This window comes from Zonotrichia leucophrys, chromosome 2, assembly GCF_028769735.1.
Source record: "Zonotrichia leucophrys gambelii isolate GWCS_2022_RI chromosome 2, RI_Zleu_2.0, whole genome shotgun sequence".
In the NCBI taxonomy this organism is placed as follows: Eukaryota; Metazoa; Chordata; class Aves; order Passeriformes; family Passerellidae; genus Zonotrichia; species Zonotrichia leucophrys.
The window spans coordinates 111,554,277-111,698,455 of record NC_088171.1 but is presented as its reverse complement, the minus strand read 5'-3'; the positions used below and the strand labels follow the sequence as shown (position 1 = coordinate 111,698,455).

The following is a 144,179-nucleotide window of genomic DNA, read 5'->3' as shown; positions in this document are numbered from 1 at the left end:
GGGACAGGTTAGTGCTTTACTGCTCTCTGAAATCATCTGTAACATCCTTATGGATTTAAGGGGGTCAGGATTTCACTCACTCTGTTTTTTCCTGACAGAGAAAGCCTTGTGCTTTGCTAAATTAAGTTTCAGTGGGGCTACTTCTTCCTTTTCTGGAATTTGGAGCAGCAGAAGAGCTGGTTCTGCTAAAGCCCTGTGATGTGCCAGCTCTCTCGAGCCTCCATGTCCCCTCGATGTCACACCTGTTGCCAGCCCCATGGCAGAGCAGCACCTCACAGCCCAGCTTCCCTGCTGGTGCAAGCACACAGGCACCTCCAGCCGTGCACCTCGCCTCCTCAGCAGCTCTGGAGGCCTGCGGTGGGTCGGCTCCACTGATCAGCTGGAGATTTTGTTTAGAAGGCTTCTTTATGCTGTTTATGCTGCTGTCAACACCACAAACCTAACACTGCCACCTTGTTGTTTACATAGCTCCACTCCAGGACACCCTCTACTAACACTGCCCAGTGTGTGAGGGTGCAGCTTCTCCTTTTTATTTTTATAAGGTTTGTTAACCACATTGCTATAAGATATTCATTCAGATTTCACCCAAACAGACCTCTTGCTGTCAGCATTTAATTATGCTTGCATTCCTATGTAAATAGAGCGTTAGCCAAAATAGAGCTTTTTATAGAAGATAAGATCAGGCACATCTTTACAAGAAAAGGAAGCTTTGGAAGCTTCTGTACTTCTGACAAGAATAAATTTCTAAATGCAAGAGAAAAATGCATAGAACTGAGCATGTTCTGTTCATGATAAATCACAGTATTGAAAGTAGTACTCTTTATATATCTTTATTTGGAGGCTTAAAAGTACATATTTAATGTGTGTATATAAAATATGTCCTTGTAAGACTACGAAGTCTTTTCAGACTTCCATTGAAAAATACTGTGCACTTAAGATTACTCTTTTTAATGATTCACAGGTCAGAAGAGATTTCAAGCAAGTTTTTCTCCAGAGCTGGATATTAAATTATTTGACAATCTTTTTCTCAGTTTGGCTCATGTATGTAAACATCTGGAGAAACATTATGTTCTAAGCTTAACCACGGATTTTATATCATAAGATAAGCATACATTTTAAATACTAATTTAAAGCTTAAAATACTGAAATCTCATAAATTCAAACAGGTCCCTAGTCTTCCAAGCATAAATGTCCATTACCCTTTCAAATAGTTTTAAAAGAATAACAGAATCCTTCAAAAAATACCAGATCCCACTGTGTTTAGATTGATGGGAACTGCAGCAAGCCTCATACAATTTTTCCTCACCAACATGAGTCTTAACTCAATTGTCAAGTTTGCTGTCACCTTCAATCTAGATTCCTGTGAAAGGTCATGCAGACCTAATGCATTGGCTCAACTTTTATTGTACTGGGACATTGTGGTTAACTTCACATCTCCAGCTAGCATTCTCAGTAACCACACTGAGAGGTAGAACTGAAATCACATTGAACAGAGCTATTTCCATGATAACAGCTTTTGAAGAACTTGTGCGAGTTTCTGGGTGATAAGAAACTGCATCAGCTATTTGGCTCTTGATTTGGTCACATTCGATGCAGCTGAACAGAAATTAAATACCAGTTAACCTGATGCTGCTCCAGAAATCTATACAGAACACAATTTAGCATTCTCAAAATGAGACTTGACAAGCTATTTTCTTGTGGCAAATTTGCCTTGACAATACAATTTCGATTTGCCCAAAGGCTCCTATGTTTCTAGTATCTAGCAGTGTCAGAAGTAAGTACCACAATAATTTGGGGGCTGATAGTTCATGTGGGTAACCCAAGATCTCCTTTCTGAGACACCATTAGGAGATCAGAGCAGAATTTTGTTCACTGTATTTTCACTTGCAAACCTTTAGGTACCCTAAAAATGCTTCATGAGGAAGACAATTAATTAAGCCTTTGCAATTAACTTCTTTTATTGCTGAGTACCGCCCCAGTACTGTGATGTAATTCACCTGTGCTGTTTGACCTAAAGGGGAATTTGGCAGTTGGAGCTGAGATGTTCTCACGGATCTGCCCTATTACCTAACTTTACCTACTGCTTCATTAAAGAAGTGTAAAATGATTTCCATATAAATACAAAATCAATTTTATACAAAGCACTCTGAACAAATGTCTTCCCCTATATGATTAAAAGAAGAAAAAAAGCATTTTATTTGACTGGAAATGCTTTGATAAACAACAGGTCTCATTCGCTACACCATTGAAATGCTCTAATGAATTTTTAATATCTTTAGTTGTTTAACTGGATCTTATTACAAAGAAGCTGAAGACAGGAGCATGATGTTTCCTCCACTGGCACATTTAAGAAATCAGTAGAGGCATGCCAAGAGAATGTTCTGTTTTCAAAACAAGGCTCCAAAACTGAACTCGGGATCAAAAATTAAAAGCATTTTGTCATTGTTTCTAGAATTAAACTACTGCTGCTGATTTGAAATGTATATTACCCTTTCCTCAAACTGACTACTTGGCTCTGTCCTTGACCTCTCTACAGGTATGATATTGCATCTGTGGCTGGCTGACAGGTGGCAGAAACTGATCACATTTGAAAACAAATTAAAGGTGAGAAATCTCTTGCTATAGACAATAGGAGGGAAATTCTGCTATTATAATCTATGTGCCATTAACCCATGAAGTTAAAAACTTGATTTCCAAGATGCTGACATGCTTCACTTGTAGCTACTATTGCACAGGCCTGCCAGCTGCAGAGATCTTCCCTGTTTGCTCAGTAACCCCGTACTGATTAATAAGATTGAACTGAGAAAGTTCACCTTACACCATTTTGTCAGGACCTTCATTTACTACCAATGTCCCCACATCTGCTGCAGGTTTTAAATCTTGTATGCAGTCCTGAGCCATAGGAACTCAAGCACATTGAGATGATAAATCATTACAGACTCCTCTAGCGTTCTGCTGGTTTTCTGGTGACCGACCTGCTGTGCCTTGAGAAGCCCCCCAGCTTGCATGGAGGCTTTCTTAGCTGTAAAAGCCCCTGTGTTATCATCACCAACAGAACAATGGAGTTGGCTGCACATGCAGTGGGAGCCCAGAGCTCCACTGGACAGAAGAGCCTCTTGCAGAGCTTGCAGAGCAGGGATCGTGAGGAGAGTAACACAATGAGGCCCACAGAGCACTAATGCACGGAGGGGTGGCTGTGCCAGGGCTCCACTCAGCAGGCTGCTGGCAAAGTGACAGGGGAGGATTAGTGCTGATCAGAAAGACAAGCTACTTGCTCAGTTTCCTCATGTAAGAAGGAGAGGAGTAATACAGCAGGGGTAGGAAGAGCTTCAAAACCTGCAAGGACATGAGAACTGCTTCCACACCAAAAAAAAAAAAAAAAAAAAAAAAAAAAAAAAAAAAAAAGAGATGCATCTTCCAGCAATTTTTCTGAGCACAGTGAAGAAGGTACCAAAGTTCACTCACCCCATAGATTACCCTGAATGAGAAAAAACACGTAGAAAGTGGGTGTCTTCTTCCCAGAACACACTCCAGAGTGTTTGAGAATGTACCTCATCCTCCCCCACATTTGTTTGTTTTATCCATCTGCTATTGCCCCATATTTGATTATGAATTGAAAGCATTCTCCTGGAGCTGCACTCTGAGCTTTTCAAACTGAAGTGTTTGAATAAGGCTTGTCACTACAGGAAGGATACAGAGGGCATCACGTTCCCCAGCTGCCTCCCATCACCCTTTCCCCCTCCCTGCACCTCGGGGCCAGCAAGCAGCTTGGATGCAAAAGGGGAGAGCTCTAAGCAGCTGCTACCTCTTCCCTGTTTCTCCTGCTGGGCAGCTTCCATGCAGGAAAGTGGCTCTGTTGCTTGATTTCAGGTTGGAGGAGCCTGAGGGCAAGCAGAATGGTTCATTGGGCTGTCTAAGCCTGCAGTGGCACATTAGTAGAGGATGGATTCCCCCCAGTCCTACACAGCCACAAAGGACAGGCATATGAGAGAGAGGTCATGTGGCTCCCCGATTCTCCCTGCCCCAGCCACAATGCCTGATTAAAGAAATTATCCTAATTTTTCCCAGATGAGTGTCCCAAGGAAATGCACAGTCTAACAAAGCATTTATTCTGGAAGAGTCTGCTGAAATAGGATGTTCTGGCAGTATTCTAAAGTTGGGAAGTTCCCTGTCTTCCAGAGGACTTTCCAAAAAGGGGCATTTGAGGGTGATTTTCACTTCCTCTGCACTAGCTGCACTGACACATGAAATAACCTGTTTAAGTCTTGGGCTATGGAGGAGCTTCTTTGCTCCAGCCAAGTGTCCTGCAGAGCAAGTTAAAACTCTTCAGCTCAGCCTATCACACTGCCAGAGTGTGATAAAAACCATGGGAGCCAGCAGAGCTGGGAGTATCCATATTGTTTGCACACTGTTCCTAAGTGAGAAGAATATAAATCTTTTAAATGTATAGCCTGTTTCTTAAGTAGTAGTTTTGGGTTTTTTTCCTGAATTACTCCAATAAGCCGTTTGCATTTGATAATTTAACTGATATGGGGGCTGTTTCAGGTAGCAAATTTGCTGCTTTGTTCTTCACAGCATGAGGAAATTTATTTTAAAAACAAGTTCTCAACTTCAAAGCTTTGTAAGCTGACACAAAACACAGCACACACACCACCCATGCTTCACATTTGAGCCATTTGCAGAGCCCAGAGCAGTGTGGAGACAACTGACAGTAAAGGGATTGAAAGAGCTTTTCTGTGTGGGCTCCTGCTGCAGCCAGATTGGATGAGGGAATTAGAGACAGGGTGTGGTTCCCACCTCGAATGCCTCTCCTGCAGTTCACAGACCTTCACACTGCCGCCTTAGCACGCACTTCCCTCTCTCCTTCCAAACATGCAAACTGCGCCCTCTCCCAGGTCCCTCCTTAGCTTAAGGGTGCTGGCATGTTCTCCACTGACTTTCTGTAACCCAGGGATTTCCAATTATTTCCACATCCTCCTCCTGTTTCTCTTCTGGCTGTGGTGCCTTTGGGCTGCCTGCTTGACTTCCCACTCCACAGGTCTGCAAGGCAAGGGCAGAAACCCCAAAATTAAGAGAGCAGAGTAATATTTGCACAAGGCAGAAGAGGAACAAATATAAATTGCCTGGGGCCAAATTTGCTTATTCTCTCTATCTTGCTCCTTTTTGAAAAGGCAGCCTTTGTGTCTCCTTAGGTTCTTGTTAAGCTTCCCAGAGCATCCAGCCTTGTCTCTCTCAGTTGTTAGGAAGCAATGAGGAGTGTCTTCTTTCCTTTTGGGGACAAAAGGCTGCATCAGCAAGGTGAGGTACAGGCTCACTGTTTTATTCAAGTATGTGGCACCACACTGCAGCAGATCTGAGAATCCTTGAACATACTACTGCAACGTTTTAAATTCTTGCATTAGAAGACATCTTCCCAGAGCAAAAATTGCCCCCAGTCTGATAAGCAGTTGATATCCCAAACAAGAAGGGTGGGGGAAACGTAGAGAAAAGCTGACCTGAGATGCAAGACTGTTAGTTTCCTCCTTCTCCTGTAAGGACGATTTCTGCTGTTCCCATTCTTCCCCACTCTAATCCAGCCCCTACCCCTAAAGGGAGGGGAAGGACTGTGCCTGTCTTTTGCAGAAGTCCTGGCTTGATGCTTTTCTCTAGGAAATCAGTCAATCAAAGCAGCTCTGCACGCTGGCAGAGCTGGGCACATGGTGAAGGCCGAGGGCCAAGTTATCAACAGCACTGCAGCTCTTCTGTAGGATGGCCAAAGTGAGACAGACACCAAGCATTTATCTGGTTAATTACTTCATTTTCTGCATTATTCCTATTTCAAAATCTGGATGCATATACTTGCAGCCCCTAACAATAGCATGTTTGTGTGATTCCAGCTGACAAAACAGCAGAAGTTATTTATAACTACAGATGACCGGACTCTGCTGTATTTTCATTTATGTATTTTTCCTTAGATCATCCATTGGAAAGGGGTCATACTTTCATGTTTCTCACACACAGAGGCCCTGTAGATTAGCACACAGGAGATGAACCTTGGCAGCCTGCACTGCTGGACTGCCTGAAGAAGAATTCTCCCTGCAGCTGCCTGAACCAGGAACACACAGGGGCTGAGGGGGAGGTAATTGTTCTCAGTGCCACACCAGGCAGCAGGTGGCTGAAATGGCAGGACCAGTGATTCTCAGATATAAAGCTTTTTAAAATGACTGCTCATTTGTGGGTTTTTCTTTTGTCAAGGCTCACTGGCATTTCAGAGGAACAGTCAGTGCCTGAGGAATTCCAAAATAAGTGAGTGGAATATTGAGAAGTGGCATTTAGTAAACAGGATAAGCGACCATAAGGTGAAGCCTCTTATTCTTAGATGGGAAACAGCCACAGCATGCCCATCCATGCTAACAGAGCATAATTTCCCATCCACATCAATGCACTGAATTAAAAAACACTTTTAATATATTTAGATGCTTCTCTCAGTACAAGCTTAAATGGGGACAGGCTTAAATTTACTTTGGTAGTTAGGACATCAAAGGTTACCTCTTTGAGGCCCTTCTACCTACAATTTTTTCACATTATATGGAAGGCTTACAGTAGGTAAAGCACTTTCTGTAGTCCCATCACCATGCAACAATGCTATCCAAGACAAATTATTCAAACAGACATACTACAACAAAAAAAACCCACAAGCTGCAAAATCCCTTGTTTCTATGTAGTAAATAGGGCAGTTCTCCACAAGGCTTCTAGAAGAAGCAAGAGACACAAAGGGAGCTGCTATGTCCAAGGTCTCCTTTTAGGGTTGCACACCAAGATTCAGAGCAGCCAGATGGAGACAGCAGCATATTTTACAGTATACTGATGTATGGTCTCACAAGTAATCCTAGCAGATACATACCCAGCCAGAGCATATCTATAAAATAAAGCTACAATATCTTTTTCTTAAAAGAGAGAGTATTAAGGAACTTGGTGATTAGAAATACACAATAAAACTCACAGATCACAGTAAATGGGACAGAAATTAGTCATCAAGGTTTCATTCCTTTATGTTAAAGCACCATGTGTTTAATTGGTCCAGCCCAAATAACAGAGAAAAATGTACCCAAAGAAAAAGCAGGGGTCTTCTTTGGAGTCCTTAAAAATATTAAACTGCCCTGAGGAGGCTGTGTCCATGCAACTGAATAGTGGTGCTGTTCTCTAGTACAAAAACTTTTCCTACTTACAGAGGGTTATCTTTCCCATTTGGTTTTCTTCTTTATCTGTGGGAAATTTAGGCATTTACTAAAGATTTCAGAAAAGGGAAGTCGCCTGGTATTGGGAATTCTGATATCACAGCCATGGAATGCCACATACTTACTAGCCAAGTGTTTCCATCCCTCTGTATACATGACTCCTTCCTCAAGCCAATAATTTTCATAACCTTTTGCCCTTTCCATGGCATCATAGCTATTTAGTAATATTTACTTTTTTCCCATCTTGTAAAATATATGACGGTGTTGCCTTGCTGGTTCGTGACTGATCCCTGCATAGATCAACTCAAACTCAAGGAGTAGTTCACAGAGTTTGTGTTCCCAAGTATGTTAGTCAATAACCCCTAATTTATCTAAGGAAAAAGACATCCAAATGATTAAGGGGGAGGTACCACAGCTTTTTTAAGCTTCTATCTGGTGCCATTAGTCTCAGGCACCAGTCTCACAACAGAATTTACTGGAAGAGCTTTTATCTTTTGGAAACCAGTGCCTTCTGGGCTAATACTGAGAATATGTACTTGGCAATATATCCAGCATAGGCCTGTAATTAGCAGCCAGTGTAGCACTTCTGTTCAGCAAATGACCAGTTTATTACTAAGGACCTATTTGTATTATCACTATCTACTAAAACTAGACATTATTGTAACTGCTATGTGGTCTAGGCCAGATAAAGTTCCATTGTCATCTTTATGTCCCCTTGCAAGAATCATGAACACTAGCTAAAGTGCCAATTTGTCACCAAGTTACAGACTTTCTTTAGAGAAGTGAAGGAAAGATCCAGTTACTGTACTTACATCAGAAAGAAGACTTAAGTTGCCTTTAGCCTAATTCCCAATATAAAATGGATTGTGAATAATTTTTCTCAACATATGCATTAAAATGGATGAGTTTCCTGAAGGACATTCAATTAATCAACTTAGGGGGCTACACCTTCAGTAAGAGAATACTCTGCTGCCTACTGACCATTGAGGAATCATCTTGTAGAGAATAGTGAAAATTTAAGAATATACTTACATGTCTTCTCATCCTGGAAAGTCTGCACTGAAAGAAAAACTGATTTGAAATATGCACACCTAATTTTTACTGAGTCCAGAACATGTCTGCATTAATGTGTTCTTTAAAATATTTATTTTGCCAGGAAACTCCAGGAATTCAGACCTTCTATACTGCAAATCAAAACAGAAGTGTCACAAACCTGCCAAGTTCCTTGTGGTGCCCTGTGGGTACCCCAGATGTTGTGTGCATTGCATCCTGTCTCTTCAGCATGAGGTCATCTGCAATCTCTGACTCTGAGAAAGGTCCTTTCCTCTTACTGCCTCTAGCAGACCCATATAAGATTCTGAAATACAAAAGCACAGTGTGTGAATAGAGTAAACCAGAGTAGAACTATTATATCTCTAGTGTATTGGATTTTCAAAAGTGAGAAAACTTTCTTAGAAATCTTGCAGACTAAAAAAATTTATAGAATGAAGTGTAATACTGACCCTCAGTCCTTCTTTTACCCTTGAGCAGAAAAAGTAAAGAAACAGTCATCCATGGGGAGGAAGTTGAACAGATCAGGACCTGCGTTTTCCTCCAGGATGCTCACACTGGATGACACACTGCCTATGGTATTGCTGCTAGAGACATTCCTGAGAAGCCTGAAAGAACACAGCAAGTGTCTGGTAAAATATGCAGGGATCTCTGCAAGATTCAGGCCAAGCACTGAACATTTTCTTCCTGCAACATTGCTGCCCTTTTTTTTCAGTATGATTGATAAAACCGTAGTCATTCTTCTCTGTATGGTCAAGGAATAGAATCATAAAATCATAGAACCATTTAGATTTGAAATGACCTTTAAGATCATTGAGTCCAGCCATTTACCCAGCACTGCCAAGTTCACCAATAAACCAACGGTGACTATTTAGGCTGCCCATCACATATGGGAAGCCTTGGGTAGGAAATCTGTCATACAGGTTTGTGTAGCACCTCTCCCCAGCTCCAGATGTCGGAGGGGAAGCCATACAAGACACAGTTACAAACCTCAGAAGTATGCTTGGTCTTGTCTATCCCTCATCCGCCACCAGCACTAACACTGCAGATCTGTCCAGTGTGGAAATGAGAGTTCAAAAGCCTTTCCACTCTCTCTGCTGACTTCAATACAGCTGCTAAGCTTATGCATGATATGTTTATGTTAAGGGTTTGGTGTAAACGGGGCTTGTTTTGCATAGCTGTCTGAAAATGTCCCATCCCCTCCTTTTCAAAAATGGGCAAAAGACCAAATATTTCTGAAAAGCTTTTAAAATCCTATAGTCTACAGAAGACATTAAGTCCTCTGAAGCAAAATTGAAAATTTGCAGAGAGAGCAGGCATTTTTTTCTGTGAGAATGTTACATTGTTTAAAATGCTGAGTTTAAAAACTTTCAGATAATCCTAATCACCAAACTACACTAAAAAGTAGAAAGGATAATTCTGCATGAATTCTTCACCTTCCAAATGGTTCCTTTTTAAGATTCCTTTAAAGATTTGTCTTTAACACAGGCAGCATAATAAAAATTCTTTGTAAAAATGAGGATTAGTAACAGCATTTCACATAGTGAAAACTTTGAAATGCACCTCTTATTTATTTTGGTCTCAGACTCATTAGGAAAAGAGAAAGCGCTTGCAATTTCTTGATGAAGTAATTTAGTGAATGGGGGTTAAAGAAAGTAATTTAATTACTGGCTTAGATAATTTATGTGACAGCCATGCAATTCTTTTATCTTCTGTTAGGCAATGTGTTCATTTTTTTATGTCTAAAGCTTTAACACAGTGTGTCACAGTGCTAAACTCAGAATGTGTGGAAAGCCCAGGGTCTCTATGACAGAGAATCAGACTGCAAATTAATTAATTCCTCTTTGCTGCTTGGAATGGGGACTATTAGGCACAGCTTCTTCCAAGTTGTTCCACCCTGAACTACATAGATATACTTAAGACATTTTCCAGTGGACAATGCAGTATCACAGCAACCTTGCACTGAACAGTACTGAGGAACTCCAGAGACAAGGTGGGGAATGGTGTGAGCTGGGCTCAGCACAATGCTCACATGCCTTTCTCTGGGCCAGGGAAAAGTCTGGTGAAGAGGGCCACATGCACAGCTCCATGAGACCTCATAAAAAGAAGCTGGATCACCATAAGAAAATACCACAGGCTAATCCAAGGCCACAGGTGGGTGAAATCTCAGTTGGAATATCCCCCTTAATGTCGTTAGGAATATTCAGTGCCAGTGAATCTGGCTCTCTTTAGCTCCAAAACTTGAAGATCCCTCTGCAGAAACAATTCATACCCAACTTAGGTAATTCTGGCCCATTGTTACTCTTACTCTGAAGTACAGATTACATTCAAGAGATGGTGTTGAAAAATCAAGGACAAGAAGCAATCCAGTTATTACCTCTATATTTATCTTCTAGGAGGGAAAAAGTGAAGCATGAGACATCAGTGAACCAAGCCCCTTTACCTCTCAGAAAAGATTATATGGGAATTCAAATGTCCTGGTATAATTCACAGACTCCTGAGTTCACATGAACAGCAGCAAAAGAAGAAAATTGCTCCATATCCTGTAGAGAGGAAATGAAAGGTATCTGGAAGAGAAGAATGTGCTGTGTGGTGCGAAAATGCTGTTTTGATTCCTGATGCTAAACATCTGCCATATTTTTGTGTGGAATCACTTGACTTAGTGAGAGAATAGCATCTTCAGGATTGTGAAAAGTCCATTCCAGACTCGAACTGTCTGAATTGGCAGCTGTGAGAACACCCACAGGAAGCATGGGACCCTGGAAGAAAAAGTGTAGGAGTACATCCTGTGGGGATAGATAAAAGTCAGAGCTGGGCTATGGGAACCTCTTCAGAACAAACATGCAAATACAGTTTCGCAAGTCAAAGCCCCAACTGTTTGTTTAGGGATTTTTCGGTTATTTGTTGCTTTTATTTGGCTTTCACAGAACAGAAACAGAGAAAGGATCTCAGGAAAAAAAAAAAAAAAAGATGAATGAAAGCAAACCTTAGATGTTTTCTTTATTGTTTGGTGTGGGTTCATGTGCTTCATGTGCAGTGCCACAGCTTGCTCGATTTGCCTTGTGATAGGAGATTGCCATAATATACCTATTTCTGGTCCACTGAGTTTGATAGTTTGCACACAGCCAATAAGAGCAATGCTAGGGAAGAGCTGCCTGCAATTCCTCACTGTTGCCCTTTCATGGACAAATTCCTCCTCTCACCCATGTGAAATCTTACAGTTCATGAGGAAGTGCAACAACTGGAAAGAAGTTAATCAATTTCTTAATTATTAAGTGCTCCCGGTCACCGAATTCAAATAGCAATTGGTGCCATGGATAAAGACAGCTTCCCATGAATACTGACAGGTGACTGAGAGACCCTCTGCCATAAGAACACTCATTCCCTTGTGCTCCTGTCATTGTGGTAATATGCTCATCTGTCTTCTATCTTTATGTGCCCTCCTGAATAAAGCTAGATGGATTTGGTTTTATCTTGCCTAGATGACATTTTCATTTAATATTTGTACAATATTTTTCTCAGCCTTTCAGGCAACTTTCTGCTGTTTGCACAAATGATACCCTGCAAAATCGATGCCCAGAGATTGATTGCACATTGTGTCGATTAATATTTCCTTTTCTTTCTGAACATTCCTAATTCCTATATCACTGAGAAGGTTGAAAGGGAGGTTTAAATTGGCTTTTTGCATACTACCTATTATTCCTTGTGTGACACATGCTGTATACACTCTTGTTCTATTTACTTTCCTGCATAAATAATCTTAATATTTTCAATTTCTTCCTACAAGAAATATGTTCTATGTAGTTCTCTGCTATTTTCGCTACCTGCCTGGAGTTGGTTTCTACTTCTGCATCTGCCTTTTTTTTTTTTTTTTTTTTTTTGCATGGGGTTAATAATGAAAATGAGGACATGGCATATTAGATGCAACATGTAATACTCTCAGTTTGAGTGTCTACTTACTTCTAATAAGCAGCTGAACAAGTTCTTTATTCTGTCACACACCCAGAAGAGACATTGACTGCATTGTTCATGATAACTCCTTAAGCGTTCTTGTTTCCCAGGAAGTTACTACTACATTCAGAACCCATTCGTATGAAAAAAATAATTTAAAGTGTATTTTCATCTCCTTCTGTTGTTAGTTTCCTTAAAAAAAAAAAAAAGAAAAAAAAAAAGGAAACAACCACCAGCTCAGTACAAGTTTAAAGAAGTAAACATTTTACAAGTTATCATGCAGTGTAGAGAATTGGTGACCATCTCTCAAAGTGCCTTTTGATTCCCCAAATGCTGATGGGAAATATTCTGGAGGCACAAATAGACTGCAGATGTTGGAGAATACATCTTAGAATTCTGCTGAACATATTACCCTACTGGGAGGCTGTTTTGAGTCTCCAGGGACATTCCTCTGAGAGCCCAGCTGATTGTCTCATATTGAAAAAACATGTCCAAGATACATTCCAAGTAAAAGAAAATAGAACAGGGGTACTCTGACCAAATATAAATCATGGGGCTAAAGGGCAGTTTATCTTCCATCCTTCTTCCATTTCTTTTCTCCCCCAATGAATATTCCCCCCAGGGAAACAGACCACTGGGTAAAGGACTGCCAAACATGATGACTCAGACATTAGGCACTGTCCCCAAGTGCTTCACAGATGGTGTCTGGATGGGAAACCCAGATCTTTCAGCACCATGAGCCTTGCTACTTTTTTTTTTTTTTGCTTTTTTTTTTTTTTTTTTAATTCACTGTAGTATTACTTCTGATCTCATGTCAAGCCCTTATAGCACTCTTGCCCCCTACAACGAATCCTGATTCTGACCTTGTAACAAGCAATGTCATTGGCACATAAAAAAGATAGGAGAGAAATCCTAGCAGACCTTGGGGAGTGGGAAAAACAAAGCTAAAATAAACACATTACTTAAAAGATTATCCTGTGTCCAATTGAAAAAAAAATTAGGAAAGAGTCTGCTGCAAAATACAGGCACATTTGAAGTACAGTGCATTAGCACAATTGCATAATTGTAGGTACTATGAAAGAAAATGTTCTCTGCACAGATTTTATTGGTCTGCTTCTTTTTGTAGAATCCTGTTTGTTTCAGTAAAATCCTGTTCCTTTCAGTTTGCTTTATGTTTCCCCAAAGCTAGCACATCTTGGGATGCACATCTGGACCTGGCCAAGCCTGAAAGCCATGGCATATTTCTGTGCTTCTCCAGTACTGTATGCGCACACTAGACACTGGAAAAGTCCTCTGTAGAAAAAAAAAACAAAAAAAAACCCAAAAAACAGAGCATTTTTTCCTTCCAAGAAGACAAGCTGAAGAAAAGCTCTGTAAAGCCTTATAGATTATGCACAATGAATGCAGCTATCACAATCCCAAACAAAACATACCATGGGAAATGTGAAATACCCCTTCCTCTCTGTCTCCCCGTCTCACACACACGCACGCACAAACCCAGTTGCAAAGGATAAAGGAATGGCACGATGAGAAGAACCAGGTCCAGCAAGTTTTTTGGTTTTTTTTCTTCCTCTTCTTTCTCTCTTTTTGTTTTTAAGGTTTACCATCACTATCGTCATAAGAAGCAAAGGAAGAATTTTTCGCTCCAACTGGAAAGGATAAATATCTAGGTGTTTTTGTAGGCTTCATTCTGTTCCCAAGGTTATGTAGCAATTCATTGAAGTTCTCCAATTTACACAAATTCAGCTGAGCAGTAATTCTGTTTAAATCAATAGAGTTATTTTAGCATGTGTAAAAAAGAAATCGATCACAGACATTTTATTTCAGTATTCTAATTAAAAGGTCCCAGACTTGAAAGCAGCAACTCTTATGTCAGTTGATTTCTCTGTTTTATAGAAAGAAGTGTCTGATTAAAGTTGATAGCACTCTGCAGAGCCAATGTCCCTGAGCCAGGGGTTTTACAAGCAGCAGGAACAGGGTCACAGACACTGACCACCACAGGGTTCCTTGCTTGGAGACAGTCACTTCAGAGTTACACCTGGAAAGATACACTTCTTAACAACCAGTTGTTGAACTGCTAAGGAACCGACAGCATAAATCAGCATAAAACTAGCCAGGTTTCCAAAATGTGCCTAGCAGGCAGTTTTCAAGCCCTGCCTGGTTTTGGAAGCAACTTTGTCAAAATTGGACCCTCTCCACAAAGTGCTTTGATGTTGATGAATCGGTAAATTCCAACGAAAACTTGTTTAGTCAGAATTTTTCTGACCAGCCCTACTTCCTCCTTCTGCCAAGCCTATTTACTCATTCTCAAACTTTCTGTGTGGCTTCAGGCAAAGGTTTTCTGCCAGCTGCAGAGTTCAGGCACAGCTCAGCACAAGCTCTTGCCCACCAGGATCCTCCCCTTCCATGTCCCTATGGGAGAGAAGCTCCGTGCAGGAGCACAGCTCCCAGCCTCCCTCAGCATCCATAGCACAGCTCCAGCCAGACCCACGTTGCTCAGGAGGCTTTGTTGTGGGAACTAAAGCACCATCACCCAATTTTACTCTATTATCACCCCAGGGAAAGGGAAGCACAGAGAAATAACCAGTGTCACAGCAGCATTAAAAGTATTGCCTGGTCAACATGGTGCCTGGCTTCATACTGAGCCCAGTGGTCCATAACCTCTATTGGCATGCTTTGAGTCACACAGAGACTACTGAGAACTAGAGTCCACCATGGATGTGGATGAACCTGTGCATAAAATGGGTAGGGAGGCTGGGAGACAATAGGCTAAGATTATATTAAAGCATTTCTATCCTGGGCTTGCAAAAACAATGCACTGCATTCAGACGAGGTGTTATTGTCTGCTTTTAAGTGTACCCTCCCTTTCAAGTTAAAAAAACTTTCTTAATAAAGTATCTGAGGTCATGCTATTGTCATGAGAGCTTGGCGAGTGCTCAGCAGCTGTCACCGTGGCAGCAGGAGTGTGCCTGGTGCCAGTCCCCTTTGTCACGACAGCCACAGCAATGTAAGGAGAAGGGCCTTGCAGGATGCAGGACAATACTGGGAAGGAAAAGGAGGGAATCCTCGACCTTGGGCCAGGGCCTGGTGGCAGACTATTGAACCCCACACATCTCAGCAAAGCACAAGGAGTAAAAATTCTTGGAAGCTGCAAAGGTTGCAAGTGAAAACAAAAGATTCTATCATGTAGGAAATAGAACAAAACACAGAGAAATTTGTTTTGTTTTCAGAGATAAAATAAGCAAACAGCACTCTGCAAGGGTCAGGAGCGCTGCACCCTGCATGCAGCACTCACGGAAGGGAGGAGAACAGAAAAGCTGGAGGAAATATGGAAGCAGGTGGGCAAGTGCTCTCTGGAACTTTCCAAATCTTTGCTGCGAGGAAGGAGACTCCCTCATGAGAAAAAGGGTCATGATGCTGTCCACTAGAATCTAGAACATAAAATTGTCTATGCAAACAAAACCCTGATTATGTAATACAATCAAATAATTGTCTTTTGAGCCCATAGCCGAAGCAAGTGATAGAAGTGAATAAATCACTGCTACTGAGTTTTGCCAGTTGGGTGCTTGGAAAAGACCAGAGCAGGATAACTAGCACCAACTTCCTCATGCTTCTGTTAAAGCAAGACTAAAGCCTGTGCCCATAAGTGGCTGCAGGAACAGACAGTGAGGATGGTGTTATTGGTCCTTGTAGGCTTGTTAACTTAATAAATGTTTCACAACTGACATGTTGGAGTATTTTGTCCCCCTTTTTATTTGTATATCAGCGACACCCTTGACTAGGAGCTGCTTAGCTATTTCTTTCCTGCTCACTTCTGTTCTGAAGAGCCACTCCAGAAATGCCAGCTATTACGAAGCTAACCCTCACCTAGCAATCAGGGCAGCCTCCTTTGCACTCTGTGTACTCTGTGCACAACTTTCACAACTTTGTGGGTGTTCCTTTAGGACAGGAAGTGAAGAAATAAATCCTATCCCAGTGGAATCAGTGGTGTAGCTCTGAACTGGCAGGATGCTACCCAAGCTGCAGTTTGGCTGGGATGCCTAGGACAGCACCCCTGTATTTTGAAAAATACCTTGGCATTTTGAAAGACCACAAGCGGTCAGAACCTCAGCTTTATTCCTCATCCAAAAGAAAAATACCTCTTGCAGCAGAAAAGCCCCACAGTGGGTGAGCAGGACTCACAGTGCCACCTGCTGAAGCACCCAGGCTGCTCAGAGCCACAGCCAATGTCCTTCCAAGAGGTCAAGCAAGGAAGGCCCAGCTGCACAGCCACTGCAGTCAGCCTGATTGCAGCACCAGCTCATCCTGACCAATTTCCTACATGTAAAAATCTCCTCTTGCAAACAAAAAAAATGCACCCCAGTGATGAAGGGGACAGGGGGGGTGGCACACACCCGGTGCTGTGGCACTGTGGGAAGGCAGCAAAGGTTTGGGTTTTGTGACATGAGAAGGATGATCGCCTTTGGGTCACAGCAGTGTCTGTGCCAGCAGCCAGGCTGGTTATTACCCTGAGACAATACAAGTTGTTCTTTTCCTTTCTCAGTAATTTCACAGCTTCCAGTCCCTGCTGGAGTCCTTTGCTCACATGTTCCCTGCACTCTGGTTTGTGGATCCACCCAAAAGATGGCAAAGCTCCCTCACACTTGAAAAGGGGTGGTTAATTTAAACAGACTAAGGACATATCTTTTAACCAGCTCCTTTTGTGGTTTTCCCAACCTCTCTCTTGTCAGTATGGGACTGCAAGAAGCCAAGACCTGAAAAAGAAAGGGCACCTGACAGAGTGCTCTCCCTCTCCTAGCAGTGTTGTATATTCAATCACCAGCTCCCAGGAGCTCACATCCAGCAGCAGCAGCACCAACCCATACATCCCCCAACAGCAGGTGCATTATTCCCCTGAGCTATTTACTCATAAGAGCCCTCATGTAGACTGTCCCTCTCTAGTGCAATACCACTATCTGAAATGATACAAAACATCTGAAGAAGGGGAGAATGTCCTTGGTGCAGTCAGAAACAGACAGGAATGGACAACAGGACATGAATAAACAGGGCTGGTTTTGTCTAGACTCAGGTACTGTCAGCCTCTCAAGACAGCATGATAAAACCTCAAAAATGAAGCAGAAAGGTAAACATGCAGTGTCTTTCCTTTGAGGGTAAGCGAATTGCACGGACAATCTACTGAATGAAATGGTGCAGGGAAAGGGGGCTCCAGTTGGTGGGTGACAGAGACAATTTGTTGTCTGAAATGACTTGGGAAACATGAGTGTGGCATGTATTTTTCCAGGCATGCTTACAGCAAAGAACTTCACATGATACTCACAAATCAGCCACCCTTCCCCTTGCACCCTGCTGAACTTTGTTTATGCTTACCATCTTTCCCACTTTTTAATAACCACAAAAAGAAAAAAAAAAGATCAGTTTCTTGGCTTCACATAAACTGTTCTACAACCTTTTTGTAGAAGAAGAAACAGAAGGGGGAAGGGACGAGCAAATGTGGCATGGTCTCTGTGACTGTGGTTTTTGTTTCCATAAACCTTAGAGCACAAGAATCCATGAGATATTTACACAAATCTTTCCACAATTCCTGTGGCCTTTGGTAGCATTGCATTTGCATGACTTCACCACTGTGGCTGGTTTGTGCTTTCTCAGCAGCCTTGCCTACAACAGGGAGAAATCCTGGCTATTCCCAGTAGTTCTCTGTCTCCCACCCTCAGAAACAGACACACCAGTGCATGTTAAATACAAGCTGTGTTAATGCAGGAGTTCCTGTCCTGCTTGTTGTCCAGTTTCCCAGGGATAGTACAGGAAGTTTCCCAATTCATCTCATAAATGCAAAAAGAGAAAAATGTTATACTTTAAGACAATATTGGTCATTTAGATCTTGAGGGAATATCAAGGGATATGAAAAGGAGGAGGATGCTTCTGAAAGGTTACTGAAGTTGGGCCAACACATAAGGAAAAGTGCAAAACAAAGATTTTGCATCAAGAACTCACCCTATACTTGCCTGCCCTTCTGCCATCACAGGATGGTGGGAAGCTGAGTGAATGGAGAGAGTGTCTCCAAGTGAATAGGCTACTCAATAAGAGCTTGGCTACTGAATAAGAGCTTGGCTACTGGGGCTCCGTCCTCTGCTGCCCTCATTGGGGACTTCCAGCAATCACTCTGGTCTGTTTCAATTTCTCAATCTAATAAAGGGATGTTGCTCAACCTTTGCAAAATGCTTTGAGTCAGTGGACAAAAAGTGTTGTGCTAGGACCAAGGAATTTTTTCACTGAATGGGAGTGTCAGGTCACTGAACAGACAGGCTGCCAGTTGAGGAAACAAAGCCACAATGTCTTACAGGGCAAGGTGGTCTTGTCCCTTACTATTAAACCAATGGCAGCCCTGGCTTTTCCAGTGTTAGGGAGATGTCTTTAAAAGCAAGGTTGCACCCTGGATGCTTGTTGTGTATGATTTGAGGAGGGAGACTAGTGAAGGAGAAGGCGCTCACCACAATGCGTAAGTCTCAGCTGTGTTGCTGTGGTCTGTGCAGGCAGGTAGAAATTGCTTAAAATTGCTTTCAAGGCTGTGCCACACCTCTCTTCCCCACTCTGGCTGAGCCTGAGGGAGATACGGCCCAGAGGCAGAAGTAATTTGCAGGAGTTTAACACTCGATATCAGAACCAGTGTTCAATGACATAAGGCAGAAGCATAACCACAGGCAGCTTGTAAAAATTCAGCTCTGTCCCTCACAAGTGAATCCATAATTAAAACTGCAACCCTAGTCCCCTGTATTTATCCAGCAGAAGGACTCACACCTGCTACCACTTGAGTCAGCAAGTTTCTCTACTTGCAGTAATCCTTTACTCTGACTTTCCTTCATTATTAATTGAACAATTTTAAACTCTTTAATGTCAGCCAAATGATGTTTCAAATTATATTTTCCAGGGGAAAAAAAAAAGGATAGTTGAGTGTTCAGGGGAGAAAATTTAGTTATGTTATAGTTCAGGCTGGGAGACTCTGGTGACTCTTAGAAAGTGTTGAAATTACAGGTTCATGACGTGCACAGTGTTGAAACACCATGTTTCTGCAACACTTGGTCCAACACAAACTTGCAATTTCAACACTTCCTAGGTCTTTTGTAAAACCTTATAACTGACCAGAACAAATGTAAATTCCCAAAATCTAAAGCAATGTGCTGCACAACAGGCAGACTGGAAAACCCATTTAATTTCCAGTACTCCTACCCTTACACAGGATAATCATTCCCAAACTATGTTTAATTTGTAAAAAACCTGTCATCCAGGATTAGCTACTCTCACAGCAACATAGTGGTCTCAAGGCACAGCTGGTCTGATCTGAAATGGTAATATCTGTATTCCTCAAATGTGTTAACTTTTCCCTTGGTGTCACCAAAAAAAAAATCCATCAGGAAAGTACCTGCCTCAGCTTAAGCAAAGGATATTCACCAGCAACCTCCAAAATGTGCTGTCCTAGAGCTTAGCAGAGAGCATAATAACAAAATATTAAATACAGGGACAAAACCTTCTTGACCAAATGGAATCTGCAATTTCAAAACACAGCAAAATTTGATATTTAAAAATACACTATGGCATTGTTTCAAAATACCATTTGTTAAACAAGCAGGAGGCAAGAGAGCAGGCAGAATCAGGGCTCACACAGTGCTTGTCTGGAAAATGAGAAGAGTACAGGATTTGTCCTCAACAGGTTACACTTAGCTCATTCAATTTCATTAAAAAAGGAAAATAATTGTCACTCAGGGAGGACACTGAGAAACAGCTTTATGCCCCAGCTCCTGTAAGCAGCTTGGATCAGGAGGCTCCTGCACCTGAAGCCATTGGAGATGCAGCCACCTGAAGCACTTGGCAGGATGGGGATGCCCCAGATTCTGCTTCTGTGAGCAGACAGGGGACCATCCATGTGTGTCCCCACTCAGGCATGGGAAAGAGGGCAAGTGAAGTAAACCCTCAGGCTGAAAGACCACAAAAAAGCCAGGTCCTGTGTGGAGGCTAGATGGGACTGGATGTGATATGTGCCTGCTGGAGGAGTGCAGGAGGAGTCCCAGTACCAGCACATACCCTTCTGAGCACTTACACAAAGCACACTCCAATAATAAGAGGAAATGGGAGTTTAACAGTACATTTCTTTTTTCTTACCTAGCTGTGTTTTGAATATTTAATGCTAATTTTAGTACTTGGGCACTTGAAAAACAGAATAAATATGTTGCATGTATTGGGTAAATATAGAGTCCCTTACATACCAGTCTGGGTCACTCTGCATCAATCAAACCTGGAATGACAACAGAAACAGCAGTTTTCATGTTATATACAACTAAAGTTCTCATTTATTTTTAGAGAACATAATTTCTTAAGATAGCAGGGAGTTTATTTGGAAAATCATGATAAATTATTACAAAGGACTCACTTCTCTGCAACTTCTTACAGAAGCTGCTTTTTTTTTTCTTTACCATTGCAGTGTGCTGCATACTAGGAAGAAGGTACTTATGACAGGATTTATTTGTAGCAGTGAGCCAAAATACATATTGCCTTAGACAAGAGTCAGTATTATCACAAAGAACCATGCTGGCTGGGGTTTAATGAAATTGGACCTGGGTGTCAGATTTTAGCTGGGTAAAGTCAGCAGCTGGGATGAATTGGACCAGAAATGTGCTGCGTAACAGGATTTCGCTGGAATTCTTGTAAAAAAAAAAAAAAGAAAAAAAAAAAAGTATGTGGAATATGTCATGCAAACAGTTGACACTGGAGCTGCAACACCAAACATTAAATAAATAAATTCCATACATAACACAGGCACCGAAAAACTTTTCAGGAAAGTGCCACAGAGCTGCATGGGCTCGCGCCTATAAATCTCCATTAAATCAGTTTGAGTGGGGCGAGTGTTTGAGACAGAGCTGCCAGAAATAGCTCTTTTCCTGCAAGATGTAGAAAAGATTACAGCTGAGATTGAGACGGTGGGGTGGGGAGGGAAGGCAGGGGAGGGGTGGGGGAGAAAAGAGGCAAATGAGTTGAGCTGGAGGAGGCGGGGGAGCTGTGAAAGGCATCTCATAAAAGTCCCATTTGTTGGAAGGCTGCAGGAAGTGGAGGCAGCTTTGGCACACGTGTCCATGGTGCTAAATTAACTGTTAACACAAATAATCAAAGTGCAAGGCCCATCAAGCCGCTGGCGCCAGCGAAATGAGGGAGCGGCCAGGTCAGCGCTGCCTCTGGAGTGAGCCGGCTAGCAGGTGGAGACCAACCGGGGACCCGACAGGATGGAAGTGCTTACAGAACACACTGACCCACTGGCAGAGGGAAACGGGGCCGCACTCCTGCTTTCCAGCTATTGTGTGCACAGCGCCTTCTGAGTGTATTTTTGTTTTGTATCTATTTATTATATTTTATGTAATTTTTTCCCTTTTTTATTTATTCCTTTAAAAGAAAAAAATAACCACAAAAAACACCTCTTCTTTCACAGCACTGGAGTGCTTGGACACCCCAGGCTGAGCTGTGTTCAGCCTTTATTTGGCAGCACTGATGGAGGAACAGCTGAACAGGACAAAGGAATAGTTCAGGCACTGATTGCCCTCCAGCCCTACCCTTTGGAAGGAAAAAGTGCTCTTTAGAAAGAGATCTGAAAAACAACGTGAGCAACGTTTCTACCTGGTTTGTTCTCCCACTGTCAGAGTCCAGAGCCCTACTCTGTGCTGTAAGCATGATGCAGATACTTCAGGAGGTGCCATGGCATCGCAGCCACCCCAGCAGTGAAGCACACAAACCCACCACAGCTCATGCTGCTCTGTGCAGAGCAGTCAGACAATGTGGTGGGTTTTGCTCCCTCTGAGTAGGATTAGACCTGTAAACAAGCAGGATTCTCCAACAATCAGTTTGAACACACTGAGGTTCACTGAAGGTCTCAAAGGATCTCACTGTTTTGTGCTGTGAAAACACAAATCGTTCCAACTATTGCCCAGCTCCAATCTCACGGAGACGCTCACTGGCAAGGGTGTCTGGGGAGCAGCTTCCCCCACACTGCAACAGCAGGAATTCTGTGCTGAATTCACTGGCTGCTTCGTTCAGCTCCCTGACACAAGACAGCTGTAAAGCCACTTTAACTGCCCAGTAAAGCCAGGTTTGCAATTACTTTGCACGACCAAAGCAAGCACAGTGCAATGGTGAATCAAACCCTGGAATTACTGGCATCTTTGCCTCCTTGCCCAGGTAATACACAGAGCTACACACTATGATGAATCACACATATATCATATACATGTGCTTGTACATACATATTTACATCACACACTTTGGTCTGTTGTGGCTTTTGTTGGCTGTCCATGCGTTCTCTGCAGATACAGTTGTGGGCACTTATATTTTACCAAAAAAAAAAAAACCAAAAAACTTGCAGTTATAAGGTGTTACAATAGAAAATGTGGATCATTCCTTAGCATAAAATTTGCTGCAGAAAACAAAACCCAGAAATGAACACTCATGCTGAATCAAATTATTTTTATTTATAACTACTTATGATATATAATGAATAATCTGGTGCAGAAGGGTATCATTTCATGGAATCACAGAATGGTTTAGGTTGACAGGGACCTTAAAAATAATTTCGTTCAAATCCCCCTGCCACAGGCAGGGACACCTTCCACTAGACCAGGTTGCTCAAAGCCTCATCCAACCTGAGCTTGAACACTCCCAGGGATGAAGCATCCACAGCTTCTCTGGGCAACATGTTCCAGAGTAGGAACTTCACCCTCACAGTGAAGAAGAATTTAAGAATTAAGAATTTTTTCTTAATATCCAATCTAAACTGATCCTCTTTCAGTTTCAAGCCATTCTCCCTTGTATTACTTCTAAAAAGTCACTGTCCAGCTCCCTTGCAAGGCTCCTTTAGGTACTGAAAGGCCACAATAAAGTCTCCCAGGAACCTTCTCTTCTTCAGGCTGATCAACCTCAATTCCTTCAGGCTTTCCTCATAGGAAAGGTGCTCCAGCCCTCTGGTCATCTTCATGGCCCTCCTCTGGACTCACACCAACAGATCCATGTTATTTCAGTGAGGATACACATCTTCTGAGCATCTAAATCTTAATATGTCTTTAATTCATACCTGTAAGTATAAAATAACTACATATCTTTAAAAAAATCTCATTAATTTTTTCTCAGCCAACTGAGAGCAAAATGCCCAAGAAAAATGTGAGAAGGTGGCTGTATAATAATCTTATCATAGGGCATAGTCATTGCTTTTACTGTAGAATTTGCTAGTAACTAAAATGAAAAACAAAAATCATCATTAAGTATGGCAGAAATATTCACACATGACATAGAAACAATGTTTTAATGAGGTTTAAATCTAAAGAAATCAATTGTAATCTTGCCTGTATTCCATAGGGTCACTTTGACATTTATCAGATATGTACTCTGGTAAATCCAAAGATGTATCACAGTACTAACAGTAATTTAGAGCAGCACCTTTAATATTAGAGATCATCCTTAGTTAATGTAAACTTTAACTGATCCATGGCCAGCTGCATGATCTGTATGAAGAACATTCGGGAACATTAGCAGCAGATGTTTGATGTGATCCAAGGAGCAGGTATAAAGATAATTTTCTCATAAGTCAGATTTGTGTAGACTTTTACAGGGCAGAAAATGCAAGATCTCTCAGGAAAAGAATTTGTTAGAGACATAGCGACAGAAAAATAGAGAAGGAAACAAAGCAAGAGGAAATAATACTGTCATGGGCAAAAATTACTTATTATTACCCTCTGCCCCCTTCTTGATAAGGCTTAAACCTTAAAACTTCAGGGAAACCTTCCATGTGTAAAAGTCAGCTTGACACAGACAGAAGTTTTCTATACGGGGAATGGAATAAGTTACAAAAAGACTGAGAGCTGTGATGTACACCAGAGGTTGGATGGCCTCTGTTGTAAAAGTTTATCAGATTTACCTCTATGGACACACTATAGACCCCTTTAAAGATTCCATTGTATGTGACTGGTTGATGGGTGGGTGAGTGCATGCTTGTGTCATGGCAGAGTGCTATCACAACCATCAAATTAATGGAAAAGTTACAATTGCTCTGAAAAATTGAGGCCAAGCACTTCCTGAGTAGGCAGGAAAAGGGTAATTGAAAATCTTAAAGACTAGAGAATCTCTGTTAATTGAATAAGAAATTAAAAGAAAAATCCAATAAACAAAATGTGTATATTTTAAGAGCCTCTTTTCTGACCCTAAGCCAAATTAAAGGAAGAATGTCATTGTTAACAGTCTGATAAAAACTGTTGGAGATACGAAGAAACCAAGTCAGGAAAACAAAGTTCCAGACATATAAAGATGAGATTGCTCCAAACACATCAAGATTGAGTAAGAACTAACTTGGCTCCTGTCCTACAACTCATAAATCCAGACAAAATTTGATTTTGGAGTTTTCAGGGTATACCATAGTGCATAATGTTAGGCATTGCTGCGTGAATGGTTATCCCTTTTCCAGTACACCCTTTTGTGAAGACACCCCAGCCTTGTTCCCTGTGGTCAAACCTTGGGGCAGGGCTCTCCACATCATTTGTCTCTCTTCTATGTCTTCTGTTGCTTATGCCATCTGCTGAAGCATGACACTGCTTAGCTTTGGTCTGGGTTTTCTTCCAGTGAATACTCTGGCATGAGCAGACCAGTCCAACAAGAATTTGGGACATAACTGGGCCAAAATCCTGTGAGAAAAGATGGGCATGGAGGCAGCAAGATTTCCCGATAAGCGATGCGATGTACATTCCTTTGACCCTGCTGCTGATTTACACCAGTGTGGTATAAGAATGACACTCCCTGCCTCCTTTAATGTTTATATTTCTAAATTGTTTGTCCTTTCAACTGTCAGGAAGGAATTCTTCCTCCCCACTGCTCAAAGCAAAGACAACAAGAACTCACTTCTGTATGAGAGAAGGGGAACAAAAATTCCTGCTTTTCTTTACAAGGACCTTAGAAAAAATAACTCAGGAGATTGCTGTAGATCCAGGCTGGGAAGAAAACAAATGACTCCTTAACAAATAGGAAAGAATTTCTTCTCGTCTGAAAGAATAAAGGTTCGATAAAAGGGTAGCCTGGGCCCAATTGAAAACCTTAGCCTGGGATTCAGAGGGTTTCTTAACAATTATTATCTAAATATCAAGAAACCTCCACCAACATCTATACAGGAAAATAATAGAAATTATCATTTGAACATTTTTTCTGTTCTTAACAAGACTCAAAATAACCAGAATAGGAAATATCAATGGAGCAAGACATCCAAACTATAACAAACAAGGAAGAAAGAAGCAGTAAGAAGAAACAAAGAAGACACAAAGAAGTAGGTGGGAAGGCACAAAGTATTGTGTGCAGAAATACATTCTTTCCACTCTTCATTGTTGATTGAAATAATTTCTATGTACCTTTTACAAAATCAGTTCTAAATTCTCAAGAATGCAGAGCTGTAACTGGAGAGCACACAGTGTAATTCAGCCAGTTCATTTGGGAACAATCTGATTTGGCCCTTATCTTCTATACCAGCAATGAATACCTAATCTGTGCAAGAAGAGTCTCAAGTTCCATATGACACCAGCATTGTGTAATGTCCATCCCCAGTGAAAGCTCTTAGGTCATGGCAATCAATCTCCTGAAGCATAGGGCTGCATGGACTGCAGAATTAGCATAATTTGGGATGAAGGCCATTCACCAACACGCTTGCCAAAGAGCAAACAAAAAGTAGTAGCTTTCTGCTGATCATTTCTGTGTTTCATTTCCTTTAGTCATTCTCCAGACAGTATCACTGAAGCTTCTTCCTCTACGGGGTTCTACAAGACCAGTGGCCTCCTGTTATGAATGAGTGGATGGATGCACCACCACACCCTCCAAAATTCATGTATGTTGAAATTGGAAGTTCTCACACTTACATTAAATCCTTTCACTCAGCTCCTCCAAACAAATGTCAGTTCATACAACAGACCATCCAAGGCAAGGAGATTTCCAGATCTAGTTCCAAGGAAATTTTTGCCAGTACACCTCTACCATTCCAGAACAGGAGAAGCAGAGCAGTCAGAACCTGTAGCTGATACAGAGAGGAGGAAAAGCCAAAGGGAGATGGCTGCTCAAAAGGCAGCTTCTGTCCCAGCACAGAGAGAGATAGGTACAGCCCATGGTACACTCACTGAAGTTCTTATTTTCCCAGGTCCTGCCAGACTGTGAACTGCATTTCCCAGTAAAGGCTTGAAAACTGTTTGCATTTGACTCTCAGGAAAACACAGCAGAATGAATTTGATGAAGAAAGCTTTCCCCTTGTTCTGAAATGGGTTGACAAGAACAGGCTACAACTTTCAAAACATTACCATTTCCAGCTCAGCCCCATATCAGTACACACATGAATAGTGAACTTGATTTAACTTTGACTTCTTGTATCTTCAGCAGAAGTCCAAATAAAAAATGATCACTGAGAATGGTCACTAAGACTGTTTTCTAGAGTTGAGTAACATGGCTATTCTTCTGGGAATTTCAGAAAGGCTGACTGCAAACCACCATTTTTTAATTTCTTTCTTCAAAACTGGCAATTCTTTAACTACTGACAAGCAAATCCAAGAACTGCCTGTTTCATAACCTAGGTGTCCACCTACACTAACCTAATGTGGTTTGCTGTCTTTGGTTTCCAGGCTACATGTGATCCTAGACTAACACAATAGACAGTACTTAATATTGCCCAAGTGGCCTTAAATAATCCTTTCATTTTCAGTTGCCATTAATCCATGAAAGAAAAGAAGAGGCTGCCTGAACTAGCACTTTCTCAGTTTGTTCTATCATGAACTGGTTTTTCTCAATGGAATTGTACACAAGCAGTAAAGACAAGTATGCCAGGAGATGAGGAGGGGAAAAGAAACAGGCTTTTTCCTCCTGAGGGGTTTTTCTCTTTCCTCATCATTTTCTGCATGATATAGCTCCTCTTTTCATTGCTCAGCAGGGAATCCCAGAGGCCAGAGGCAAATTTTCCCTTTAGTCTTGGAGCATTCATGATGGATTCTTGTTTTAAGAAGCGGTTATTAGTTGTTTGCTCTTGAGTATTATATCATCACCATTACAGCAAAGCTGGTCTCATTCTAAATTTCGTTTATTCTTTGGCACTCACAAGATATCTTGGGTTACACAGCTAACATCCCTTTATGTGCCAAAGTCAATGAAACCCTTTCCATTGGCTCCAATGGTGGCAGATGAAAAGTTGCAAAGGTGCTGAAAAAATGATCTCTTTAGGGTTTAATTCTGTTTCCATTGGTAAAATTCCCTCTGACTTTGACAAGAGTTACTTCAAGTCCACTGACTTAAATAGCTTTTTAGAAATCATGGAACTATTCAGCTATCATGTAAACTTCTGCTTGATAAGGAATGCTCACATACCTTGAGGTCTGTTTATACTGTACCTTGTTAATAGAAGATATCACTTAAAAATGTCTTGGCTACTGTTTACATTTTCACTACTTATACCATAGTTCATATAAGTTCCTGCAGAAATAGCAAAAGAGGCAATATTTAGAAGAGATCTCCAGTTAGGAACAATATGTAGTTCAATTTTTAAAATACCATTATGTTTCCATGTTCCTAATAAATAATTGAACATTGTTAATCCTGATTAGAAAATTAACCAGTGAGGGCTTGTAGCTATATATCATCTTCTACAGCCATTTTTAGCCCCATTTTTATCTGCTTCACAGTTTGGGAAAATATAACCTAGTCTCCTCTCAGCACTTAACTTCTCAAGGCTCATACAGCAAGCAGAATATTCCTTTGATGCTTCTCCAGCTTTGTAATAACATTGATGTGCAGGAAAAGATCCATAATTCAAAAAGACACTGTAGTAGCCGTATGCATGGATTAAACATCATTTTCCTCTTTTCAATGTCTTTGCTTAATAAATTAAGACATTTAATTACACACACAGAAAATCAATCTTCCATATACTTAAGGTCTGGATAGAAGGAGCTTTCCTCCTTGTTTTCTTTTTTGTTGTTGCTGTTGTGCCTAAAGGATTGTTCTCCCCATCCCAAAATAGTTTGTGTTATCTTGTATTAACTTCAGCAAGTTCAAGAAACTATAACCAGAAAACTCTCCATGTTCAAAGAAGAAAAAAGGCACCTTTTATCTTATCTATTCCACACATACTTTTAATTCTGAGTCTGACATCATTGCTGGCTAAACCTTCATAGCTGCCAGAGCACTAGCAAGTTCACTATGGTAATGAGCTTCAAAAAGTAAGTTACCAAATCTCTGCTTACAGATGTCAGTATCAAAGAGTGTGAAACATCAGGCTGTTACCTGATATTTTTCAGAATACCAGTTTTAACATTTCCACTCTCCATTGCTTTGTCATCTCTATTAGCTCTTGAAACAAAGTGTAAGGATTCCAACTCAAATCACCAGGTTTAATTTGTGAAGAGTTTCAGATCCAAACACAATTAAAACCAACCTATCTGATTTCAAATTGTTTCAAAATTGCTCTGATAAAATTAGAGCTCTGATAAAATTAACCCTCCCTTCAGTTCTGGTCCCACCACCACCCTCTGGGACTGGAGATTCTCACATTCCAATATTTTAAGTCATAGTTCTCTTCAAAAGAAGAGAAATGGAAAATATAACTTTACGCAAATATTTCAACAGCTATTTTAAGGTGTTCTACACATCTCTAGGCTGGCAACTTGCAACATGGATGATCTTGCTATGCCAGTTTCTTAGATAGATTGTTGAAATTTATTAACCACCTAATTTTTGCAGGGAATGTCAAGTATTGATGCCTGATACTCGGGAATAAGCGTTTCCACAGAGAAAGGGTTTGCAGTACCTTCGAATTTTCTCTCCAAGGTTAGCAAGAGGAGGTCATTAAGGGAAATCACTCCCCTCTGCTTTCTCTGATTTTGCACAGTATTCCTGTTCTTACACAGGTAATGCATACTGCAGGAGCCAGCAGCCAAATACGCCTTGTGTGTTTACATACCAGAGGATGTTTGGACAAAATTTTAAAATGTGAGCACCTGCCACTACATACAATTTAAAAAAAAGTAATCAGCTTTTAAACACCTACTGAAGTGTTGGGATCATCAGAGGTGCCAGCAAGCAATCACAAGGTTACTTACATCTTACACTCCTCCTTGGGCTGTGAGACAATCCCATGCTCTTGTGCTGTCTTCTACAAGTGCTAAGGCAAAGCAGAAACACTGGCACAAAGGCCTGCAAAGGCAGAACTAACAGCAGCCTCCAGGGCAATTCGGATGGCACCACAGCAGAACAGCAGGTGTTCAGTTTTATTTCTCCCACCCCACCACAAAAGCTCAATTTCTGCCTTTATTAATTTTTATTTTTTCTGAGTTAGTCATGCTTCGTCTTGACTTTGTGTTTGTTTGTTTTGAGGAAGAACAAGGCACCAGCCTAGTCAGGGCTTCAAATGCTGCTGTTATATGCCACAAGTGGGAAGGATCTGGTTAGCCTGTTGGAGAGGGAGCTGCCTGGGGAGGGGAGGCAAGAGGGAATGCAGACAGGAGAGAGAAGCAGGATGGTTGCCTCTGGGTCCCTCGAGGCTATTACACAAGCTCTTGTCTCTCTAAGCACCATGACCTTCTCTGGGTATTAAAGAGGGTTGTTTTGTTTTCTTCGAGCTAGGACGATTCCTGCCACGTATTTGATATTAGAATTTCTCTCTAGTGGTTTGCAAGTATTTGATCCCCTAGGGCTTGTGATGCTGGATCCACTAATGATTCACACAATGGCATTAATGTCATTCATGGATGAAACCACATTTCCTTACCCTACAGGGTGAGAGCAAGATGGGAAGACTGTGGCTAGCATTAGGAAGGCACTGGGTGGGAAAGAAAAATTGAAGTATTCAGGTCAAAAGACAGTGGGTGGCTAAGTAAAAATCCATGATTTCTGATCATTCTGGAGGTGGGGTGAACAATAGAGATTTCACCCTCGAACGCCTGAGGACCCAGCACTAAAAAAGAAAAAAATAGACAATAAATGACCCCCCAAGTGAGCAATTTAAAACCATTCCCTTTGAAAACAGTTCTTGAAAACAAGTTGGCAGAACAGTTAGATCTCCCCACAGCAATGCATCATGAGATCACGTACAAGGAAACAGCAGAAGTATCAAAGCATGCTTTACTCAAGCATGCCCTTAGTTGCTCTGCTCTCTTAAGCTGGGCAGCCCAGACTAGTGCCTAACAGCAGAGGCTGCATGAGGGGCTGGGTAAACACTGCCAGTTAAATGGTGGCCAAATCCTTCTTGCCTTTGATTGGGAAATGGGGCTCTTAATTTTTAATTATTTTAAATAATCACAGCAGACTGAAAGTAGGAACTTACATTTAGTTGCTAATGTGCATGCATAATTTGGAAGGAACATTTCACACACTCCTTTCCAGCAGAACTTCCACCAATAAATGGTATGAGGAAGGTGAGAAATAACACAGGAATGTAGGAAACAGCTTCCAGGAGGACAGAGGGACTGAGCCAGCCAATTGACACTAGCATGCCAAATCACCTTTACCCAAAACACAAGAAAGTTTAAGCAAAAGTAGAAGGCAAAAAAATAAAAAATAAAAAGGGGTCCCTGAGTAAGAAGTACATCAGAATTATGTGCCTATGGAGTGATGCTGAGAGTGCCAGCAAAATCAGCTCAGAAAAACATGGCAGAGAAATTTCCAGCAGAAAGGCCATTCCAAGGCTGGGACATAACTAGGTGACTCAGAAAGCCTTCCCAGCTCCAGGGTGGAAGAAAGAGGAAAGATTTCCAGTTCCTCACAGAAGGAGAAACATTGGATCAGATACCAGCCGAATAACCAAGGTGCACTTTTCATAATCTCAAAATGTCCAGACTAAGAAAATATACATTGTTCACTGGTTAACAAAACACAATAACTGTCAGAAAAGGGGTTTGCATCTTGATTTGTGGATATAATTTATACACAGGAGAGTCTCAGCTCTAACTTCAGTTTTGTTGGTGCCAATCCTACCATTTAAGGATTTGATCTCGGAGACAGCTACTCCTCCAAGCCACGCCACTGACGTCATTTCCCAGTGAAGTCCCCTTACACCCACAAATCAGGTGCTGAAATCCCTTTGTGGGATAGTAAAAATGCTGGCACAACTAGCTGCCAATGTAAAATTATTTCTGAAAACGAGAGGGACAGGTCAAAGCCCCTTTAAAAAAAAACAAGTCTTGGTGGCTATGCAGAAAAGGATTATATTATGCTTAGCTAGTGCGTGGGTGTGGAGAACAAGGGACAGAGACAGTGTTCCTCAGCACGCCCTCCCCGCAGCCCCTTGCAAGGCAAAATATATAGGCAACATTTCAACCTCAAATCCACAAACAGATCAGGATACACTGGAGGAGAGAGAGACAGATTCCTTGTTTTTAATAAAAGGTAGGATTAGGAAAAGACGTAGGTGGGGAAGGTGTAAAACAAGCAGGCAGGCGGTCCTTACTCAGCTTCCTTCTTACATTCATTGCTCTGAAAAGTGGACAAGCTTTAGGAAGAAATAAGACACATGGCTGTGGGTAAAGGGGGGGAGGAATTAGAAACTGTAATTCAATCTAATATTTGAGGCTTGGCAAATGCACCTATGGGATTTCATGAAAACCCCCGAATCTTTTTCATTTCGGAGCAATTAACCAGATCCCAGCATCGCTGGCTCCAGTGAGCCGCTTAGCTCTCTGTTTTATTACCCATTTCCTTTCCCCCTCGCCAGCACTAGCTCCCATCCTCGCACTTGGGAAAAAAAAAAGGGGGGGGAGGTAAAAACCCCACACACTGTTACAATGCCACAAAGGGGCCACCACAAACAAGTGCCAGCCAGTGCATTTCAGAGCAAACACAGAACACACATAAATGAGGCTCACATTTGGATTAAAACGCTGTTGTGTTCAGGCATTTATGTGTGGCATAATTAAAAACATCCAGCTGTAATTTAATAGTTCCCACCAAGCACAGACATAAAGTCTAGCAATTTTTTCCCTCTGCATATTTAACCCTTAGAGACAGAAGGAAGAGGAGGCAGGGGGCAGGGGGAGGGAGCAGGAAGCTGGGGAGAGACAGAGGTCTTTTGAACACTTTTTTTTCCCCTTCCTTTGTGTTATTGTAGTTTGCTTTTTACCTCCTCTGATCTTTTGCTTCTACAAAGAGAAAGCAACTGTCTTCTGGATGTCGTAGAAACAGGAATCACATTCTGAGAGCATTTCTGTAGTTCAACGACAGTACGGCTGGGTACAGGATCCTCAGTTTCCAGAGGATAACATCTGTAGCTGGATGCACTGATTCACGGTTTGTGAATATGCCAGATTTTTCAGGCTTAAAAATCAACTACTAAAAAGACGAATTTCGCCACCATTACTCACCCTGAGTACAGTCTTTCTATTCAGAGCGGGCCTTCTAAATCAAAGGCAGCAGTGACAGGACTAAGTACAGTGTTAGGACAGGAAGGGAAAGCCAGCATTTGCAGCACTAGCTAAGCATCTGGGACTCCAGGACGGGTTCAGTCCCTGCTCTGCCACGTCGCTCATTTTCAGAGAGATATCTCTAGGGGCATTTTTTAAAAATGTTCAGCTACCTGAGTCAGGGCCCACCTGTACCACTGGAAACCTGAATGTTCTGAAGTTTTCACTTCTCCCCATGTCAATTCCCTGTAGGCAGACTTGGGAAGATAATATTTTCTTCCATCCAAAAGTATGTTGCAAAGAGAAATGTATTCAAGATTGGGATGTGCTGAAATCCCACAGCAAGGAAGAAAGCTAATAAAGAGGAGATAATCTTCTTGGCCCTCTATTTCTAAATGGATTCAGGCAACTGTCCATTACACTGACTCAGCTGAACAGCAGGACTTTACTACAGCAAGCAACACAGAATTCCACCCTTATTCTGGAAGAATGAAAATTTATTTAAATGCTCTGCATAAGTTCATAGTCATGGCCAACCGTGTCCCAATTTTCCAACAGTGTGTATAACAATTGGCCTAGGACCTTAAATCTATCAGTCTCCAGAGACAGAAGGCTACCTTTGCACATAAAAACCTATTGCAAAGGTAGGCTCACAGGATGAGGATTTCTATTGCTATCTGTTCAGCTCTGCCCTTTAAACACGTACCTGCCCTACAGAAGACACGTGCAAAAATAGAGAGAGGAAACGGAAAGAACTTCCAGAGAAGTGCTGTAAAGTAGAGAAAACTGGGAAAGAAGCCTCTTCTGTCCATATTATTTTGAATTTTAAGTTCATTCATGCCTCTCTTCAGCTTTTTTCTGTCACATCCAGGTCAGTATCTACTGTCATGAAAACCTGCAAGAAAACATATGTCATTCTTGCCATCCTGAGGAATAAGAGAAAGCATCCAGCATATCCACACAGGATTATGGAAGCCAGCCATGCTGTGAACTTGTCCCAGCTCAATCAGAAACATAACTTCGACAGGCCTCATACGTAGCTGCAAATAAGTAATCAGGAAGCCTGGTGATGCTTACAGAATGGTTCCTAATCAACATCCAGAGAAAAGATCTGTGAAAAGCACCTTTTTAAAATACGTAAAGTAATGAATGTGAAAAAAATATGATCAGCTCATGTCTCATTTGTATTATATGCCTGTCAGTAAAAGATACTGCATCAGCTTTGCTCTTGAACTCTTTGCTCACATGTACGAGCAGGTGAGCAGCACTACTGTCAGTATCAGCACTGTCCTATGTGGGTGCAGCTGTGGGGTGAAGGAAGGGAATACCTAGGGCTGCAGCAACAGCTCTGCAGCTGGGAAATGTAGGATCCCAGGATCACAGAGTAATTAAGGCTGGAAGGGGCCCCAGAAGGTACACTCTGCTGCTGTGAGGTAAGTCACTTGGGCACCCCTGCTTTTTACATCAGAGCATCCAAAACACTCACAGTTCTGACCACCCTGGATACCACTTGGCTGTAGTTCAGCACGGTGTGATGCCAAGGCAAGAAAAATTCTCACTCAAATCTGGTAGCCAGAAATCCTCCAGTCCCAGCACATTCCTGAGAAATCCAGGATTCTTCTTAGGAAGATCAGTTAATCTGGTTCACTGTGGCAGTGATGGAAATGCATTGCTCCTGAATACTGAGTCATTATTGCTGTCTCTGTACCTGCAGTGCCCATATACCCTTACCTCTGAGCACTTCCCCTTCCCAACAATAAAGTATTCCAGACTGCTCTGAGAACTAAATTTAACCTTTTGACAGCGTCAAGCCCTCCAAAGAGACGACTCCTGTAGGTGCCTAAGATAGATAGATGTGTGGGAGTGGGTTAGGTAAATAAGTTCCAAATGAAATCCCACAAACTGTGGCTCAGGACTACTGAAGCATTGTTTTTGATTGCCACTTTATTACCTCCTTTATTGCCTCTCAAATAGATTGCAGAGAGCATGGCATGCCAAGAGAGAAGAATGAGCCTCCCTGTCCCAGTAAAATCGTGGGTTTCTTCCAAATAGAAATCCTAACCCAGATCTCTTTTTACATAAATAAAAGTCAGAGCAGGTCTTGCACTGTAGCAATTTCTTACAATGTCATTTTAAAAGTGCTCTGCTGCAAACTTCCCTGCAAATGAAAACAATCCGTCTTCCCAAGGCATCCTGCAGAGTGTGTGATTTTCAGGCAAGGTGGGAGTGGGTGATGTTGAAATGAAGACGGAACAGGGTGACACAGTACACCAGGACTTCATGAGATCTGTTTTCTGCATACTGACCTTACTAATGAGAAAAAAGCTCCGCTGTGTCTTAAACATCATGAAATCACAGACAAAAACAACTAGCTGGTGATGTCTGCCAACAGCACTTCTGTTCTGTCTCTGTACCTCCACACTCAGCAGTGAGTGCTGGGCTTCAGTAACACTTGTAACAGGGACAAACGACGTGGAGCACCCAGGCAGCTCAGCAGCCAATGTGCCAACCTGCTGCTTTTGGTGTTCTGCTGTAAAGGTAAGTCCCAAGCACACAATGTAGGACAATAATGTTTTATGTTGCAAGATATTGCTGTCATAAAGTTTCCCAGGTAAAAAGTACTTGAAGGGCACTAAAAGTGGGGAGAGTCACAGGATGAACAGTTTTCATTCTTGTCTGAGTCAGAGCTGATACCAAGGTTCTAGTAAGTCCTAGTAAATAGAAAAAATAAGATTTGTCCTGGTTTTAATAATACAGACAAGCTGGAAAGGTGCTACTTTTGCACCATAGCTATTCTGCTTTACCCTTCACCCACCCTCCACCATGATTTTAATGCAATATATTGAATCTATATATAGTACTATAAAGGTGCTACGAATGTTACAAATAAAATAAAATAAAATTTAAAAAAAAAACACCAAACCCAACAATTGTATCTGTTCTATACATCTTATGTCACCTCCACATCACTATGATGAGAAGCATTTCTATCATACAAGCTGAACCAGTGAGTCCTAATGACATCGCTGTCAGGTTTCACCATGTAACTCAGCCAGTGCCCCAGAAATCTCCATCACCACCAAAACACAACCGCTGGAAGTCAACAACTGATTCAAATCTTGCTAGACCATGGTTACTGTGGGACTTAATTATAGCCAAGGACTCTGCAGCTACTCCTAGGAAAGAGCATAGTGGTGTCTTTAATGTCAGCACAGAGCAGATGGGGACAAGGTGTTGGGCCCTGCAAGGCTGACTGAGCGCATGGGTAAGGCTGTGAGCCACGACATGAAGCTTCCTGGCACAGTGGGGGCAGAAAGGATGACAGGGAGTTGTGAGGACGTGAATTCAGAGTATGGCCCTCTGGCACTGTGAGCCTGTAGGTACAACCACAACTCACAGTCCTCTGAAGGCCCTTTCCCTTTGCCAAACTGGTAACAGTGTAAGTAGGACTCAGGATACAGGGCTTCAAAGAATGAACCATTGTTTTTCTTTTTGGCCATGTTAAAAAAAAAAATATAACAATCCCTCTAAGTTTTCTTCTACACTTTGCATGCTAGTCAAAATGCACTTTCCTGGGAAATGCATTATAATAACAGGCAATGTTTAGCATCACATTTGAAGTGAGCACATCCCAGTGATTAAAATCCAGGCAACGGAAATAAACACATCAGCAGGACATGGTGCACAGTACTGAATTGGGACTTCTTTGTTTTATGATTTTCTTGAGCGTTAAATACTGTGTGAGAAAAACATTGTTCAAACTTAACCATCTGTATTTCGTTTCTTTTGAGTGCATTACAATCATCAGTAAACATTTTAAGCCTAAAATCAGAAAACCTGCCTGTACTTGTGGGAGAATAATTGTGACAGTAAAAGGTGTCTTTGTAGCAATAAAATTGTTTTATTTCTTTTTAAAGTGAATTTATTAGAAATTTGTTGTTTTAAAATGGGGCTAGTTCATGTTAAAGTGACACAGTCCATTATGTTAAGCTGAGAGAGAAACAATTTCCCTGTAAACAGTTTTCTGCATATCAATATCCCACTTCAAAGTGGGAGGAAAGTTTTAAATTATTGCAATTTTCAAAGCTAAAGAGCTGGAGTGAAGGAAAAAACCCTGGAGTTCAAGGTCAGCATTTTGCTTTGACAATTTCAAAATATATCTATTAATGCAACTTCTTAAATATGTTATTAGGTTTAATTTTCAAAGCAAAAAGTATTTTTAAATGAGAAAGCCATTCAGTTAGAAACTACCAAAACATTCTGATGGTTCCAAACGTTTATTTCCACAAGAGTTTTCAAGTTAAGATATTTGTGAAAGCCAACTCTTTCCCACAAACAGTCTCAGTTTCTGTGAATCAGCATGTTCTGTCTCTGAAGACTTTATTACCAGCATGACACAAAGGCTCCCACCTCACAAGACCTCTTCTCCAAGAGCCTGTTACTCCCCACCCTCCTGGGAGCTGCCACTGCAGCAAGAGCGCTGGGTTTGGCTTCTGCCCCTCGCTGAGAGACAACATCCTGCGCCAGCTGTGGTTCTCATGTCTCTGCTGAAGTCTGCTCTCCCTCCAGCCAAATGCCAGAAGAACAGGAAGAGCACAGGGGAAGAGAAACACTGCACCTGCAAGCATCTCCTCATACCTACCTCTTGGGTAAAGCTTCAGGTCCTTGGAAGGTCACTTGGAAAAGATGAGCATGAAGAGGAAGAAGTTGGCCACCTCACCCACAGCTCCTTGAATTCTCACAGCCCCCTGCACAGAAGTACAACACGAGCCATCAGGACACAGAGTGCTATCAGATTCATATTTTAATCATCCATGTTGAAAAGCACTGAAATGGTCTCACTCATTAATTGTTCTCACTGGAAAATACAGCTCTGGCTTCCAACTCATCCTCTGGGCTGCTCTGGCCAAGCCCACAGTCATAAAATGTCTGTCACCCCAGACACATCACCTCAAGGCTCCCCAGCCTCAGCCTCAGCATTGACCCCCTCAGCAGTCCAGCTTACAGCACCCCAGGGATCCTCTCCTTCTCCCAGTTCCCCATTCTCCATACCAAAGTTAGCAGCTGCTGTCACTGCTGTTGAGCTCTACTCATGGAAATCCTGGCCCAGGCACGGGGGCTGGATAAAACTGCCTTGATGCAGTGTTAGACTTTCTGCTCCACTCATTAGAGGTACTCAGGTGCTGAACTAGCTGGTTGCATGTGCCAGCATCATTCTGCAGTCTTAGCAGGTTAACCAGCTGAGGCCAGAAGAGGCATGCAGGAGATACAGGCAGTTACATACCCCCTAAACAGCATAAAATCAAAGCTTGGTTTCTAAACTGTATGCAGGAAGACTGCCCACACCATCCCACTCTTCCTTTCTCTAGTACTGTCAGCATCAGGGGCTTTCTGTGCCTCTTGGATGATTAAAGCCATGCAACCTTTGGCCTCATGCCTTATAACTCCACCCAAGGCATGCTGTAATTCCCTAGAAATGCACTGTTTGTCATGTTTTATTATTTAATTACACTCTGGCTTTATTTGATTTGAGACATGTCTGTTTCTTCAATAGCTGTTTGAATTTTAAGCCCTTGAAGGCAAGACTGCAAGCACAGATGCAAACTTTGCTGATACCAGAACTGCTGTGCTCAGCACCTGTCCTCTTCCATTTGCCTTGCTCATGCTCCCACTAGGAGAAGCACAGCCCTCCCAGCTAGCACAGTGCCAGCAGCAAAATTGTTTACATACATACATTGCTTGCATCTCAGAGTGGACAAGGTCCTCATGTCACATCGTACAGCCCCAGACTCCCAGTTATGAGTTAACCTTTACAACACCTTGGTAATTCCTTAAATAAACACAAATTAACAAAGACAGAAAGAGAGAACTTACTGGAAAAATTATTAAGTAGGGAGGTATTTTTCTTCATAGATTTTCATCCCAAGAAGTGACAAAAGCAGATGCCAAGAATTAATGAACAACACGCCTAGGATGTTAATCAGAAAAAGAAGAGGGAAAAAAAAGAAGGTGAGTGATTTGGTCATTCTCAGGTCTAGGCATGAATTTTGTGCTTTCTAGAAGTATACAGTACTTAGGATGAAGGAAAAGCAAAGCACCTTGATGTAGCTTCATTTCTCAAGGTTTGGCCTAGCTTAGCACATGCAAAAATCTGTGGTAGTACTAGACAGGCTGACAAGGTATCCAGTACAACAATAATTAATTCCATATCATATCAGTTAAGGTCATTATTCACATGAATTCCCATGGAAGTTAGCTGAGCAAAAGTTTGGAGAATTCCCCCCAGTATCTGAAAATACCATAATGGTATTTACAGTAAATTACAAAATATAATTAAAGTTGGCTGGTATGCCTCTAGAATCCCTCTAATTCTCACTAACCTCACTGATCTTATTTCTCTCTTTTTTTCATCTATTTTAAACACTTGCTAGAAATATAAGTCCTACCTAGCTAAGAAATCCTTCCAAATAGGAAACTGCATATTTAGAAATGCGTAAGGAAGAAGGAATAACAAGCATTCTCTGTAAATATCCCTTACTTCCTTCCATTTTGCCCTCTCAGAGAAAGGGAATTTGCCATTTGGAGCCAGTGAAGTCTTTTTGTTGCCTGTTTCTGGGTCCCAGTTGTTCAGTATTTCCCAAAATACAGCACTGCTGTTTGAGAGTTGCATGTTAGGCATCTAGAGTTCAACAATAACAGAATTCTTTTTGTTTTGGCAGAGCTTGCCTCAGTTTGGAAACTTTCTGCCTGAGTTTGATGTCAGTCAAACTGAGCAGTCAATATGGCCATCCAAAAAAGTAATGCTAAGTAAACAGAGTTACTGGAACTTCTGCTAAGGCAACAAACATCATAATGTGTTCCCAAATTTTTTGTAGTCCAGGGTTAACAAACAAGGGATACAGATCTCATTATTTCTATATGCATATAGTTAGTTAGTTAGTTGGTTAGTTAGTTAGTTAGTTAAACTGATGGATACTCCTAAAGTTGTGTAACAGTCAGATCTGAAGCATAGGGAAGGACAACTGTCCTCACCATTTCTGCCAGAGCCGACAGAATCTATGCTGACATTAAGGAATTGGTTATAATAATCTAATCCTTCTGGCTAACTCAAATCCTTCAAATCTGAAACCACCAAATATTGTCCAGGATACATTTGTGAATGTAGAAGAAGATGCTGAAACAATAATTGACACAATGTCTCTCCTATTTTAACTCAAAGGACTGCCCCAGGACAGGAAAATATTCATGTTCTTCATTATTTATTGCACAGGAAGGAGAGGGAGACATGGACCTTCTTCAAATCCCCAAAAGCATGGGAATGAGAAAAGAAAGCTAAGGTAACTATTGATAAAATTCTGGGTAATATGCATGACATTTGCATGACTATATGTCTCTGTTCCCTCACAAGAAAACCTTACTGACATTTTTCACCTTGCATCTTTCATTATCTTTCATCTGTAACAAAAATTAACATTAAACTAATGATTTGCACATCAAGTGTCATTTGCCACAAATCAATTTTTAGAGTTAGCTTGTAACCTGTAATATAGATAATTTTTAAACATCACTCCATACCATTACGTGTCAAAAATACAGGGATGTTTGCCTGTTTGGTGGATCACTGACAATTTTAGGTGCTGAGAGATACTGAAATGGTTCTGTAAGGATTATGGGCTGCTCACTAGACTATTTTCCCAAAAGCTTGATGTTTCTTGGTAGTTATGGTATGACACATCAATAACAATTCTTTTAAGTAGGAGGCTGTGAATCCCACAGCTGCAGGGGTTGGAGAAGCAACTTGCAATGTGACCTCAAAAAACTTCATTTTTGAGGGGGGAAAAGTTTCATTTAGACATTTTGACACTTGTGTCATTCTGTGGGTCTGCTGTTTTTAAATTGTATTGGCTTACTGTGAAAACACTCAGTACATAACTGTAAAGTAACCCTTAGTACACATCTATTTACTTGCCTTGTTACAAAGAACAAGAAATCTACCCTTCATTTAAGCAAAGTCAGGGATGTTTTCTGTTTACTTGTCTGTCCCCTTTCTATACATGCCTAAAATTTACTTAGTTTTATGACTGGCTATGAGCTAAGGTTTGCATAGACTTGGCTGCAACTATTTCAAGGTGACTTCCCTGAACAGCAGCAGCTCATGTGGAGTCGAGCACTGCATAACGTACCGTCACAGCTGGCTTTCCACCGAGTGGATTATTTTGCATTTATTAACATAGAATTTCATCTACCACTTTATAGCTCAGTCTTTAAGTGTTATGAGCTTTTTTCTGCTGACCTGTAAAGGACCTTCTTCTTGAACAAGCCTACCTTGTCCTTCATCCTCTCATAAATACAGCAATAGGCCCATGTATGCAGACTAAACTAGAAAGACTTTAGCAGAAAAACCCTTTACTCTGCAAAGTTACATTTTTACTTCTCACATCATTCCAAGAAGGGAACTTTCCCACTTACTGAACAACATCATAATTTTATAAGAGGAATGGTGATGACTTTGGATCATGTTTCTTGGAGCAGCTCACAGCATCCAACCAGTCTACGTTAACTCCTTCCAAAAAAATGGTAGAACAGCGAGGCAGTGCTACAAAACCACAATGTAAATTTTTCATAATGCATGTGCCTGTGCCTTCTCACCTAATCTTTATTACTTAGCTTCTAAAAGTCTGCCTACCACAAAGCCAAAGACTCTAGACTGGCAGCACAACAGCCACTTTCCACCCTCAAACAGCTAGAATGCATAGTCCAGTTAAAAATCTGGCAATTTCATATTTGTGTCATTTAAGCTTCTCTATAAGCAGTGCTTTTCTTTAGAATAATATTAAAATTATGCTATACTTAGCCTAAAACTATTTTGACTCAATTTTATTATATTTTCTTTCCTCCCCTCCTGAAAAATGGTACAATAGCTGTAAGCTCCTCCACAGAGAATATCGGTAACTGCTATCACACTGTTTTCATATTCTATAGATTTAGAAGTAGACTTTAAACTTCTAATGTGTTTGAGATAGAGAAGTGAATTTATTTCTTTTTCTATCTTTCATAATTATCTTAAAAATCTTTTTGGTATACCTTGCTATGTTTTGGCATGTATCTTGTGAAAGTTAATTCTCCTTTGTATGTTCCTTATTCATAATGACTTCCACATATTCAATTATGTCTTTTTGTTTCTTTTATTCTTTTTATATCTGTTTAAAAGCTATTTTTTCTAGGGAAAAAAAGCACATTACCTCTCAAAAACACCCTAGGATGACGCTTTGTCTTTCCCAGCTGAAAGGGAAGCAAAATCCCATATTATCATTGGCATAATCTGGAAGGGACCTTATTCCTGCTTCCTGAACTGACAGCAGGAGCAAAGAAAGGGTGAACTCTTCAGTTTCTTAACAATAAGGCCTGAGGTCAGGACGTGGACAACTTAAAAAAAAGAGAGGGAAGGAGCTCTCCTCTCCTACACTACAATCTAAGCAAAGTCCTTCAACAGTGCTAACTAGCACATTTTAACAATTAGACATCATTATCATTTTTTTCCTGAAGAGACCCTACTCTTTAGTTAAGAATTAAATATGCCAAAAAAAACATAAAGTTTAAGCGTTTATTATTCTTGTCAAGTTGCAACCCATATTTGGCCTATTTGACAGAAAAGTCAGAAGGTATTAGTCCCTTAAAAAGAAAAAACTTCCCTTTTTCCTTACTGCTTTCATGTGGTACAACCTAGAAATTCGACAGAAATACCCATCTCCATTTGGACCAGCCTCCTGATCACACAGACTGTAAATTCTGGTTGAATTACAGCTCATATCTTTTAGATATCTTGTTTTAAAGGCATCCTTATACACAGTCTATACACCTTAGCAATTCTCCACTAACTGCTTACCCTTGCATAACTTATTTTTCAGTTTATTCCCAGGTTAAACCTGATTAGCTTTAAATGTCCAGTACTTGGATTTTGTAAAACCACTTTATTGAAGTGCCCTAAAGTATCACCTATTTTTCCTCAGATACATACTTTAAAAATGGAGATCAAGTAATTTTTAGTATTTCATTTTTTCCTGCACAGACTGAATTATAACGGTCTCCTGTTGCTGCATTGAGAAGCTAAAAGAAACCAGAACAGAATCGAAGTGGGAGTGAAGATGAACACTGAAGATTCCAGTGTTGATTTTCTCTTGCTTCCCTGAAGCAACTACTGTCCTAGTGTCCCACAACACTGTGATATGTGGAACACAACCAAACCCTCCAGCTGCTTCACTAAGTCCTTTAGGTATCAAAGCCAAAAACAACATCATGGGTGTGTCAACATCATTAGCAATGATTAGAACAATCACACAATTGAAGCATTTTGTATGGCTCAGCAAAGGACTCTTCAATGACTTAAATCCAAATCAAAAACATCTTGTTTTACTGTTAACTGTTTGGCTATTATTAATTGCTTATGTGATTACACCAGTGAATGTAGGATTTAAAAAATACAAACAGGGTAAGACCTGTTCTTTACAATGAAACATAATTTTAGCAAAGCACCGGCAAAAAAGAAATGCTTCTGCATTCAAGGAAACTAGTAATGAACCTGACAACTTAACAGAGCAGATTCTGGAAATAAAAGCAAACAGAGGATCTCATTTCCCCCAGCCCTACAGCGCATGCATTACGGGTACGTGTGCAAAGGACATCTCCACATTATATCATTTGAATAAAGAAGGCACCTTTCACCTGCTGATGCAACAAAAAAGAAAAAAAAATGAATAGTGGACTTGTTACTCTGTCCCAAATTACCTTGCTGTGCCTCCTTCTTTGGTCTCTCAAAGGAGGGCATGGACTTTGCAGTCTCCCTTTACTGCTCTTCTCATCATGCACGTAGTTCAATGAGACTTCAGTAACAGAGCAAACTCAAAGAGTGGTTATGGACTTCCTGATTGGTGATAAAGATTTTGATGTACAATTTTCACATTGTACCTGGACAAACAAGCAAGTGTTTTCAGCTTCAGTTCTGTAAAAGACATCATACTCAGTATGGCAAAACCCAAGAGGTGGTTCCAGGAGACCACCTGTTGAAATTATGAAAGCTTTTTTCCAAAGTAAGGACTGAATAGGAACTGCAAGATTGACCCAAAGGGGGCGGAGGGGGAGGGAACTAAGAAGAACTGATGACTATAAAATCTGCAGATTTGGGAGGAAAAAAGTAACATAAGGTGGGAGAAAGTGTTGAGTATATAAGCAAAATGACAGAAATGTACCACAGTAAACAAAATAATGTTACACATGTTCTCAGTAGCAAGTGTGTCTCTTTCTCCATCAGTCATGCTACAGCAACCAACAAAACAAAGCAGATAAAATGTCCAATAAGATCTACACTGATTTATGTCTTTGATTTGTTGTTTTTTATAAAATAGGCATCCACAAATAAACCCAAATCAAGTCTGTTATTGCTCTTCTGCAGCAGGAGGGCAGACTGTAGGATTGGGAATTTTCAGATGTTATTTCCCTGCAACGCCGGTGGTCTTAGGTTCCTGGCCTTTTTAAACTCTTTGTGCAAGCCAGACCAGCAAAACAGAGACTGGGAAGAATTAACACCATTACAATAGTAAGAGTCCAGAGCATTATTAGCTACACTTCAAGAAATGGATCATATTTCCAAGCTACATTGACATATAAGAACATTTCAAGGCAATGTGTAGAACCAGTTTAAATAAAAATCACCAGTCACCATAAAGCATACTGATGTTTTCAAAAACGATAAACTCAGCTAAAAAAGAAAAACACATAAGAACATGAAATTTTGCTGAAAAGAAAAAAAGGAAACATAACCAGGGCTTCTGAAACCACTCTTTAAGAACAACATCTAATTTACAAAACAGAGAGATAATACATTCATCTGTTAATTATCTGCTCATGAAAGCTTAATTCTGCTTGACTTCTGCATATACAGCTCCCAACAACAACAGTGGAGAGATGTGACGATATATGGAGAGCACATTAGTGTAAATAAAATCTTGATACAAATGTTTGTTTTTCTAATAATTTCTGCTGTCAAGATACCAAGTTTTACAAAATTCTTTAATTGACTATACTCCTTCTTGGATATATGGCAGATTTTAACAAGTGCAAAAATATAAAACTAAGGAAATTAAATTCTTGAACGTAAACCATGTGTGCCAAGGTTGTAAGAATGATATAAAAGATAACCAGTGTACACCAATGCTTTACAATTACACCATAACTTCAGGGCTGTCATTTACTTTCTAAGTACATACCTCTTTCTAACAATTCATGCAAGTTGTGCTGAAGCAGCACTGCTTATCTTGTTACGTGCACTCTGTAACTCTAAAACTGTCATTTTATCCTGATTAAAATGCAACATAAGAAAAACTTATTTTCACACTCTGCACTCCTAGACCTAAAATGATGTGCACTAAAACAAGGACATGCCTTATTACTTCTACATGCATAGATGTCTTTGAGAAAAGATGAACAAATACTGAAATTGCATCGCAAATACCTGGAATCCTAAACTGTAGTTTTGTTCTCTGCATTGAACAGGTTTATGTTTTAGGCAGATGGTATTCTGGCCTTTCTATTTCACTTCATGAAAACTGCATATTCCACCAGATCTTCAGGTCTTAGGCAAAGATTTGATAAAATGTCAATGATTTTATTTTTTTAAATTATTCAAGTATTTTAATGAAATTCCATACAGATGACTACTGTTAGAAAATAATCATCTGACATTCCTCTCATTTAAGATGTAGTTCAAAATTAAAACACCAGTTCACTAACAATAACCATAATCTACCTCATGTTTATATTTTCAAAGGCTATTTAGAGCTTGTGGCCCAAACAGATTTGATTTGGCTTTCCCACCTTGTTCAGAGAGTATCAGTAACTGATTCACTTTTGGGGTTAGTTCACTCAGAAATGTAAGGCTCAGCAAGCCACCTCAGAGTTTTTCTGCTATCCTTATCCTACATAAACATCTTAATCATGATATATTACTACTAAAAGCTAGACAATACTGAATTATTTTCTGCCCAACATGCAAAAAATAGATGATAGACTAACAGTTAAGGCACTCTAAAGTCCTCTCTAAATCAATGCCTGTTTTAAACACAGATTTCCACAGTCAAACTGGGGATCATTTTTTATGTCTGTGGAAAGCTTCTGTCTGTCCACTGCAGGAAGAGTCCAGACAAGTGAGATAAAATCAAAAATAGTGAACTCCCCTGTGGAAGCTGGAAGAATAAAAACTGTGTTTTGCCACATCAGCCAGAAAACATTGCTGAATCTGGATCTGTGTATGCTTCTTTCTCCAAATAAGGTAGTTTCCTCAAAAGGGAGGTTAAGCAGCAAATGCAGAAAGCTGATACAGGAATCAGAATCCTGTGGTCTTCTCTTACATCATCAGTCCCAGAAAAAGGGCTTCACAACTGTCCTGTCAGGAATATGAATGAACTGTATCTGTACAGTCACTAGAGGTGAGACTAGCCACAAAAGTGTCAGCATAGTAAGACAGATTCAGTGGAAAGCTTTATTTCCATCATTTTCCCCAAAACATTTGTGCTTTTTGGAAGTTTCTTGGGTTTTGCGTCTTTTAAACACAAAGAGAAATGTGCATCTCTTAGAACTGCCTATTTCTGTGATAATTAGAAACCACTGAATTCAGACAACTTCTAACATGCAATTTTAGTGACCACCTGCATCTAAGCAGATGTTATCATAGAATCATAGAATATCCTGAGTCAGAAGAGAAGCACAAGGATCACGGAAGTCCAACTCCTGCCCTTGAACAGGATAAGCCCAAGAATCAGATCATGTGCCTGACAGCATTGTCCAAACACTTTTTGAACTCTGTCAGGCTTGGTGCTGAGACCACTTCCCCTGGGGAAGTTGCCTAAATACCCTCTGGGTGAAGAACCTTTTCCTGATACTCAACCTACCTGCCCCTGAAGTCACCTCAGCTGCTCTTGTACGGCTTCCCCTCCAGACCCTTCACTATCTTCACAGACTCCTTTTGATGTCTCCAATAGCTTTAAATCTTTTTTAACATTGTGACATCTAAAACTACTCCCAGAACTCAAGGTGAGGCCGCCCCAGGGCAGATCAGAGCAGGACAATCCCCTCCCTTGCCTGGCTATGATGCTGTGCCTGATGCCTGCAGGACAGGGTTGGCCCTCCTGGCTGCCAGGGCACTGCTGGCTCATGTTCAACTTTCCACCAACCAGGACCCCCAGGTCCCTCTCTGCAGCACTGCTCTCCAGCATCTCATTCTCCATCCAGGGTTGCCTTCTCCCAGGTGCACAATCTGTCACTTGTCTTTGTTAAACTTCATACAGTTGCTGATAATCTACTAATTTAGATACATATAAATGTTACTCTTGTCTTGTTCTCATTTCTTGGTCAGATGACTAACAACAGACTTCAGTCCCACAGGGGATGGGACTGCCTTTGAGTTTTTCCTTCAGTGTTTATAGCACAGAAGATTCACTAGAAATGTCAATAAAAATTTCATTTAAATCACCTTCCATACTTCTGAGACACCTCAACAGGGAGAATAATAAAAATATGGAAATTCAGCATCAGACAAATGACATGTTTTCTTGCTCACATGGAAAGGTTCACTAGTTCTCAAAAAAAAAGTGCATCTGTCATAGGTCCTAAGCAGCAGCAGAACCACCACAAAACACACCAAAGTCCTGCCAAAGTCCTTGAAGAAGACATGAAAGCAAGAATCTCCCTGTTCTGCCTTTCACAGTCAAACCTTCTCCTCCTTGCTCTTCTGGACACCCAGAATTGTTCTTTTCTGCACAGCAGCTGGTGAGACAGAGCAGATCCCCCTGAGCTGCCCTGCTCGCTGCAGCTGGGGAGCAGCCCTGTCTCTGCTGTGGGCTGGTGCAGGGCTCACCCAGGCACCGAGGTCTCCCGGGCTGCTGGCCCCTGCCAGTTCAGACGGGCTGCTCGGGCCAGCAGGGCAGACCACACAGGCTGCTGCAAGCACTGCCACAGAAAGCGTCGCCACTCTTGCAACACACAAGATTCCCATGCCTGGGGAGTTGCTGGTGTAAATAGGGAGTTGCTTTTCATCCCTGGTCCCTACCTCAGCACAACATTTATTATACATAAAGATATGCACACTTAAATACACTGCTATGCTGCAAAGCAACATATTAAAGATTTGCTCAATCAAAGTAAAAGTAGTTAAAGTTTCAAGTTGTTTGATTTTTTTTTTTTTTCTGGGAAGATTAAAACTCAGCTAACAGTGAAAACATCACAGGGAGAAAAAAAAATCCATAAAACTACAACCAGAATCTTGCAGTAATTATTTCAATACTGATCAAAATACTTCACTGGATACTGGGAAATGGGGTGAATATGCAGTTGTATGCAGCTGGTTCCATAAGCTTGTCCATCTAAATCAAGCTTTAATTTGTGAAAAATTTGGACTTTAGGATGAATATCCTAAAAAGATCTGGGTATTTTGCAGTCTCGGAATTAATTACCTCTTCATCTGCCCCAAGTACTCCTTGAACAGCTTGGGTGAGCTGAAGGCATGCCTCTTATTTGTTTTTTATTCTGAGCAATTATAAAAGGAGACAAAAATCAAAGTACTGATGTTACTTAGCACTTTATCATTTTAGTTATCAGAGACTTGAAAGTACCTTATATTTGCTATGTGAACTCTTTCATTCTTATATATTTGTCTTATCATACACCACACATCATTTCATGCCTACAACTGTGCATGGAATCCACAAATATCATAAACCATCGCTCTTTGTCTGCAAACTGCTGTGTGCCAACTACAGTGTATAAGATAATGAAACACTTCACATATTATTGGCAAAGTATATGAGCTGTTAAATATGGGACCTCACAGTCTTACAGCCAAACACCTGGCAAAGCTGAAATGAATTCCATGGGTTTGGTAAAAGCTTGGGGTTTTTGTCACTTATTCTGTGTCTACTCACAGGAATTTTGGTTGTATAAAAGTCAAATATTTATGGTTCAGTGCCTGGGGAGGAGCATCATTCCCATCAGCCTCCCCAAATAAAAAGTAGTCCAAAAAGCATCGCTTAACATTCTGCCAAAATAAGCCTTCCTTGGAGGCTGAAAAGGTTTGGCAAGAATGGCATCCCACAACCAGCATTTTCTCTCCTGTTTTTGCCCAGTCACTGAACTCAACTTGGATCAGCAGAATATTAAAAAAGTCTTTCTAAACTCCTTCTGTTCAAGGCAAGACAGGTAGCTCTGCCATATTTTGACCTGCTCATTGCTTCCTTTTTTCTATTGAAAAGTTCAGACAGCCTGGATGAGTCACAGAAGTTAACAACGAATTCTGGGGTATTCAGCCAAATAAATCCCAAATTTCGTGTCCTGAAGCCTAACCACCTGTATGACGATCTCTTCAACTAGGGCTGTTCCTCTAACTTCAGCATGAACATTCCTAGGCTCCTTCATATACATGGATAATTTGCAGGATCAAGTGTTTTGAAATTCTCATTTAACTTCAGAAGGCCTGGTGAGTGCTAAATGCATACTAACATTTGCAAAAAGCACTCTTTTTCCAAACCAAACACTTCCAAGTCTACAGCACATTTCATTGCACAGGTATCCTCAGTCACACCCTACTGTCACCTTGAAAGCAATACTCACATCCATGATGATAGAATAAAATTCTCAGAGACCTAAGCTCATTTGCCACAACAGCTGCTTGTATTGCCATCTTGAAAATCCTCTTTTCATAGTTTTATGGCTTTCAGACAAAATCTTGAACAGCATAATGCATCCTATCATAACTAGTATCACAAAGTCTCTAAAAGAAGGGACTGTACCGGTTAGGAGAACTGAGTGGATCCACAGTGACCCAATGAACTCAATGCTCCTGTCTAATCTACTTGATCTCTGTAGGAGAATGACATCCAGCACATTTTTGGGGATTATTTAGAGGATTCTTGGGGATTCTTCTTAAGGAACTGAAAACATATAGCTCAGAAGGATCTAGTCAAAAACCAGGTAAGTCAGTCAAGGATAAAGGCATTCAGAACCTCTTGAATCTAGAACATTGGTTAAGACATGGGATAACCCAAGTCATTCCCATCCGACAGCTGTTCAGTAGCCCACACAAAATGAACACAGTGGCTTCAGTCAGTTGGCAGACAGATGTTTACAGTGTAGCTGGAAATACGTGGCAAGCTCAGCAGAGTAGCCAAGCAGTTTTGCAGGGTTTAACACACCAGCAATAACGGAAGAAAGCATCCAAGCCCAACACTGCTCACCCTGACTTGCTGTTCATGGGGTCAGTCCAGGTCGCAGTCAAGAAGCCGTGCAGGAAGTGCTTGTGCTTCTGCTATCTGCTCTGATTGCAAATACAGCAGTCCAGACAATGCGGCATTCCACGCAGATGCTAAATTAGCAATTGTAAGCAATTTTTAAGAAATACAAACCTCTCTCATAAAAAATCCCCAACAACTACATGTGACAATTGTTTACATTCCTTCAGCCTCAAAACAATTTTGTATTTCAAACTGGCTTTGAAATATGAATAATCCCAAAGTCTCAATGGCCTTGGCCTCCTTGAGTCCCAGTCTGGAAGTGTGGTCTAACTGCTCTCAACTTTTTCCCCAATGAATGCACAGAGTAAGTGGCTGTTAAAGCACAGGGCTGTGTTCTTCAGATAGTTTTGCTCCCAAAAAACATGCAGTCAATGTACTAGTTCTTTTAAAGAGAATGCTCAAATGAGAGAAAACCGAAACACACAAGGTTCAAAAGGGCAACACAGTCAACTGCTACTGAAATTCAACATCCAAGTTACTTGCTGTTTGAAAAAAAAAATCATTTGAGATCATCACCTTTAATGAACAGAGCACTTGGGTTTCAGTTACAGGCACCTATCCCTCTGTCACCATAAAAGAGCCCCAGTGCCAGTGGCCCTGCTCTCTCTGAAGAAGCCTGCTGAATCCTGGCCAGTGCCAGGGTCCTGAGTGCTTAAATTTAGTGGCCTCACCCAGCCTCACTAGCAGCCACCCCCAACCTGCCTGCAGCCCAGTAGAACCATTTCACCAAGATAATGAGGGGTCTGGTGCATCTATCTTATGAGGAGAGCTGTGGGAGCTAGTCCATTCAGTCCAGAGAAGACTGACAGGGAATCTCATTAATACATATAAATATCTCAAAGGCAGATGCAAAGAGGATGGTGCCAGACTCTTTTTGGTGGTATGCAGTGACAGGATGAGGGACAATGGCCATAAACTGCAGCAGAGGATTTGGGCATTGGAATAGCCTCCTTGGGGAAGTGGTCACAGTACCAGCCAGATGGAGTTAAAGAAGCTATTGGACAACCCTTTTAGGCACATGGTGTAACTCCTGGGGACGGTGCTGTGCAGGGACAGGGATTGGACTCGATGGTCCTTGTGGGCCCCTTCCAACTCAGCATATTCTGTGAACTTCTTTACATTTAGGGCAGCAGAGCACTGGAACAGGCTGCCCAGGGAGGTCATGGAGCCTGCCTCTCTGGACTCATCCAAAACCCACCTGGACGCCTTCCTGTGTCACCTGCTCTAGGGGACGCTGCCTTGGCAGGGGGGTTTCGCCTGGATGCTCTCCAGAGGCCCCTTCCAACCCTAACAATTCCCAGGTTCTGTGAGTGGAGCTGGGCACACGCGGAACACGGCGGGGGCAGCGCGGCGCGGTGCACTGCGCCCTAGGAAGGCAGCACGGCGGCGGCCGGGCCCGGCTCCGGCGGCGGGGAGGCCGCTCCACGGGCGGCCGCGCAGGGCCCGGGGCGGCAGCCGGGGCTGCCAAGGCGTTGGGCAGGGCGGCATCTTGCGGCCGCTGCCGGCGCTGCCGCTGCCGCCTCCGCCGGAGGGGCCCGCCCGGCGCCGCCGCGGGCGGCCGGCGGCAGCTCTGGGCCCGGCGGGGGCCGCGGCCGAGGCGCCGGGAGGCGGCGGGCGGGCGTCTGCCGGGAGCGGGGGGCGGGAGCAGGTGGCGCCTTTCCGCCCCGTCGGCGCGCTTCGCTCGGGGGTCTCCCGCCAGCCCCGGCTGCCATCGGGCTCCTCTGGGCCGTAATTCGGTACAAAGCGTAGCCCTGTGGTGTCAATTAACAGCAGCGAGCTGAGAGGTGCGAGCGCGGCGCGCGTTCCAGCTGAGGTGCCTGTTCCCAGCTGCAGTGCGACCGGCGGCCTCAGCCTGGCTGCTGCCTGCCCGGCCAGGCACAGAATCACACAGTCACCGAATGGATCAACTTGGAAGGGACCAGATCTGGTCCAAACTCCCTGCTCATGCAGGGTCTTCCTAGAACACACGGCACAGAATTACATCCAGATGGTTCTGGAATATATCCAGTGAGGCAGACTCCACAGCCTCTCTGAGAAATCTGTTCCAGTGCTCGGTCACTGCACAGTAAAGAAGTTCTTCCTCACATTCAGCTGGAACTTCCTGTGCCTCAATTTCTGCCCATTGCCTCTTGTCCTGTTGCCTGGCACCGCCAAGAAGAGCGTGGCTCCATCTGCTTGGCCTCCCTCTTTAGATACTTAAAGATAATGACAAAGGAATTGCCCCCACATACCCTTCTAGTGAGCACCCCTGCAAGCACCAAATACTGCCATTGGCCTCCTAACAGATTGTCCTTCTGCTTCTAGTGAGCCGATCAAGTCTTACAGAGTAATGTGTATTTAGCAGGAAAATACAACTATTTAGCAGCTGTGCAAGACACCTCTGGGTCACCAGCCATGCAGTGACTTTGACAAGAAGCAAGGTGGGTGCATAAGAGGCCTTGCAGCGCCAGGCAGGAGGCGTGGGATATCTGCCACTGCAGAGAGGGACAGCTACAGAACCCATGCTAAGGATCAGAGCAGATGGGGGAGCTGAAATCCATGCTCTTAAGGAGAAACTGCACGTAACACTTGACAACACAAAATGGTCATGACCCAAGTTTGAAATCTCTTCTGAAGGAACAGCATCTCTACTAATCCAGTTCCCACTCTGAGCACACTAGGGCAGTGGTTCAAGGATGACTCGGAGGGAAGGCTGCCATTTCCTGACTCACCATCCCCATTTCCTGTAGCCTGGCCTTTCAAGTCCCCATCCCGTTACCAGCTCCTGAAGTGAACCCTCTTATCGTGTGAAGTGCGATGAAGTCACATCCCCCCCCAGACTGTGTCTATACATACTCTCCCTCCTCCATGTTTTTGTCTGGAAATTTGTTGCTCATACTGTTAATAAGAACATTTTTCTCACTAAGATCCAAGTAAAATTATTCATAAAATGAATCAGATTTGCCAGTAACTGCATGGACTATGAGACTTGATTAAAATATTTTGTACTTACTGATGCTGTAAAAAGCCTACTGGGCTTTATTCATAAAAAGTTGAAAAGTCACCTGTTAGGGCTCCTCCTGTCAAAAACAGAAGTAAAATGAAGACAGGTGTAAGTCACCTGATAGTGCTCCTCCTGTCAAAAAGAGAAGTAAAATGAACACAGGTACTCAGTAAAGAAACCTCCCATTAACAGCAGCGCATTTGAGACAGGGATAATACTCCCCAAAGGATTCCTCACTATCTCAGTGATACGGTGCAGTTTTATCTGCCTCCTCCAAAAAAACTACAGAAGAACAGACCTAAACAAGAACATACATTGAGAGATTTCACTGTGAGAGGTCAAAATCTTATAGCCATTATCTCAACCAATTAGTTGTGTCTGTTTTGGTCTGTTCAGGCAAACCTAATTAAAAACTTCAAACAGCATTTTGTAAAATGCCAGGCCTAATCTTAGAATATATAAATCACGTGGGAAAACTGCACTTAGCCCCTGATCTGCTCTGTTTATTTCTGTGAAGACCTTTTATGCAGCTCTACTCAGCTTAATTCGCCTACAAAACTCTAATAAAAAAGGTGAGACATTCACTGGGGTACATCTCACCCCCAGCAAACTGTGAGCTTGCCTTGAGTAGCGTTAACAAGATGTATTCTGAGCCCAGTGAATGAGCAAGAAATGCAACTCCTCTGACCATGCCTGCAGTGCCAGGCAGTGGCAATTCAGAGCCCTCTGTTTTGAATAGAAGAACAGGAGCACTCAAAGCTTTGCACTAGTCTGGAAAAATTACCTTGGAACAAGGGAAAACAAGGGGAGATAAAAAGTGACTCGTTTTCAAATAGCTTGGCTGTGAAGTAAAGCAAGAAAAAATTCCAGAATTTCTGTAAATAAATGTATTTTTATGTAAAGCAGTCAGTAGCAAAAGTGAAGAAATAATGTCCAACAGGAAACAAAAGGGGAAGGGGAAGTAGAAGAGGGAAGGGAGCAGAAATATGGAGAGAAAATAACTTGGAAAAATGCTGTTAATACAAATTGCATTGCAATTAATACACAACTATTAGGAAATAAGAAGGTGCTGTATGAGAGAGAAAGAGCAAATGCTCAGAATACTGAAGAGAGAGCCACAAATGAACCATGAACCGATGGGACATCAAAGGCATCTGGCCTGCAGTACGCAAAAATAGTTTTAGCAGCCTGGTCCATGCACCTATCTCAGCAATATCCTAAATCCATGGCATAGGAAACTTTAGTGACCACCAATCCTACACAATAATTTGCACTCATAGGAAGGAAATGCAGACATAGGGGCCAAAAGGGCACTGCAGATTGCCTTGATCTGGCCTCCCCCTATGCCAGTAGCTTGCTTTTCAGAGAGAGAGCCTTACCAAATGCAGATGGAGCCATAGATCTGCTTCCTCTTGAGGTGCTCTGTAAACTCTTCTGACTTGAAATGCTGCGGTCACCCAACTGGAGATCTCCCTAGTGGTGCTTGCAGCCTTATTTTCCATGCCACACACTGGATGGATCCCATTTTCAACATTTACTGTGGATCTTTTCTTTATTTTCTTTGGTCTTCCATCTCTGTTGCCACCAACATGCAAACAATTTAAGAAGAATTCTTTCTGGCTGAGGGAAGCAACATAAAAAGCAGGGAATAATAGATACAAAATGAGCTTCTGTGCTGAGAAGGGTTCCATGTTGGGCAGACATAATAAAAGCAGCAAGCAAATGCAAAATCAATTAACCCATGCCAAAAAAATTACCAGGAACTACATGGGAAACAAGTTGCAGAGGTACAAAGCTCAGTCTGTCCTAAGAAAGCCAGAAAGGCTGTTGACAAGTTAGTTTATCATTCTGTGCCCTGCCAACCTCCTATTACAGCATCCAGCAGCCATCTGCCCACCCAAGTCCTACTGTCAAAAGAGCTGTATGTTCTTGCTGACAAATGTAAAGAGTCGTGGAAAAATATGTCCAAATCCCAAAGCCTCACACACAGCACCTTACGGGTTTTAACTGTTATAAAACCACCCTGAGTAATTTCCAAAATCGCAGCCAGACCCTAATGAATAACTTTTCATAACAATGTTGTGGATGTTTCTGTTAACATGTTGAGTGTATAATTCTTAATTTCTTCATTTGAAGCTACTCTGTGCTAATAGACATTATGTTCCTTTCAGGAGACAGCAGACAACAATGTGGCTGTACTCAGGGGGCATCTTTGGGAAGGAGGAGGAAATTGTGCTTTTCCAAGAGCAGTTGAGCAACTTCTTGGGGAAAAAAATTTCTGGAGTGAAGAACAAATCTTAAATGAGTTGTGAAACACACAAGGAGTAGGAGCCTTCAGCAGAAACAGAAAGGAGAGCTCTGGGAAACAGAGAAGACATCACAACCAAGGGCCCAAGTTGCTGTAAATTTCTCTCAGGATGCTGAGAGGGTATTGTGAAGACTTCCTGTCAGTGCAAGAATCCACTGAAAACTGTGAGAAAAAGACCAGAACATAAGAACACTTTGCTTACTAGAGGGGATGGTAGCAATTGGTTAAAAACCTTACATTTCCACTGTCCCCATGTTTCTTCCTTTAAAAATAATCAATGTTCTGGCTTATCTTCTAATGAAATCATGCTTTTGTTGGCAGAATATATGCTAAAACTTGAAGGATTAGCATGATGCCTGCACAAGTCAGTTTGTGGATGAAGAGAAGTCTCCAGTACAGCAAAAACATTGACATACTGGAGGAAATCCAGCAGCAGGCCACCAGACTGGTCAGGGAGCTGGAGCACAGGCATGAGGAGATGCTTAGAGAGATGATTCAACTCAGCTTGGACCAGAGGAGACTCAGAGAAGACTTGATTGCAGAAACTGCGTGTCCTTAGGCCACAGATCAGACAGAGTCAGATTCTCCTGCATGTGTCCAATGATAGGCAATGGACTTGAGATGTAGCATGAGAAATTCCAATTAAGTATAAAAAAAATTTTTACCATGCAGATGGTCAAATACTGGAATAGGGGATGTGGGTTTTCTGTCTTTGAGGATGTAAAGGGCTTGAACAGCCTGAGTTATCTGATCTAGCTGGACCTCTTTGGAGCCAGGGGATGGAGTAGATGACCCCCAGAGGACCCTTCTAATGTAAATTCTTCTGTGATTTTGTGAAACTCAGCTTTCTAGGTTCAAAGAGCTTATGTTTTCGGATATGCATCACCTTAAAGACAAGATGCAAGAAAGATCCTTGACAGAGACACAACCTGCCCAGGCTGAGTAAAAAATATTATGCCATTTTTGTGAACAATGTTAATATTCTATGCTGTGGTTGTCATATGAGAAAAGTAATACTTTTTATTTGTATATCCTGCAAAACACTTCTCTCTTGGGCCCTTGATTCTGTGTGTTATACCTCTGTGCTATGCTCTCAGCCCTTTACTTGCACCAACACTAATTTCTATCCTACTGCTTATCTTTGAAGGATTAAAAAGGTTTCTGTAGGTAGTAGCCTGTATAATTGTAGGATAATCAAGCTCCAGATACACATCATTTGTTTGCTCCTCTTTTTTTTTTCTTCAAAGGAAATGTGTATCCTCATCCTTTGAGACAGTGCTTTGCCTGTCTCCTAAATTACGAATGATAGTTTAAAAAGGGTTGAGGTTTTTACCTGTATATATGCACATGTTTACATTTATGCATACACACACATGCCAGAGCTATCAACTCTTGTTTATTTATTTTTTACATCTCATGCTTTCACAGAATTCCATCCTTTGCTGTGTTGGACAAGTGTGTCTTAGGGAGACTTCCAGGATGCATTCTCAATGAGAGAGAGAGAACTTAGACAGGACTGCAGTGCCTGCTCTGCAGGGGCAATCCTTACAGTCCTCCCTGCTGCATGGGTGGCTTTGCTCTGTATGCCAGGGACTGCCCTATCCCACTAGAAACTCTTCTGTGTGGCAAAACTGCCAAAATGTGAGAGGACATGGGAGTTGCACAACTTGCCATGCCTTCTATTGGTGCTAGCTCACTTTGCAAGAAAGAGACTAATACTGAGAAGAAAAGAAGTCAGGAGTCTGAAGTTCTTTTAGCTCTGCCACAGACTCACTTTCCAGTCTTCAGTAGGCTGCTTCATATCCCACATCTCAGCTACAGCATAGACAAGAGGGGCAATTATAGCAACATCACAGCAGAAGCTGTGGTACTACACATCTACAGGAGTCTTTGCAAATATAAACTGCACAAAAATATAAATTCTTTCTTAAACCCTTCAAAATAAAATATGGAGAAGCTGGTAATTCTTCCCCGTTTCTCTGCTGTCAGAGAGTAAGGAGTAGCCTCAGTGGCAGAATGTTGAGTCTATGATCTATCATCTCAGCTGAGCAAAATTCACCAGTTTAATGAGATACTGCAAGTTACTGAACCATTTCATTGCTTTGGCTCCTCAGAAGTGTCTAGGCATTGATTACAATCACGTAGCGTAAATAATTCTGGTTTGTAACTCCTCATGTGTTTGAACTCTGTTGCTGGCATTCCCATACCATACCGTGTTAGACATTCAGACAACTGTGCTGATCACATATTTCCTCTTGCTTTAATAGGCCTTTCAGGAATGAACAAGCATTCCCTTGTATACTGCTATGGTTCCCATCACTTGATGGTCACACTTAATTAAGCACTATTTTAGTAGAGAGCTGGTTACACTTCATTCCATGAAGTGATTTCATGATCACCAGTGGTACACTGAGAGCTCTGTTAGCTGAAGCTGTGTGAAAAGGGGCAGCAGAGACAACAGTAACATTTTACAGCACTTCCTCATCAGTGATTTTGCAGGCTCTACCCTTGCAGAGTGCAGCTACATTTCCATTAGCATTTAGATTTTTGGCTCAAGGCTATCTGAGCCTTGAGGTATGATAGACCATATCATATTACCAGTACCTTTAGCAATGCTAGTCCCTGAATCCTTTAAGTCATCATTTTATATAAAGTAGATACAAAGAATTTCTTCATCTGTTTTCCCTCCCTTAGGTTTTTCTGTTCATAGTCAGCAAATAAATGTGATTAAAGGACAAAATCCCATTTAAAAAATGTGAGAAGGAATCAGTTGTGAAACAATGTCAAAGAGTTCTCCAGTGTGATAAACCAGGCTGTTTAAAAACACTCAGCAATTAACTCTAAATTATGTAAGCATCACATGACAGGAAAAACACAGTGTTACAAATGGACATTGCAGGATACCTGTAAAGCCATACATTAAAGCTGCATGCTAGAAAAAGCTTCTCACAACAGTTTATGTTCACTCCTAGGGATATGTAATGCATAGATAATGTATGTGCAGGCAATGTTCCTAATTGAATTGGGAATTTTGCACAACTGTACTTCAATCCTAGATCTAAAGTTCAGTCTGCCTGTGCTTTAAGATACATTTCAGTTTAAGAGGGAAAAAATTGTTAGGAAAACATCATCGACAGTGAGATGAAACTTATAGATATGTAGTAAAAGCCAAAAATAATGCCAAATACTTGAATTTTGTTGTGAAGCCCTTTTTCGCTGAAGTTTGGGTTAAGAAATTGTGAAAATTTATAAACTGTATCTTATATAAAATAGCATCTTTGCTGTATCTAGCTTTTAGTTCAAAATGTATGAAGAAATAGCAGAAATTTACGATATACTAAAGCAGGCAAAAAGAAAAAAGTATCTTGTTCCCAAGAGTCAAATGATATGACTACGTTACTGTGATTCCTCAAATACCTGTTCTGTAGAAAGATCATGAGAATGACATATTAATGAAAAAAACCCTATTTTCATCTGTTTTCACTTTCCTGTATGTATTTCACTTTCCTATATGTAATATTATGTGATGAGTTTGTCACTGGAGTCCAGAATATAAAGGAGTGACTTCTTTCAGTCCTGGGAGGAATTCTCTTTTGTGTATCTTCACAGACACATATACATTACATAAAAACAAAACTAAACCCAAAACAAACCAACCAATCAAAGAAACCCTCATCTAGCAATGAAACTAGATAGATAATGTATGGAAAAATGCAGCATGCCATGCCCCACCCAACGGAGTTATGAGAAGTTATGTAAATTGTGTGAACTTTTGCTTAGAAATTACACTTGTACTAAAAGGGGGGGGAAGGCAACCCTGCTATGATTTTTACAACTGGTCAACCCAAAATATTCTTATAAGTAGTGTATATTCCTGTAGCATCTTTTGCACATATACTCTTCACAGTACCTGTGGTGGATTCACATCACCGTTCCAAATTTAAAGGCAGAGTAAATGATATGCCAGGCATTTAAGTTCAAATGTTGTGTAACAAGTTACTGTTATCCTGGCTATCTCAAGCTCTCATACTCTGCAAATTACACCCCAACTACAATTTGTACTGAGTCATTTAGCCACAGACATGGTAAGCAAAAAAAATTACATTACTCAGGTCTTAGAAAGGTGATACTCTGTGTACTCAATAAATCAAGGAAAAGGAAATCAGCAATAGGCTTTGAACCAAAAATGCAAATTCATGGTAAGGTTACTCAGATTTCAGAATCCCAGAGTCACACAGAATAGCTTCAGTTGGAAGGTAGCCACAAGGTTCATTGAGTCCAACTCCCAGCCCTGCACAGGTCACACCATGTTCCCAAGAGTAGATCTGGTTATCAAGAGAAGAGATTCTCACTGCCTTAAGAGGAAATCACCAGGGCTTTCTAGATAATTCTGCTATCACACAAACCCTAATTCCTTCAGGAAGAATTTGGCATTTTCCAGGCAGGTGAGGCATGGCTCAGTAGTGACAATGACCCTGCTAGTGTACTAATGAGCAAAAGATTATGAACTATAACAGGATCTAAACAAACATCCATGTCCATATCTCTTAGATGGATGATTTGCAGAGCATTTCTTTTCCTGCTTATGACATATTTTAAATGACAATTTAAAGAGCCTGTCTCTTGTGACTTAAAGCATTTCTGGGCTGCCACTATTATGCATTGACTAGACTCTTCAGTTTAAAAGTGCTGTGCTTTCTCCATGGTGCTAGAAACATCATTTTTAGTATTAAAGACAAATTCCTAAAGGGAAAACTAGAGAACATCCAACAAACTTGACTTATAGGAATGTCAGAGCTGCATGATTCAAATACCAGAAATTCCCTTTCAGGAATTTTGGCAAGTTTTTATAACCAATAAATTATTACTAGTTTTCCTTGGTATTCATTATAACATTAATAGTGGTGGATTCCTTCATACATGTTTCGTTTTAGTGTCCAAAAATGTGGGAATCCCTCTGGTATTTAAAAGAACAAAGATAAACATCAAAATCATTGGAGGAAATCTAAAACATTTTCATTTTTAATAGGCAAATACTCAGAGACTGAAGATTTAGTCTTCACTGAAAGGCTTTGCCAGCATAGCTGCTGCTGATAGTTATGATATTTTCCAAGACATAGACACAGCATGACAAAAGCATTCTTGACATCTGTCTTTCACATCTTATTTTACATGTCTTCCACAAACATGTTAATTCTCATGTTGTCTCCCAAGCATTTAAATTAGTGAATTCTGCAGCTGACGAGACACAGCTCTGGGGCTACAATCTCTCATGTCAAGATACTGCACCTTTTAAGCATGTCTTCTCTGGAAGGAATCAAGTGGAAAAGCTGTGATTATGTTTTCCTGAAGAAGAATATGGGCTTCAAAACAAGTGACAAAGCCTAGGAAGGCATGCGTGGCCTTGAATCCAGAGGCTGCTCACTGGCGTCAGGGCTCTGTGGTGCCAGCCTGAGCTTCTCCTCCAGCAGGAAAGGCATCAAGTCCTTCCTGCTGATCACTCCAAACACTTGGTTCCGCAGGTTCTACAGGATTCAATAAGAACATGTATTCAATAAGAACATGTATTCCCTGCTCCACATCCTCAATTATATCTAAAACATCAGGAAATACCATAGTAAAAGAATCACTTTATTTTTTGGTAAACCATAAAGTTCAGTCTAAATAAATTATTATGACTGGAATGCACTCAAATTTCACAGACTGGAAAAGCAAAGTTGAGGTCCACTTTCTAAGTCTAAGGCTTTTCTGGTCTAAGATTTGCTTGAAATTAGTCAGTGATCCCAATTTTTATTAAGTTTTAAATTTTTTTATTGCTGCTATCTCATTACACACCCATTTATGACATTGTATAATATTTTGTAGTACATGCTTATAAAAATCAATTCACGTAGAAACATAGGCTGCAAGGAAGAGAAACAATCCCATGGGTGTGAGAAGTGGGCCTACCAGTACTAAACTCTGGTGACTGAAAACTTTCAGGGCCTTAATGGTTTCTTGATAGGAACAGAGCTAAAGATCATTTTATTGTCAGCCAAGCTGGTCTATATAGAGTATGTAGTTGTTCACTAAGACTTTATTTTCCCCATAGTTCTACAGTATTATTCCAGCTGTGACTTGGTCAGTTCTGTCAAAGAAGATGTGTTGTGCTTATCAATGCTATGCCGCAGACAGAGGAAGTTGGGAACAAAGACATGATAAAACAACATAAATAAATGCACAGCATAGAAGGGCACATCTCCCTCTCTCATTTACAGAACAGACCAGGCATTCAAAGACTTAAGGAAGAAAATAAATTAAGAGTAAAGAAGTTTCCTCTTTCTATACCACTTGTAATTTTGCTGTGGAAATCACCACTGCGGGAAATCATTGCACCCAGGAAATTCACAATGGATATTTATGTGGATATCAGAAAAAGAGCTTTCATGAGTGATAATAACAAGTTGTTGAAAGGGATACTAAACTTTGTTGCTTCAGGGATCACATCAGTATGAAAAGTAATTGAGTTCTATGGCTTTGCCGTAATAAAGAAGTTGTGTGGCCCAAAGGCACGAGCACTGGACTGGGCCTCAGTTTGAGCTGGCTTCTACTTCCATGTAAGACCTCCTCTTGAACTTCGGGAAACCATGTGTCCTCCCTCCACCTCAGTTTTCCCATCTATTAAACAAAAACTCTCAAACTAAACTAGATAATGCGTATTAGGAGCATTGCGGGTTTTGTAAATTTTCTATCCTTCTAGCTATTCTCAAAGCAAGGGATTTAGACCAGATGGAACTCAAATGAAGTCTCATCATCTTTACAGATGAATTAACAGGAGCAGATTTTATATCTTTTTAAAGAAAACCCAACCGAATTAGGCCTCTGACCTGGATTTTTTAGTGTCGCCCATCTCCGTTTCAATGACTGGAAATTCACTGAGGCAGAAACTGCATTTATTTTGTTTATAATATATTTATTTTAGGCCCTACTCTGTATACCAGACTTATTATTGCTTTTGGACCCTGTATTTTAGTACAGTATTTAGGAAATAAATGTGGCGATGTCATACCAGGGATTAAAAAAAAAAGGAAAGGGAAAAGAAATATAGTTTTATTTATAAGTTGATGTATAGGCACTGTACTGTAATGGAGTTTAAATCTCAAAAGCGTTGCTTTATATTTGCTTTATAGAACTATAAGAGCCAAATAATGACATTTAAATGATCTATTCCATTAACATTGTATCATTTTGTCAATCTGGAATGTATTTTAATCAAAAGCCCCCTTGAAATGGTCTCCTTTGTTGTATTTTCTTTTTGGCTCATTTTATCAACATCTGTTATGTTTATACAATATGAATTAAAACTTCGGAATGCTGTTTGTACTCAGCTACTTTTGTTGAGAATGTAACGTCCCAGGATTGGCAGTGTTTATGTAAATCAGTGCGGCTGACACAGCCATCATAAACAAATGAGAAAATATAACAAACATATTGTTCATGGAGGAAATGTTTGTTTTTAGAGTTGGCTTCAGTCTTACCAGATTGATGAAGAGTTGCTGATACCAGGGATCTGTAGCGTAGCGATTCAGCAGCATGGTTGGGCGCGACAGACTGGGCAGCTTCTCCGCTGTTATCTGGAAAAGGCAAGAATGCATTTCTCTTTCCTTCTGTGCAGCACATTAGAGGTTCAAAAGACTCCCAGTTTCACTTCTAACAAAAAGACTTCTAGCAGAGCTACACCAGCAGAACTTGTCCAAACTTTATAAATTCTTTTGCCAGTAAGACTTAAATTAGCAATTGAAATTAGAGCACTCTTGGGTTACAAATTTTTGTTTTCCTTTACTGTAACTGTATCTCTATTAAGACAATGTCAATTGTATTGGCTTAGGAGTGAGGTTTTTCATGCCGTTAAAATTCACACACTAAGTGGTAATTACATGATAGCATAGTGCAGAAATATGCAGCAAAACTAGTATCAGCCTTCAGCTGAGCTTCAGCCATTTTCCATAAGAATATCTATTTGAGTACTGGCACCTCATCATACATAACTGCCCTGATCCTTCTTAACATTGTTTTGCCAGCCACATTCCCATGTGCAGACCAAGTTTCAGTAACGCATGATGACTTCCCAGTTGGGCCTGTATAAATTCCTTAAATTACATTACTAGCCTTGCCTTAGAAACTCACAATTTTTTTCCACTAGGCTTAACATTTGCTATTCCTAAAAAAACCTTTGGTCATCTGTCGAGGGAAAGAATGCTACATGCTTTTCAAGTTTAAAAGTTTTTATAAACACTCATCATTCAGAGAGGTGCTATCCCATAGTGAATTAAATATTATAACAATTCTGCTATCCATAGGGAAGTTGAGAAAGAGAAGAGTGAAATGGCCTATCTGAGCAAAGAAATTCTTTACCAGCAGTCTTGCACTACTTCCAGACTCTGAGTGGCATTATAGTTTATGAGATATGTACTGTAAGTTCTCTGATCATCCTTAAATTTAAGTTGAACCTGATCACTTCTTTATGTCAGCCACATATGTTACATAATCTCTTCATTCATGGAGCACTCATCCTAAATCACCCACATATGCTTATTAAACAAGGAAAGAACTGAAAGAAGAGAGGTTACCTTCTCATAGGAGAGCAGATGAGATGGGGAGAAAGATTCACCATTTGTCTCCAGATGTGCTTTTTCTCCAGCAGTGTGCCTTAACCAGAAGTTAGAGCAGATGACTATATTCATTGTAACGAGCAAATTTTAGCAGCAAGTACACAATGTTTTAGCATTAGAGATATGATGACGTCACAAGTCCTGTGTGTAGGTTTGGATTCTTGATATAAGAAGGACATCAAACTATTAGAGTGGGTTCAAGGGAGGGCAACCAGTTTGGTAAAAGGCCTCAAGGACAAGATGTAAGGCAGTGGCTAAAGCTGCTTCTTTTGTTCTTGGAGAAAAGAAGGCAAAGGGATGGGCCCATTGTAGTCTACGACTTCCCCAAGGACAGCAGCAGAGTGGGAGGTGCTGATCTGCTCTCTGGTGACCAGCAGTAAGACACAAGGAAATGGAATTAAGCTGCATCAGGAGCGTTACTTATGGGTCCTTTCCAACTTGAGATATTCTCTGATTCTAAAGTATTAGTGGGCTGACCACACATTTGGCTTTCCTAAACATCCATTAGTAATAGCAGCATCACACAGATTTAGGTTTGTCATACTAAAAGACATCACCTATCCTACATGTTCTTCTTGACCTCTCCTTGACCTTGTCCTTGGCAGGACCAGCTCATGAACTGTGTAGTTTGCACCCAACAAGACAATACCTGTAATAAACAAATACAATTATCTAGATGCAAGTAGGTAGACTGTTATTGCTTCCCTCATCCTTCTTAAGTAACAGCTACATTAAAACAAGGTCTGCCAAAATATTATGTCCTATTTTAAATGATCAGTGAAACCTTCACTCACAGTACTGCACTCTAGAGTTCATCAAGACATCTAATATTATTGCTGGCTTAGTAATGTTAAAATTGATATTTTTATAAATTAATTTATAATTTCAGGCCTTTCTTCAGAGTTCTACCTTTCTGCATTACACAGATAAGGCCTTGACAAGCAAGATACATAAAATTGTTATTTCTATCTTAGTATTTGTGTGCTACACTCACACACACACATACACACACACACATTCCATTCATACTATCCACTTCTCAACTTTTAACTTACATTTTGATAACAGATACCTTGGGGACTACCACAGATCTTTTTGATTTGTAGCATACTTAACATCCTGCTAGTCTTATTTTGTGATTACAGCTAGGAGCTAGGAGTTAATACAGTAGTACAAAGTTGTGCAACATACTTCTAAATTATGTGCTTGATGAACTCAGAGGAGAGCAGACACCTAATCTTCATTAGGGCATCAGAAAAAATATAAACCACATACCACGTGCCTTTTATGATTGGAACACCAAGTATAAGCTGGGAATTTTTTTAACTGAGTATTTCTGTGTCTAAAAATACTGTTTTATTCAAACCAAAACATGTTATAGGGATTTACTAGTTTTAACATAAATGTCTCCTAGGGAAGATTAGTCTGCTTCAAGGTGTTATTAGGGCTCCACAGCAGAGGGCTTACACTGAGGTCTTTAGCCATTTTAATGATTCCATGATTCTATGATTCTAAGATAACATCCCTTCCTGATCCAAAAGATCCTAGGAACTGGGTATGGAAGAGCTAGGTTCAAGTCCTTTATTATGAAATGCCATTTAAAGGAAGATATTCTATGAGATATCTCTGCATTTAGATATGCAGATATCTCTGCATATCTACCTCTGCATTTTTGTACAGATCTGGAACACACATTTGAAGAAAACTATCACTTCTATGCAAGTTAACATTGGAGAGAAGAACAATTGACCTTTTCTCCTGAAATGATCAGTTGTTTCACCATGTAATCTTGAAATTTTTCCATTTTTTTCAATGTCTTTGGTCTGTCACCTAAGGTTCTCAAAGGGATTTTTATGAATAAGTTTGCCTGTGTGAGTATAACTTGTGGAAGAACATTCGTTCTGAAGGAAATTAGTGGCACAGCCACAGGCACAGCACTACTAGGAATCTATCACCTGCTCCCACCTTTAAAGCACATCCCATTCACAGGATGAAAGAATTGGGTCTTCTTCGGAACTATTGAAAATTTTATTTGTCTCAATTTAAGATCTGATTGGCTTTGGTTTTAATAAAATGTCTTTCAGATTACTAAAATAATCTGCAGCAGAGCTAATGGCTGAGCAAACACTTTGCCCTGGGCTCCCATCTCCCCTCTTGGCAAAATCACTGATCTTCCCTGAGTCTCCTACCACATGCATGCCATCATATGGACATGTAGCATAGACAATTAATGGACTTGGTTTTGAGGACAGCAATGAGAACACACTAATAAGGCATGCTACAACAGGCAGGACCTCTTCCACTCAGACTTTGCTCCTCATTTGGAGGAGGAAATGGAGAAAAACAAAATTCACTGCAGCAGAGAGTATGGAGAAGAAACGAATCCAGTCATTCCCTATGAATTACCTTTTGTGCATTACACACTTTGTTCTGCAAGACTCTCTAAAGGTTCACATTCTACAGTCTTTCACAAAAAAGGTCTGTAATCATTCTAAGAGACATAAATACAGAGATGTAAATTGTGCTCCGAGGTCATCATGCACAGCTCCAAGAAGTCTACTTTAAGAAAGATCACTGGGCCAGGAATACTCCCAAGACTTTAATCCTAACATATATAGACAGCAAGTGTGAAAGTTATGATCCACCCTGATCCTCAGCCAGACTCTTTTGCTCAGGTCCAAAACACTGTTCAGGTCTGTAGTCCAGACTGCACCATCTTCCACTTGAACATGATGCTGGAATTAAGGAAACAGCAACATTCACCATGAGCTGAAAGAGCAGAAACATTTGTTCATCACCAGTGGTTTGTTGGCTGGTTTTGGCAGCTTGCAATTTGCTCAGCACCGCTCTTAACTAAACCCAGCAGGGAGTCACTTAACAAAACTTAGAAAAGTGTGAGAGAAATTTGGATAGTCAAGAAAAAAGCACACACAAACACAATGAAGGAAATCGTTGGAACATTTCTGATAAGAATCCAAGCCTATTAAAAACTGCCATGTTATGGAGAAAAATGAGCATACATTATTTCACTTGGACTTCCAGAAGTCAGGCTTCAGAGGTATAACAACATCATTCTTTGATGTTACATACAACATCCTTCCTATCACATCATCAAGCTTTAGAAAGCAGACCAAACATGTTTCTTGCACTATTTTGTGAGGTTTAACAGGAAGTGCTAAGATTCAGACTTGGACTCTGCAGTTGTTCCTATACTCTTTATTTATTTAAGAAGGAAGAAAACTCTTAAGGAGGGAATCTCATTTCAAAGATACCCTGGCAAGGCATTGCAGTAGTTTCATGTGCTCTATCTGTTATAAAGCATGTATCATGAAGATACACCTAATTAAGATAACACATTATTATTCCAATATCCACATGTCAGTTTTGGCATGGAAGTCAGGAATGAAAAGTATCTGACAGCTGATTGTGTCACTCTTCTTGTCAAGATGGCCAATTATCTGAGGAAACTACAAATTCTGAATATTGGGTGAGTGACATAAAAGCAACTACAGCTCCTAAGTAGCTGCAAATGAACAGAAGGAACATTAAAAGGTGATGCAACTGGCAAAAGCATTTAGGGCAGGACTCTCCTAAACAAAACGGATAAAAAAGCTACAAAAGGGACAAGGGGAGGAGGGAGAATTAAAGAACATGAAGCATCATTTTTTCATTTACTTTAGAAAGCTTTAGGCTTGTTTCTCCTGCCTTAGTCCTCCAAAAGTACCTGGCTTTTTTTGGATGTTTTATAGCTGATTTTATCTGTTGTTTTGGCCAATATTCAATGCAATCATTTGCTTGACTTGAAATAGTGTTGTACTTTTTTAAATTTGTAAAAAAGAGTATTCTGCATATGGTGAGCTGGACAGTAGATAAGGACTAGGTCATCACATATCAGGAACTGTTTTAAATCAACCAAGTCTTCATCTTACACAATAAAATCTCAGGGTTACAGGGTTGTTTCAGGTTAGGAAGACTTAATCATTACTGTTTACTTAATATTTCGTTCTTCAAATGAAGAGGGAGCATTGCATGAATTTTTGACTTCTTACCTAAAAGATGATAAAAAGGTTACTATCAAGTACTAGGCTGAGGTTTTCCAGAGAAAAGATCAAATTCTGTCTATGTTACAGCTTTTCAAAGGATACTGAGCAAATATTTAATCTCTGTACCTCAGTTTTCAAATCTTTCAATACAGAGATTTCATCTACGTCAGGGCTATGTTTTGAAGTTAATACTCATTACTGAAGTTGCCACTTGTCAGGTTTTATAGGCAGCATCATCAGGGTGAATGAGCAGACAGCAAGTTCACAGCCTCAACATGAAAATGTGAAGGCAGCTGTTAATAAATTGTAAATGCAAACTTTCTTTTTCAGACATGCAGAAAGGCTAGATTTTAGAAACGTATGAAGACTTAAAATCAGATTTGTATTCCCCTACAAGCTGGCTTGCTGCTAGGCAGACTTTGAATTTCAGAGGAGCCTACCACACATTTAAATGGCAGGACAAGCATGTGATCAGTCTTTCCATTCACACACCAGTTTTCCCCATGCCTATATTTGATTTCGACATTTAACAACCCTCTGCACTTGCCTAAAAGCCACCCACATGCTGCAGTGTGGCTGCATACGTTTTTAATTTGGCTTTTTGGGTTAGCACACAGCCTCTGCAACACTCCAGTTTTCCCTGCAAAGGGCTCCATCACAAAGCCCTACAGCACCTGCACAATTATTTGTAAGGCCAAGCAGGCCTACTTATTTTAAAAGTATCATATAATGTTGTTCTTTGGAAGAAATTTTTCGCACTTTGGATATGAAATAAAACCACTGCCACAGACTCTATAAACCTTCCTCCATCTGTGTTATTCATGAGCTACAGTGCCCCAGAACCCTGACAATGCATGGGAGGATTGTAACGTCCAGGGCTTTTGTTGAGAGTACTGAATTCCATTTATTTAAATAGGCAAGATTACTGTATGGTGTATCATTGAAATTAACTAGAGCAGCTCTTCAAAAGCAGGAGGCTGGACAGTAAAAACAATCAATGTGCTGACAGACTCTACTCTCTAACATGAAAACCAAGTAATCACACAGGCACTTTGGTATTGCCGTCAGATATTGCTGTCAGCTCCCTAGCCTGAACACCTAAAAATAGTTTTCAAGTCCTTAATGTGCTTCCCCTCCCCTTTTTTCTTCTTTGCTGCCTGAGTTCAGATGAAGCCTTCTAACCACTGCCAAGGGTATTTCTAGCTTTGATCAAACCTGGTAGAATCACTGTTGCCCAGACCATACAGCAAAGGCACAGTGAAAAGGAAGGGGGGAGGTTGACCATGATTCTCTGGTAAGAAACAAAACCTCATTTTTATCTCCATTTATTGCATGAACTTAGCAGACTTCTGCGTTTGATTGAGTAACTTTGCATTCTTGGGTTCTAAACTTAGCAATCTCTCCACAACTGTGCCAGAGGGAAAAGGGTCTCCAATGATCTTTCAAACCCATATCAGTTATTTTGAAAGTGCCAGCAGCAAGGCTGTCACAATATTAAGGTAGATATCTAGCTCAGTAGTTAATTTATGAATTAAATGTTTCAAGTCTCCATTCATCTTTAACTTTCTCTAAGCTGTTGCTCTGCATCACTACTGGAGGCAAGTACCTCTTCTCTTGCTAACGAAAATAAAAGTATTACCTTATTAAAACAGTGTGTGAGGACTCTCTGAACCATGTGCATGCACAAGCCTTGAGAGCAGTGTTTCATTAGTCCCAGCTGGGAGTGCAGATTAAAGAAAAATGCCAGAAACCATACCTAGAGTCTGACATATCTATGAAATGTTGCAACGCCTGATATGTTCTGTGGGAAAGGAGATCTATATGCTATACTCAGTTTCACTGAAGTGCTTGGCAGAAAGCATTCCTGACTCACAACAGTGTCTGTTCACTGGACTGGCCAGAGGGGAGTCATACCTAATAAACTGCCATAAAATACACATGCACACACCAGTTTGGATCATTGATTTCACTGCTAAAGGATGTTACTGTGTATTACAGCTTTAAGTTTTCAACTTTGTCATATTTTCTAAACTCTGATCTCTTCAATTTACTTTCAGTTATGTGACATTCCCCTTTAGCAGAGCGAAAGCATGCATTAGCTAAACAATGTGGTTTGGATTTAGCGTTCCCATGCATCATTGTGAAAATGTTTGTCTCAGCAATAGTGTCATTATTGTTACTGGGAACAGCTGCTCTACAATGTCTTCTGACTGAGGAGAGCAGAGTATCTCCCTTCCCATAACCACCTCACAAGCAGGGAATCTAAAGCAGGACCATTGAGTAGAAGTAGTTCACGAGCACACACTGCTCTGTACCTGGCTTCCTCCTACCACAAAAGAAGCAGAAAGTACAGGAGCACAGCAAAGAACAGCAGCAAAATAAATATTGCCAATATTTAGAAATATAAATAAATATAGAAATGAAGTTTGGCTCCCTCCTCTGGCAGTTCTTCTGGATCTGGACTGGGGATTAACCTGAGTGAGGGAGAAATCCTCCTCACTCAGGTGCAGCTTTCTGGCAGCTCAGCTCCATTAGACATGGCATCCTTTGAGCGAGAACTGGAGCAGGGAGTTTGCTGCTGATCAAGCGGATGTTTAATATCTCCCTTGAGTTTCTGAAGTGGAAAGATGTAGCTTTCAGCATTCTTGCCAGCACTCCCAGCCCCACTGAAGTCAGTTTCCACATCCAGATCTACAAGAGTGCTGGAGTCCCGCTGGGTTTGCTGGGAGCATCCCAGCGGCAATGTGGTGCTCTGCAGGCCTGTGCAGCTCGGCTCAGGCCAGCTGGACATTTTTAGGGAAAGCTTACAAAACATATTTGTGTGATTACACAGAGCAGCAGGCTTTAACTCACCTTTCAGAACAAGACCTTCAGAGGTAATTAAGTTTTATTTTCAGATGGATCAAGTCTGGTTTCCAGGGTATTAAAACTTTTGAAATGTCTTTGGATGGGAAGCCATGTTTTCAGTCAGTAAATGTTTCTGCAAGTCCAGCCTCTGGTAACATTTTAGCTACATGAAGACCACAGCTTTTGGATGTATTTTATCTTTTGAAAGGATCTTAGATGCCCAGCTTTGTCCTGAAAATTTAGTACTGTAAACACTTCTTTTGTATGAAACAAACTTCGGTAAGGTAATCACATAGTCAATACACTCTTGTGTAGCATATCCATAACATACAATCATAAAACCATAGAATGGTTTGGATTGTAAGGGATCTTAGAGGTAACCTAGTTCCACCCCTGCATAGGGATGGACATCTCCCATAGACCAAGGTGGTCAAAGACCCATCCAGCCTGACCTTAAATTCTTCCAGGGGTGGGGCATCCAACTGTGATAAAACAGTTTGAACAAGCGTGGTAAAGTACAAGCATTTTTGACAACTTAATCTTCTATATTTCATTTAAATTTCTTTTTGGGTTCAAAGTACCTATTTCAATCAACCACAAATGCTGAATTTCCAGTAAACTTGATGGGTGAGAAGAGATGGGGTTTCCTAGAGGAAAAAATACACACAAAAATGCAGACACAATGCCAAAAAATGTCACATCCCCCTACAGAAGTAGCATAAAACCAAGTTTTACCCACTTCTGCTTAGACAGTTATATTCTGTACAGTCTGCTTACCATCAGAGATATCGTGGTTTCTGCATAATTACTTTATCCCAGTCAAATTAAATCAAGCAAAAAAAAATTTTTCCTTCATCTAAAAGATAGACAAACAGAATGCAGAGTAATGGCTAACAGCTGTGTAGGTAAGAATACAGAGGCAAGCACAGGGAATCCAGCCCTCAGCCTGACAGGAGGAGAGGTACGTATGGTACAGATCTGAGAGCCTCAGGCGTGAACAGAATGGCTTATTTGTTATGGTAAAATTCCCAAACAGGCTACTCAGTGGTATTTGTCAACCTCGTATTTTCTCCAGGAAAATTGTCTCGCAGCTGTGTTCAAGGCAGAAATTAAGATTGCTGGGCAGCATTCCAGCCCTTACTCTCTTCACCATTTTTCCTCAAAGGACACAGAGGGGACAGCTCCTGGTCTAACAAGACTCCAGCATGCACCTGCTTTACTTCAACGGACACCAGGAGGATTTAACCACAGTACGGAAAAGCTGCTCCCTAATTTTCCTTGGCAAAAGTGAAGACACAGACAAAAAAGGCCACCAACATCAGAACAGTCCCTGGGAGGAACATGGTATTCATCAGTCAAAAATACACAGGAAACCTGCATAAAACAAGGAATAAACAGCATCCCAGGAAGAAAGCACCTAGGTAGAGAGCACATTGTCATCTATTACTCATGCCTGTAGAGGGAAGCAATCAGAGGATGCAAAGCACGGCAGCAAAGGTGTTGCTGCTGACCATGGAGTATCATCACCCTACAGGTTATATCCCAGACATGTTCACAGACAGGGAAAAGAAATTCATTACCTACAGCTTTTCTCCTCAAATCCTGCATGTCTTCTGGTTTTACAGTGCTTTACATTATGAAGTAACCTCTGGCAAAGAAGATGGAGCAGCAAAACACAAGTGATGATATGTCTAATCTCTTCATCATGTCAAAGAACCACTTCATTGCCCCACAATGGCCCTGCACCAGTACATTGTAACATATGTGGAAATTAAAAAATAGCTCTTTTTTCAGATTTGGTCTCACAGAAATTAGGCAGAAGCATAACTCTATCTTTTCCCACTGGAGCAGGATCTGGAGCCACAATCTAGAGCAGCCAAGACAAAAGAGAGCCAAGGGACCTCCCAACAACTCCTCAATATGCATTTACAGCCTCATGCTGTTTCTCTGGCAGAAACAGCCTGGGAAGGAAGGCAGTGGTCCTATCCTCAGGTCACTCTGAAGAATGAATTCCACCTAGCCAGGAGGGCATGTCATTGAGGGCATGACATTTATAGCTCTCAGCAGACTCAGGGCTAACACATTCATAAACAGCTCAGCTCAGCTGCAGTCACTGGGGGGCAACAGGGGAGGCATTTCAGCTGCAGTGAGAAAGAATAGCCTGTTTTGTTCTGATGTGCAAGTATCATCACTACTGTGGGAGAAATGAAGGGGGCCAGCCAGTTCCTCAATCCTCTGCGCTGCACACAATAAATCGATCAACCATCAATGCATCAAGTTCACCACCAAGTTCTGTGCATGCCTGGGAAACCCTTGCAGGGTTCAGTTTGAAGAAGATGTAGCCACAAGTTCCTCAGACTGAACTCTGCAAGGGTTTCCCAGGCATGCACAGAGCTCTTACCGTGGCAAAGTGTCAAATGTATTACTCTAAGGAGATCTTTGTTTTGGAAACTTGCTTCTCAGCTACAGCTTGCTTCCTCTTTAACAATTTTAAGGCCAAGAAGTTTTCTTTAGTAGTTGCTTTTGTTTTTATTTTCCACTGCTTGCTCAGCTGGGGAAGATAACAGTTTCAGATTTAGGTCACCCATGGAAAAACGTGTTTGGTGATCTCATGTTGATCCCCAGTGGGTAACCATCCAGATCACAAAGAATAGGAGAAAAATCTAGCCCAGCTAGGCAGATATGGAGGATCTGGGGGAGAGGGGAAGGCACATGTTTTTCTTGAAGAAAATTGGAATATCTACATGTTTGCTACAGGCCAACACTAAGGTGCATTTGTATGCAAATTCCAGCCAACATTGCTTGGCCACCATCCTTGCTTTTGTAGGAACTGGCATTGACCTTTTTTCTTCAAAGGGTCAGAATCATTCATATGTGTTATGAAACATAACAACACTTCATCCCTATACAGCAACTCTCATTGCTACAGTTTCCAAGTGTGGCCAGGTACTGAATAACTTTTACGTTTGGACCACATTTACAGTGTTTTGTCCATGCTTATTTAATGAGAAAAAAATGGTACAAAAGCATATAAATGAGAAACATTATTAAAAAATTATGAGCTGCCACTGCCTTGATGCAAGCTTGGCAGATTGTTTGTTTCTTTCCCTTCATTAGCTTGTTACTCCATTCTTTTTAACGTAATAACAACATTTTTGTCCCAGAGAGGAAAAAACCCAACAACCATATTTGAGAATCAATAATTACATCCAAGGCAACTCTCAACAAAAACATCATGGCAATTATTTTTTACATCTTCCCCAAACCACTTTTTTAAGATATGTCAGGCAAGTCACACATCCTCCACTTTAACATAATTGATGTACAGGATGGGTAAATAACTTATCACTTTTCTTCTGTGGTCACATCTGGTCCATATGGGATGTCCTTGGGTCCCATGGGGTAAGAGGTTGAACAGCACCCTTCTCCTTTAAGGAGTTCACAGCATTTGTCATCTTGGTCTTGAGTGCTACGTGCTGTAAGAGCTGTAATTTTATGAGTAAGATGGAAAACCTAAACCCTAACTGCTTCTGGTCATGAACACACAAATTCCATGACACATCACATTACTGGAGATTTGTTTAAGAGGATGTCTGCAGAACATTCCTTTCCCAGTGTTGGTGAGAACAGCAGAACAGCAAAGTCACCTGTGGTCTCTGCTGGGAACAAGGCATTCAGAATTCATCATGAAAGTCCTCGAGGCACTGGGCAAACACTGGGGCAAGAAGGGGTGTTGTCACAGCACCCCAGAATACAATTCTTGCTCCCAAACAACCTCTCTGTATGTGTTTCCCTGGAGTGAGGTACCAACTAGCCAAAAAAGCTGTTTGATTCTTATTTGTCAACCATTTTTAATATTATCTTGGTTTTATTCAAAACAGTCTAACAGCAGTTCATTTATGCTGAAAGTGACAGGGAAACAAACTTCTTCCTTTATCCCTTTGAAAAAGTTCCAACAGAATGTATCAGCAAAGAGCTCTGAGGACAGAAAACCACAAGCCCACCAGAATTTTCAGGGAGCATCAGTTTTTCTCTACAGGCACCTCTCTTTGGAGTGTCCTAGTATCAGCCTTCCTTTACACCTTTTTGCTTCCTGCTACACCAATTTGCTCTGCATTATAAAGCACAACAGTATTTACATGAACTCTGCATATGCCTCAGCAGCCTGGGCCTGTAAAATGAATTTTGAAGGAACTTCAGCTGTAGCTGTTGCTAGTGTGCTTTCTAGTTTTATTGCTGTGAACAGCTGAGAATTAAAAAGCACACTAGTTTATGTTCTATAATATCTTCAGACTGGTACACACGTCAGACTACCACTCAGAAATTTAGATTTTGGGGCCTTAGCACATGTTGTATTAATTATGTTTATGATAATATCACTGTGAGAAAGCAAGCATATGTATCATACACAAGTATACAATGCTGCACTTATTGATGACATTACTCCTCCAGGCCACTGAAACTCAAAGAATTCCCAGTGTACAATTCTCATTGCAAGAAGATATTTGTCTTCCTAAAAGGAAGACAAACTGTTTCACTTGTCACTGAAGCAAGTTCAAAATTTTTATTAAGTATTCACTCAGCTGCTGGTAGTTCATCCTTGAAAATTTGCTATAAAGTCCTAATTAAATCTCCACCAACAATGCACAGATAGTTTTTTCCAGAATCCACGTTGACAGAAAAAAATACTTTTATCCTTGTTTGCTCACAGGTAGCTCCAAGTGCCATGCATTTAAGGAGATAAAACCAAAGTGGATAAAAAAGGAACTCTGTACAAGAAAAGATATAGAATACTACAGCCATTCAGGACAAAAGAAACCATAAAAATTATGAAAACTTATAATATTACAAAACAAAACTGGCTATCTGTTTTTATTACATGTGTCCAGTTTTATTGGTGTTGGAAACAGAATTCATAGGGCTTTGCTGTGTGAACTCCAATGCAGTAGGAGGAGCATATGCATCTTCTCCTTTTCTCTAGGATACTCAAAGTGGAAATTATGTCACTGCCTCTCCCACTCATGACCCACCACTCAAAGGACAGTCTTAATATCCCTTCCTAAGAGGATGAATTCACTCTTGCTATCATATGAAATACAGTACCACAAATACTTCATTTATCAGGAGATTTTATATGCCTTTTGAGAGTGCCCCATATGGCAAGGATTCCTTTAGTCTGATTCTTGTTTACCCTAGCATGTTACTTCCAGTGACTTTGTTGCTTATCTTGTCTGTAATATGATTTATGTTAGCTCATTTCCTGTAAAAGCATACACTAATAAAATGAAAAAAAAAATGTGAAGAAAGAGCGGGCCAGCTTTGAATTGGCATGGGAAATGTCATGAGTAACTGGATTCAAATCCTTTTAAATTACTGTTTCAGTGAACCTTTAAGGCTCCAAAGGGCATTTTTGCCTTTTTGTGCTGTTCCCATAAGATCATTTCATTGTTGCTCTTTCCATAAATTCCTGATGCAATAGATGACCTTGAGCTAGAAAGGACCTGGGTCCTTTCTTTAAAGAACACCTGCTTTTCATGCTAAAGAAGTAAGAACGAGTTTCATATACATCCCAAATAACCTTCACAAACAGATGCTTAAATTAAAAAAAATCATCTGATAAGCAGCCAGAAACATCGCATGACATCAATTTGATACCATTTTTACCTTTAATAGTTCCCTGGAACACCTCTGCACGTTCTGGCTTGGGCCTCCAACCTCTGGGAATCAGCCATGGCTTGTATTTGCAAGGAGCCAAGCCAAGGAGGCAATGTTTTCCTTCAGGTGGGGGGCTCTGACGCCAGGCTCCATGACGTCCCTGGCAGAGAACAGCTCCAGGTTCAACCTGAAAGACACAAAGCAGACAGCCAAAGGATTACTTAGTAAACAGGAAATGGCATGCTGCACCACGTTAGCGTTTGACGAGTTTATAATGTGTTAGTAAATTACTTCAAGATGGAAATCAATCTGCTTTATTTGCAAATGTACAAAAAAAATGTAATTACCCAATAAAAGTGCTTATCAAGCATTGCCTTGCTTTGTGTGAGATACGTGATAAACTCTACCATGTGCATGACTTGGTCATCCTAGGCAGGATGTTGTAAGACCCACTTATCAATTTGCATGACTTTTCATGGTAAAAAAAGATTTTTAATCTGAGCTGAAATCCTCTGGAATTCTGGATGATATCAAATAGATTAAAGTTAAGCGCTTTGGAGAAATTCATGCTTATGCTTATCATTGCAATACGGTTGGTTTTTTGCAGCAGTAGCAGGAGCTAGAAAAAGTGCCCTTTCAAAGATAGTTCACAAATCATGTAAAGACATCATGTACAGACTCTTCCAGTATTTTCTAATAATTTTCAGGTTCTAGGCAAAGTTTCAGGAAATACGAACATACAAAATTGAAAAACATGTGTACCCCCTATTTCTGACAGTTGGGTGAAAATAAAGATACTTTCTGCAAAATTTAAGAGTCATTTCTATGGAATTATAGTAGGCCAGAATCTTAAAAGTGAAATCAAGTAACTGCTCTAGTTATAAGCTTGTTTCATCATTTCTATTTTCAAAAAAAATACCATTAATTATTCTGACTATCATCTGGACGCACCATAAGCCAGAACCTCCTGGTCAGAAACAGGCTGACACAAACCACAGACAGAGACAACTGGAGCATACATTTGCCCACATCCTGTTTTACCATGGTACCTTTCATCCCTGTGGTAAAAGTAACTCTTTCCATATGCTATTAATTATTGTCCTCCCTCCTGACAGACACGAGGCTGATTTTCAAGCCAGTTATTCTGATGGTTTGTTATATGACCACCTGTCTAAGAGTAAATGAGCTGAGAAGACAATGCACTTCATACGTGGCACCTACAAAGCTGAGGTAAGTTTCTTCTTCTAAACTGGGATGGATTTAAATGAATCCCCCAAAAATAGTCCTATAGTCTTATGTGCATCAAAACACGTCATACCCATCCCCAGTTATATGAAACAGACTGCAGGCAATATAAATTTGGAACATCATCTTATTATAGAGCCACATTTCAAGGGACCAAGAACAAAATTTATGGAAAAAATGAACCTCTTTGAACTGCATTTTGTTTCTGAGTTAAAATGAGAAGCAATTTACCTTGTAAATCAAAGTGACTGGGTGGAGAATAAACAAAATTTTTAAATCCTCAAGAGATGTGGTTTTTCATTCTTAACCGCATTGAGTTCTACCAATTAATGAAGTACAAGTGGTGAAACTCAAAGGGAACCATAGATGCTCACAAGCTGCTGTCAGAATTGTGCCACTATGGCTGCTTGTTGTGTAAATCACTCCACCAAAGGAATTTCATTGTTCCTAAATGAGTAGATTCCTGCTCATCCTTCACCTCTTTTCCATTTCCATAGGCCAGATAAAAATCTATATTTGCCTGCTTTTAAGCTTTGTCTAGGAATGTGATAGACCTAGCACAGTGAACACAATGTGAAAACATGATTAATGATAATAGCTACTTCCTGAATCATGTGAACTATGTACAAACCCTAAATGGTTTTTTAAATAAGAGCAGTGTGAATACTGTTTCATTCCAGCAATTTCTAGAGTGTATTTCTTAGCAGAAATAAGAGTGTAGATTTTCAGTCTTCTCAACTTCACAATTTTTCTCTGTTGCACGGAAAGCAAATATTCCACGTTATTGTAGAAACCTATGAAATATCCTTCTGTTTTGTCAAATCAACCACTTCTAAAAATGTGAGGGATATCTCATTATATGCTTCTGTGATCTTGGTTTTGTCTGGTATTATGAAGTGTGTGTATTGCCTACATCCACCATACCCCTTGCATTATCATCAGTGAGCTTTTGCAGAGGTAAGAGCACACAAAGGACTGTGCTGATTCACTACTCATCATCAGTGACTTTTCTTTCAGGAAGTCTTCTGTCTGTCAGTGTAAGGAATAACTTTGCTTTGAGGATGTAGGAAACAAGCAGGCAAAAGAGTTGTTTTATGAAAGACTGTTACAAGGTCAAGGCATCTTCTAAAAGAATTGGCTAAAGAAAGCCTTTACCAATATACTGCTTCTCAGGTAAGCACCAAGCCAAACTGTAGTGGCACTTTTAGGATCATAAGAATCAGGGATTGTTCAAGTCAGAAGGGATCTCAGCAGTTCTCTGGACCAGCCTCCTGCTGAAGGTGGGCTCCACCATGAGCTCAAACAATGTGCATTTCTCCTGTCAGGTCTTAAGGACTTCTAAAGCATGAAGCCTGTGCAACCACCTCGAGCAGCCTGTGCCACTGCCCCACTGTCCTATTGGTGGGAAGGTATTTCCTCATATCCAGTATGAACATCTCTTTTCAACTTGTGCCATTTTTCCTTGTCCAACATGCCCTGTTGTGGAGACCATGGCTCCACGTTCCCAATGGTAGGCCATAACTATGGGTGTGAGGAGGGGACACACTGTTAGGGGCCTCCAACTCCATAACTATGGGTGTGAGGAGGAGGAGGGCACACACTGTTAGGGTCCTCCAACCCCATAACTATGGGTGTGAGGAGGAGGAGGGCACACACTGTCAGGGGCCTCCGAAGCCACTTCGTATCCAGGATGAACAGGCCCCAGTTGTGCAGCCTCACAGCATGAGCAGTCCAGCCCTGGCCATTCCAGTTTCTCAGCATCTGCCGTTCTGTTGAAAGCACACTCCACTGTCTCCTCCAAGTCATTTATGGAACTGTTAAACATTTCTAGTGATCGACCCTGCAGTACTCCCCTTGTTAGGCCTCCAGGCAGTGCATGTCCCACTAATCAGCACCCTCTAAGGCAAACCACCCCACCAGATATTTTACCATCTGGCTGTTCAGCCTCTAGACTGAAGACATTGGATACAAGAATGTGGTACAAAACAGTGTCAGAAACTTTGTTAACCTTCACAACCACAAGCTGGCCCAAAAGCCTCCCAAATGACACTTTGCTCAGCTGGTGAGTGCCACTGCTGCTGCATGCTTGTGTTGATGCAACAAAGGCCTTGGTTTTGAAATGCAGTTTCAAGCAAGGACATTTCATTTACCATGCTGGAAATGCCTTTTTATGGAATAATGCAGGGTACATACATTTGGATTTTATCAAGTAGGCCTGTCTTACTTTAATAAATTTACCTCAAAGAGAGACACAGAGCTGTAGCCTCACTACAAAAATAGATCGAGTGTAAATTTTTCTTTTATAGGACATGTGAGAACATTTTCTCCCAAAACATAACTCACTATACTAGCATAATGTGTTAAAGTACTAAGGCTATTTCACCAAAGTTATGATATCCAAGTTTCAGGTTGCTTTCAAGACCACATCCATGGGACTGGATATAACATGGAATGAAGACAATCTGCCTTATGATGTAACTGAAAAAGTCATTTGGTAAGAAGCCAGTATTCCTGAATGGCAAACTGTCTTGAAATGATTCTTGAAAATGTAGTTCAGACCCTGTTGCTGTTAAATCCAATGGAAGTTTTCCCACTAAAATAAATTGTTAAGGATCTAACCATAACAGATCTAATCATAACACAGAGGTTTCCTTAGACAACCTGCAGTACAAGGGAGCTTTTCTTCAAATAGATTTATTCCATATTTTATGTAAGTTTCAGATTATTAAAAGGATTTAAAGGTGGGTGGGAGAGAAGCATAATCCTAATTCAAACACATGACAGGGATTAAGGTGCATGAGAACACAGGCAACACTGCTTGCTTGGATTTATTCACAGACTTTCCTTCATCTGTTTTAGGCTGATTCTCCCCTTTTTTTCTTTCTGCACTGAGAATGTTTACCCATTGACTCACCACAGGCCATCCTGCTCAGGACAGCTCTAGGTTTTATTTGGGCTTCTTGTAAACCACTGTTTTACTGCCCTGACTGACCACTGCATCTTGTATAAATAGTTCTCAGGAGAATGTTTTGGGGGTTGCTTAATACTTGTGGTGGTTTTTTGTCTGAGTATGGTTAGAAGTTTGAGCAATTAAGAGGACAGGCTCATTAGCTAAGGGGAACTTCTCAGGTTGGACGATGTTAAAATTACTTACCTGTGTTATGAACATAGACAAGTACTATTCTGTTCTAGTCTGCACTATTCATGCATTTTCTGAGATTAGAAAGTTCTTTTTTTTTAATACATTTCATTTTGCTGGAAAAACAGAATATTCATTCTAATATTGAACAAGCCACACTGCTATGATGACCTGTAGCTGCTACTACATTATAAATACAGTTTATTTATTTATATTAGCTTACTATCTATCACCTTTAAAGTTACCCCATTATGAACAAACTTACAACATCACAGGAAATTGCTTACATTTAAATACAAATTCTTTTTTTCCTTGCCTTAAAAGTCATAAAAAAGATTTCTACATACTTGTCACAGGCACACCAATTTTCTTTTCAACAAGACATTTAGTGAAAACAAACTATGAAAAAGCTTATCCAAAAATTACATGCCAATATGGATCTCACTATGTAACAGAATAGTACATATGTAGTGCAAAGATGTTAATCATGTGCAGATGACTAAATTCAGTAGTTTTTCAACTAAGGTGTGTGAAAAATAAAGGGTTTTTTAGCATGTGCATAGAATACCATTGAGATCAATAAAGGGAAACAGAAAAGCCTATAAAACCTCCTTACACTGGAAAAGAACACCACTTTAATTATTTAAAATTGATGTGCTCGACTCAGTGTTAGCCCATGAAATAGACACATTTAAGCTGATTTAAAGTTAAATTAAACCTATAAAATCTCAGCGTGCTTTGATGTAAGTGCATGCATGCTATGATGTGCTTTTGTTTAATTAGCTCTATTGAAAATCACTCTTCAGTGGAACTTTGCACGGCAGACCAGGCCTACAACTCCTTTCTGTCTCTAGTTTAGTTGAGTATTAAACTAAGTGAGAAATCCTTATGGTAGTTCAGGAGACAGAAGTTTTTCAGGGTTCAGACTCCCTTCAGAATATCTACAAATATTTACACTGACTGTAAGACAACAAGCTTCCCAGCATCCCCTGATCCTGGCTCCCTCAATATCCTTAAATAAGGGGACAGTTAGCTATTCAGTCTAAAGGCCTTTTGGTAGAACAGCACTTACTGTGAAATGTGTTGTTTGGGTTAGCTGAATGTCTCCCTGTCACTTATTTCCCAGAGAGGATTTAAGAGTTATATGTGTTTAACTACTGTACACTAAAGAAAAATGGATTTCCACAAGGTCTCATAATCTGCTGGTAAATTGTCTCTCTCTAATGCTTGAAAAATTGCATAACAAAAAAGAAACAAAGGTCAGAGACTAAGAAGTCTCTGTGTTTTGGAAAAAAGATGGATTGGGACAAGGAGGATGAGATGTGGGAAAGATTGGGAAAATGTTGAGTGTTTGGAGATTTTCTTCCAAGAGTTTGCTTTTCTACTTCTTTACCTTTTTTTCCTTCATTCTTATGAAGTTTTTCCCAGCAGCACCATCAATATAAAATACTGCTAAGTGAGAAGAACAGCAGCTCCTACCCGCTTTGTAGATGCAGTTGTTTATGCAAGGGCATTTAGCTACAAATAAATGAATTAAGATGTGCATGTGACCTTGGGAAAAACAGGTAAAGGATCATGGAAGTGGATCCACATGCTTGAACTATCAAAACAGCAACTTAACCACTACAGCCTCAATTCCCCACCTGCAAAGCCATAGGTGAAATATAAAAGTCATAGTTCTTGACTAAGTTTTCACCCTACGTGTCCAAAAACAAATTACAAATTGTAATTAGCAGCCTTCATTAACCATGTCAGTATTTAGGGGAGTACAGGCATCTAAATATTCAGAGCTATTGACAGTGCCTGCTCACTGCTTCCACCCAAACCTGAATGCATCTAAACTCAGTTGGTGTTTCTGTCCAGAACTGGGCATTTCTCCATGTGATTAGTACCAGGTGTGGAAATGTCTCATTTCCAACAAGCAGCTGTCTGGCACACATCTGGTCTCACCAGCTCTGCAGGTCCAACAGAAGGTGCTGCACCATGGCCACTGAAGAGCAGCATCTAGCAGACATGGCCTGTAAAAGCCCACTTTTGGTAGAAACATCAGAGAATCCAAAATGGGTTCTCACCTCAGCTGTGGGGATTGATTATGAGCCCTCACCTGGGATCTCCAAGACACAGGGGATGAAGCAGCACCCAGGTTCTTGGGGGCCAGGAGCAAACACCCTCCTGCCAAGGCTGCTCAGCTGAATGGTCAGGAGACAAGGAGCCCTGCAAGTAAAGCAGAGCCATGTTCTCAAGAGAGAACATCTATGAATATGTGTAAATGTCCACAGACAGAAGGGTCCAGTGTCAGATTAGCTATCTCGATATCCAATGGGCTAACCCTAATCATTGCTGATTATTACTTTATTAAAAATGGCAATGATTCAGCTATCTTTGTATTTTCCAAGTTATTATCTAAGCCTCTACTAATCTTTTCCAAAAACAAAAGGGTTAAGCTTGTGTTAAATCCATCTGCCCTGGCATTATAACCAATGAGAGGCAATGAAAGTAATTTCTCAAAAAGACACCAGTACAAGCTATCTAAATTCAAAGAAATATTTCAAACAAACTTCCATTGGAATGGAGAAGAGAGAAGTGAGAGAAGCAAGTAAATTGGGCACTGAAATAAATGCCTTGTGAATTTGCTTATAACCAAACAAACAGGGAAATGCATCTTCTCTGGATGAAGCATTGCAGAGCAATTTCCAAGGGAAATTCACAAAGTACTAAGCTGGCTTTTGCAGTTTGAATGCAAAGACATGATGAGTTTCTTGAAAACGTATGCCAGAAAACCTAATCCAAACTGGAAAGAAGAGAGGAAATCTCCTATGAGACAGTTTTATAAAAGCTTCATTCAGGGCCTCCACCCTCATGTACTGCACCAGCCACCTTAGTTTTTCCACTCCCCTTGGTCCAAGAAAGCACCGACTAGTATATTAAAGTTCTGGCTTTAAAATGTTTGGGAATGGACAGTGACAGCTGTATCTGTTTTAATAATCACAGGCACAGATTATGAGGTGATGTTCTAGTCAGAATGGGTACTGAGATTTAGGTCTAATGGATCACAAAACAAGTAAACAAAAGTAACGCAGATGGAAAAAAATACAACAAATATTTCAAATTTCTCAATCCCTCCAAAAATCAGACACTTTGTAGTGGAAAAGTGTAGTCAGGTTATTAAAACACAACATTAGTTACCTAGAGATACAGATTACACACTGTTCCCAGTCCAGTAAATATAGGGTTTTGACATTTTTAACCAGAATTTCAAGCAAAAGCACTTCTCCTTCCAGCTGTACAATCAACTTCCATGGGAAAGGCATTTAACTCCTCCAACTTCAGCATTCCCTTTTCTAAAAAATCTATATCTCTCTTATAGCTCTTTCACATTAGGAACCATAAATATCTTTTCATAAAAACACTTTGAGCTACAAATCTCTACAAACTTTCATCATTTTAAAAAAATTCCTTTAACTAATCCCCCCGCTTTTTACATACCATTCACATGCAGCACGTTTTTACCTCAGTTATGACTTACAGCAAGTAAGTCATTCCACTACAAGTAATTCTCCACTACAAGTGCAGAATGTGTTAAAAATAGTGCCCTGGATGCTGGCATTACTTTCTGCTCTTCCGGGAAATAAGTGGCTGTCTCTGCACCCGGCAGTTTATTTATAGTGAAATGTGGTCGATATATGGGATTCTGGGAACAGAATTTCCCACATCCCAGAATTCCTACAATTCTGGGAACGAAATTTCTGGAAAGAGAAAGCAAATCTGTGTATGATTTGCTTTCTCTTTCTCCTTCCTTGTTTCTCCCCAGCACCAAGATTCAGCTTCCTGAGGCTTTTTCTGTCTAACATGGCTTTTGTGTCCCATTCACCTACTGTCAAAACTCCATGTATTGAAATGGCAGCAGCTAATAAAACTATGTTCATCTCTCCATGGCTTTTCATAAAACTACTCCATTCTATGTCTTTTTATTTTTGCCTTACTTCTGCTGTCACTCTGTATACGCTCAGTGTACTCACAATTGTGTGAGATAGCATTTACCACCTTCAAAAAATTGATATTTCTAAAACGGGTATGTCATTTCCCAAACATGCTGAAATTCATTGAAGTATTTTGTGCCATCTGTTTCTTCTTTTTTAATAAGTAATTCTTTTCATCATGGCAACCATTATGACAACTCACCCATATTTATGAGGACGTAGCAACACTCACAGGAACAGAAAAAGTGACATATGAACACCAAAGATACTCTGTTTCAGCTTAAGGTGAGCTTGGAAGGAGTCCCTGGTGCCGGAATGAAGATGATATCCTTACATGCAATTCAGGAACGCTGCTGAGGTGTAACTATTACGTCAATGGATGTCTGTATTCCCACATCCAGCAAAGACCCCCAGGGGATTCCAGCCTGCCTCGAGTCAGACCCACCATTTCTTGAAGGAGTTCAAAGGGTTGTTCAATGACATCTTCATGAGATCAGCCGCACAGCTGGCTTTCTGGCGAGGCTGGCTGCCTTTAAGTGGAAACTGTCAGTATCTGCCAAATGGTGGCCAGACACCAGAACAGACTTTCCAATTAGTGGAATACCCCATTTGATGGTTGGATGTGATTTTCCTCTGAGTGTGTGTGTATGTGCATGCTCCACCTGCGTGCTACCACATCTGAAGGCTGAGGTGATGCCCTTGCAGGGAGCCTGTTGTCCCAGGTGAGCCAACAGGGAGTCAGGCTGTCTTCTCCTCCCTGGGCCAGCAGAAGCCGTTTCAGATTTCCCACAGCTGAAAATCACTGTGTGCAGGTTTTACGTAAGGGCCTGCTGGAGCCGGAGCGGCTCCCTTGCTGCCCACCAGTGAGCTGTGAAACACAGGTTATTAGTTCCAGATGCTGCTTCAGCGCCTTTCCTTCTGCAGAAAGTGTGCAAAAGTCACTTCTTTTGGTTTCTCAGGACTCCCCAGAAATAGAAAACACCACCAAAAGTCACTGTGGATTTGTTATCCCTCTCTCAACATCAGGCAGAAAGACTTGTCTGTGAGCCAAAAGGGATCTGTGTTACACTCACTATGGACCTTACAGCCGATTCACAATGGACCTCACAGCAAGAGCCAGAGCCTCATATTAAGTACCAATCCATTGTCACTGCTTGTCTAATACATACAGCAGGTGTGCCAGCTCCATGACAGTCCCATTCACACTCTAACAGGAGCCTTGTTTTGGACTGAAAAGAGAAGCGCCTTGTGACAGAAACCAGAGGAACACTCAGCTGCTGCAAAATTCCCTACACTTGATCTATGTCTTCATGCCTCCAAACTTTCACCCTGAGGTTTTAAAGAACTGCCTCAAACCTTTCAAACTCCTTATAGGTTTGTTTCTCTCAAGAATCTCTCTACAGAAAAGTCATTTTTCTTATCACTTCTTAATTATAATAGAGGCAAATACTGTATATGCATCTTTTTGCCAATTTATGGTACAACATTCTCTTGTAAATTCAAACCTTTTCTTCTCACTACACTGCGATCATACTCAGTACATAACTTTAGTAAAACTCACCATTTACATTCTCCATATTTGGGGGTAAAAAGGAATCCAGCTTTAATTGTTCATGAGAAAAAATGGGCCAATAGAGAAGCTGAGCCTGCAGTTTTCAGACGTATCAGAAAAATATAACTTCTTAAAGCCTGAAAACATTCCAGTGTTAAAACATTTTGGGCTCATGGAAAGGTAATTGTGAAAATATACAGGCCCTGTGTAAACATTAAAGTATTTACGAGGTCCTTCAAGGATTTCAATCCGACGGATTGTTGGCTCGTCTTCACTATCCCTGAATTCGTAACTTCTATTGTATATCCTTGGTTATGAGCACTGCAGTAACTACCAGTGCACTTCCAAGGCCAGTAGGTCAGCACTGTGCTCAAACTCAGCCTCCAGCCCTTCCAATCAAATCCCTCCAGCCCTTCCAATTCCTGACTTCAGCCAGCTCCACACTTGCTCCTCACCCACAGCTCTGTAGAAGTCTGCAGCTCCAAACCTGGAGCACAGTGCCAGCACTCATCCTGGACATTTTAGGAAAGGGAATGGCTAAGACTGGGAAAGGTTTACTTTAGATTAGAGGAAGAGTTATATCTGTTGGTATTTACTCTAGCATGGGAAAGGCAATTTGTTTCATTTGTTCAGAGTCTGCTCTAAAAATAAACAGTAATGCAACTGGAATCTTGGGCTTCTTTTTATGGTTTCACCAATCTAAATAGATAAAATAAATTTGATTCATGTACTACCTTTAGGTAGTAGCTTCATTAAATAGTCAAAATTAGGTCAAGTGAAAAATCATCTAGAGTTCACAAGAAATCTTGCCTTTACATAAGGCCAATTTCTTAAACAAAAGAATTTTGTTCAAGAAATTGACAATACTTGGCAAAGACAAGGGACACTGAAAGCCACATGAGACATGGAGGCATTGTTTTTCCCTCTGTAACTGAGAATTTTGAAAAATTAATTGGTTTGGCCAAAGCAACGTGAGAAAACGGGGCAGGCCTGAAAACAGAACTCCCTCCATATAGCCTTCCTCTCCCTGTCTCCTTTGAATATTCACATAATATGATTGAACTGTTTGCAGGTGTCTTTTTTTCCTAATGGATTTGGACACTGAAATGACTTCATGAAAAATTTGAAGTTTGGTGTGAAATTTAACAGTAGAAAACAGTGTCTCTGTTCTCTGAGGATTAAAGCTGAAAAGGCCCATTAGTTCATCTTTGTAGCTCATTCGGTGTCACTAAATTTTGGGGTTTTTTCCAAACTTCTTATAAAGAGAGAAAATCCTGAAAACTACAGAGCTAAGTAGCCTTGTTTACCACCACCTGTCAGAAAAGCATGCCTCCATAACATAAATATTTGGGTTAATATACACCAGTAACTCTGCCCAGTGGGAAGTTTGTCTTCCATTCATGTTCATATTAACCTTCCTCACACAGACTCATGTGCATCAACTCCTCACTTTGTTTTGTTGCTTTTAGGAGCAGTTCTGGGTAACCTGGTGTCTTGGTTTGGAAAGACAGGTGTCTGCTAAGGAAGGCAAGAGCCTCTCCTGAAATGGAAACATGCAAGCCTCCTCCCTCCGAATTGTTATAAATTTGAAATTAAGGGGGGCTCTCAGGCAAAAATACGTAAGCAGGAATAACAGTTCTTTATTAGGGAAGAAAATAAAAAGATAAAATAAACAATGCAGTACACTAAAACAACACTGACAGAGTCAGAACACAACCTGACACCCTGTTGGTCAGGGTGTTGGTAGCAGTCCAATTGGAATTGTGGCTGCAGTCCTCTTGGAGTGTCAGGTGGAGCAGGGATCCTGTAGAAACGTGTAGTCTTCCTCTGAAGATCCAGTGGAAGAGGCAGCTGTTCCTCTAGGAAATCCAGTGGAGAAGCTGCGCTGGTGTTCCAGAACCTCAAGATTATATCCGGGTAGGAATGCTTGGCCCCTCCCTCTGGGTGGAGCCTCTCACAATGGGATGTTCTAGTTCTGATCAGTCATGCAGTGACGTTCAGTAGCCTGTTATCAGCAGATGTCTCCCCGGAGGGAGGCATGATTGTGGAAGAGATAAGGAAAGCTGCCCACTTAACAGAAGACAACTGCCATACAGATGGCAAATAGAATACAATTTTCTTGGCAATCCAGGACACCTGAAAAGCTGGTGTACAGCAAAGCCAGCTGGCATCAGCCCCTGGCCAGGTTAAGAGGATCATGAGGGGAGACACGTTGGACTGTCCCACAGAGAGCTGCTGTAGGTACAGGAGGGAGCAGTGGATCCTTTCACCCATCCCATGTGGGCACCACCAACTGCACTGCACTGAAACCAAGGCAAGGCTGTGCTGCTGCTCTGCCATGCACATGAAGCAGCACCTGGTTCTGCCATAGTATTTTTTGTCAGGGGTTCAATTCCACTGTTTATGGCTCATACAGCTGCTTTTTGGGTCATGGGATCACACCAAACTCAAAACCCAGCACAGGAGAATGGGCAAAAAAAAAAGGAATAAAAATGGTTCTTTGCCATGTTTTCTTAAACCTGACCTTAAAGCCCAAACATAATTTTAACAAATCTCACCCACATCTCAACACATTCTCTCCATCTTTTCTGTGGTAGCCAGGATTTTCCCAAGACAAAGCATGGCCTTGTTACAACAGCTCCCTTTTTCCTTTGTGCAGCAGAAGAGGATCCAGCTTCCCACACAAACACTCTAGAAAAGATGGGCTGGATGCCCTCTGATGAGAAAACTTTGCCAAGTCCACCACCTAATGATGTCTGTCAGTAAGAAAGCCCTAAGCAGTCATAAAACACACATCTTCTCAGAGAGGCAAGACAGGATGCACCACATGTTGCTCCATGTTGGCAAGCTGTCTTTGAGTGAATACTTATGTCAGCAGGATGAGAAAGGAATCTTTTCGTGTAGTAGTTGCTAGTGCAGGCCCAAACCAAAAGCACCCTCCCAAAAGTCTGGTGATTTTCAAAATCTAGGGTATCGTCTAAAAAAAAAAAAATCACTAATTATCCAAATTTTATTACAGGCCAAACCAAGACCTTGGATCCCAAATAACCCTCAGACTTGGGTTGGCTCAAATTCTGGATCCAATGTCTGCAGTGTGGGCTAAGGCAAAACCAGAAAAGAGAAAGAAAAAAAATCAGCCTTGCTCCATGGATCTTTAATATAGGGCCACCTCTGATACACTTTAGAAAAATATAATGAGACCACTATAATATATATTCCAGCCAAAATTCTTGGCTCCCAAAACCAGCTTTATATGGTATGCAATACAGAAACACCCAGGAGACACTATAAGAACTTTGACAAGGCTAATATTAAGCTAGAACAAAACAGAACTACTGGCACCAACTCCACTCAGCTCTTAAGTAAACTTGTCCCATTAAAAAGTAGCCTCTAAGATATTTTCTCTCTGAAGTGTATAGTAGCTTATAAAAAGCAGGAAGGGTTGCCAAGTCATAGATGTGTTCAAGTACTCCTTACCCTCATTAAGGAACATTCCCTGGCAGCCAGCAGCTTTGAGTGCTCCAGTGAACCAGATTTTATAAGGGGGGGTGTTTACAGTGGTGTGCAATGTAGCTGGAAATCATAGTGCACTGTAGCAGCCCTGCACTAGATACAGCTGTGTTTGGAGCCTTATCACCCAGAGCACAGAATAAAACAGGCAGGGTGATCAATGAGGTTCCAAAAATATAATGAGTGTTATGAAAACAAATCTTAAGCTTCCCTGCTCCATAGGAAGCAGAGCATCCAGAGATGACAGTGACTAAATACAAATTAGGCAGTGACATACCACTGAAGATCCAGGTCTCACTTCCACCAATTTTGTACAAAATAGTATTTACAGAGATGTCTTCACAGTGTAGATAATGGAGCTTCTCAATGTACCCATTGACTTCTGCAGCAGTTAGGAGTCACATTCCTTTGTGGAGCTGGACCTTAGTGCTGCCCCCCACCTTGCTGATCTGAGGGCTGTTTTTGCTTTCCCATTCAGTGTGTAACATATTTTCTGCCTAGGGATTTCATCCAGACCTGTAAGAGGAATCAACAAGATCATCAAACACAGAAGGTCTCATCATCCTTAGCACCAATGAAGAACTAAGAGAAGAACCACACTTTGGCAGTACCAGTGCTGAGTACCTAAAGTCACTTGTTCTTTTGAGTCTGTCCCTTTTCCTCTCTGCTACCAACCAGGTGCTGTTTACCAAAGGTTTTTCAGTTTCCATTGAAGAAGGATGCAAATTTATGTGGCATTTAAGCAAGCTGCTAGTTATCTGGATCTTTCACTCTGCATGCACAAATATAATTTATCACCTGTTTATAAATACATGCTAGCTACCAGTTCCTACATAGCTGACCCCTGTCCCTGTTTTGATTTGGGGAATCCAGCAATGCACATTTTATACATCTTGTGCTCTATCAGAATAATACTGAACAAAGATGCACAAATGTAACCGTGTCACCCACGCTTTTCCAGAGCAGCAACCTTCAACCAAGCCGACACAACCAGAGGAAGAGGACAGTCTGTGCAAAATTACATCTGGGTGGAGGCATTTGAAGATTAAAATACTACTTAAAATGCTACTAAAGTGTAGCAAATAAGTGGAACTTAAAAACAGCAGAGCCTTACATAATGTGGTCATGGAGGAAAAAAAAGACTAAAGAAGCAAATAGGCAGGCTCCCACAGCATCTTGTTAGCTGCAGGATCAGTCAGAGAGAAAAAAGAAAGAGAAGCTTTGATCCACGGGGAAAGCACATGGAAAGAAAATATCATTGTCAGACACCTTTCTGTGGAATTTCTGCTCCAGAACTTCTGCTAAAGTTTCAAGGATGCTCAGAAGCAATGAGCAAAGAGAGATAAGGTAACATGTAAAGAGACTCATTTTTTTTTACTGTCTTATCCTTATATGTGGATTCCCTATGCTAGGTGAAATAATAAGATCTAAGGCTTGGAATTGTTACAAAGACTTAATGGTAGACCTCATAATTTGTTATATTTTTTACTTTAAGAGGCAGACTAGAAATCCCTTAAATCACTATTCAGGGGTTTGGGATGCCCAAGCTACAAGAGAGTTGGAGATCAGACCAAATCCCACAGGTCTGAGGTGGCTGAATGGTGAAGCATCATTTGTTTGAGAAGATAACAAGGTAACAGAGCATCCAAGTATGCTGGGGAGACCAGGGACATGAATGATATAGAATGGGTTGGGCTAGAAGAGCCCTTAAAGATCATCTAGTTCCAACCCCATGGCGTGGGCAGGGACACCTTCCACTAGACCAGGCTGCTCCATCTAACCTGGGCTTGGACACTGCCAGGGATGAGGCATTCTCATCATAACAAATATCTTCCTTATGTCCAATCTAAACCTATTCTCTTTTAGTTTAAAACTGTTGACCCTTCTCATATCACTACAGGCCCTGATAAAAAGTCTTTCTCCATTTTTCCTATAAGACCCCTTTAAGCATTAAAAAGCTGCAACAAGGTGTCCCCAGAGCTTTTTTTTTCCAGGCTGAACAACCACAACTCTTTCAGCCTTTCTTCACAGGAGATGTGTACCAGCCATCTGATCATTTTTGTGGACCTTCTCTGGACCGGCTCCAAGAGATCCATGTCCAGAGGGTTCCAGAGCTGGATGCAATGTGCCAGGTGGGGTCTCACAAGGGCAGAGTAAACCTGCTGGTCACATTCCTTTTTACACAGTCCAGATTACAGTTGGCTTTCTGGGCAGCAATCACACATTGCCATCTCATATCTGATATTTTGTCAACCAGTATCCTCAAGTCTGCAGGGCTGCTCTCAGTCCATTCATTCCCTTGTCTGTACTGTTTCCAAAGATTGCCCCAGCACAGGTGCAGGACGTGATGAGCTCCACAGTGGCCCACTCCTCAGGCCTGCCAAGACCCCTGTGGATGACATCTTTTCCCTCAAGGAGATGAACAGCATTACTCACCCTTTCATCATCCACAAACTTGCTGAGGTTACAGTCCCACTGTCTATGGCAGTTCCTGGGGTCTGCCTTTTTATCCTTCTTAAAAACGGGTATGAAGTTTCCCTTTTTCTAGTCACTGAAGACTTCACCTGGCTGTCATGACTTTTTGAATATGATGGAGAGCAGCTTAGCAACTACATCTGCTATTTAAGATATATATCAGCCTACTCAGACTATGTCTAAGAAGATTTAGGCTAAAACTTGGCAGTCTATAAAGTGTCTAGCTATAAAATCTTTACCAAGTTGTGATGCTATGTATTTTGCTTTAGAGTATTGGTATAGTCTGTGATCAGGTTGTCCAGAAACCTTCTTTAATGTGCTTGGAGAGGAAAAAAAAAGAAGGAGTGGGAGTAAAATGAAATTTTATATATATATAAATGTATATATATATGTCCTTCAAGTGAATAGGACCTCGTTCTGAACCAGGAAAGCAGTTATAATTCTTTCCATGGGCTTGTCATCTAATTGGAATACCATGGGAAACTTTATGGCTTCTTCCCCTCTGTTTTATCTGCCGTACATATAGAAGTCATCCATAATGTCACAGATTGTTTTTATTTCCTCCTACTGCATTGCTGGCAATTTTTCCTCTCATGATAAACACAGTTAGATTATACCCAGCATTCAATGTGCTTGTTAAAACCTTTCAGACATGGCTACATTTGGAAGAAAAAGTTAACAGAGTGAGTTGCAGACATTTTATTTTTCTAGAGGGTCATTTGAAGCTAAAAGATTGCCCAGTGGACCTCAGTACTGGGAGAAAAGTGAAGTGTCCTGCAAATAGCTTTGGCTGTGGATATATACCTAATTAATTCCTAGAGAACCTCTCAAAGAATCAGTATTTCTGCTAATTATTTTATAGAAGAGAGTAGTACAGAGTTGTCACTAGCTAGGATAAATACAGACCCAGCACCTACACTTAGGAGAGGAAACAGTACTTATTACCTGGCATCAATGCCATGAAAAAATGAAGATTTGGATACTGGTTCATACACTGAAAGATACACAGGACTTAATGGATTTATGTAGATTAAAAAAAATATAGGATGCAATCTTTTTTCCAAGCTATTAATTTAGTCTTTAGTTAATGTAAGCACTTCCAAAAAGCAATTCTTCTTACCTCCCTTTAATTGCTGTCCTTGGATGGCAGGAATCACCACCTGAAGGTGTACATTTTATGGTACCGAACATACAAGAAGCCCAGACCAGTTATCCAGAAGTCAAACCACACTCCACCATACTCTGCCGTTGTTCCTCTGGTCTACAGCTTTTGCTCACAAGAAACTGTGACAATGGTCTGTGAAAACCTTCTCTGGATTCTCAGTTGGACCCTTAATAAACAGCATCCAGCTGGGCACTATGGAGCACTTACTGCTCTCAGGACTCCAGGGGCTGTGGTAATTCAAAACCTACCACAAGCCTGAGGAGAAAAGGAGACTTTCATTTCTTTGTACAGCACATCACACCAAGGGGGCCTTGTTCAGGACCAGGGTCTCCATTTTCCCCTTTTTCTCTCTAAGTTCCAGGTCTCAGAGAAGCCACACAGCCTCTGTGTAAAACATGACACAGAAAAATTGCAGATCAGCAACATGAGAGACCTCACCATTTTCTCCTGTCGTGAACAAAAGGTTCCACATCCAAGTAGGGAATGCATTTCAGCTTCCTGAGGGAACCTACAGGGACATGTTGAACACCAACCATCTTGGCCAGCATGACAGCCAGCACCACCAGTGGGGAGGACCAGATCATTTGTGAGCTCTACCTAAGGAAAAAAATGGAACAAAGGACTTTGCAATTTTTTCATATACCTGGAGATGAAGGCAATGGTTACCTATTTCTTTCACAAGGGAATGGAAAGCAACTCAGTCCACTGAAAGGGGAAGGCTGCTCCCCTCCTTTCCCAGGTACAGGTTATCAATCAACACTTCCACCAGAGAATCTTGGCTGATGCAGTGACAGCTCCACCTCCCACCCCGTCAGCTTGAAGCATGACTCTTACATTAAAATTCACATCTGATTCCCATATTTCAGGTGGCTTATGATAATTCAGATGTAGAAGAGTAAGTAGAGATGAAGTAGCCAGATTGCTCAAAATAGCTTGGCATTGTGACAAATATTTTAAAAAGCAAACAAATTCAAATATTTTTTCTTTCTTGCTGAGCTCAGGAGATATAAACTTGTTTTCCCTTACTCCTGCTTCCTGACAGAACAAGCTCCTTGTACAAACATTGTCTTGAAGGATGCCAGGAAAGGGATGGAGCAGCTTCCAACAGAAGTCCAGCTCAGGAGATCAAGCAGCAGGAGCATCAGTTACCACACAGAGCAATGTTGGGCAGTGCAAGGCATGGTGCAGGCATCCCTGTCCCACAATCACAAATCTGTGAGTTGGCATGAAGTTCTGCTTGTAGAAAACCATGTGCACAAATTATGGTATCTCACCCCAAACACCTCTTCTAAGTGTACTTGTCCTTTTTCCCTGTGTAGTGACTGTATGTTCAGAAGAGTGGTGAGGTATGAAATATATTTTTATACTTTATTTCCCTCAAGCTGCTTTGCCTCCATGGTTGCATACAACCACTATAACCAAGCACAAAGGTAGACCAGGTTCACCTGACCTGCTACTGCAAATGTCCAACAGCTGTGGGGGTACAGTACAACTGTACAACACCAGTACAACTGCCTTTGAATAAAAGATTCAGAGTGAATCCTCCTACACAAAACAGAGAGTAATGTGACTGTAATTAATGTTGTTTAGACCCACAATGAAGTGGGTCTCACACTCAAAATTAAGTAAAATATTTTTCCTGGTGAAAATCACTGCACAGAAATATTGTCCTTATGATACCTTACTAAGGCTTTTTACTAACAATTGCCATCTCCTTTCACATCCCACTATTTCCCCTATCATTTCATCCTGTTAAACAGGTATATTCATTCGCAATTACCCTGGGAGTAAATATGCAACCTTTCCCCATAAGACTAAGGCTTTTGCCCAGGAACTTTTCTCCAATTCAGACAAAGTGAATTGCAGCACATGGCCATTTAATAGACCTCATCAGTCAGAGATTGTTAAGCACTTCAAATATCTACATTCAAAGAATGCCAATAAACACATTTCTGCATGATAAGCTGTAGGAAATTTATCCAGACTTAAATTTTCACCCTCCTTCTGTCTCTGTTCTGTGTTTGAAAAGATAACATTCAGGATGATATCCCAACAAAGGACTCCTATAGCATGGTCAGCCATGTACAACAGAGTGATGCAACTGTTCTTTCTGCTTGGACATAGCCAGAGATTTCCAATAACACCACAGCATTCTTTGAATTTCTCTTTAAACCCAGCATTGAACTGTTTTATTTAAAAACAGGAACATGTCAGTTGAAAGGAAAACAGCAACTGTGGAATTTTAAGAATTGCTTCATCATATCTGCTGCAACTCATTCACACAAATGGGGTATCCTTATTGTGGATTCCTTTCAAGGTTTTTTTTAAGTATCATGCTACAGGAAACTCTTCTGGAATAAAACCAACAGTAAAAATTACTATAAAAAGCTATAAACTCTGAAACTCTAAATATAAAAATTCTTGAAACTTAAACTCTGAAAAATACTTTCAAGTGATTGTTTTAACCTATACAGAATATCTTCAGAACATCAAGAACCAGAGCCTGGCTCATCAGCCACCGCTTCTTGTTTTTCTTCCCACTTTGTGCCTTCCTCCTACCCTTCTATCCTCTAGCAGGAACAGTCAAGCTGACCTGGCCCAGACCTCCTCCTTTACTGTCAGAAACATTCAGCAGCATTTTCCATCTGCGATTGAGAAACCCTGAGGCTTGTGCTGATTTTCCCCAGCCCTGCAGCCTTCCTGAGTGCTGGGATCTGGCGGGAGGATGGCTCCTCTCTGCAACAGCACCCTGAGTGCTCAGAGCAAGTGCCTCTGCATTCAGCGTTGGACTTCACTTCCTCCAAGGGTTAACGCCTGTCGAGCAGAAGTGCTGTTTATCTTTGGCAAGCTAGGATGGCTGAGGTCATTTCTGAAAAGACATGTTAAAAGCATTTTGAGCAATATCTTTTGTAAGTAACTAAATTTAAACTTTGGCCACAACAGTGCTGGTGGAGTTGTTCAGAACTCTCACTATGGATGGAAGTTGGAGGAGCAATTTCTGTGATGCAAAATTTTCTTGGATATAGGCAATACTGGAGCAAAAACATAAAGAAAACCTGCAGATGACTTAGAAATCAATTATATACTTGAAGCATAAGCATAAAAAGCAGATAAAACAATTTATAAAATTTCAAGAAAACTTTGCATGAAAATTTAACCCATTATGTGATCTTAAGATAAAGTGAAGTTGCACAGTAATTATAGATCAACTTATTTATGAACCCCAGACTAAAGCAAAGTCTTATCTAAAAATTGACTTGATTTTATATCCAAGTACTTAGAGACCTAGAGAAAGCCATTAATTGGAGTTCAGATAAATTCTGGGAAAAGGAATTGCCACAAAGACAGATTCACACACAAAAGATGCAGTCATTCATACAACAAAAAGTATGGTGTCTTGGTGCTGATGAAGGAGGAAGAAATCAAAACCTGCAGCTAAAAGTGTCTACTAATGACAAGGATGATGGCAATTCAGCCCCAAAGTTCTCCTTAGAATATCTTAAAAATCACAGGCACAGAAGTTAACCCAAGAACTGTGATAAATTCATCTCATATAAGCACATGGACAGGCATGAATCTTCATGCACACAATATCTGTGCTCTCCATAAGGCTTTATTGGTATTCCCTGTTTAGAGAAGGGCCATCTGCTCCCTGCTGAGAGAGACAAAGTGCAGAGCCTCGGGATTCGGCTGCATGAGGAAGTTCATGCTCAGTGAGCATGGGTGTGAATTTACTGCGTATTAGCTACTCGGCACTGACTGCCCATTTTGGTACCCTTGGTGCTTGGGAAGTGAAAAACAGCATATTTCACCTTCAAAAAGGAGCCTGCCTAGCTCACACAAAAGCACTTTTGAAGCTAACCTGCACAAAAGCACTCCTAGTAGGTACTAGAATCATCCACCCAAGGGAATTAGTGCCAAGTAACTAGCAGGCTGTAAATCCACTCTGGAGCTCCCTGCATGCTAATTCTCCCAGCAGACAGACCCTTGTGAGCCCAGAGCAGCAGCCAAGCAAGCCCAGCCCCGGCCCAGCACCATCAGGAGCCCATGAGGTCCAGGGCTGGAAGCTTATACACACCCTGTCCTTTAAAAATACCTATGTGTACAAACCAGCTCCTAAAGATCCTTTGAAAGGAACAAGTTATACAGATTATTACAGAGGGAGAGAGAAAATGTAGGTGACAAAAGCAGACAAAGGAGGGAGGGGAGTTTGGGGCAGTCACAAAACGCTACACCTACAACTCTTCAGCCATAGAGCGGAATGTTTCATTTATCAATATTCATTCCAAGACTGCATTCTAGGGGCTGCTCTTTAGGATGCAATTTACTCTCTGTGCATATTGCCAGATTTTTTTTTTTTTTTTTTTGTTCCTTTTGATCCTACGGGTGAGACAGGCTGTGCCAAAAATGTCTTTGCCTAGGGCACCCGTCTGTGCAGAGCCAGCAGCTCTAATAGGCACTGGAAGCACTCGGCGCTGACACTTCATACATCAGCAGCCTAGTAAATTGTACTTTTTTTTTTTTTCAATAATCTCTCTACATACAAAATCCTGAAAAATGTCATTTACACACAAAGAGACCACAATTAATTTATCAGCACAGTTATTCAAACCTCTTTAGACATCATCTTTGTCACCAGAGGAACTTTTCAACAAACCCCAATGGTCTTTAGTTTCTCAGGCCTCCACATCATTACAATCTATTAGGCACCTTCATGTTAGCTCTGTTTTATTATGTAACACATAATTATGCATTTCATTAACAGCATCACCAGGCACAGTACATCAAAGAGAGAAAAGCAGCTGCCCAGGAAATTCAAAAAGATGCAGTTTACTTAAAGCTCACTGTTAAAAACCTCCCCCAGTTTCAGTTAAATCGTGACTAACATGTTTCAAAGATTTTACTCTGGCTCAGAGAGCAGAGTCCAAACATCCTCATTAGACGCAAGGCTGCTGACACAGTGAATATTCCCTGAACCCTTGATATTTCCAATAATATAAAAGGAAAAAATCACCAGCAAGCTACATAGTGCAAATCAATTTTCTTCTACTGAAAACCACTTAGCCAGATATCTCTCTTGATACTTGCAGCTTACAAGGACAAATGCAGAATTGACAGCCCATCAAAAAGAGAAAAAAATATATATTTCTTTTGTATTTTAATTAATTTTTTAATATTTGTTCAAATAGAAGAGCTATCTGGCCAACTGAACCACGAAAAGGCAAAATCTTCTTCCTTCAGATAATATAAAAATCATCATCCTTGGAAGAAGCAAACAACCCAGAAGAAATCATTTTGTCATTTTTCACAAGGTTACACTAAACCAAAAGGCTTGGAATTAAGAAAACATTTAGGGAAAAAACCCAAGCAGCTGCAGGACAAAGGTACAAGACTACATATGGGAGCAAGTTTCAAAAGGGGGTGGATGGGAGGGGACTTGAAGTCTCGGTACTACCAGCCAAACCAAATAGTTTTGGAATTGATGCTGCAGCTGGCACAATACACTACCTCTGGGCACGGTTTCCCAGTCTTCTCCCAGATTTTGTGGAAGAGTACACACTCCCCCTGGAAAGCACCTTTCAGTTCTCACGTGTACAACCAGAACTTCCCTCCTTGGAAATTTTTGCTCCTGTTTTTAAAAGACACCAAGAAAAATTGTTCACGGTCAAGAGAACATTTCCAGAGGGTGGAGGGCTTGTAGCCAGTAGAAAACTTTTGATCATTCTTCTCTTGGAGCAAATACAAGCAAGGCTGCAAGCTAATAATTTGATGTAAAGAATGGAAGGAGACTGCAATTCCCTAGTCACAGAAGTAAAAGAGTTGCTCATGAAGCTTTCTTGAGAATAGGAGTTTATGGAAGTAACATTAAACAGGACTAAGTTACTTGTATTTTCCCAACCATTTCATAGACAATGTAGATCTGCATTTCCATTTCTTTTATCTTGGTCTTATCATCTGCTGGCCCTCAGCAACCTGTGTGTTGGAACACTTGAGTCACTTTAATTGCCACTTAATAATGTCCTGACAAACCATGAATTAAAATGCTGTTATCATGATCCACTATTTCCATCTGGGATTATGCCAAAAGAGGCACCTTCTTCATATATCGATACAACTGAATACTCCCTTCCTGAACTTGAATTAATCTCTCTCTTTAAAACAAAGTGAAAAATATTCCTTTCCTGTGCACTTCACCTTTAAAGAAATCCTTTATAGTCTTAGGACTACATTCATTAACTCAATTTGCTTTACTGTCTCCTTATCACTCACCACCATCACCGCTAAAAATTTTTGGAAAAGTGGGATGCTGCATTACAGTAAACATAAATCTCCTGAAAAGTCACAATTGTCATGCTAGCCCTGAAAAGTTATGCACTAAAGTTCCCTCACCCTGTTGAAAATGATTATTTCTTGCAGCCTGAGGCACACCAAGCTGTGCATCACACTCTACAAAGGGCGGCACACCCAGCGTAGGTTCACTGCGAGGACGTCCTGCCAAACCCCAGTGCCAGGAGGATTGCACAATTAGTGGGATTCTTCCTCTTCCAGAACTCAACACCATTAACTATTCCAAGCCATTACAAGGAGTAGGCAGCCTCTCGTACCCTAGAGCTTAACTGCTGCCAAGACAGAGCACGAAAAAATATCTCAGTGCAAGGCACATCCTTCTTAAGTAAAGTAGTTCTAATTAATCACACTGGCGCACTACTTCTTAATTTAACTTAATTTGTAGTGTTAAGTAAGGTCTCATGCCAGTTTTCTCTGATGTGAATTTAAATATTTTTGTGAGTTTTTCTGAAGCCAACCAGCCTTTTGTTGATGATTTCGTTGGTAGAAGAGAGATTTTTTTTTTCTAAGACCTAGAAGCAGGACATTGCAAAAGAGAACATAGAAATAGTCAGTGCAGCTAAGTAATCCCTGGAAACATATCAAAATCCTTTGAGTCTCAGTCCTTGGGAACTTGATGGAAAATGCTATGCAAATGTTTGATTTCTTGTTTCAGTCCCTCAAGGCCTATAAATACACCTGTTTTGACAGGTTGCAGCAATGGATGCAAGTGATACCAGAAACAGTATTGGTGATAGCAGTGACTTGCCAAGATCCCCTGGAAAGACATCTATCAGTGCTTTTTTCTGTAAGCTGGCTCTTCACCCTATGTACACAGCAGACAAGAAATCCAGAAAGGAGGTTTCAAAGCAGTCTAAATCTGTGTCAGAAAGGTAACACTGGTGTGTGTTGTGTCAAGTGAACTTTCATTAATAAAAAGAGCAGTATTGTGTATGTGTGTTGCTGAATATGCCCAAACATTCAGCAGGCTCACATATTAAATCATTTCAATAAACAGCCTCTGTACTGTATAATAGCTAAGCAACCTGGTACTTTTTTAACTCACAGTATTGCAGAATGCTTTTAATTATGATTCATGAGCATTTTTTAAAATAAAGTAGACAACTGCAGTGAATCTCTGTCGAATTTAAGTGAAAGCTAAAACCAACATCTTCAGAATGCCAGAATTCTGAATATTCCCAGCTCCTGAGGTGTAGAAAAGGCTGGAGAAGAAAGACACACTTGACTACAGACAACTGCAGACTACACAAGGTTTTTACCAAGGCTTTTTTGATAAACTCTGTACACCCCAGGCTGAGAAACTCTTTTCAACTTTAACTTCAGTGGGAGATTAGACCTTAAATAACAGAAAACTTACAAAATCCTTCTGTTGTCTAAAATGAGCCTAGATATTCATTCACTGCCAGTTTCTTAAAGAACTGCATTACAAAATCTGAGGTCCTGAAACCATTCCCCATCCCCTTCTCTGTGAGAATAGTTTCACTTATTTCATTTTCCAGAGAAGCTGCTGCCAAAAAACACACAGTGCTCTTCCCCTAGTTGGAGTAAATTCAACAGAAAATAGCAGGACCTAGTGTATTGAACACTAGGTGTTTGCTGATTACACCTGGTTACTCCAATTATTTTGGGATTATTTAGGCTAAAGGCTAAAGTCTGTACCACACTATTCTGCATCTCTTCTTCTTTGTAAAAAGGTTGCAATCTGAAAAAGTGTAAAACATACCATTTGAACACACTGGGCTCCTCACAACAGGCAGTGGAAGGAGAGCAAATACTTACCCTGTTAGGAATATCTGCAGGCTTGAAGATTTTGAAAAATTGTTTTACTAGGGTTTAATCTCTTCATTAGAAAAACTATCAGGCAGCTCAGTAACAGAAAGCTAGGCCCTGTCAAAACAACTTCTGTGAACCATCTCAGGTGTAATCAAAAAATGGTAAGTGATCCCTAAACTGTTTAAGTGTGACGAGCTGATGCATTAAACAGCCTAGCGCTGGGAAGAACCTGCCAAATTATTTTCCAAATAATTATGCACTTCCTCTGCCTTCTTTAAGGAAACACGATGTGAAAAATCTTGAATACTACTCATTTGTCCCAGCTTCTGCAAAAGATTTTCCTTTCCCCACCAAAATCAGATGGAAAAGCAGCCTTGTGGCATTCTTTCCTGAGGAGTTAAAATGAAGACTGTGGCCATGGAGAGAATCCAAAGCTAAATTCACTATTGAGTAATCCTGCTGGAGTAACAGCATTTAAGGCATCTATTTTTGAACTATTTTTAAGCAACTAAGGAGGAGACAGTTTGATCTTGCCTGTGGGGTGGGCACATATGCCTTCCTGCCCCTTCGGTGAGGACTCTGTAGCACATGCCCTGTTAGCCAGCACTGCAAAAAACGCTCCCTGATCCAGAGCATGCACATGTGTGCTCATTCTAAAACAAGGGTCAAAATCTTCTCTCATCTGCCCCTATGTAGCACAACATGACCTGTCATGAGCCTCTACTGCATTCTCACACAGCAATGCCTCCCCTGACAGAGAATGTGCTCCCTATCATTTTCTCTCCATGTCTGCTCCAGGAACACAATGTCCCTTTCACGCCCTTCCATCTTGAGCAAGTCACAGGAAGGCACAATCAGAAATCTCCCAAGGTCTGTGCTGCCAAAGTGTGCTGTGAGGATGCAGTCGTTTGTTACAGCCAGTTCTCCCTTGTCTTCATCTCTTGCCTCCTGAGTATTGCATACACTCTGCTAAACAAGTGGGAGAAAGGGAAAAATATGACTCAAGCCTTCCAAATAAATTATCTTTTCTTTAAACAAGGGTCAGACTGAGGGACAGAGTGAAATGGGAGCAGTATAACTAGAGTGACCTGATGTCAACCATTTGCTACATGATTTGAAGCACCAGACAACACAACCCAAATTATCTCCACAGTCTGTGCAACATTTTCCTTTCTGAAATCAGGCACTGCTGTGCACATGTTGAACCAGGGAGTGCAGATACCACCTGCTGCTGCACAACTCACCAATGGACAACAACCTGGTTGGCCACTGCACTGCACTGTGTGTTAGTGGGGTTTTGTTTTGGAGATATAAGAAAAGACCTCAGGTTTGGCTCTGCAAGCTCTGCTCTGCCACATCCATCAGGCACTCAAGAGTTTTTCCACCATTACTCTTTGGTATTTCACAATGAGAGAAGAGCTGTCATCAGGACAGGTCCCACTGGATATACCATTTATGCTCATCTTTTCCTCAATGCTCCTACTTTTCCATGTGCCTTCACAGCTTCCCCTCGATGCCCATCTCCATTCACTCTTGTTCCTGACAGCAGTGCACCTTTCCCCCACGTTCACTGCCACCACCATGTGTGTCCTGAACCCAGCCTTATTCCTCTTCCAAAAACACAGAGGACAGGTGGAAACAAAACAGGTTGCTGTGTCCAAGTGAGGACCGGGGTTCTTCCTTAGGGATTTGCCTCTCTCAGGACCTACAGCAGGAGCCTCCATCCCACCGACACACCGTGTCCAGCCCAGCAGCTGCTCTGTTCCGTAACCACCTGCTCCTGTTTCAGCAGGGCCCAATAATCAAATGGGGATCTCTGGCCCCAAGCCCCCATTCATCAGAGCACCCACTTACATGGGGAGTTTCATTCAAAATTATTATGAACCCCTCAGGCCAGGAGAAAAAAAAAAAGTTTATTATGGTAGCTTTTATCCCAGAGAAAAAGAATTTTCTCAAAATTTTTTAAAAAAACTCTCTTGGCAGCATTATGAAGGTTTAAAAGTTAAAAATATAGCAAAATTTAATGGTTTCAGATGCTTTTCATGTCAGTGTAACTGGGAAATACCTTTAATATGGAAACAAATTAAATTTGGCAAAGAATTAGCACATAAGACATCCCAATTGCATTTGCAATTCAAAAGAACTGAAAACAGATAAGATACTGTGAATTAAAAATAAATTCTGCATGTTAAATTCTTGTGAACTTTCATTAAGGTTTGTGTTACATGTCCCAAATGTACCATTGCATGTTATAATACACTTCAACCCTTTATTTATAAAATACTTTTAAAGCTACTGATAGCTAGAGCCAGAAAAATGACTATATAAAAATGTTATCTTCTCAAATTACAACTTCATTTCCAATGTGTGTATTTAAAAGAGAGATGCAATCTCAATTTCAATATTTCAGATGCACAACAGAACTTTCAGTGCCAATTGAGTCCATGTACAATTCCGTCATGTCTGTTTATTTTACTGATAAAACCTGGTACCAAAGCTGACACAGCTATATTAGAGATAAAGCTGGCCTCTCTTCTAGTCTGGGAATTACCTGCAGGCTAACCAACTGTCCCATAGGTGCAGTTCTTCCATACAGATGATGAATGAAGGATTCAGAGGGGACTTGTTCTGACCTTCTTGGGCTGGGTTCACAAGGCTACCATCCAGAAAGAAAAAAAGAGCTCAATTCATTTTCTCTACAAGCATACATATTTTATCAAATGTTCCAGTCACCTGAGAAATTGTTTCTCATCCCTACAGAGCAGTATTTTTCAGGTTAGAACTCAAGAAGCTTTCATTTGGAATGCTATATTGTCATCTCTTGAGAATTTTAAAATTGGATTTGGCTTGGCCTCTCAGATTAAACTACATCTCCCACGATGCACCATGTATTGGGCCTCCTTGAATATACCAAGAAAGTTTCTTTGGTGTTTCAAGGCAAATATTTCATTCCTTGAAGGAAAATGTTAATGTGGAACAACAAAGACAAGTAAATTTTTTAAATGTTTCTTTCAGTTTAGGTTTTTCAGATGTTCAGCTTTCTGATGATGTGTCCAAGGCTTTTGTAAAAAATCTGAAGTCCTCATTTTAGGTCAAAAATAGAGAAGAAGCAAACTTTTTGAAATCATTCTAAACCGGGTGGTGGGGAAAAATCAAGCTCTTGCAGACTTCAGTGTTTACCATCCCTCCAACCACAGAGTTATTTTACTATATTTTACCATGAGATCCTATTAATCTTACTTCAAATCAGCCTGTTCTGCTGCTTCCTGCTATGCCAAAAGCATATTCAGCTCTCAGAGAATTCTTCTCCTCACACTTCAGCAGGCTACAATCCTTATCGAGGAAAGGATCGCACTTTGGATGGCACCATGAGTTTGGAAGAGAAGTCCCTCCTCTTCAACTAGCCAGATGTAACACCATGTTTTGTGTGCTGAAAACAAGACTGGTTTCTTTTCGTACCGAAAGGACCAATTAAAACAAAATTTAATTTGACATCTTGCAAAATATCCTGCTTTCTGCAATTCCTCATGCCATAAACCTGCCCTGGAAACCTGTCCTGGATCAAGATTGACTGGTCTCCATTTTCTGAATCTCACAGCACAGCTGTGCCACAGCTCCTGAGCCCCATCACTGCAGGGTCAGCTGCTGCCCCATTTGCAACAACATAAGGGCACTGGTACAGAAGCCCAATTTTGTGCCAGTGCTCACTTTGAGCATTGAATAATTTATCCAAAAAAAAAAGCTTAAGACAAAGTAGGTGGAAACTATATGTTACAGAAAGGTACCTGCACTCTAGTTGACTCTAAAGTCAGCTGTTTGAAGAGTATCGATATTGTTTCCATCACAGAATCATAGAGTGATTTGGGTTGGAAGGGATCTTAAAGATCATCCAGTTCCAAACCCCTTGCCATGGACAGGGACACCTTTCAACTAGACCAGGTTGCTTAAAATTCCATCCAACCTGACCTTGGCCTTCCTCTTACCATAGCAAGTTCTAAGGCAGCCAGTGCATGAGCAAGTCTCATATAAGATGTAGCTTGCACTGAAAACCTTTTGCACCTCCAGGTCTGGCCAGCTCTGCCGGATCACCTGCTGCAGTAACCCCAGCTCCCTTTGCAGGCTCTCCTCGTTGCCTACACAGCACAGCAAGCACCAGCAGGCACTTATAAACCAGGGAGGGACAAACCATTCCACACTGTGAGCTGCTTTCATCCCTCCTTTCCAGCTCAAGGAGCAGATGGGAGGAAGGAAAAACAGGAGGTCAAGGTGGCAGAAGGAGCCCTCACCCAAATGGAGGTAGGGGCTGCTCAAGGCCAACAGGCACTACTGTTTCACTGTAATGAGGAATCACTGAATATCCCGAGTTGGAAGGGACCCACAACAAAGCTCAAAGGCACAGCTATACAGACTTTTTCTAGCATCCCATTTGTCAAGAAGAAACCAGAGAATTTACACCCAATTAATATTCACATTTAATCCAAGCCTGATACATATCACTATTTTCTTGCCCAGTTAATGTACAATTTATCCATCTTTGCCTGTAGAATAGAGCTCTCATCCATTAGATCTGGACTCCCTCAAGAGAAACTTGATTTAAGTCAATGAGGATTCTTGGCCTCCTGATGGTCTGTTTAGCAGCCAGAGATTATTTTCCCTGTTTGGTCTTCAAACATCAGCTATGCACTATTACTTTACTCATCTCAAGAAGGAAAGATTCAGAATTTTTATTTATGCTAGCATTTTCAAAAACATCCCTCCTGCTTGCATCATCATCACTGCAAAGGGTTTCAAATGCAGCATCTTGCATCCCACAACCACTGAGCAGCTCTCTGGTGAAAAACCTGCACTAGTTCCAGGCAGATTTGACATACATTTTAGAAGTTTTGTGCTTATTTTTCTAACATCTTATATCACCATTCTGATTTTGTTATAACTTCCCTCTAGTTACCTGGACTGGGCGGTTGTCTGTGCTGTATCCTCACGTCACACCCATGAAACAGTGTCCCACTTTATTGTGAAAGGAGGTCTAAAGCTTCTTGAGAGTCTCCCTCAGAGGAACTGAGAAGGGCAACCCCAGAACTTCCAACAATCCATCCTGCCTATAATTTCAGGTAAATTCATTTTGCCTAAATTAGAAGTACTGAAGGAATACACAGAGAGGGGAGAGGTAAGGATTTAGTTGTTACTACATGCTGTCAGAGCTATTTCATCACACTTAGTCCAGATGACCTGTGGCAATACTGTGGAATATGTCTGAAGTACACATTGCAAGTGAGGTATTCAAATTACGAAAAAGAAAAGTTCATTTCCATTACCAATGGAATGTGTATAACAAAGACATATCAAATTTCCTAACTCTAGGACAGTGGTCACTTACAGCAACGTAGTTTATTGTATACAGCATGTTTTAATGTAGGTGTGAAACAACAGAAAGCATGAACAAACCTCATTTCTGAGCCTTCATTACTGTCTTAAGAACTAGTTGATTTTACATAAAGCTTTTTATTTCCGCCAAGTCGCAGACTCAGACAGACATTAACAAGCAACTTGTCATAATGGTCTGAAGCCCCATAAGATGGTCGGTATATTTCATATTTCAATACCAACTTCATGCCCCTTAGCACAACCCATTCATTCACAGCAGCCACACCCACCATTCCCAGAGGAGACTCTGGGACAGAGCCTCTCTTGGGAGAGTTAATCCCCTGAGATTTCCCTTTGATTTATATAATGACGTTGCACTTCCACTTCCAAATCCTAAGAAATAGTCTCTTTTCTCCTTTAGTCTGCATCTGTCAAAAGCCTGACATTCCAGTGTTTCACACTCAGAGAAGGGTTTAGAGTCTTAACCTTTTCAGAATTAATTGCATTTCCCATCCATCAGAAGAGATTTATTGGAGAAATAAATTTGGCCAATAAAGTGATATGCTGCTTTAATTCTGATGGAACAGAATAGGCAAGAAAGGGGAGAGAGTCAGGGTTGCTTCCTATCATGTGTAATAGAAGGAAAAACAACTCACAGGACAAAGGATCCAAATTGGTGCAAATGAAACTTCTCTCAGCTTGCACGTAGGCATATCAACAGCACTGGTCACAGACACTGATACTAGGCTAGCCCAGAGCCACCTTTTCTCTTTAAAACCTGTGAGACATTTTTATTGAGAAGTAAAAATAAAAGGAATGGTAAAAACACAGGATTAGCCAGAGAGCAAGCACACTGTAGAGAGATGCTATTCCTCTTCCACGTCTAGAGCACCCTGAGGCCTGCAAGCCCAGGACACATGACACTTAAAAAGACATGGGAAACAGAAGGCTGTGGGAAGGCAAGCCATAAGGCTGTTCCTTGTACTTGCCAAAAAAAATGTCACCACATCTACCCTTTACCACAAAAAGCTGAGGAAGAGGGTCAAGTGTCAGCATGGGGGGTAGAAACAGGCAGCCAAGAAAGAAGAGGTGGGCAGATGCCTGTGGGGTCTGCCATGAGGGAAAAAAGGGAAAAAGGCATCTTACAAACCTGTTCACTACAAGTCCCACATTCATAACTGTTTCCAAATGGAAGGCTGTGAAAAGCCAAAACAAACATTTCCAATTCTTTTTGAACCCATCAAACAATATAGGAAAAATATGTGCATTTTATGGTTTGAGGGCACAACCTTTTAATTATGTGTTTGCATTGTCATGTCCAAGGCCTTTTTTCTCCTCAAAAATTAATATTTCCTCAAGCAATGCAGCTATTTATCTTGGATGAACATAAATTGAAACAGAATCTGCCTGTGCAGAGAGAGGCTCAGAAGGGTTAGAACATGACACCTAGGGGAATTCAGAACGCACTGCAATGCAATCCTCTTCATTTTTCTAGGGCCTTTTCAACTCATTTTCCTACAGTTCTTAAGAGTTTCCAGATATTGCTTTGCATACGCTGTATGTGCATGTGCAGAGGCACTTAGAGAACAAGCACAGGTAGTCGCGAAGGTAGGGAGAAACTGAAGGAAAGAAAATGTAGGAATTTCCTCTGTACCAGAGCTGAATGGACAGCAGTTCCTGGCATCTAAGAGCAGCAAGTGCTCTGGCATATGATCACCTCTTGTTTGTCTGTGACAGAGCACAGCCTCATCAGCTAAGGAAAATGCCAATCAACTGCTTTTGCCCCTAAAGGCTTATACTTGCAGAAAGACTGTAAAGTAATGGTTTACAAATTATACTTAAATTGTACTGAGGCATTACAAGAAAATTCAGGCCTACTTTGGAGAAGACATTACATTTAGTCATAATTTGGGCTCTCAGGAAACTTACATCTAGCGTGCAGGCATCAATTTTCCCCTCTTCAAGTCTTACAGACTTAGTTGGCCAACAATTCACCCAGTAACTTCCAAGATATGTATAACAGCAATAGCAGAAGCAGAAATAGCAGAGGTCATTTTTACTTAATTACTTGATGGATCAGTAAGTGCTAAAGCACCAAGAGGACACTGAAGGAGGACGTTTTCCATAATCAATCTAATTATTATTTCACAATAGAGAGGGTTTCTTGCACACACAACACCTCTCAAGCTAGAATATAAGAAAAAGAAATGCTTCCTACAGAATTTACACAACCTATCACTAACATGGACCCTTGGTGTGAGTGCCAACGAACAGCCACTTTATTAAATACTGTGCAACAGCACACTAGGAGGGAAAATCCAGGCTTATTCACTCTGTGTGAATTCTGACATCTGCAAAGATTTCAATGAGATAATTTTGGGCAAAACCAGCTGGGCAGCCAAGTCTGGTTTTAGTCATGGGTGAAATTTCCACACACACTAACACTCACAGGCCTTGAATGTCCTGACCTGGAAGGGTGAAAAGTTCCCCCTTGTGACCTCAACTTCACTTTTTTGTTGATTAAGCTGAATTTCAGCTGCGCCTTACAACTCACTGTCCCCAGGTGTTGCAATCAGGGAGAGCAAAAACACCCTCTCTAAGTAAAAGAAAATTATTTGCAAATACTTCAGCTTTCAGAAGTTTGCCTGGAAAGTATTGTAGTTCGGACTCAAGATGTTCTGTTACGAAAGGAGGGGGAAACAGAAATGTGAAATGTGTTCCAAATTAATCCCAAAATTTTGAAATCTATGAGGCATAACTTGACCAGCAAGACCTGTGAGGTTTCCCATTAGATCACTTGCCTATACTGTAAATCCTTACTCCATCCACAAGGCCATACTCAACCCCAGCATTAAAAGGTGAATTGTACAAGGGCCTCATCCCCCACAGAAGTGAATTCACAAGGAAAACAGTGTGACCTACAACTCTTTTGTAACCCAGCAGAAAGCCCTTTCCTTCTTTGTTAACCATTGATGGCATTATCATTTCTGTAACCTCAAAAAAATTAAAAATAGGAAAAGAGACTGTGGAGAGATAGAGTGTAAGAAAATAAAGATAGTGCAGAAGGTGGTCTCACCCCTGAGGAGTTGCAGCTGTACTAATCACCAAAGAATAGGAACAGGCCTGTCTTTAACAGGCCACAGCTGTGTCCAGTAATGATGAGTGCTACAAAAGAGTGGGTTAGCTGGGTGAGGAGAGAGATGGAGTTTATTGGCTATGCTGTGAAGAGGGAGGAGTTAGTGCTGTGAGGAGATGACCATGAGAAATCACTGAGAAGGTATGGGAGCTTCACAATAAGATGACAACAAGAGATGGTCAGATTTCTCAGTCAAAGTGTTACTTCCAAACTTACAATCCACAAGTAAAAGTTCCCAGGTAAAACAAAACAAAACACCCTCTTTGGGCAAAGCAGGAACAGACAGGCCAATACCATATTTCTCTCTGGTTCAATGTGCACAGGGTACCCACAGTGCTCTATTTAGTTGCAGCAGCAAAAGCTAAACTCAATCTTGGCCACAAAAATACTTAAAAACTCTACATACTTACCATTATCCCAGTGAGGGGGATGGTCAGTCTTAAAACACCTCTCAAAAATGAGGCAGCTCCAATGGCAGCAGAGACCTGTATCAATCCATACTCCCTATTCACTTGTTTGGACACCAGTTAACGAAACAAGGATTGAGCCCATCATCCTGCCATACAAAGCTCCTCTGCACCTGTATGCAAGAAGAAAAAGAGCAATCTTTTTGCCAGTGGTGGTGTTTTCTGGAAATGCTTTAGCATTCTTTTCATCCCAGATTAATTTTGTCAGGTTCTGTAGCAACTGCTTTCCCACAAAAAAGCTCTAGCAGCCTTCCTTAGTATGACCATTTACTTTATGCCAATCTTAAGCATGAAGCTGCCAGATTTACCACACTCAGAAGAAGTAGAACTAACACCATGTCTGTCTGCATGCCCTTCCAAGCACAATAAGAATTAATCTTATAGCAAAAGTCAAAAATATAGGTCACAGAAAGACGCACTGAGATATTTCAGATTAAAAGACCACACTACTAGAGCTCTAACCTTATATAATTTCTCAAAATTAAGGCTGCATTCGCTCCATAAACCTGGAAAGTAAAATATTACAGTCATATAATAAATGGGCAAAAAGGAGTAATAGATATTAATGACTTGGCCAAAACTAAGAATGAAGTTGTGAAGAGAGCCCAGGAGTCCTCAAACCAACCTACACTGAAGAGCTAAACCAAAATGTAGCACAGTAGAGCAGGTAATTGCTGATGTGATACACAACATTCCGTCCCAAATGCAAGGAATTAGATATACAGACTCAAGTGTTGGACAAGGAATGGGAGTTGTACATTCACTTCCCAGAGATCATGAATTGTTATTATTCATACAATAGTCATTTTTATTATATGTAGTTTATTATTTATAGCTATTTCTTTTCTGCCTGTGCACAGGGGGAATTAGCTCAAATGGTAGAGCGCTCGCTTAGCATGCGAGAGGTAGCGGGATCGATGCCCGCATTCTCCAGCATCCCATTTTGCTGAGCAAGGGGCTGGAGAGCAGCACTGCAGGAAGGGCCCCAGGGCTCGGTGGCACATTGAACATGAGCCAGCAGTGCCCTGGCAGCCAGGAGGGCCAACCCTGTCCTGGGGCCACAGCATAGCCAGCCAGGCAAGGGAGGGGATTGTCCCGCTCTGCTCTGCGGCCTCACCTCGAGTGCTGTGAGAAGTTTTGGGCTCCACAATATAAAAAAGGCATTGAGCTCTTACAGAGCATCCAAAGGAGGTCACAAGGGTAGAGAAGGGTCTGAAGAGGAAGCCTGATGAGGAGTGGCTGAGGTCGCTTGGTCTGCTCAGACTTGAGGAGACTGAGAGGAGACCTCATTGCAGTGTTCAACTTCCTTGTGAGGAGGGATGGACACTGTCTTATCTCTGTGCGACCAGTGACTCAAGGAAATGGCTTGAAGCTGTCAGGGGAGGTTTAGGTTGGATATTAGGAAAATGTTTTTCATCCAGTGGGTGTTTGGGCACTAGAACAGGCTTCCCAGGGAAGTGGTCAGAGCACCAAACCTGACAGAGTCCAAGAAGCATTTGGAAAATGCTCTCAGGCCCATGGTATGATTCTTGGAGTGTCCTATCCAGGGCCAGGAGGTGGACTTTGATGGTCTCAGTGGGTCCCTTCCAGCTCAGGATGTTCTATGATTCTGTGATTTGAGGAGCATCATCTTGCACCATTACACAACCTTTTCCCATTTATTCCTACAACTGATCTATTTTATTGATGGATAAAGTTCTGGAATGGTTTTTGAAACTCTATGTAGTTCTAGACTGGTTATAAAAATTAGGTTATCAGGTCAAAAACATGAGTGCTGACTGATAGAATTAACTGTCTATTCAGCCAAGTACACCATGTTTCAGCAAGCACTGCATATTAAGAATTGATTTAGACAACATTTTTGGGGAGGGCTGGAGGTGAATACATAGAGGTAGAGCAAAGGCAGGAGGCTGTGCACACAACTTATTCTTTCTATAATTTTTCAGTATTTTTGAATGGCATTATGCCCTCTCCAGCCATGACCCCTTGCTTGCTGAATATTAAGCCTCTCAGCATTACTGCAAGAACCTTGCTCTAGTCCACAACAGCTTTCTGAAAACTATGACAAAGACCCAGCTGCAGTTTTCTCCAAAGTTCAGGATGTTATGTCCAAGATTAAGGTTCAGGCTATTACATACATAAGAAACAGATGAAAAGTCTGGATCTGAACCCACAGTCCTACAGTTACAGAGATGGAGCCAGAAGCTGAGACTCTTTCTGGATATCCAGAGGATTCAAACGATCTAAACTTGGAAAGTCCACAGTTTTGGCTATGGTCCTTCCACAGCTATTCTCAGATGATATTTCTTCATTCTTTTCCCCAATTTTAACATCTCTTTCCAAGTAACCCATCCTGTTCTACCTGTACAGCTTCCTCCGAGCACTTGGTGCTTTGCTATTGCCAAGTTTCAACCTACAATTCAGATTGTTGCTATTTGACACAGGCCTTTTATACAGAAAGCACAAACCAGGACTGAAGTGAAGTATAGGAATAACCAGGCCACTGGCAAGCCCAGAACCTGCTGTTCAACAGCCAAGGATGAAATAAAATGCCAAAGCAATGCAGAGGGATGTACATCCGGATTCTTCAGGAGTCCCATGTTTAAAAAGCTATGTGATCCCTTGCTTCCCACCCTCAACTGGAAGCACAGCATCTTCAGACAGAGGAAGAGACATGCAGAGATACAAAACATTAAAAGGTCTTTTTACAAAAAGGCAGTTTGTAGTTGTTCTCATTTGGCTTAACCTTATTTTTAAAAAGCAATGAGTTTACGTGACAGCTTCAGCATCAGGGGCAGTTCCAGGGAAACAAGGAATATATGTTCTCTCCAGTCTCGCCTGTGTGATGTTAATCTTGATCTAAATAAGGAGAAACAGCAGTGATTTAAACCAAAGAAAGGCAACTGGATTACTTGAGCAGGACTCTTTTCCTGCTTCCTTTTAGAGGTAGCAACTCAGGATCTTTCCAGCATATTTGTCTCAATTAGTTCTGATATGTCAGAATGGAGCATTACATTACTTTAAAGAAAACCTGCCTTATGAGTGAATAAGCTTTAATATACCCTCAAGTTGAGTTTCTTCTCAAGTATCAATCACATAACTCCCCTTGATTGAAGGCTTGATTAGAATATCTGACTCCATCTGGACCAATCCATACACTTGATGAACTGCTTGTTTCTGAAATTTCCCTCTTGAACGGATTTATGCTTAAATATGAAAAAAAACCAAAAAAAAAATTAAATGGATGAATATAGCTTGCCTTGCTGCCTGTATAGGATGTGTCGATTTACACAAAAAGCCAACTTTCCATTAAATATCCCAATTAAGTTGTTTTGTTAACAAATAAATCTAGTTTACTAGATCAGTTTGTTATTTATTGTGCTAATCTATCTGGTTTATTAATGCTTATATTCCTCTACATAAACTTCTGGCTGCTGAAAGCCCAAATTCCCAAAGCCAGGAATTACTTTATGCTGTCTGAACGCAGAAAAAAAGGGGAAAAACAATTGAAATGCACAGAGCCTGGCCTTGACTGCTTTGCCCACACAACACTGTAACTCTATCAAAGGGGGTTAGCTGACCAAGAATTACCATTCCTGAAGAGCACTTCCTCAGTGGATAAGAACAGCACTCAGAGCTGATGGATGCATTTGCAATTAGAAAGCTTTGCACTGGAGAGCTCCATGGAGAGCTGGAAGGATGTAGAGGTTTCCTTTCCACAGCAGCACGGGCTATACTCAAACCACACCTCAAAGACCTCTGTCCCACGCATTCCTGAAACTCTCCTTTGGTAAACAGTGCACCAGTTATTTCAACATTTTGCAGCTTAGATTGCCAGTTATCATGCTGGCCACAACCAGCCTCCCTCCACGGCTCTGCTATTCCTGGACACTTTCTCAATCTCTGTCATCCGGAACAAGTGAACTCTCCAAGCAGGTACAGCTTCCTTCTTCCAGCCTGGAAAGCAGCTGGCATGTTCTGGACATCACCACGAGCTACACGGTAACAGTATGAACTCTGTTCCTGGAACAAAGAGCAGCAGATCTGTGGTATTTGACCCACCTGATCCCTGCTCAGAGCTACAAGGAAAAATTAAAATGCAGCCAATGTCTAGTGCAAGAAAATTTCTTCCAGACCCCAGATTGGCAACCAAAGGGACACAAGATGCTTCCCAGTCTTGTATTTGCTTTTCGCATTATTCCAACCTTTCAAACAAGAATATATTCCAAATTCATAATGGTCAATAAAAGAAGAAAAACCTGGTTACTCTGCCCTGGTTTCGAAGCCATATGATTGTGTAACTCACTTGTATCAAAGCCTCAACTTCTATACATAGGTCTTTGCTACCAGTAAAGGAATGCACACTCAAAAAACAGCACATCTGAGAAGCAATTCGAAGCTTGCAGCAATGCCAAGATAACTGAGAGAGAAACAACAGAAGAAAGTGGGTTTTTACAATTAAAGCACAAATGGTTGAGCAAGAAGAGCAAAGCACAGAGAGTGGAGGTGTAGGGCTTGCTTACACACAGGGTTTTGTACCACTAACTCCTCCTGTTTGAAGTCAGTGCATTTAGTAAAGACCAGATTTCTCCCTGGTGGCAACAGGAGGACTGCACTGCCACACTGCAGGGATACATGAGCAGTACTGAGTCTTGCTGGTGGAAAAACCCCATTGCTCCTTAACCCCCTTCTGTTTCCTTCCTGTGACTTCCTATTCCTCCTTCTCCAGGGAATATCAATGCCTGCTGGAAGAGCTACAAAACACTACCAAAAGCACTGTTCAGTGTAAATGTGAGGAGAAGCTATGGTAGAAGGAAGTGCTGTCATGCTGACATAGCCCCATATGGCCCCACCTGGAGCTGCAGTCTTTCACTATCACAGTTTAAAGCAAAACCATACACTTGACTGAGTTTGATCAGTACACAAGAAAAAATTCTTTGCTATTTGGTTCTTAAAGTGGCAAGAGTGCTTATTACTAATCCATTGGATCTCAAAAGGGTAATTGTATTTATCTGCTTCTGGAGCACTGATTGTTAATCTCACATTACGCTGAGATGAGCCAAATTTAAATGGTCCGAACTAAAGTCTTACAGCTGCAATCATAATTCCCTTTTTCAATTCCTAAGAAAAAGAGAGGAGTGAACAAGCTTCTTTTCCACATTTAGTCTTATTACAAGCTCATTAGAGACATCATCACTACCTTCAGCATGTGCATGACCTTTCAAAGTCCAGATCAATTTGATGCTAATTCCTTTCAGATCTATCCAGTTTCCACATGATGTACTCTTTATAACTTGTAGCCCCACCAAATGAAAAATTGACACTAAGCCCATCCAGCCTCTAGGTTGAATCAGCCTGACTATTTTTGATTCAGAGACAGACAAATAATTATCGTGGTTTCAGATTTTTTTCCTTAACAGCAAAAAATAGTTTTGTTTTGAAAAATAACATTTTGCAAGCATTTAGTCCTTAAAGTAAAGAAGGGGGGGGGAAAGTATGTCAGAGTGAGGGAAAAGACTTTTCCTGTAGCAACCCAAATAGCCAGAGATACCAAATCCTGGTACTAAGTGACGAAGGCTGCTTTTGTAAAGAAAATGTAAATACATGTTATAGCAAACAGTACTGAATCAAGCATTACAAGTTAAAAAACAGAATTGGTGGCAAGCATGGGAAAGCAAATGTCCTTTCTATATAAATATATATTAGTTTATATAAGTATATATAAGTTTGTATAAGTATATATAAGCTGTTTAGAATTGGTTCTAAGCTGGTTCTGGCCCAGCTCAGTGGGATGGGGTGTGGCATAGACCTTGTGGAATTCAATACCATTTTACATCAGGGACATCTGAAAAGCCAGGGACAGGGGAAAGAGGCTCTTTTTCTTCCAAGGAGGAGTAAGCATGGAAGGCATAGGGTCTGTCCACCTTTGTTTTCCTTGACTTGGGTTTCATGAGCATTTAGCATGTAAATCACCCTCTCTTTGTATATTTTTGTTATTACTTTAGTTGCTGTTACTTTTCCCTTATCTCAGTGCTATTTCCAGTAAATTGCTCTTATCTCAATGTGTGATTTCTGCTTTTTTCTCCCACCAGAGAGGGAAGGGGAGCAGCTCATAGTTTTTAATGGGAGTACTAAATTGGGGAATACCATTCCTAAACCATTAAATTAATCCAGTCACTAATGGCAAGGTAGTCAGTATTTACAGTTTGTTTTCTGCAATATGTATAGGATGCTGCCCACGTGGAAGGACAAACAAATACATTTTACAAATTTGTGAATTTGCAAAACTGGAAGATGGTAGTGGCCATTTGCAATGGCTGAGAAATCAAGCTGTCATTTAACCTCAGTCTGTATTTTTCTACTTCTTCTGGATTCCTCACCTATATTTCTTAAGAAATATACTTTTACTGCAAAGCCTGTATCAGATTCAAGGATCTCTTCAGGTGTTTAATCACAAAGTCCCAAGCCATTCAGCCACATATTCCCTGCCTGTTTATTAACACAATACTTGCCATTCTAAATTCCTGGATTACAGCTTACTGAGTTACCAATTCATGTCCTCACAGAGAGAACTGATCAAATCATGTCCCTCAGCGAACTGGAGCTGAGAATAACAAAGATTTTTCATCAGTTTCCAGTTCCAGATTTCCAGCTCAAACACAGCCTGTCTGCTATAGATGGATATACCTCTCTACAAGGCCTTTACATTTTGTAAAGCAGAATTAGGATTCCAAATTGAAGAAGAACTGGTATGATACATACGGCCACGTTTCATACTCTTTTATATGTTTAGCTCCCTTTTGTTTCTTTCTTTCTCCTTCCCCCCCCTCCTTATTTTGACATGTCAGCAAATGCCTCTTACTGGAAAAGTTTAAGTGTGATTAAATTTCAGTGATTAAAAGATTAAGTGTTACTTTTGCCTCTACATGAATTCATTTTAAATACTCAGGTCTGACACACCTTTGAATTTTTTCCATCTGAAATCTTTGCTAACTGGAAGAAATGGTTAATAACTGTATTCACATAGATATGCTCATGGTGATCCTCCCCACCTATGTTTCTGAGCTGTTTCTCATGTGGCAATTTCTCACACTCAAGACAAGAGTGCAAGGAAGGAAATACAGTAAGTATCCTGTAACAGTTGTCGTGCAGACTTGCAGGCATTAAGCAAACAGTCCATTCTCAGATGTAAGCATGGACAAAACAAAGAAAGAAAAGTGTCTAAACCCACTAATGCCACCACTTACCACAAGAAACTTGCCCTTTTGTCCTGCCCATGTACCCCACATTTGCTCATTAGCAATGAGTAAGGCTGAGATTCCTCCAATCTCACTTCAGGGATGCTGCAGCCAGGGAACTGGAACCAGGGAACAGGCCTCTGGCTCTGTGGCCAGCAGAGAGCACTGGTCCCTCCAGGAACATTTGGAGCACATGGGATGCTCTACCCACGGCCAGCCTGCCCACCTGCACCCAGATGGTGGAGATGCAGCCAGACCCAGTTCTTTGCAGGCTGCCACTTGTGCACAGCAGGGACTCAGGATCTGTGCATCTTTCCTTAAGTTTTTTTTTTTCCATCGGTACTTAAAAGTATGCTGTGAGTCAGAAAGGGTCCATTATTTCAATTTAAATTCCTCCCCATTTATGCAAATTTGAAGTCCCTGGTCAGTATGAACAGTTTAAGACTTGTTTCTAACTTGCAAACTTATTGCTTCCCTTCTCTCATGAGGATGTTATGACAGGATTAATACTCAGTTAATCAACAGAAAATGTTCCTAGACATCCTAGCAAGACTAGACAGTTATAAAGCCTAAAGCTAATTACATGCTACGTGGGGGAGACACAGACTTGCAATCCAAATGGCTGAAGATACTTTATCGGGTCCTTCTCGTTTTCCACATGCCATTTTGAAGTAAACATGAATGAAACCAAAAATGTTTGAAACAGAACACAGCACAGCAGAAGCGGTTTTCACTGGCTGCTTTGCATTCACCAAAAGCAAAGGAAGTTTTTACATGAGATGACTGCACTGCATTTCAGTGCTGTATTTTTCATCGTAATATAGCTCAGTATAACAGCTATATTTCATTCAAAACTAATCTTCAGGGTTTTATCTTAATTGAGATTAATTTACCAATTCCTATACCAATTGGAGATACACCCAAAAAAAAGATATTTGAAAAATATTTCAGAAGACGCCTGGAGAAAAATTACAGGAACACACAACCAGAGTAATAATATATTTTCCAAGCACAAGGTTTCATCCCCTCTGTGGATAGGTATTAAACAGCTGAGATAGCACATTTATGGAAACCTTCAAGCTGAGATTCAGCTGTGTGCAGCTGTGACAAGTTGTCAGACAATTGTATCTCAAACCTTTGTTCCCCTTTATCTCAAAGATTACAAGCTCAGGGGCAGAACACATCTACAACAGATAGATGAAACTGGGAGTAGCTCAGTCTTCACAAAGCTTAGGTCAGGTTTTGTTTTTCAAAACTTGACTCTGGGACAGTTCAAACCCAGGTCAACTTTTTGCCAAAACCCTGAAGTCCAAAGGGAGCTAGAAGGGCAGCTAGCCTGGAGCCAGTGGCTACACATTTAAAGCAGTAGCCTGTCTTCACAGCTAGGTAGAAAGGAAAATAATCCTCTCAACTATCCCTTTAAAGTTTTGACAGTTTATATATAAAGTATATGTGCATATATCCCTAAATTGTCCACCCTGCCCGTGGAAACCCTGAGCTTTTGGAACAGAAGCATTAGTCAACGTGATTTCAAAAAAATAGAAAAAGAAAGATAGCTCTGCCAGATTCTTGGCAAAACATTATCTACATTGTGATTTCCTCACAGAGAGAAAGGTGATGAATTGAGGAGAAGAAGAAGCAGGCCAAGGGGCAGTAGGGCTCTTAGAAGACAGCTTCGTCTAATCTATGGGCTGAAGATTAGATATTCAATTCCAGTCAAAGGAATGGTACTCCGGGTTATGTTGTGGGTGTGGAAGATACTGTGATGGATTCTTTCCAAGTTTAAATGCAAGCTGGTTTATACAAGATTATTTTTGGTTAAAGTCACTGTGACATAGTTTCTTTCAGCTGCCTCATTATGTGAGTTTATTAAAAAAAAAAAAAAAGTTGCATGGTTCTGTCTCAGATCAAACAGTTTCTTTCCTGCCTTTTTCTGCCAAGTTATAATAAAATAAGGACTGTGACCTGAGCAGGATCTTCTACAGCTAACAGAAAAGGAAAAACAGTCTGAATAAGAGTTCATGCTACAAAGTTAACGTAAAAAAAAAAAAAAAAGCAGAATTAAAAAAAAAATTCAGGATTAAGGGAAAAAAAAATATATATACGGAAAAGCTTTATAAGCACCACAGCCCTACAAAACTCATGAAACTCATGCTGTTCTCCCATTTTCAGGTATGAGCTGGCAAGGTGCTAACCACTCCATGAATTTTTGGAGTCAGCAAGGCACCGCTTCTTGAACAACATAAAATAACTCTGAGGAGTTTTCTTAGTGTTTTCTTTTTATCTGGCATTAAATCTTTGCTAGATGGTCTTACATTCAATTCTGTAGTCTTCTGTGTGTCTTCTGACATACTGGCTCTTACTGGCTTGTGTTGGTGCATGTTTTGGTTTTTATTCCAGAGAGCAAAGAGCGGTGGTTTTTATGTGCTCAAGCATTTTGTGCAAGGTTTCTGTAACACACCATGAGAAAGCCAAAGGCTTCCCAGTGGTAGGAGGAATGGCTGGCAAACACAGCACTCCAGCTCCAAATTGTTACAACAGTCATGGTTACAAACCCAGTCCCTTGCAAACAGAGGTCCCTTGGATACCATGGCATTTCCACAGGACGAATGGGAGTCACACGTGGGACTCTGCTCCTCGCCCTGCTGGACTGAAAACTGGATTTGGGTTAAGACATCTCATTGCAGCGCTCAACAGCACAAACCATGAACCTGTATAGAGATGGGGGAGCAAAGCTGTAGCACAAGGTGAAAAGGCTGGGCAGGGGAAAGGCTCTCCCTAAAGCTGAGAATTCCTGTTTTCCTTACTGACCTTACTCACTCTTTCAAACATGGAAGCAAAAAGCTGGAAGTGAGCTTCACCAGGCTGTGTTCCCTCAGTAGATGGTGAGCAAACACACTGCCAACAGAAATGCCAGCATCCTGCCACTAAGAGGAGCTGAAATTCAGCTGTCATCATCAGCACGGGCATGCTCCAGCACAGCCCTTTCACAGGGATCCCTCCTCCTCCTCCTCGGCAGGTCAGATTTCACTTCAGATGAGCCAGCAGAGAACCCAACAGCAGATTGCTGCTCTGACCAAGACAGGACTGGGCAGAGGAGGTGGTGGGCTGCCAGAGCACACACAGAACTTCCAAGAGCTAAATGAAATGCACTTTTCCTGACCCTATGGAGAGGTAAACCATTGGGAAACATGCATCTGTACCAGCCTGTGGAGAGCTTGCAGAGACTTGACTATGTGCCTCCACCTACAGTTACTTACACTTTTAGCTCTAAAAATTTCCTCTCTCATATTCAAAATTTTGTTTTCCTCCCAGGATCATGCAGGCTGTCAATGCAAGTCAAGGTGATTGCCTTTCCCTGAAACTTATGTATTTTTGCTGGCTCAGAGTGGAGCTGCTGAAGGGATGTCTGGGCTGATGGGAGGAGAGCATCTCTATAACCAACTCACTGGTTTTCAGCTAAGCAATCCTCTTTGCAGCAGGGAGAGAAGAGAAAGCAAGATATACAAAAACAGATATGGAATACATTAAACATACTGGCAAGTCTGCCTGTAAGAGGGCAGAAGAAAGGGGTTTCAGTGTGCACCAGTTTCTTTACAGATAGGTTATCTCAACACTTAAAAAGACTGGAGAACCCCTCAGAAACAATTCCTCAAAAATAATGGAAATAAAGAAAACTTTTGACAAGTAGGTATTTTCTAAAGAGACTTCCAGAGAATCTCAAATATGCTCAATTTACTAAAAGGGCAGTGGAAAAGTTCTGAAGATTTTCTTTCTTCGCATTTAATCACAGAATGGTTTGCAATGAAAGGGACCTGAAAGATCATTTAGTTCCAATGCCCCTACCATGAGCAGGGACACCTTCCACTAGACCAACCTGGCCTTGAGCACTTCCAGGGATGGGTAGTTCACAACTTCCCTGATTAACCTTGTCCAGTGTCTCCCCACCTGCACAGCCAAAAATTTCTTCTAATACTGAATTTAAACCTGCCCTTTTTAAGTTTGAAGCCATTCTCCCCATTCCATCACTACATGTTCTCGTAAAAATTCCCTCTCCATCCTTTCTGCAGCCCCCTTAAGGTATTGGAAGCTGCTCTAAGGCCTCACCAAAACCTTCTCTGCTTCAGGCTGAACAAACCTAACTCTCAACCTGTTTTATAGGATTGTTAAGGTCATAATGTTCTTCATAACAACATGCTTAAGCTATAACCAAAGCATAAAACTGAAAAGCATTAAAATATTCAAAATACAGGAACCCTTTGCCTATACCCTTTCTTTACCGATGGCATGACTCTCCCCAAAGGCATTTGATGCCAAATGGAAATTCCAAAGCCCAGATGTAAAGTGGCCCCATCATGTCTTATCAGGACATTCGAGCTCTCCATAGATTGCAAATAAATGCAAAAGCACATCAACACAACTGCTATGTGCCAACAAGCTGTAAAGGGTCAGCAGGGTAGAAGAGTAGAGGGAAAGTGACTCTACAGGTAAAAGACTTCAAGCATACAAACCAAATTAAACAAAGAAAAAAACATCTTTTGTATTCTTATATACCTACCAACATTAAATACATATATGCATTTTGAAAACCTATGTTTTCTTTACTCTGTTGCACATTGTTATGTACAGCAGGTCAGATTCATTTTCCCATCCAGCAGTTTGTGACCCACCCTCATTAGTCTCTGTAAATGTTATATAATTAAGAGAACTATTTTTTTTTTTTTTTACAAAGATAAGCACAGTCTCCAAAAGGTTGCTTGTTTTTCTAAGAGACAATTTTGGAAATGAATTAAAGAACTGCATATGTCCTTGATTCATCTTTAAATTTAGGAGGGGAAAAGGAAGCTCCTAGAAGACCTCTAAACACTTCAAGGAGAATGGTTGGAATGAAGGCCAAGATGTTCATGTCCAGCAAGTTCTTAATCTGAGTCAAAGAAAGGAGAAAACTGTTCTGAGCATCCTGCCAGTGACATGAATCATTGCATCCTCTCTCACAAAACCTGATGCCTTAGAGTAATTTCCATGGAGGAAATAAATCTTTCCTTTTGATTTAGAGAACTCAGCTAATTCATTTAAAGCTGATCTCTTCTTGCACACCTCACAGAGGTGGAACCAAGCAGGTAGACACTGGTCTTGGCACACATAGGAGAAAACTGCACTTACCACTGGCACTCAGCACTTCAGGTTACATCTAAATAACACAATATAATGGCTTTAATGAGCACTTCAAAAGACTGCTGAATCAGAGCTTTGCTGAATGTTCATTTCTTAAGTGTCAATCTGCATCCATGTGCACTGAGATAATTTATAAGCAAATTTATTTAAGTGAAACTGTGGAAATTCATGCTGAGCTAGAACAACTCACAAAACAACAAATCACAGGCACAGAACATAATCTGGCAGCTGTAATAGTAATTGAATTTTCTGCTTGACTCCTCAAGAAGCAGCAAGGATGAAATCACGTTTTAATTTTATCTTCCAGGCAACAAAATGGGGTCAAGAGGTCAGTGGTAATCTATTAAAAACTGTGAGGATATTATTTCCCTAGCCTCGGTTTAGAGTTACACAGCTTTTTGTCATGATAGAATAGGAACTGTATAAAAAGCTACCTGCCAGGATGTGGGAAGGTCACATGTCAAAAGCTGCCTGCAAAAAACCTTAAATTGGTCTAATCTTGGGGTTAGTGGATTGGACAAACTGTCAGCTGTCAGCCTGACTTAAATTGTTTGAACGTGACGTCCTCTTATTGTTCAAATTATTTTTTCTCCTTCCTTTTCTTCTTGTCCCTGATCTTGTTCTTGCCAGAAATAGCCTAGAGTTTAACAAATGCACCAGGTTTAGAGTTTAACAAATGCACTAAACATGGGTAGTATTCCCTGAAAAGGGAAATGCCAGGGTTGAATTCCATTCAGGCATCAAGAGCAGGTCCACAGGGTGCTGCAGACAGAAAAGCTGGGTCTGGAACAGGGAGAATCCCAGCAGCCATTCCCAGGCACCAGAAGCTCAACACCTGCATGTAGTCACAGGGAGCAGGGACAGACTCAAGGTACATCATGGCTTAGAACCAGGATTACCACAATCACCTACATAGGTACCCTGTGTACTAAGCAAAACTTTAATAATGCTATTTTTACCAACAGCTGTAACTATATCCATCTTTTTCCAAAGGATTTAAAGAGATCTAATATTTAAGGTATTGGAATACAGAGGGAACAAGCTTTATTTGAAGTAGAAAAAAGATCTGGTTTATTTACCTCAGAATCCAAATATATATTTGCATTATATTCTACTTAATTCCAATCCTGCACTAAAACTAAAAATAAGCATATAGAATTTTATTGGTTTTTCTCCCTACCTCCATTTTTGCTAAGGAAAAGATATACTGAGATATTTGCTTTCAAGTAGAATATACACATTACATTGTATGTGTGTGGCAGTAAAGGTGGAGTCAAGAGAGTATTCCACCGGCTATAAATGAAAGGTGGCACAGTTTATTTTTTGTTTTTGTTGTAATACAAACCACAAGCTTTGGCCAGTCATCAAGAAAAAAATGGTACCTACAGAGTAAGTTTCACCTTTAGAATTAATCCTATGGTCTTTGTAAAAATAAAGTGAAGTTTCCTGAAAATCTCATGCTCTGGAGTACAATAAAATCCCCTGGTAACATTATGCTAGGTAGAATGAAACTAAAACAAAACCAAACAGTTTCTTGAGAAACATAACCCACAAGCTTTCAACTCAGTTTATTCACTGTAAACTGTGTTTTGTAAATGGCACAAAATATACAAGAAACAAAATTTCCCCTGAGCCTCATGTTCAGTGAAATGAAAATGTTTCTGCTTATCTGTACCACGTCAAGAGCCAAAAACTTATTGAACCCTGCCAGAAGTTATGTCGTTAATTATTTTAGCTAACTTTTCCCCCTAGTAACACTAAGAGAAGATAGAAGGAGACAGAATCCACTGCTCTTTTCAGAAAACATCCTCAACTGAGTGTTAAAAGAGCAAAGCTTATTGTAAAATAGCAACAGAAGCAAATCCACTTTCCCCTCTGCACGCAGCTGTTCATCACATAATACTTTGGTTTCAACAGTGAATCTGGCTTCAGAAGGCTTCTTCTCTTCCCTGCCCAGGTAACCTCACCTTTCTGCCACAAACTCTTATCTTCTTGGTGTGTAGCTGCTGCTGTTTGGGCACCTGAACTATGTACTAATCCACAAAAAGGATTTGGGTGGAAGCCCAGTGTTTTCTCCACTTTCCCCTGCTGAAGCTGTGGTAAAGCAAATATATCAGGGAACATACATGCGAGAAACATTGCCCATTTCCCATCTGAGGTACAGCTACATGTGGAAAATGCCAGGATCTTTAGTTTCTGCATTGCTAGAGGGATACAAGCCAGAAGAAGTTCAGAGATCAATGAAAGACATTCAGAAATTACTTAAGGAAAAATTCACCTATAGTAAAAAGTAGCAAAAAGTGGATTGAGATTCAGAATACAAGGCATTTAATTCTAGCTCACTAAGTGATCTACAAGTCAAATACAAAGAAGGGTATTGAGGCTGGAAGAAGTGAAGATCCTGACACTTGCACATCACTACTGGATAATCATCATCAGGAGCAATACAAACGAATTAAAGACATGAAAATAAAAGCAACTACTTTTAGGTGGACGTAAGGTAAAAGGTTGTGTCACGCTGGAAGAAATAAAGCAAAGGTGGCTGAGGCTGAATGTCACCTCCATTTTGCAAATGGGAACAAACAGTGATTGCATCTTTTCAAATGTTCAATCTGTAAGCACCAAGGAACAGGGGCACAGTACAGCAATGCCTGCAACAACAACAGAGTGCTTGAGCCAGTTGCAGAAGGGAAGGACAGTTTTATTTAAGAGCTTCTCCGCTTTTTCCTTTACTTCAAAATATCTTCTTCTATCCAGCACCAATACAGAAAATTATCTCATGAATAGCTAATAAGCAAACAGTAGATGTTCTGTCTGTTCACTGTGATTTAGAACAAAACACTCTGTGTTGTATTTAAGTGATTTCCAGACATAAAGTGTGAAGGCTTCCAAAACCCACTGATCTGATAACTGTCCATATCTGAGCTTTTTCCCTTCTCAGTCCCCCTTCTCTCATACTCCCCCAGCAAAAACACTGAAAGAAACAAGCCTAAACCCCTGCATCTATTTCCCCCCACACCCACACAGTATATACCCATAACAGAACTCTTTTCTCAGCTTCAAAAATCCAAAATGACCCCGAGAAGAGAAGAGAAGAGAAGAGAAGAGAAGAGAAGAGAAGAGAAGAGAAGAGAAGAGAAGAGAAGAGAAGAGAAGAGAAGAGAAGAGAAGAGAAGAGAAGAGAAGAGAAGAGAAGAGAAGAGAAGAGAAGAGAAGAGAAGCATTGTGAAAATGGCCACCAAGCAGCAGCAGCAGGTCTGCCTGGCCAGCCTGATGTCCCACTTCTTCTACAAAGAGTCTGATGATGACAGCACAAAATACCAAATCTGTGCCTGCTCGTGCACCAGCTGTAATGAAACTGTGCCTGCTACAGGTAGAAGAGACAAAATGTGGGTAACAGGGGTAAAAAGGGAGAAACAAAATACAACATAATTTCCTCTCAAAGCCTGCTGGTATATTATGGGGTTATAGCAGTGCCTTGCATCTCTAGGATGTGGGTTCAGACATGTTTGCCTTGATAAAATCCTCAGCCTGGGGATAGCACCATTTGGGTACCACGGGTGTCATGGGACAGTGAGCTGCTGAGCTAGCACCAAACAGCCCAAGGCAGATGTGCCACCTCCCATCCTGGAATAGTGCACTCTCAGGAGTGAGATATGCAGTGACAAAGTGGTGAGACGGCTGGGGATTCACTAGAGAATGAGAGCACAGCCCTGCAGCCTGAAGGCTCAGCATGCTGCCTCAGTCTGTAAATGTCTGAGAAAGCCACATGGAACATGGCCTTGTCCCCTCCCTGTACAGGTGTGGAGCCCACATGTGCCCCAAGGAGCAACTCCATTGCTGTAAGCAGCACCAGGAGCTCAAGCAGCAGAGATCTGCACTGTGAGACAGATCCAGTAAAGGGGAAAAAAAAAGGAGAAAAAAGAGGAAGGAAAATAATTATAATATTATAAAAAAGGCATTAATGGAAGTGTTCCTTAAACATTTGTATTATATATTTTCATACACAAAACATAATTTTCTTTCCAAAACACCCATTTTGTTCCATTAAAACAACATCCTGCATGAGACAAATGTTACATTTTTAAGGGAGGCCACAATGTGCAAAACAGAGGAAAGGCTTTAGAAGGGGGAAATAAAATTATGCTTGAATTCTGTCTTAGAAAAACAGAGTCAAGTCCAGCCTTTGAGGGGGTTACTGGAGTGATGCTGATGCATCTAATGAACTAATCAATAGTGCTCAAAAGCTTATAAAACTTGCATCCTCTGGATGTGCTACCTGACACCTCAGGGGTAATTTGTAGACGTGCTGAGCATTCGGTACCAGCTGAAGTCAATGAGTGTAAAAAACACTTGAGTATTTTAAATAGTAACAAACAGCAAATTCTCAGAATAAAAAAACACTATCAGAGTTGTCTCTAATCATCTGGAGGCCCTTTTAACTTTTCTATAATGTTCTTAAGTTTTAACAGTACAAGGACAGGTAGCAGTGAGGACAATGGAGAGAAAGTGAAAAAATTAATGAGGTTGTGTCAAAGTCCTTAACAAAGCTCACCAGTAAAGTCACACAGGGAACCTCGTGACTGATTTCCCAACTCACAAGCGTTAAGACACTTTTGTGTAGCCATGATATTTTCTGAAAAATCCCTTTGCCAGGATTTTTCTCCTGAGAATCTGAGAGGCTTCAGGAACAAAATGTAAACAATGATTATCTGCTGCTATGGAATGCACCAGGTGCATCTTTGATTAGTCTCATGTGGTTGTCTCTAACTAATGGACAACCACAGTCCAGCTGTCTCAGACTCTCTGGTCAGTCACAAGATTTTATTATCATTCCTTTCTTTCCTTTCAAACCTTCTGATGAAATCCTTTCTTCTATTATTTTAGTATAGTTTTAATATATAATTTACTTGTAATATAATATATATAATAAAATAATAAATCAGCCTCCTGAAACATGGAGTCAAGGTTCTCTTCTCTTGTCCTGGGATCCCAGCACATCTCAGATTTATTTAAATTACTGTTCTTAAAACGCTAAAGGTAAAGGACATCCCATATCTTCCCTTTGATGCTTTTTGATACACTTTTACACTACAGATAGTTCACAAGTGACTGTTCATTAGAATTCTATTTTTGAGGAAATTAACACAGGATTTTTTATTTTATCCTTACTTTAAAAAAAAACCAAAGTTTTGTAAATTAACATGACAATAAATATCATCCAGAGGTCATAAAGTGTTTGCAATTTCTTTCCTGGAAGCTAATGTAATTAATTTCAATAGAACTGTTCAAAAGAGAGAGTTTACCAGCATTATCTCACAGAGACACATGAGCAGAGAAGAGCCAGACTAAGAAAGTGTCACAAACAATTTACTTTTTCAAAACTCAAAAAATAAAACAAAGACCCCCTGTGAACATTGAGCAATCCCCATAATCTCTTTTATCCTGGGACAGCATCATTAATTTAAGGATGAAGTCCATGTGTAAAAATCCTGCTGTTTCTCCCTTCTTATACAGCCCAGAGAGCAATGGGAAAATGTCTTCTGTATTAAACAACTTGTGAACTTTCTTTTAATTAAAGATCTTTAATTCTTCTAATTAGAGTGGGTGGCTTTTTCCCCATTCCAATGTGGCAAACAGCAGGAATGCTGAAAGGTTGCTGGTGCAGCATCTCTGTTTCCCTTCCAGATGCAATGGGCTCACCAGGGACTCACCAGACAGCCCTGGGGCACCAAGGGCATGGCAGGGTGGCCCTCACAGAGCCCCACATCTCTGCCCATCTTTTATCAGCTGGTGAAGATCAGGAGGTGGATGCCAATGGTGTCCAACTGCAGCTGGCTCAGGCCACGACCCAGGGGAGCACTAAAAGTGATGTTGCATAATTAAGAGCACTCTCTGGTAAATTATTCATAAATCAGTTAAAGGCAGAGGAGGACAGAGCCTTAGCTGGCATTCAGCAGCAAAGCCAGGTTGGTTTCAACAGATTTAAACATGGAAAATGCTGAACATGTCTTTTAAATATGCAAAGTCCCATTGACATAAAGGAGGAAGCTACCAGAGACTATCAGAGACTTCAGTGTCTCTTTTGCAGAGATTATGGTACTCCATGAAATGCCTCTGAAGAATTGCATGTTAATATCTGCCCAAGTGTGGTGACACATCAGACTGGAGCCCATAATTCCAATCATCTGTTCCCAGGTTAACAACCACGGCAGCCAGAGCAGCCCTACTTCTAACAGAAGATGTGTGATGATTTAAATTATTACAGTGTGTTCCCAGGCAGCACTTCAAATTACATTTAAATGGGGAAAAAAAATTCCAAACCCTTAGTGGAATGAAAAATCTATTCATTGTATAATCTTGGAAGACTTTTCTACAAGACTTAAATTAGGAGCCTTAATAAATCTCTCAGAGGCTTTTAGCAACTTACGTTGTGTTTATGTTTAATAAAAATGGTGGAGGGTTCCAACTAAATTAAATTAAACTAGCTCTTAATTCCTGTGTTTTGAAAAGGCATCACGTTGATACTGTGATGACTTTATTCATGGAAATATGATTCAACTCTTTGGCTCACAAATCACGGTTACCAACCCCGCACAAAGGAAAAAAAGAAATCCCAGCTGCAGTCTCTGAGCTCCTGGAGACAAATGTCTGAAAGCAAAGAAAACAAAAGAAGCCAAAAGGGAGAGCTAACCCTTGGGAAGCATTGTCTATGTTTGTGGCCACCTCTGACTAACCATGCGCTCCTATTTCTGAACATCTGAGTCATCCCCCACCTCTGTGCAAATAAATAAATACGGATAAACCAACAGAGCAACAGAAAATGTGAATGGTTAGTGGGGAGAAACATGTTTGGTCAGGGTGGTGAAGAAGGGAGAACAAACCTCAAGGATAAATACTTTCCAACCCCAAAGTGGATCAGAAATAAAACAGCAAAACAGCCAACAAACAATCTATATCCTTTTAGCAGAGACCAACTTTACCATCTCTATTCAAGATAGGCTTCCAGACAGATAATACAGTGCAGCAGGATTCTCCTCTGAATGATGAATAAAGGAAATTATGTCACTTTCCAAAGCAAACAAAAACCCCAAAATCTGGCCCACAGTTACTAAATTTGATTGTGTTGCAACATAGCAAATTTTAAGATCCTCTCTGACCTACACAGGAGGACCAGGCAAGCCTCCTGTCTCCCCCTCACAAGGCCAAAGACAACAGCAGGGTCATGGGGATTCTCTTCCTTTGCACATAAGAAGGCAGCATAAAAACATTACCCTTCCATAAACTCTGCTTTTCCCCACCTAGGAACATGGTGCAACACCACTGCAGGAAACAAGCAGCTCCAACCCAACTTGCAATCTGCCACCTGCAGGGCAGCACCTGGTCCCTGTGGCTGCCCTCAGCTGGCCCTGGTGGCTGTTCCCAAGCTGGACACACAGACCACATCAGTCTGCACCTTGCACAGCCACTTAGGGCACATCTGCAGGCGGCTTTAAAATTACTGTCCCTGTTGTGTGAAGCCACTTGACACCAGCTTTATTTTTATACAGACTCTGCACAGGTGAAAACATGAGATGTAAAGCAGCCAACAGGCCATGGCTATGTGGCAGGTGGCTTTGCAGGAACAAAACTGACTGCAGTTATCCAGATAACTGCTTGCTGAGCATCACTCAGGGAATTGTACCAGGGAACCAAGCCAGCATTTAAAACACGCAGCAAACAAATCTTTTCCCTCACTGCAAGGCACGAATAGTTGTGCTAATGAAAAAGGGATGGGGAACAGCACAGGTGAAAAGAGCCCCTGGTGCAGGGCATTTTTTAAGTCAGTGCTGCTACTAAGACAGATGTTGCAAAGGCATACCCTCAGCCTGGTAGCTTTAACGTTGAGAATTGCTATTTCTCACCCCAAATGGATCATGGGACCTTCTGGCTCACAGAGGAGCCTGCAGGCTACAGCCATCATGCATGAGAGAAATGTCCCTAAAATGTCTTGATGTTAAAATGATGTTGAATAGAAGTGCCATTCAAAATACCCAATGATTTCTGGCAAGCCAGACAGCAAAGCTGCTGGCAAAAGAACTGCAAAGGGGAAAAAGAAAAAAAAGGAAACAGAGTCAACAATCATTAGATGTTGATGTGTTAGATGTGTCTGTGGACAATTTTTCAGTGTGACCCTCACCTTGCTCTGTTCACAAACAAACTTTCCCAGAATTAGCAGCCAACACAGATGCCCATATAACTTCTGGCAATGCACAAAAGTTCAAGCTCTTGACAGTGTTGCCATACACATACTGGGGCTAAGGAGAGAGGGAAACAACTGACACGGGCCCCTGTCCCAAGCCCCAGCCTCCATCCTGATACCTGAAGCCCATCAGCCTCTCATCTTTGCACAGGCTGTCTGTGGGGCAAGGTGTACCTGTGAACCCCTGTGATTTGTCCAGTCAGTTCAGTCTTTAGAAAGTTTAAACCTGCTCTGTTATGGTATGTACAGTAACAGCGAATTCCCTGTTCCTACTGTTGGTGCATTTCGGGGTAAATCTAGTAAAATACTCACTTTTTCTCTCACCTATGCTGTTAATTGCCTGTCTATAATTAAATTGAACACAGCAGGACAGTAAATGACAGAAAGGCTCAATGTTTTAGCTTTGGTGCCTCATAAAGTGCTAACCTGGGTCGCATGCAATACCCACATAGCACAGCTAAATGATCAATGTAAAACCAACAGGAACTTTTATAGGGACTGATGGTCTTTGGCTTAGACCCCTTCCAAACACTGAGTTTTCATGAGTTATACCAGCTGCCACTTGTATTTATTTTATAAACACCACATGCTAAGTGTAAATTGCATTGCCACCACCACTGATTTCACCCCAGACACTTGTATACAAGTTATGGGTGGTGGAATCCAGATTTAGGCTGAAGGCCAAGAAAGACCTCTCCAGTGGGGTTGTATAATTGAGGCTCTTTTTTTAATTATTTAAAGAAAACAGTGAAACAACAAGCACATGGAAGAGTAAGAGATTTGGTTTATCACAGTGTTAGGGTTGTATAATCGAGGCTTTGTGCTTTTTTTTTTTTAATAAAATAGTGAAACAACAAGCATACGGAAGAGTAAGAGATTTGGTTTATCACAGTGTTAGTGACTTGTTGCATAGGAGACCTAACACTTGCCAACACAGAACCCAGAGAGAGAACCACTAGCCCAGATAGATGCACTCACAGCCAGATCATCAGCACCTACAGACCAGGTCTGGCTTTTCAATTATCTTTTGTACTACAAATTTCTGCAAGCAGAAGATACATGGCAGGGGAAAACCAAAACAAGCAATGCAGGCTCTTCAGAAGGAAGGGAGTAAATAAAGGTAAGGTGAATCATGACATCAGAGCCAAGTCATGGGGTTTTTTCCAGGACTTCCTGCCCATCTCTAAAAACACTATAAAGGAAACATGGTCACTCCTCAAAGCCCTTTTCAGGTCAGAAGCAGGGTTCAAGTACCTTAAGAATAAGCACAAAACCACACTCTTCTAGAGTCTTCAGGCATTTCACCTGAATGGAGCCTTCAAAGTCTGAGATCAGTAATTACCTTAATGAAGCTGCAGCTGTTATTAGTAAGCAGAATATAAGTGTGCTCACTGTTTCCTGCTTTATTTTAACCAGCAGGCCATCTCTCAGACTGGGCATTCTCACACTCAAAACACATGTTTTGGCCACCCCAGGTTTTTGGTGGGTTTATTTGTGCTTGGGCTGACCACGGCCATGCTGTCCCCAGACCTCCTCAGCTCCCACGCACTTTGCTGCCTTCCGCAGGGCTCAGCTGTGACACGCTGTGGGTGCAGGTCAAGCACATCCCTGGTGTTTCTGAGGGCACACAGTCACAGCCTTCCCAGCAGCACATCCCATCAAGTGTTCTGTAAATGCATCATGCAGCACGGCCAGACAGCAAAGCAAAGTGCACAAAAAGGAGTTTTGCTCATCTGCAGCTGAAGGAGTATTCAGATGGGGAGACCTTCCAGGGCAGGAATTACATGTTTGTACTGATGCCAGAGCTCCCCTCCTGCCCTTCTGTATTAATAATACAATAGGACAGATTTTATAACAGAGCAGGACCAAGAGTGTGTGTAACAGTTGTTGTGATGACCTGGAGTCAAAGTGTGGTTTCTTTCTATGTATTATTTACTTATACTTTAGTGTGTGTATATACACACATGCTTGTATATACATACAAATGCACATATACACGTTTGCATGTGTATTTATCCACTGTTTATATATTTTATAAACTTACATGTAGTTTGTATATTAAAGAAAAGGGAAATAATTTTCCAAGAGGATTATATATGCTTTCCTCATGGAAAACCTAAACTTGTTCATTTTTTTTAATATCTCCTCTGATAAATTCAACAGCTTCCATCTGTTCTGCAGAATAATTCTTCCCTTGCATTTCTGTGAAGTGATTGAGGTCTGTCCTTCAGCAGTTGATGGTATTATTCCATTATCTTGAGTCCACAGAATAATGGAGTCCATTGCACTAGAGAGCCCAGAACTGGCCCCAGTACTCCAGATGTGGCCTCACCAGTACTGAAGAGGCAGGAAGAGCCTCCTGATAACACTCTGAATGCAGCCCAGGAGGCTGTTGTTCTCAGTCGTGGTCTATCAAGCACTGCTTCATTTTATTTTTACTTTTGTCGGCAAGTTTGCTGAGGGTGCACCAAAACATTATCCCATCATCCAGGTCATTAGTGAAAATATCCAACAGCATTTGACCCCAGGACTGACCCCTGGGGTATATTCTTGAGGACCAGCCTCTGGGTGGACTTCCTGCCACTGGTTATAATGCTTTGAGTCCAACAGTTCTGCCAGGCAAATCCATCTCACTGTCCAAACATCTAATCCATACACCAGTAGTTTGTCTATGAGACTTTTATAGAAAACAGTGATGAAAGCCTTGCAAATGCTGAAATAAAGAACAGCCACTGTTCCAGTCATTTCCTTGCAGAAAGTTGTTGTCCACTGTAAATCCATGCTTGATTGTGCTTGATTTGCTCATTGGAATGGACAGCTCTTCACCACAGATGAAAACCAATCAGGCCTCTTGGACCCCAGTGCTCTCCAGGATGATCTCACAAGGAGAGGATGATCCAGGAGAATCCAGGGATTCTTCCATGCAAATCCCTGAACAGACCAAGGTGCTCTCCTGGAGTCCAGTCATTCACCTTTTCCCCTCATCTCAGGATCCCACACACCCCAATCTCATGGTTACTGCTGCCCTCAGCCCTCACATCCTGATCAGTCTTTCCTTCTCTGCAAGTACAAAGTAAAGCAGAGTGTCCCCTTATTTGCTTCTTGATCCCCTTATCAGGAAGTTGTCATCAATGCACTCCAGAAACCTCGTGGATTGCTCGTGTCCTGATGTGCTGTCCTTCCAGCACATATTGGGATATCTGGCTAGACTCCCACAAAGATGTGGGCCAGTGACCACAAGACTTCTTCCAAATATCTGATGACAGCTTTGTCTGATTCCTCACAGTCCACAGCAGTCATCCACAACACCACCCCATGTGTTGGTGTGTCCTCCAACATCTGCAAGCTCTCAGCTGACTCGTCTCTTCCCAAAGCAGAGCTCCAACCATTCCCACTCTTAACTATGGTGTGGCCTTCCTACAGAGCCTCTATCCAGCCACTGCAGTGCTACAGCACTGTCAGCTATCCCTCCACATCTGTGAGACAAGGAGCTCATCTGCCTAGCTCCAGCCTCAGTGAGAGACCCCCAGCCCCAAATCTGCAGAGCTGCACCCTCCTCAGCAACATGCTCTGGGCTGTGGCCTCTGCCGAGTCAGGGAGTCAGGGGGAATTTCTCTGCCGAGTGCTGGGGGCTGGCTCTGGCAGCTCCCTGCCACGGCTGCTGAGCACAAGAGCACTGCCAGCCCAGCCCCTGGCCTCCTCCTGCACAAAGTGCTGCTGGCTGCATGTGTGACTGATGGTTTTACAGGCTGCTCCCAGCACCAGCTGCCAGGATTCCTGCCCCTGCCTGGTCAGGATTCAGCTGGAACAACAGCTCAAAAGCCCCTCCTCACAATTAACTTTTCAATATTTATACCATCTACCATAGATATCACAAACCAAGTGAAAATTTTACCATCTTTCTACAGGTGAGGAAAAGCAAGCAGTCAGGGTCAGAGATGCCTTAAGATTTACATTGGTTTTATCAATTCAGTGATTTTTACAACCACAATTCCAATTATCACAGAGATAATGACAGCCATCAAGGATAAATGAATAATTCCTCAGTAATCTATTACTGAAAATAAAACTGACCCAGACATAGTGTGAAATAACATGTCTCATACCAGGTCCACACTCACTAAGTACCTTAAAGAAAGTTAATCCCTTCCCTTGGATAGCACCCAGACCTAAAGCAGCACATGCTCTGGTGTCCACAGAGGAAGAGGAAGGTAACAGTGTGTTAAAGACTGCTTTCAACAATCCCATAACAAGAACAAAATCAGATATTATACTGTACTGTGGGCCAAGTTGCAGCTAGGGACACCAACACAAAGGACCACAAGGGGATCTGATCTCCACACTCCCCTCCACAGGCAGCACCTTCAGGCTGTTAAGACTTGACACTGTGCATATTCTAATAAACTAACACAGAAAATGTCACTCTGACTTTCTCTTCCTCACCTGCAAATAGTTTTCCACCAGGTTCCATTTCCATTTGATGAGAGACGTAATTATCTGATGAATCAAAAACCTCAGCACCTCCACTGCTGTTGTGATTAGCCCTATCAGCAGACATCATCCCGCTCTTTTCTAGAAACAGGAAAACACAGTTACCTCTCAGACCATAAAACAGGATTATTTGCCATGCTGCCTCTCACAAAGACACAAATTCCATTTTTAGAGCATTTTGAATATTACCTGTGACTGCCTGAACAACAGGCTTCTCTTGCCAGTACCTCTTTTAAAAGCGTACACTCAATATTTACCTTCAGGTGAAAGCCATTTCCATTTGGGTAAGGAATACAGCTGAAATTTTTAGCTTTGGATTTGTTTGGGTTTTTGTAATAGAGAATTACCAATGCAGATCTCTGATGTTGACTGCTTGATGCCATATCAAAATCAATTATATTTTGATAATTAAACATTTGGTAGAACATTTGGAACATATTTCAAAGTAATCCCTGTTTCCTTCAACTGCAATAATGCACTGAGCACCCATCATGTAAATGTGCAAACTTTTACCTCCAGTTTCTGTCCTTCCTAAACTTACACTTCTAATAATAATGTGCACCAGTAATAATGACAGATTTATTTTAAGAATCACCTAGGACTAGAGCAGGCCTACTGAGATTCAAACACCATGGTTCCTGCAGATTATGCTGTGAGAAAAAAAATTAAAATTAATTACTTTGAATAGTAATTTTAAAAGTTAATTGTAATTTTAAAATTATAATTAATTCATTTTAAGAAGTCCCAGTAAGAGAACATTTACCCAAACTTCTGCGAAATCTCCTCCTTTTAAGTTGTATACATTGAGAAGTTAATAATTTAATTATTTTTTCATATTCAGTAAGTTATGAAGAGCAAAGACATAAACACTTACAAAATATGCTTTTAATCCCTTGGCCCCTTTCTACGTTCAAAATATTTTCCTGTACACAGAAACAATAAACTTTTTCTTAATTCCTTCTGCTGTCAGACATATCCCTGGAGTGTCCAAATTACATATAGTTTAAGAGGCAACTTTACACTATTTGAGGTAAGTTGACCTGTATGTTTTCTCTTGCAGCCACTTCTTTTAAAGCTTTTTGTGCAAAGACAAATAATCCAGACTTTCATGGGCTAGCAGGTGTTCTCTCTACCCAAGGTACTACAGCTTGGATGCTTTACCCAAGGCAGTTTGCAGGTTGGCAGCTTGGAGAGGAGCAAGACTCGATGCATGTGAAATGTTCACTGTAAATCAAAATCAGCAGCATGCTGTGTGTTTCCCACCTCCAAGGCACGACCTCGGCCTACCAAAGAAAGAGTAAAAAAGGATTTCTGCTGTTTTCCACCAACTGGAATTTGGACCAGTTTGACAAGGTCTCATCTCAAATAATTGTAGAATCACAGAACAACAGAATGGCTTGGGTTGGAAGGGACCTTAAAGATCACCTAGTGCCAGCCCCTGTGCCTTGGACAGGGACACCTTCCACTAGACCAGGCTGCTCAGAGCCCCATCCAACCCGGCCTTGAGTGTTGTCATCTCATTGCAGGGGTTCCATACTGCTGTCTCCTTATCACAAAAGTTTCATACCTTCTTGGTGTTTCTCGTGGGTAGCTCCTCAGAGCACTGCCTCATTCTCCTTCACAAAGTAACCCACTGACTCCAGCTCCCTTCTCAACCAGCCACCCCGCTCTTTTATAACACTCTTCTTCTCACTGGTTTCAGCTGTGGCCTGTTAAAGTCAGTCCTGTTCCTAATCTTTGATAACTGGCCCAGCTGCAACTCCTTAGGGGTAAGATTACTTTCTACACTATCTTTATTTTTCTTATATTCTATCCCTCTACACTTGAGCACTACCCTGAGTGGGGCATCTACAGCTTCTATGGGCAACATGTTCCAGTGCTTTACTATATTGGAATATGTATCCCAATATAACCAGTTAGATGGTGCCCTGGCCAGTTCTGACCTTCGCTGCTGGGCCACAGGCAGCTCTGCGGTGTTTCACCTCAAAGATACCTTGGCTGGTGGCAGAATGCAGCGGGGCACAAGACAGGACTCCGTTCTCCTCAGGGGAGAGCTTCTGGCGATGGTGAAGAAAAGAAGGGAGCGGATTCTGCTAGAAGGTAGCCAGATGTTTATTCCATGAGTACAGATACGTCTGCACTGGGCCACTGCTGGTAACAGAATAAAGCCGCATGGTCTCATTCACATTTTAAGCTCAGGACAGGGGAAGGGGAGGGGACAGGTGAGTCACCAACCAGGTGAAGGGGCAGGGTCTCAAGGTACTAGGGACACCTATCACACGACGCCTTGCTGGTATGTTAGCCTGATTGACAGGGCACACTCAGCGAGGGGCGAGGGGGAAGGGAGAAGGTAAAACAGGATATTGCAACACACCACAACATCTCCCCCTAGTTTTGTTTAAAAAGAAGAGGGCTGTGTTTATGGTGCAGAATGATTCTACTGAGGCTTCCAGGTCATCCACTGGAGCACTGAGGGCTTCCAAATGGTAGACTTCAGGAGGGGGAGATGAGTTTGAGATTAACTTGAGAACCATGCGTCTGATTACTCCAAAAACAATGCTAAAAACTACAATAACTACAACTAAAATAAACAGCACTAAAATTACAGTTTTCAGAATAGATCCCAACCAGCCCGAGAGTCCCCAGCCATTGAAAAGTCTATTCAGCTCGTTGTCAGTTTCTCTGTTGATGTCTGAGAGCCTTTGTCAAGGTAGTCTATACGTGGTTTGGGCTGCGGTACTATGTAGGAGATTGCAGGTGGGATGATCACGAGTAGGACGAGGAGCAGGCTCGGTCTCATGACGTCTCGAGGCTACACACAAACAGTGGGATCTAAACTGGTACAAAAACTTGAGACAAACATATATTACAAACTATTCCAGATAGGAGGCTTAAATGGAATTTCCTCCAGAGAACGTGCGCGGCGTTTTCTTCTCCAGGCAGCGTGAGCAACCTGGGGTGCTTCTGCAGATTTCTCTGAGACTTTGGGAACATAGGGCTTTACCCATTTGGAAGGAACCCACCTTAAACCAGAGGGGGTGGACACACAGGCGTATCCACGTTCCCAAGTAACCAGTTTGTAAGGTCCCACCATTTTCCAAGTCTCAGGGTCCTTTACTAAAACTGGAGGTTTTTCTTTCATCAACCTGTGACTGTTCCCCCCAAAGTGGCGTAGGATGGGTGGGTTCAGGCTGTCAAAAGAACAATTCAGAAAATTGATTGTGAATAGTGCCCTGGATAACCGGATGTGGGGAGGTTCTACCTTCAGAACCTGTTGTTGCTGGTCCAGGACCCTTTTAATATCACGGTGAGTTCTTTCTACAATGGCTTGACCTGTAGGGGAGTAGGGGATGCCAGTTTTGTGCTCTACTCCCCATTGCTGCAGGAAGCTCCCGAATTCCTTGGATCTATAAGCAGGCCCATTATCAGTTTTCAGCTCCTTGGGGATGCCCATGAAAGAAAAAGCCTGTAAGAGGTGCTTAATAGCATCAATAGATGATTCTCCTGTGTGGGCAGAAGCATAGACCGCTCCAGAAAAGGTATCTACACTAACATGAACATATTTCTGCCGTCCAAAAGCCTGTATGTGTGTTACATCTGTTTGCCACAGTTCACAACTGTTCAGTCCCCTAGGGTTTGCTCCCGTACTCACTGTAGGGAGTGCATGTTGTTGGCAATTTGGGCACGTGGCCACAATCGCTTTGGCCTGTTCTCGAGTGATGTTAAACTGGCGAACCAGGCTAGGTGCATTTTGGTGGAAAAGCTGGTGGCTGATTTTTGCCTGTTCAAAAACATTTGGGAGAGTGGCCATCACTGCAGGCGCAGCAAGAGCATCTGCCCTTCTGTTGCCTTCAGCAATAAACCCTGGCAAGTCAGTGTGTGACCTGACATGCATCACATAAAAGGGTTGCTCTCGGTGAGTGACTAACTTTACCAGTTTGGAAAGCAATTCAAAAAGTGCAATGTTAGATACATCTTGCAGTATTGCTTGATCTGCTCTGGATACTACTCCTGCCACGTATGCAGAGTCTGTAATCAGATTAAATGGTTCTGAGAACCTTTCAAAAGCCCTAACAACTGCAGCTAATTCAGCAACCTGAGGTGAACCTTCCACCTCAGCAATGTCCGTCTCCCACTGCTGGGTTTGAGGATCTTTCCAAGTCATAACAGACTTGTGGGACCTCCCGGACGCATCTGTAAAGACAGTCAGAGCCCTTTTTAAAGGTCTCCTACTTAGAGCAGTTCTTAATTTTAAAGTAAATTGAACATCTTGTTCAAACAATTTGCAAGCGGGCCGTGCTACCGAAAATTGTCCTGAGTAGGAATCCAGAGCAAACTGCAACACTTCATTTTCTTGAAACAATTGTTCCAGTATTTTCATAGTATTTTGACCTGATTTTAACTCAACTGGAATGTGAATGCACTTAAAATCACATCCTGCTAACTCCCTGATCCGGGTCCTTGCTTTCCGGATCAGTTCTGCTATCAGCTCTTGAGGCTTTGTCAGCCTCTTGGACCTTTTGTGACTGAGGAAAACCCATTCTATGATCAAGAGAGAGTCCCTCTGGTCCCGGTCCTTTTTTGGTGTGTCCTTTGCCTTAGGTGTTTGTTTTTCCTCCCACTGGAAAATAATTCCATGGAGGTGTGGCAACTTACCTAGGATGATAAATTTGAATGGCAGATCAGGCCGGCATCGGTGGGCCTGTCTTGTGGACATTGCAATCTGAACCTTTTCTAGAGCTTTCCGTGCCTCTGGGGTAATAGACCTAGGAGCACCTGGGTCCTCTCCCCCTTTCAGTAAATTGAAAAGAGGGGCTAGGTCTTCATTAGTCAGACCAAGCCATGGTCTTACCCAATTCAAAGACCCACACAACTTGTGGACATCCGCAAGGGTCTTGATCCTTGGATTGATTTCTAGTTTTTGAGGAACAATGGTCCTATTTCCAATTTCTAAGCCCAAATACTTCCAAGGTGGCATCTTTTGAATTTTCTGTTCCTGGAGCTCGAACCCTGCAACAATCAATGCATCGATCGTTAGGTCAAGCGCATGTGTTAGTAAATCATCATTGGGGGCACACACAAGGATATCATCCATATAATGGTAGATGATGGCCTTCTCTGCGGCTGCACGCACTGGGGAAAGCAGGGAAGAGACATACCACTGGCAGATAGCTGGAGATACTTTCAGGCCCTGAGGAAGAACAGTCCAATGGTACCTTTTCATAGGAGCTTCTGAATTGATAGAAGGGACTGAGAATGCCAAACGCGGTGCATCATCAGGGTGCAATGGGATTTGGAAAAAACAATCTTTAATATCAATAACAGCTAATTTCCAATCTTGGGGAAGCATTGTTGGGGATGGCATACCAGGTTGAGGAGAACCCATATCTTCAATTACATTATTAATTTGTCGGAGGTCACAGAGAAGTCGCCACCTCTTTTTGTCAGCTTTTTGGATGACAAACACCGGAGAGTTCCATGGGGACATGGTCTCTACAATGTGGCCCTTTCTTAGTTGCTCTTGTACTAGTTCCTCAAGCACTTTTATTTTTTGTTTACTGAGTGGCCACTGTTTCACATCAACTGGTTCGTCTGTTTTCCACTTAAGTTTTTGGGTGGGGCGCTGTTGTTTAATGACTGCTGCACAAAAATGCTGTGGAGAGTCTGGAATATTAATTGTGACACCCCACTGGGCCATTAAATCTCTCCCTAACAAAGGTTCTGAATAATCTAACACAAATGGACGGATATTTGCCAATTGTCCGTTTGGACCCTCGAATTGAATAATGCTTTTGGATTGCCTTGCCAATTGCAGACCTCCTACACCTCGAAGGTGACCAGCAACATTTTGTAAAGGCCAGTGAGCTGGCCAGTCTTGTACTGGAATCACTGTGCAGTCTGCACCTGTGTCTACAAGCATTTCAATGCGTTTAGACTCCCCACCCCCACTGACATTGCACCACAATTTGGGTTTATCTGTCCCAATAACTTGGACCCGGGCGACTGTGGGCCCTTGTTTATCGACATTTTCAGGTAAAGATGGCACAGGGATAGCTTGAGCAACAATTTGTCCCTTAGGAAGAAACAGGGGTGGGTGGAAACAGTGCAGGCTGAGAACAAATTGCTTGGGATCTGATGTTGTCAGTCCCGGAGCAATTTCGATCTCTTGTGGTGTGTTTTTGTCCCCAGTGATGATGTACTTACAACGAATTTGGTTCCAAGTACCTTTCTGTTCAGGATTTACAGAGACAATATGCCAGTCAGTGTCCTTCAGGTGGAGTGACTCTGTCAGCTGCAACCTGTAAGGCTCATTGACAGAAGATGCGGTTAATACAGAATCACTTAAATCATAACAAAGGTTATTTTGTTTCACATTTAACAGTGGACTAGCAGACTTGGTCTTTGAAGCACCTGCTTCACTTACACAAATGTTAATATTATTGCGCGCTTGATTTATTTTGCTACCCTTATTCTCTTGGCCTGCTCTTTTTATGTCTGCACGCCTGGCAGGCTGGCGCTTTATTCTTCGTTTTTTTGTTGTTGACCCCCAGGGAGGGCTTGCAGTTCTCCTCCCCTGCTATTTTTAAATTCATCAAATTCCCTTTTCAGGGGGCACTGGTTACTCCAGTGCCCTAGCTTATTGCAAAGCAGGCATGGTTTAGTGGGCTCAACCATTGCCAGTCTCCGCTGCTGCCCAGGGTACTGCTGTGCTGAGGGAGAAGGTGCAGGGCTGGCAACAGCAACACGCTGAGGTGGTCTTGGCAGCGGCCTTGGTCTGGTGTCTTCAGCTACAGTCATCAGAGGCACTTTCCTGTTACAGACTAGAAGCATATCTTTTAATGTAGGGGAAGGTTCCATAGGAAGGCTCAGGATTGCTGCTCGACACTGTTCATTTGCATTTGTAAATGCTATTTCTTCTAAAATTGCTTCCCTTGCATTTTCCTTTTTAACTTGTATTTCAATGGCTCTAGTTAGCCTTTCTACAAATTTCACAAAAGGCTCTGATGGTAGTTGTTTGATTTTACTATAGGGCTCAAAAGGCCCCTCAGGTTGGAGGGAAAAGAATGCCTTTTCAGCTGCTTCCTTTACTTTCTCGAGTGTTTCTGCAGGAATTGCAGCAGCTTGGACTGAGGGAGAAGACCATTGACCCTCACCACAGAGGTGGTCAATAGTAATAAGGTTACCATTGTTGTCTTTTGCTGTGTTTGGATCAGCCTGTAAGCTTGAGAGAGCATCTTTTAGCAGTTGTTTCAATGCTGATTCCCATAATTTGAATTCCGTGGATGTCATGAGACATGAAAACAATTGTTTTAAATCATGTGGAACCACAATAGTCCTACTTAATTCAGAATTTAAAAGGCCACGGAAATATGGACTGTGTGGACCATATTCTTTATGAGATTTACAGATCTCTTTAATCAATTGTCGTCCAAAAGAACTCCAATTAGCAGTTGGGGCTGCTCCAGCTTGAGCTGCAGGCTGAAACGTAACAGGGGCCAGTGACAACATGGCACCATGCATTGGGTCTGCTGTCCCCTGCTCTGTATCCCTTGAATCAGAAGCATTGGGATCACAGCTACAGGTTTGGGGACAGGCAGTGGGTGTGTCCCCACCGTGGGAACCCGGGGAGGGGGCGGGGACAGGGAGCCGGCAAGGGGCGGGGAAACCGTGGGAACAAGGGGCGGGGTCAAGGGGCTGGCAGGGGGCGGGGATACCGTGGGAACAGGGGGCGGGGTCAAGGGGCTGGCAGGGGGCGGGGATACCGTGGGAACAGAGGGCGGGGTCACCTGGTGACATCACGTCAGCAGCCGCCCCCTGGCAGGAGTAGAGGGGCGGAGCTGAGGGTACTGCAGGAAAGGCGGGGGGAGGGGGGAAGGTGTCACGAGGAACAGGAGGAGAGGGGGATGGGGCAGGAATTTTGGGATGCTTAAGAGGATTTTGGGAAGAAGAAGACCAGGTTTGGGAAGATGCCACGTGGCACCCACCATCTTGTGCACCCCCTAGGGACTGGGGGCCATTTTGGACATCACTGCTCTCCGAAAAGCTAACACGTGCTCGGGATTTTTTTGGGGAAAGAGGTTTAGGGGTTTTAGAGGGAGAGGGAGGAACAGGGAGAGCAGAGGCACATGGCTTTACATTTGGCTTTTTCTCCATTTCCTTTTGTTTGAGTAATGCTGTTCGAATTTGTAAACTCCAGAACACAAATTTAGCTGAGGATAATTTGCCAGATTGTCCTAAGGTTATCAATTCATTCCCAACTTTATCCCAGAATTGAATATTGTGGATTTCTTCAGGGGAAATGTTTGGGAACTGCAGAAAAAGCCATCTTATAAACTGTTTCAATTTTCCTTTAGAGAATTTCACATTACTCTTGATTAAAATGCTAACAATATGATAATACACTCCCCT

At 41.3% G+C, this 144,179-nt stretch overlaps 1 non-coding gene and 1 pseudogene across 1 annotated transcript; one reads left to right on the top strand and one right to left on the bottom strand.

Annotated features, from left to right (window-relative positions):
• Positions 1-60,658: 60,658 nt before the first annotated feature.
• On the bottom strand, positions 60,659-137,382 carry LOC135442934 (chloride channel protein D-like; annotated as a pseudogene).
• On the top strand, positions 111,485-111,557 carry TRNAA-AGC (transfer RNA alanine (anticodon AGC)). Its single transcript has one exon. It is a non-coding gene; the product is annotated as a tRNA-Ala (tRNA).
• Positions 137,383-144,179: the final 6,797 nt, after the last annotated feature.